The 110032-nt window shown below is 37.2% G+C and overlaps 1 protein-coding gene across 1 annotated transcript; it reads right to left on the reverse strand.

Annotated features, from left to right (window-relative positions):
* Positions 1-38532: 38532 nt before the first annotated feature.
* Positions 38533-98761, reverse strand: IL23R (interleukin 23 receptor). The gene is made up of 11 exons (XM_029949786.1): positions 98683-98761; positions 97005-97107; positions 93998-94294; positions 86202-86325; positions 72271-72431; positions 67243-67388; positions 61306-61462; positions 47023-47106; positions 44301-44409; positions 43300-43390; positions 38533-39894 (listed from the first exon to the last, which is right to left on the reverse strand). Exons 2-11 carry the CDS (start codon positions 97072-97074, stop codon positions 39241-39243), a joined length of 1893 nt encoding a protein of 630 aa, XP_029805646.1. The 5' UTR covers positions 97075-97107; positions 98683-98761; the 3' UTR covers positions 38533-39240.
* Between the last annotated feature and the right edge of the window lie 11271 nt (positions 98762-110032).

A 110032-nucleotide genomic window follows, 5' to 3' on the forward strand; every position in this document is an offset into this window, starting at 1 on the left:
GCGCGGCCGCACGCCTCCGCAGCCGGACGCCCTGCGCTCGGACACCTGCGGTTTCCTCGGACCCGGCCCTGCGCCGCGTGGGCTCCCAGAGTCGCCGTGAGCAAGGTGGTTCCCCCTGACACAAAATGCGGACGGCAGAGCCTTGGCTTCTAAGACTGAGCGAGCCTTGAGGAGTTGGTGCGGTGCATTATGTGCGAGGTATGACGAGCTTGACAAACCCATGTCCTCAGCTTGCCCAGCCACAAGGAGTCACTTTGTTGACGCATGTTAGGGTGAGAACTTTCCTCAGAGATGTCCTTCCTCTGCGCCCTCAGCGCTGCCCCCTCTCACCGCTCTCCACGGTGGGCTGTGCTAGAACTCTTGGCTAGCGTGACACCGACCCTAAGTGGCCCCGTGTTCGCTTTGTTCTAGTGGGGTTCTGAGGGAAGGGGGGAAACTTGCACATAAATGCAGACGGGATGACTTATGACAGTATTTCACTGAATCTAAGAAATCGTCGACTATACCACATACCAATTCTTAGGTACCAGTAGGAAATAAGAATTGTCATATAAGCTATGACACATGCTTTCTTATCATCAATATCTTTTGATTAAATTTTTATTTATTGAAATAAAATCTAAAATCCCTTTTTAGATTTACTTAGAAATATATGCTTGTATTATCCAACACTCTTGTTCATTCACAAAAGGAAAAGGGAAATGTAAGCGGAATAAATTCGTTAAGATAGTCTTCAGGTACATTCACATTCAGTCCCCATCACCTTTTTGTTTCTCCCAGTCTCATCCTCAGTGACGGAGGAGTTTTAATAAGACAGCATTTCGGGGCGCCTGGGTGGCTCAGTCGGTTAAGCATCCGACTTTGGCTCAGGTCATGATCTCACGGTTTGTGGGTTCGAGCCTCGCGTTGGGCTCTGTGCTGACAGCTCCTCAGAGCCTGGAGCCTGCTTCAGATTCTGTGTCTCCCTCTCTCTCTGACCCTCCCCTGCTCGCACTGTCTCTCTCTGTCTCTCAAAAATAGATAAAAATCACAAATTTAAAAAAAAGACAAAAAAAAAAAAAAAGACAGCATTTCTTAGCAGTGTTCCACTGTTGTGTCTGGGGTATTCTTCTAGGCGCCAAAACCAACCTAGGTTAGCCGAGCGGGTTCAGGGCCAACCAAGTTCCCATCCTGCTTGGGCAGTAGGCAGAAGACTCCCAATGGTTGGAAACAGTCATTAAATATAAAAATGTACATCTTAGAATCAACAGTGTACCCTAGCTTGTTTTTATGAGACGGTGATGTATGGTGGTTTGCACACTTCAGCATTCGTCTCCGTATAATAATGGATAAAAACAAATATTTTAAATTGTAGAATCTTAACATTACTGTATAGTGAGACAGTGAGTGGTTGTGGAAATCGTTTGCAACAAAGTCAAAAGAGTTATCTTAAAACAGTTTTTTTTTAACTTATCTTCTTCATTAAAAAAGGCAACTATTCTAAATTTGCTGATATGTTCTGGAATGTTATGCATCTATCAGTAGTATGTTACCGAATAGATTTTTCTGAAAAAAAATCATAGGCTTTTTGTCCCTTCAAGGTAAAGATAATATTTTAACACTGAGTGAGAAAATGCTATGAAAAGAACACTTGAAAACAAGTAGAGTATTTCAAACTATTGCATAATTGTGTGGGGGTGGGGGCAGATTGGTAAAATTATGTTTGTCACCTACAAAAAACGTACTTAAAAAGCCTTGGAAACAATTTGCTATGTTGTTTCAATGTTTCAGTTGAGTAAGTCAGTAAATTTTACACCATTTTTTTAAAAATAGGAAAATCCAGCTTTTGATTAGTTTGAAATGACAACTAATCAATATAGAGATCATAAAATTACGGTAACCGAATGTTAGTAAGCTTGTACAATTCATAGATTAGCTGATTTTTTCAATATTTTTTTCATGAAAAGAAAGGCTTTTATTTTGTTAATAAATTATTCTAAAATTTATTTTACACTTTATTTCATTTCAAAGTTTAATTTATATTTTTGTGGACATCTTATTATATATAGTAAATACATATTTGCAATGCATATTTATTTATATATGTGTAATTTATAAGTGAAAAAACAACTGAATATATTTTGACAATGTATTTTCTAATCTCATTTTTCCTTAAGGAGAGCATGATCTAAAACATTCTAATTGCAGCATGTTACAAATTGCTAAGTCAGATACGACATGGTGTTCCAAATTCACCTGAGCCGTTTTCTTTAGGAGAATAGATGAAGGGATTGGAGAAAGGACTTGAATCTGATTGTTAAGCAAACAAAACAAATTATGAGAATACAGTAAGATGCAGGCAACAATAGCCTTCCTTATTCTTTTCATTTTTCCCAGATGCAAATAAACAAGATGCCCAATCTTACATAACTATTATTAGAGAAGTTAGCATCCAAGTCCGTCTAAGTCCATCTACGTCATTCAGTTATGGTTATATATTCAGGGAAGACTTGTGCTGATAGCTTTTGATAACAGCAGTTCTCTCATCCTTCATGCGTCCTCCCTGTACTGTAAGTTCCATGAATGCAAGGACCACATGTGTCTTGCTTGTGCTTTTATCGCCAGCACCTGGCACAATGAGTGGCACATGAGAGGTATTCAACAAATGTTTACTGAGCTGAATTGACTAGTCTGGAAAGACCTCACTCTCTTTGGTCAACGAAGTTTAGAGGCATTCAATCTTCAAAACTTTAAGTTGAAAGAAAAGTAATTAGAAAATTATATGTAGTTTTTCTCAGCAACCCAGTGACTCTTCTGTATGGAATCTGCTCCTCTGTAGAGGCCTTTGTATTTCCTTCTTCCTTTCTTATTTTTTCTCCTCCTTCTCAATATCCGGGAGTTTCCCTCGTAGGTGAATGTCTGTTAGTGGCTGCCTGTCTAGTTAGAGGGGAAAAAAAAATCTTGCTTCTGTGTTTCTGAGAATAAGCTCTAGATAGCAGAGAAAGCCTAACAAAGCAAGAGCCTAACATACAAACCAAACTATCAACCTATGACTGTTAATATGATTATGTCTACGGGTGTGAAATGGCCTTCTGTAAGGCTGTAGCTAGATGAATGTACTTGTAAATCAAAAGCTCAATTAAGCGAATAACCACAGTGTCAGTGACAAAGACTTTTCTAGGAAATACTAGTTCAGTTTCCATTTCTGGTACGTTTCTACTCAATTACATGTCTATTTTGTTTCATTGTTGATACCAAAAGTCCTAAAAACATTTAACCCACACTGTTCTATGACAACTGTGTGTCATTTGTCAGACTAAGTATTAAGACAGACTGAATTAGTTCATCAGGTAGATGCTGGCACCAGTTAAGCTTGGTAAGAAAGTTTGACAGTATATTTTAACCTTCATACTTTAATAAGATCAGAATCTAAGATTAATTATTCATCCTTGATGCTTCAATGTCACAAAAATTTCATTACTAAAAGTTTTCATCTTTTCAAATGTTAGACTTGTAGGACACCAATATAACTCCTACCTATACTTGTAGTGTCATATGTTTTTTTTTTTTAATGTTTAGGCATTCTTTTTTAATGTTTTATTTATTTTTGAGACAGAGCATGAGAGGGGGAGGGGCAGAGAGAGAGGGAGACACAGAATCTGAAGGAGGTTCCACGCACTGAGCTGTCAGCACAGAGCCCGACATGGGGCTCAAATCCATGAACATGAGATCATGCATGACCTGAGCAGAAGTTGCAGGCTTAACTGACTGAGCCACCAAGGCGCCCCTGTTTATGCATTCTTGAGAGATGGGGCTGGGGGAGGGGCAGAGAGAGAAGGAGACACAGAATCTGAAGCAGGCTCAAGACTGAGCTATCAGCAGAGAGCCCAACACGGGACTCGAACTCATGAGCCATGAGATCATGACCTGAGCTGAAGTCAGACGCTTAACCAACTGAGCCACCCAGGTGTCCCTGTAATGTCATATGTTGAAAGGCTTATATAAAATACCATAGTGTGAGATTCTTAGATTATTAGTAATCCCCAAAGATTCTTAAAATGCAGAGTTGTAACTTTTCCACAACTGACATTTAGCAAGCACAGATGTTGTTTACAGATGAATAAACCACATGGAAAATGTCATGTCTTGGATAAGACCAATGCATTTTCAAGAGGTCTGTAGGTTGCTCATAGGCCTTATTAAATGAAAGTAAAGGTTAAAGAGTACAATGAGACATGAGGCGAATTTAAAACACTGACAGCTACAGGGTCCCACACAATATAAATTGGATTCATAGTCTGGCTCTGTTATTCTTAACAGCTAAATCTAAGAGACACATGAGTTATAGGATTCACAGTTTCCATAATATAATAGCTTGTAACCATGTTATCAAAGGTAGAACTTTGGTGGCCCAAAAGAGTTTTCTAGATTCTTATAAAGAGAAGAATGGTTCACATAAAAGACAACTTTCTCACAAATATTTCTACATAAAACCACACATATGTTCCATTAGTTAGTTAGTGATAGAGTTCTTCAATAACAGCCTAATGAACACTCTGGAATGTGGATGGTTGGTGAGCATTGACATTCTGCTCTGTATTTCATTATTTGAGGCTCTGAATATGCCTTTGCTCCATGCTTCCCATTTATAGAAGATAATCTCTGACTTCTCAAGTGAGACAGCGCAAATCTTGTCCTGTTACTGCATCCAGCTCAGAGACAAGCCCTCTGGATAGTGAGCTGCAGTGGCTACCTAGTGGGATAGGACCCCTCTGCCTGTAATCCCAAAACACATGCCATCTGTATCCTGTACCCCACCCATAATATAAAGTGCTGGAACAGAAACAGAGAATGCTCCCCTTTGGCAAGGAGAAACATGTGAGATTCCAGAAGACACTGGTCTGAAGCACTAGTGTCTGCTGGGTGCGGTGTTAGAGTTTGTGATTTTGGCCTATAGGCTCTCTGCTAAAATGGGGACAGAAAGAATCTCAATTAAGTGTCCTTTTCTGCAAGTCAAATACAATCGAATAATAACTTGCTCTCTTCCTTCCAATCTCTTTCCCCAGTAATAGTTTTGTGAGAATCTTTCCACATTTTTCTTCATGCTTTTACAGATATATAAAAATACAACAGGCTTCCCCCCACATTCACACACTGAAACTAACATTGAGCCATGCTATTCATCTATCTATCCATCTGTCTTTGGTTTGTTTTCCTTTACCAGATGGCATAAACTTCATTCCATAATACACATCATTGATTCAATTATGTTTTCAATAGCTATAATTTTCCATACTGTGTATGTACTAAGATTTGGTTAATGATTCTCTAATTTATAGATCTTTAGGGTTTATTTTTTCACTTTTCTCCCCAAACAAAAACATATGATATTTGCCAAAATAGAAATATTTTGCATATATACAGATTATATGGAAATTTTATTTGTGTGTAATAGAATCTCACATGTGGTTTGTTGAATCAGTGTATGAGCTTTCTCACTTTAATGGATTATGCCAGATTTTTATCCAAACTGTAGTAATTTACACTCCTACAGGATACAGTATTATCAGTAACAGTGAATGCTATCTATCTTCTGTAATGTTTATTAATCTAATAGAGGAGAAATGGTATCTCATTGTTTTAAGCTGTATATCCTTCACTATAAACTTCTTTTCATATGTACAAATATGTGTTATTAATTTATCTCAGTGTATCTTCAAATAGCATCTGATATAGGAAATTTACAATATCCTTCTATCTTCACTTCTGTGCTATTTCACTGTACATTTTATTTCATATGTAATATAAACCCACAATACATCGTTACTACTTCTGTTTTAACTATTTATCTTTTAAAAAGAAATGTAAAAATAGAAAACAAAAATTTTCTACATATTTCCCATATATCTGTGTTTACCAGAACCCTTCATCCCTTTGTATAGATCAAAGTTTTCACAAGGTTATCTTTTCACTTCTGCCTAAAGAAATTCCTTTTATGTTTCCCGTAGTGCAGATATGTTAGTAACAAATTTTCTCAGCTGTTGTTTGTCTAAAAATGTTTTTATTTCACCTTCATTTCTGAAGAAATTTTTTACCAAATTGTCTACCAAATGACAGCTTTATTCTCCCTACACATTAAAGATCTTATTCCACAGTCTTCTGGCTTGCATTGTTTCTGATGAGAAGTCAGTGGAATTCTCACCTTAATTTTTTTGCATGTAATGTCTTTCTTTCTCTCAACACCTTCCAAATCTTATCCCTGATTTCAGTATTATATTTTGAGGTGCTGTCATATGGTTTCCTTGGTATTCATTCTGCTTAGTGTTTGTTAAATTTGTTAGATCAATGATGTCTGTTTTTCTTTCTTTCTTTCTTTCTTTCTTTCTTTCTTTCTTTCTTTCTTTTTCTTTTCTTTTCTTTTCTTTTCTTTTCTTTTCTTTTCTTTTCTTTTCTTTTCTTTTCTTTAGTTTTTGCTGACTTTGGAAAACTTTTCAGGTATTATTTCTTCAAATGTTTCTTCTGTCCCCACTCCTAGATTCCAATTACACAATTTTATTAGAGTGCTTTATATTGTTCACTGAGGCTCTGTTCTTCCCCCCCACCCCCAGCTTTTATTCTCTCTTTGCTTTAGTTTGGATAGTTCCTATTGCTGTCTCTTCAAGTTTATTGTTCTTTAAAAAAAATTCTTTTTGAGAGAGAGAAAGAGCATGAACAGGTAAAGGAGCAGAGAGAGAGAAGAGAAAGAATCCCAAGTAGGCTCTGTGCTGATGCAGGGCTTGCTTTCACAAACCATGAGACTGTGACCTGAGCTGAAATCAAGAGTCAGACGCTTAACTGATTGAGCTACCCAGGCTTCCCAAGTTTATTTATTGCTCTTTTATCTTCAGTGTCATATCTGTTAAATGCATCCAATTAGTTTCATATAAGATGTTAAAATATTTATCAGCTCTACAAGTTCCATTTGATTATTTTTTATGTTTCCAAATCTCTTATCAGTTTTTCCTTTAAATCATTGATTACATTTATAATAGTTATAAAGTCTTTGTCTTCTATTTCTATTATTTCTGCTATTTCTAGGTTTATCTCTATTGTCTGATTTTTCTCTTTATGAATCACATTAACTGTGCTTCTTTGTCCATTTAGTAATTTCTTTTACTGATCCTTAGAGATGGTAGAGCTAAAATATTTGCTATCTAGTCCTTTATAGAAAATGTTTGCTGACCCTGCGCTAGATATATAGAATTGTGTTGAGTATAAATGTTAGTATATGGAATATACAGCATACAATTGTCTTTTAAAGTCCTACCCTTTCCCCTTTTTTATAATTAATACATCACTGTAACTTTTTATTTTTATTGGTTGAGAGTCAAGAATACAAAAGTGTGGAGAACAATATGAACAATCCTTTTGTTCCCTCAGCTCCATCACAAACTCAACAATTGTCAACGTTTGGCTTAGGGAGATTTGGGTTCTTGCATAATCTCCATCAGTCTTTCTATACCATACTTTGAGAGTGACACTTTCGATTTTTTCAATTTATGCCAAGTTTTTAAACAAACAAAACTTTGACCTGGGTTTACTGTTAACAAGTTCTAATCTCTACACCCACTTTCCATTCATTGTATTAACAAATACACCTTGATTTGTGTGAGTATATTTGGGACTTTAGAATATGCATTGTTCCTTATTTGAATTATTATGCATCTTGGAGTTTTTTCCACATTAGGATGTATAAGTCTACTTCATACTTTTCTTAAACAACTTCATCACATCTGTAGTACAAATAGGCCACAATTCATGAGCCATTTCCATTTTAATGGATATTTTATATGTAATTTTCTGTTATTACACATGATAATTGCAAGAGATATTCTTTATATAGTTTATATATGTATTTATGAACATGTGTGGCTATTTCATGGGATACACTTTTGGAAATAGACTTTCAGCATAAAGGAAAGTGCATGTTTGTAATTTTTTATTGAGATATAATTGACATACAATGTATTAGTTTTGGATGTGCAAGATAATGCTTAAATATATGTAAATATTGCAGAATAATCCCAATAAGGCTAGTTAATATCCATCGCTACATATAGTCACAAATTTGTTTCTTTTGTGATGAGAAATTTTAAGATTTACTAACTAAGCAACTTTCAAATATATAAGTATTATTAACACCATGCTGTATATTATATGCCCCGCATGTATTTAATTTATGACTGGAAGTTTGTACCTTTGACACCTCCTCACCCCTACCGCTTCACCCATTCCCCCACCACCCACTCCCTGCCCCTGGCAACCACCAATCTGTTCTCTGTATCTATGAGTTCAGTGTTCATTTGCTTTTTAGATTGTACATGTAAGTGAGATCATATAATATCTGTCTTTCTGTCTGACTTATTTCACTTAGTATAATGCCCTCAAGGTCCATTCATGTTGTTGCAAGTGGCTTAATAATTTTCTGGTGTGTGTGTGTGTGTGTGGGTGGGTGTACCAAAACTTCTTAATCCCTTTATCCATCAGTGGACTTAGGATGCTCCCATATCTTGGCTATTGTAAATAATGCTGCACATGGAGTGTAGATAACTTTTCAAATTAGTCTTTGTTTCCTTCAGATGAAACTACTGGATTATATGTTAGTTCTACTTTTAATTTTTTAAGAAACCCCTACTTATTTACTTTTGTTTTATTGCCTTTGTTTTGGATATCAAATCCAAAAAATCATTGCCAAGATCAATATCAAGAAACTTACTGCCTATGTTTTCTTCTTGGAATTTTATGGTCTCAGGTCTTATATTCAAGTCTTTAATCCATTTTGAGTTAATTTTTGTGTATGGTGTAAGACAGTGGTTTTGCTTTATTCTTTTGCATGTGGCTGTCCATTTGTGTTTGATTACTATAATATTTAATATAGTTTGAAATCAGGAGTGTGATATCTCCAACTTTGTTCTTCTTTCTTAAGATTGCTTTGCTATCGGGAGTCTTTTGTGGTTCCATATGAATTTAAAATTTTTAAGATTGTTCTATTTCTATGAAAAATGCCATTGGAATTTTGGTAGAGATTGCATTGAATCTGTAGATTGATTAGTATGGACATTTTAACAATATTAATTCTTCTAATCCATGTGCACAGAGTATCTTTCCACTTATTTGTGTCTTTTTAAATTTTTTTCATCAGTATTACAATTTTCAATATATAGGTCTTGGCTAAACTTATTCCTGGGTATTTTATTCTTTTAGATGCAGTTGTAAATGGGACTCTTTTCTTACTTAGCTTCGCTTTCTGATAGTGTATAGGAACCTAACTGAATTTCGTATACTGATTTTGTATCTTGCAAATCTACTAAATTCATTAATTACTTCTAATAGCTTTGTGGTGGAGACTTTAAGGTATTTTATATAATATTAGGTCATCTGCAAGTAGAGACAGTTTTACTTCCTTCTTTCCTATTTGGATGTCTTTTGTATCTTTTTCTTGTGTAATTGCTCTGGCTAGGATTTCTAGTACTATGTTGAATAAAAGTGGTGATTGTGGGCATTCTTGTTGTGTTCTTTATCTTAAAGGATAGCTTCTAGCTTTACATGATTGAGTATGATGTTAGCTGTGGGCTTGTCATATATGACCTTTATTATGCTGCAGTATGCTCCTTTTATACCCATTTTGTTGAGAAGTGTTTTTTTAAATCATGAATGAGTCTTGAATTTTGTCAAAAATTTTCCTGAATCAATTAATATGATCATATGATTTTTATCCTTCATTTTGTTAATGTGGTATATCATATTGATTGATTTGTAGATGGTGAACCATCCATTTTGCCCTGAAATAAGTCTGACTTGATTATGCCTGTGATCCTTTTAATGTTTTGTTGAATTTGGTATGCTAATATTTTGAGAATTTTTTACATCTATATTCATCAGTGATATTAGCCTATAATTTTCTTTTATTTTAGTAGCCATGTCTGATTTTGGTATCAGGATAATGCTATCCTCACAAAATTAATTTGGTAAATTTCAGAAGAGTTTGAAGATTGGCATTAGTTCTTTAAATATTTGTTAGAATTCACCAGTGAAGCCATCTGGTCCCAGACTTTTCTTTATTGGGAAGTTTTTGATTACTGATGCAATCTCCTTACTAGTAATTAGTCTGTTTAGATTTTATATTTGTTCATGGTTGAGTATTGGTAGATTGTATGTTTCTAAGGAATTTACCCATTTCTTTTAAGTAGTCTAATTTTTGGCATATAATTATTCATAGTAGTCTCTTATGATCCTTTGCATTTCTTTGTTATCAGTTATAAAATCTACCCTTTTATTTCTGATTTTAGGCTCTTTTTTTGGTAAGACTAGTTAATATGTCCTTTTAGCTTTTTGTTTTGTCTCCCCCCTCCTGCTCCCCACACTTACCCTCCATCTCCAGTTCTATCCTCCTTCCCATCCTATTGACATTCTCATTTACACAATGTCTTTCCAATCTATACTCCTTGTGTTTCTTTAAATACATATGAATGTATGATAATACCTAACATATTTATGTTTATAAATTTGTACTGTTTTAAATTTTCTCCTAAAACATCTTTAAAGAGAATTTTAATCCCCTTTAAACATGCTTTAAAGAGGGGCGCCTGGGTGGTTCAGTTGTTAAGCATCCAACTCTTGGTATTTCCTCAGTCATGATTTCATGGCTTTTGAGTTTGAGACCTGCATCCAGTTGTGTTGACAGTGTGGAGCCTGCTTGGGATTCTCTCTCTGCTCCTCCCCTCCTCTCTCTCTCAGCTACTCTCTCTCTCTCTCTCTCTCTCTCTCTCAAAATAAGCTTAAAATTTTTTAAAATACAAAATAAGTAAACATGTTTTAAGAGAAATAAAATTATGATCAATCCATGTTGTTGCAAGTAGCTTTGGTTCATTGTCTCAGCTTGCCGCATGGTGTTCCATCAAAGGTGTATCCCACATTTCCATATCCATACTCGTACTGATGATCTTCTACGTTGCCTCCAACTCCTTGCTACCATAAATAACAATACCCTGATGAATGAACATCGTTGTATATATTTCTTGTGCATGTATGTGGTTGTTCTTTGAGGTGATGAGGTATATACCCAGAAATAGAAGTGTTGGGTCATAGTGATGTACACACTTCAGTTGCACTTAGTACAAGACTGCTCTCCAAAATTGGCTGTACAGTTGTCACTCACATGAGGGACACATGAGGATATCTGTTTCTCCTCATCCTTTTCAGGATTTATATATTTCCACTGTATTGCTTTCCTATTGCTTTGCAACAAATTACTACAAGTCTGGTGGCTTAAACAACACACATTTTTATAGTTCTGGAAATCGAAAGTCCAAAACAGGCCTTACTGAGCTACAACCAATATGTTGACAGGGCTGCATTCTTTTCTGGAGATTCCAAGAGAGAATCCATTTTCTTGCCTTTCTCAGCTTCTACAGTCTACGTATTTCTGTTGGCCCATGGCTCCCTTCCCTCTTTTTTTTTTTAATAGCATTCAATAATCTCTCAAGTTTTGCATCCCTCTCTGCCTGACTTATTTCACTTAACATGACACCCTCAAGGCCCATCCACTTTCCTACAAATGGCCATATTTCATTCTTTCTCATTGCCATGTAGTAAGTCAAGTGTTTTTCATATTATATCACTCTGAAACTCCCACTTCTGCCTGTCTCTTTCACATTTAAGGATGCTTGTGATTACATTGGGCCTGCCTGGATAATCTCTCTCTCAAGGTCAACTCATTAACAACTTTAATTCCACCTACAACCTTAATTCTCTTTTATATAACCTAATCTAGTCACAGGTTCTGAGGATTAGAATGTAGATTTTGTGGGGGTGGGGGCAGCATTTTTCTGCCTACCACACCAACTTTCTAATTTTTGCCAATTTGTAAAGCATCTTAATGTAGCTAAAGTGTACAAAGAACTATAAGTTGGTAAGAAAAAACCAGAAAACTAGAAATGGATATGAATAGACAATTCACAGAGAAAATATCTGAAAGGCAAATAAATAAATGGATAGATGCTCAACTTCACACTTAATAATAGCAATGTAAAATAAAACTACACTGAAACCGTTTTCATAACAACTTGAGATATATTGAGATACAGTTCCTTTACTGTATAATTTATTCATTTAAAGTGTATAATTTCATGGTTTTAGTATGTTTACAGAGTTGTGAAACCATCATCACTATCAAGTTTAGACTGTTATCTTCATCCCCCAAAGGAACACTGTAGCTTTTAGCTATCCCCTCCAACCTCTCTATCCCTCCTTACCCTAGGCAACCACTTATCTACTGTCTGTATCTATAGATTTGCCTTCTCTAGACATTTCATATAAATGGAATCAAATGTGATCTCTTGTTATTGGCTTCTCATTTAGCATAATGTTTTCAAATTTCCTTTGTATTGTAGCATGTTTTATTACTTTACTTCTTTTTATGGTTTACTAACACTATTCTGTTGTATTGATATACTTGCTGCATTTTGTTTATCCATTCATCAGGTGATGGACATTCTGGTTGTTTATATCTGTTGGAGGAATGATGCTGCTATGAGCATTTGTGTGCCAATTTTTGTGTGGATGTGTTTTCACTTCTCTTGGGGTATATTCGTAAGGGTACAATTGCTGGGTCAAATAGTAACTCTATGTTTAAATTTTTGAGAAACTGCCAAACTGTTTTCTAAGGTGACTGCATCTTTTAAAATTTCTCCCATCAGCAGTGTATGAGGGTTCTTCACCAAAACTTATTATCTGTCGGCTTGATTATAGCCATCCTAATGTGTGTGATGTGATATCCCTTTGTGGTTGTCATTTGCATGAGACCATTTTTATCTGTCATACTGGCAAAGATAAATTTTTTTTATAAAAACACTGAGGTAGAGAATATATTGGGAGGAAGAAGGCACTGACCTACATTGCTGGTGGGGATGTGAATTAGTGCAATTTTTATGGAGGACTATTTTGCTTATCTATCAAAATTTTAAATGCACATACCCTTGGACTTAACAATTCCTCTTCTAGCAATTTGAAATTGAGATATTCTTGCACATGAAATTATGGAGACTGATTTAGGTGTAGAGATTTTGGCAACTGCATTGTTTGTACCAGTTCCCATTTATATGGGATTGATTATGTAAGTGAATACAATGCTCCACTTCAAAAGAATGAGGCAATTTCATATGTCTGGATATGAAATTATCCCCAGATGTAAGAGAAGAAAGGTGGAGTGCCAAGCTTTCTACTATGCTGTCATTTTGTAAAAAAAAAAAAAAAAATAGGAAAAAATATATTTGTCTGTATATGCCTAGGATATCTCTAAAAGAATCGGTGAGAAACTAAGAGTGACTGCTCCTGGAGAAGGGAATTGAATGGTGAAGGAAGGGTGGGAGGGAATTTTTAAATAATATTTCATTCTTTCTGTATTTTAAAATTTCAAATTCTATGCTATATTTATTTTATAGATAATTTTTACTTAAAATCTTCTACAGAAAGGCCTGTTCTTACTTATTATATCGATTCCAGCTTACTTTATTGTTTTTTGCTATTACAAATGAGATATTTGGACTGTATTTTCTAATTAGATATTGCTGGAACTAAAGGACATTAATGGTTTCACTGTACTGATCTTGTTTTGATAAATTATAATAACTTTTTATCATAGTTTTATGATAACTTACTAGCTATAATAGTTTATCTTTCTTTTTATAGTTTATCACCTAAAAATAATGAAACTTTTGTCTCTTCATTTCTAAATCTTCTATTTCTCATTTGTTTTTATTGTCTTAATTTATTGGTTTGGTAGGGTTTTCCTTGTCCATTTTCACTAAAAGGACAGCTTATGTCACTCACAGGATTATTCAAGATTTCCATCAAGCATGAGTCTTAATCTGTCTGCTTATTCTTTTCAGAGATAGCAAATCTCTAGTTCAGTCCTAAAGGTGTATAAGTATCTCCTTCATCCTATGAGCTGTTCAGTTTTAGCTCTTACCTGATGCTTTTACTTTTGGCTTCACTTCATTTCTGGCCAGTGGGGTTGTGCTTTCCTGCTTGGGCTTGGCTCTGTATTTTAAACAATTTTTTAAAAAAAATATTCAGAATTTCTGTATTTTTGGAGTTAGAGACAGCTTCCTGTGCTAACTACTACATTATCTGGAAGTCTCCACCTGCTATGAACAGAATGTTTGTGTTTTTCTACCCCAGATTCGTATGTTGAAGCTTTAATACCAAATGTGATGGTATTTAGAGATGGAGCCTTTGGGAAGTAATTAGGTTTGCATGAGGTCATCAGGTGGAGTCCCCAGGTTGGGACTGGTACCTTTATAAAGGGTTGAAGAGACCAAGCTTTCTCATGTTGTGTTGAAACCAAGAAGAGGACTCTTACTAGCATCTGACTATGCAGGAAACCTAATGTCGAACTTACAGCCTCCAAAATAGTGAGAAATAAATGTAGTTTAAGCCACCCAGTCTTTAATATTCTTGTTATAGCAGCCTGACCTAAGATACCACCTGGAAGCCAACCCCTTTTAATACCCATTATTCTTTTTATTTCTTTTCCCTGTCACTCAAATGTAGGCATATTTGACAGAATTTTTTTTTTTTTACCCTCTTTGAGTCTCTCTGTAGTCTTCTTCTTTTGGTGTATTAGTATTCTACCGTTGTATCACAAATTGCCACCAGTGTAACAGTTTTAAACAATAGACATTTATTGTCTTACAGTTTTGGTGCACCAGTAGTCTAGGTACAACTTAACTGGGTTCTCTGCTCAAGAGCTCACAGGCTGCAGTCAAGGTGTTGACCAGGGCTTGATATGATCTGAGTGTTGGGGTTCTCTTCCAAGCTTACAGAGTTGTTGATAGAATTCATTTCCATGCAGCTATAGAACACAGGATGGCTAGTAGGAGAGAATCTCTTTGAACTCAGGGAGGGCCTCAGTCCCTCTTTGAAAGGGCTTAGCTAATTAGATCAGGTCCATCCAAGATACTCTCCCTTTTCTTTAAAAAAATGTTTATTTATTTTTGAGAGAGATGGGGGCAGGCGGGGGGGGGGGAGGCAGAGAGGGAAACAGAAATCCCAAGCAGGCTCCACACTGTCAGCACAGAGCATGATGGGGGTCTTGAACTCATGAACCATGAGACTGTGATCTGAGCTGAAATCAAAGAGTGGGATGTTGAACCACCTGAGCCACCCAGACACCCCCAAGGTAATCTCCCTTTTGATTAACTCAAAGTTACCTAATGTGGGACCTTAAATGCAAAATACTTTCACTTTTGCCATATAAGGTGCCATAATTATAAGAGTGATAATCTATTGTCTGTAACATGTTCTATTAGTTGTGAATAGGTCACAGCCTCCACTCGCACTCAAGGGAAGATGATTTCATGAAGGTGTAAATATAAGGGAGCAGGAACCATGGGGCCATTGTCGAATTCCACTTATTGGCTACTGCACTTGGTAGTCCCATACTTAGGTATGCGAAATTCATTCCTCAGCAGGAATGGCTCTCAGATCAGTCTCTCAATTTCAGTGTTTTTTCCAATAATTATTTCAGCCATCTAATGAGCATCCTTGGCTCTGTGACTCATTAGCATTTCAAACTCAACACAGTAAACCTTGATGTGTAAGATGAAGGAATATATCTACTAATTCTCTCATAAGCAAATGCTTGTTTGAATTCATAATTTAAATTTAGCCTTTGGGGCACCTGGGTGAATCAGTCAGTTGTGTCTGACTCTTGATTATGGCTCAGGTCATGAGATCAAGCCCCATGTCAGGCTCTGTGCTGACAATGAAGAACCAACTTGGGATTCTCTCTCTTCCCCTCTCTCTATGCCTCCTCCACTTGTGCTCTCTCTCTCAGAATAAATAAATACACATTAAAGAATTTAAATTTAGCCTTTAAAGTCATGCTTTCTTTTGAATGTATCCATTCCACAAGCTAATCTTTTTCAATTTGCTGGGGAAGGTGTATAAAGAAGTTAAGTTGTATTTGCTAGGTGGTCAGCTGGGCTAACTTCTAAGAGATTTGCTGTTATATACAAGTGCCTCAGGGTTCAAGTATGCTTCAGCATTCTTAGAGATTACACATGTTATGCTCTCCAAGGGTCTCCCTAAGGATGTCAAAACCATGCATATTCTAAGGTCTTCTGTATTCTCAAACCCCAATTTCCTTCCACTCCTCTAAGCCAGCCATTTCTCATTATTTACAGGTGGTTAATTGTGTCACCATCCTCCAAACCATCCAATCTCAAACCTTAAAGTAGTAGTTTGTGAACTTGAGTTGGGGTTGTTTAGGAAGGTAATCTCCTGATTTAATGTGCAAAAAGGTTTGCGAATGAGCACATGTACATTTTTGTAAAGAATGAATGCCCTTACCTTTCTTCATATTTTCAAAGAGGTACATAACTGAATAAAATGGACTTACATTTAATTTTGTTTTTTTCTTTCTCCCTCTTAACTTTTGCTTGGCTGTCAAATCCTTTCAAACTTGTCATCATGATATTCTTAGTATTTCTATCAGTATTACCAGCATCCTGGTTCAGGTCTTCATTGTTTTTGTATTGCATTTTTAATTACTCTTTGCCAATTTAACCTTCATAAAGCCCATATTTGAACATTTGTTTAGCCATAACCATTCATTTGGGTTATAGTGTCAATTGCTGAGAACACCAAGATATGTAGGTATTGCATGTCCTCCATTTTTTTTCTCATTTTGGTGAATAAAACAAATATAAAGATATATATATATACACATATATATACACACATATTATATACATTTGTATATATAATAAAACACATGGCATATGTGCAAGAGTAAATTTTAGAATATATGCATTGTTGTGGGAATAATCAGAAGAGTAACTCATTCTGAAGGATAAAAAAAAAAAAAGAGTTGCACATGATGTGACACCTGAGGTGGGTGTGGATAGGAATTTGGCAGGTCCAAAGAGTGTGGAGAGACCATCCATGGAGATGGAATAGTGTGGTTAGAATTAGGAGTCAAAGTTCAGGTTGAGCTTGAGAAGTTTTGAGTAATTTCTGTGAAAAAAGAGCCATGGGGTAGAGTGCTGGGAAATGAGCTAAAATGGGTGGGTGAATCAGATTGAGAAGATACTCTTTTGTTTTTTGTGAGGACCTATCAAACTTTCAGTCGTCCATTCTGCTAATAACAATTTGTTAAATCTCTGGTGTAGTTTGGAACAGTATGATAAACCCCACAGGAAAGAGATAAGAGACATGTATTGAAATATGCTTAGAGAGTAAGCTTAAATGTTCTCACATACACACAAAGGTAAATATATGAGGTGATATATGTATTAATTAACTTGATGGTGTGGGGGGGAGTTCTTTCACAATGTATTCTTATATCAAATCACCATGTTGTATACCTTAAATATATTAAAATTTTATTTTTCAATTATACTTCAGTAAAGCTGAGGGAAAAAGAGACATATAAATAAATAATCACAATAAAGTCTGATAAATTCTATGAAAGTAGCTATCTTGTGAAATGGGCAGACAGACCTGGGAAGCTTTATGAAAGAGGGTACAAGAGCCCAGTGTTTTGTACCTGGAAAGCACTCAGCAAAGTTAGTTAAATGATTACATGGACAGGAGACTGGCAGGCTGATAAAATGGGAAGGGAGAGTATAAAGGAAGGGCGTTATGTTTAGGGAAAGATAATTATCCTGAAGTATATAGAGAGTTATTGAGAGACTGAAAAAATCTACCTAATCCTCTTTTTAAGTCACTAAGTTTTAAGATAGGAGAATGGCATAGAAGATGGAGAGAATAGCTACATTGCAAGTGGAACAGAAATGCGGAGGAGAGGCTGGAATTAAGAAATACCTAGGAACACACTCTAAGACTTAACCAGGAGATTATGGAATGTCACAGAGAAGAATGAGTCTAGGATGTCTTGGGAGATTAAGAAACCTAAGAAGCCGGGCACCTGGTGGCTCAGTTGGTTAAGCATCTTACTCTTGATCCCAGGTCTTGATCTCAGGGTGGTGAGTTCAAGCCCTACATTGGGCTCCATACTGGACATGAAGCCTACTTAAAAAAAAGAGAGGAATGAAGGAAGAGAGAAAGAGAAAGGAAGGAGGAAAGAAAGGAAGAAAAAAGAAACTTGAGCATAAGGTCTGGTGAAGAAGATATTGAGTTCAGCCTTGGATATGATGAGTTTGAGATAGTTTTGGGGGTATGTTGGGGAATGTCTAGTAAGTGGCTTGCTGTTGTACAGGACTAAAACTTTGAAGAGAGATCTAGCCGAGACTTAAGATGTTAAAATCGTCAGCATGAAGATGGTAATTGAAAACATGAAAGTATATGAAATCATCCTGGGAGATTTTATAAAGTTCTTGGGACCCTTAGGAATACCAGTCTTTAAAGGATGTGAAAATATGAGACAAGAAGCAGTAAGAGGTAGGAGCAGAGAATGAGGCTATGGAAACTAAGGGAGGAACTAGCTTAAGAAGGGGAGGACAGTCCAAAATGCTAAGTTCAGCTCTGAAGGAATAACTTTAGTCATTTAACTCATTTGTAAAAGGTTATTGGGAACTTAGTCTGTGTTAGGTTCTAAACATTAAGAGTAGAAGCAGTTCTAAACATTAGGGGTAGAAACTTAGAGTTTGGAAGCTTAAATTCTAAAATTTTTAAGCTTTATTTATTTTTGAGAGAGAGACAGACAGACAGTCAGACAGACACAGAATCTGAAGAAGGATCCAGGCCCTGAGCTGTCAGTGCACAGCTGTCAGCCTAATATGAGGCTTGAACCCACGAACTACAAGATCATGGCTTGAGCTGAAGTCAGATGCTTAACAGATTGAGCCACCCGGGCACCCCAGAAGCTTACATTCTAATGGGGGGGGGGAGTATATATATAAGCAAATATGTGTGATGAAATATTTAAGGTGCTTGATAAAAATTTTCATAAGGTACAGAAAGAGCACCAATGCAAAAGAAACCAATTCTACCTGTGGAAGGCAGGGGGAAAGGAAAGGATTTACACAGAAGGTAATATAAATGAAATTAGTAATTGAATTTGGCATTAAGGAAGTAAGTTATCCACGTAAGAGGAAGTTTTTAGATTTTAGGTAAGGGAAAAGTCAAGTGAGGAAATGAGAAATAAATAAGAAATGTAAGTTATTCTTTCAATGAATTTGGTTCTGAAAAAAAAATTTGAGAACTGTCTCCTTCTCTCTCAGCTTCTGCTTGTGGGGACTTCTGTCTGTCTGTATTAATCATGTTTCTCATTTTCTGTATTTTATGATGCTTTGACATTTGAGGGCCTTGAGGATCCAGGGAGATACTGTCCCTCTCAGAGCTGATTCCTGAGACAGTGAACAACTTGCCTAAAAACACTCCTCTTATGTACAAACCAACTGTCTTAGTCTGCTCAGGCTGCTATAACAAAATAGCATGGGCTAAATGGTTTAAAAAACAGATGTTTATTTCTCAGAGCTGTGGAGATCTGGAAATTTAATACTAAAGTGCCAGCAGAGTTGGGTCCTGGTGAGAGCTCTCTGCCTGGCTTGTTTATGGCTACCTTCTCACTGTGTGCCAACATGGCCTTCTCTCAGTGCATGTGTGTGGAGAGAAATCTCTCTCTCTTCCTCTTCTAGTGAGGGCACTCATTCTGTCATGAAAGTCCTACCTTTATAACTTAATCTAAATCTAATCACTTTCCAAAGTCCCCACCTCCAAACACCATCACACTGGGGATTAGGGCTTCAACATATGGATTTAGTAGGGCAGGGGGAGGCAGACCTTCAGCTATAACACCAATTAATCCAAACCCCATATATCGAAACATATACTTTTATCTCATTCCTACACATCAAGTCAGGATTTCTCTTGCCTTAAACCATCCCATGTCCAGGTGTCAGACAACTAAAGACTATCCCTATGGCCCAGAGCCTGCTGAAATTATGCCAGTTATCCCAATTATAAACTTATTTCTACATGTACACCCCCCCCCCGCAAATGTCACTAGGCTATGCTATCCTTTTATTCCTTCTGCCTCTTGACCAGTCCTGTGTGGTCCCAGTTGGTCTGATATGCCCCTACTCTTGGGAACTGTGAGTAATAAAGCTTCTCTCAATGGCATTAACCCCTTCATATCATACTCAGTCGCCTCTATAAATTAAATCCTGAGGACATGATCAACACAATGTCTCAGATTTAATACTAATGAGAGAAGGTATGATTAAATTCATTAGTTGCTAACAATTTAAGGAACTGAATTAGGGCTGCTGCCACAAATTGCCACAAACTCGGTGATTTAAACAACAGAAATTTGACCTCTCACAGTTCTGGAGGCTAGGAGTCTGAAATCAAGGTGGGCTTCTAAAGGCTGAAGCCTGTAGGGAAGAACCATCCTTTGCTCCTCCCCAGCTTTTGGTGGCTCCTGGCAGTCCTCAGCACTCCATGGTTATGGCAACATCCCATAGCTACCTCTGTCTTCACATGACCTTCTTATGAGGACACCAACCATTAGATTTAGGGGCCATCCTAATCCAGTATGACTTTATCTTAACTAATTACATCTGTAAAGACCCATTTCCCCAGTAAGGTCATCTTTTGAGATTCTGGGTAGACATGAATATTTGGGGGACACTATTCAACCTGGTACAGTCACTCTCCAAACTGCTCTTAGGCAGAATTATCATATTGGGCTGCTCTCATAGAGTGCTCATGTGCTGGCTCTGCTTACAACTTCAAGATGAAGCTTCTTATCTGCTTTAAAACATATACTGGGGTGCCTGGGTGGGTCGGTCAGTTAAACATCCAGTTCTTGATTTTGGCTCAAGTCGTGATCTCCCAGTTCATGGAATCAAGTCCCATATCGGACTGTGTGCTGACAGTGCAGAGTCTTCTTGGGATTTTCTTGCTTTCTCTCTGTCTCTCTCTCTCTGCCCTTCCCCTACTCGCTCTCTCTCTCTCTCAAAATAAATAAACAAACTTTAAAAATATATATAGATTTGTCTGAGGTGCTGTTGAAATCCAATGTCTTCAAAGCAGCAATTCTATAGAGAACATATTTTTTTAAGTTTATTTATTTGAGACAGAGAGAGCATGAGCAGGGAAGGGGCAGAGAGAGAGAGAGAGAGACAGGGAGAGAGGGAGAATCCTAAGCAGGCTCCACACTGTCAGTGAAAAGCCCAACATGGGGCTTGAACCTGCAAACCGTGAGATCATGACCTGATTCAAAATCAAGAGTTGGACACAGCCAACAGAGCCACCTAGGCACCCCTGGAGAATGTATTTTTTGAAGCTTACTTGTCCCCTGATGTGTGTACTCCTGCCAGTAAGAGAAAGCCAAGATTGATGATGGGGCTTCTTGTTCGTAAGGCAGTAGCCGTGGTTCCATAAGACACCTGAGCACAGCTCAGCACACCAGCCAGTGTGTTCTGACAGTGGAACACATTGAGAAAGTCAGCTTCCAAAAAGCTGATTCTAGTTACTTCTTTTCCAATCCAAACCCATCTGGCAAGAAACCAGGGAAGACAATGAGAAGTTGCAGGACCAAGACTAGGAAGAAAAAGAACTCAGTAGATATGTGAGTTTGGCATTTCAACTCTCTTTCCTTTTAGAGATATCTGACAAAAGTGGTGACTGAGAAGCTCCATGAGTAGTGGGACAAAAAATGGGGGGACCAAAAGATGGAGCTCAGCCAAACTTCTTACCAGAAGGCTCTGGATTGCCAGAGCCTCAAAATGTCTTTGTAAATTCTTCATATACAATGTCTAAAACTCAATAAAAAATAATGAAGCCAATGAAAATAATTGATCCAAACCAGAAAGACAATAGAAACACAGCCACAGGAGATACAAATATTGGAGTTTTTACTTATTATTTATTAATTTATTTAATGTTTTTTGAGCGGAGGTGCAAGTGAGTGAGGGACAGAGGGAGAGAGAAAGAGAGAATCCTATGAGGGCAGAGGGAGAGAGGGGGAGAGAGAGACAGAGAGAGAGAGAAGCAGGGTTCACCTGGGACTTATGTTCTACTCCAAGTGGGGCTCATGCTCACCCGAAGTGGGGCTCATGCTCACCCGAAGTGGGGCTCATGCTCACCTGATGTGGGGCTTGAATTCTCAAACTGTGAGATCATGACTTGAGCCAAATTCAGATGCTTAATGACTGAGCCACCCAGGCGCCCACCCCCAAATATTGGAGTTCTTAGACATGATTTTAAAATAACTAGGAGAATATATTTAAGAAATTGATTATTCATTTTTTGGGTGTGCAGTTTGGGGAGTTCCTTGTAAATTTTGGATACTAGCCCTTTATCCGATATGTCATTTGCAACTATCATTTCCCATTCTGTCAGTTGCCTGTTAGTTTTCTTGATTGTTTCCTTTGCAGTGCAGAAGTTTTTATCTTGAATATAGAAAATGAACTGAGGGCTGAAGCGGGAGGGGGAAAAGGGGAGGGGAATGGTGGACATGGAGGAGGGCACTTGTGGGGAAGAGCACTGGGTGTTATATGGAAACCAATTTGACAATAAACTACTTAAAAAAAAAGAAAAAAATTAAAATAAATAAAAATAAAAAGCTAAAATAGAAAAATAAAAAGAAATTGAATGACAAGACAGAGAATTTTGGCCAAAAGCTTAAAACTATAGAAATCAAATGAAAGTTCTAGAACTGAAAAAATACAACGTAAGAACTGAGTGGATTGATTTAATATTAGACTAGATGCAACTACAGAGAAAATCTGTAAATTGGAATGTAGGTCAGAATAAAATATCCAGACTAAAGCAGAGATAGACAAAAGATACAAAGGACACGTGGAACACAACAAAAAGATCTAGCGTACATCTAGCTGGAGTCCATAAGGAGAAAAGAGGGTGAATAGGACAGAATCCAGGATAGGTAAAGAGCTCCCAGCAGCAGACAACTCAAAAGAAAAATGGGCCAAAGACTTGAAAGACACTTCTACAAAAGAGGGTATTATGGGGTGAATTGTGCTCTCCCACTGATATGTAAAATTCTTAACCTCTGTTACCACAGAATATGACCTTATTTGGAGATAAAGTCTTTAAAGAAGTAATCAAGTTAAAATGAGGTCATTAGATGGGCTGTAATTAATTATGACCGGTGTCCTTATAAGAAGAGGAGATTAGAACACAGACACACAGAGGGAAAGTTACATAAAAACAGGGGGAACCAGTCATCTACAAATCAGAGAAGCCTCAGAAGAAACCAGCCCTATTGACATCTGGATCGTGAACTTCTAGGCTCCAAAATTGTGGAAAAAATACATTTTCATTGTTTAAGCCACCCAGTGTGTGGTACTTTGTTAATGCAGCCCCTGGCAACTAATACAGAAGGTATTAATAAGGCCAGGAAATATACGAAAAGGTGTTCTACCTCATTAGACATCAGAAAAAGGAAATTAAAACCACAAAGGGATACCACCACTCCCCCATCTGATAGTGCTAAACATCTAATAGTGCTAAAGTATTAACTACTACTATAATTATTGACCCAGTTAATAGATATTTATAAAACATTATCCCAGGCACTGTGCTAGAGAAAGGAGCCACAAAGATAAACAAGATAGACACTATCTTTACCCTTTTTGAACAAATAATCCAAGAGGGAAGATAGATTACTGAATTAGTTAGCCGAAGTGATATGTGCTAAGTCCTGTGATTATGAAAGTGTAAGATGCTTTGGGAACACACAGCAATAACACCTAGCCTAACAGGGAAGTAAGCTCAGTGGCAATTGAGGAGGTTGATAAGCATTTCAGGGCTCTTCTAATAAGAGGTGGACTGAGATATGTGAGCTCAACAAGCAGGCTAATAACTGGTATTTCTTCAGGGACACAGTTTTCAGATAACTGCTGAACATTTGTGCTGAGATGAAGCTGCATCTGTTTGAGAGTAAAGCAGAGAAGATCACAAGGTCTGCCTCATCCCCTTCCCTGCTATTCACAGCAATCTTGCTGTAGCCTCAAACTAATCAAAAGAGAAGTCTGTGATTTAAGGCTGGCTTCATGGATGTGTGACCTGTGCAGTTACACAGGCTCCACACTGAGAAAATCTCTTGGCTAATTGAGTGCTCTACTGTTGTCTTCTTGAGAGTCTTTTCTTTTCATATTTTTTAAAAATGTTTATTTCTTTTTGAGAGAGAGAGAGAGAGACAGAGAGACAGCAAGAGCCAGAGCATGATGAGCAGAGGGGCAGAGAAAGAGAGTGACAGAGGATCAGAAGCAGGCAGTGTGCTAACAGGAGAGAGCCCATTACAGGCCTCAGACTCACAAACCATGAGATCATGGCCTGAGCTAAAGTCAAATGCTTAACCGACTGAGCCATCTAGTAACCCCTGCCTGTTTGAAATTCTTAATAATTTTTGAATAAGGAGTCCCACATTTTCATTTTGCACAGACTCCTTAGTTTTTGTAGCTGGTGCAGTCTGCCACTAACTATACTTGCAATTCTAAAATAGCCGTTTAGCATACCCTTTGGGGGTTTCCTATGGCCAGGATTGTTGTAGATGCAGACTCTCTGGGCTACTCTAGACCTACAGAATTGAAATCTCTATTTTAAAGGTTCCCCTGGCAATTTAATGCACATTAAGGTATGAGAAGTATTCGTTGAGAACACCTCATCCCCTCTATGCGCTGAGAGTGAGCTAACCTCCCCCCCTGTCCCCTGCCCTGCAACTTCTCTGGTGGGCATGTGACTTAGCCCGGTCAACAAGAGCATTGTATTCCTAGGCAGCAACGATTGATTCATGTATAGATAAGGATGTGATGCATGTCATGCCAAACTCACTATTGGAATTTATGTGGGAACCACTCAGCTGACACCATCTCTTTTTCCTGGGACTGCTAGCAGTAGAATGAGCTGAGTTTGGAGTTTTGTGGCCACCACATGAAGCCTGAAAACAAAACTAACATTGCAGAAAAGCAAGCCAGAGATGGGGAGAGTCTTGATGTCATTGCCTTAGCACCGGGATCAAAGTGTACTTGAAATTAAATGTGTCCCTGAAATTTTTAGTTCCTTGATCCAATAAATTCCCATTTTCATTTAACTTCATTTGAGTCAGGTTTTCTGCTCTTTTGTGTCAAAAGAGACAGATGGATAACTCCTGTTCGTGTCTACATGAGATGACTTTCAGAGGTGGAGAGAGGTGTTTTGCTACAAGTAATTGTGTGTACACACCAATAGATGTACTTTTTTTTTTTTTGCATGAACTATCCTATTTGGTTATTAAGTTGCAGAAATTCAGTGGATAATTACCAAATCTCCCCTTCATTTTCCTTTAAGTGATACCAGTCCTGGATCAAAAATATTTTTTCTTTGCTTGTGTTTTCCTGCTATTTCAAAACATTGTAGCTATTAATGAAAGACCAGTTTCAAGGTATAACAACATGTTTCCTTCTGGGCTGTAACTTTCTTGGGCAGTGCACTGAGCCAACAATGCTAAGAATGAAAAGATCCTGTTTTTATATCAGGAATACGTGGCTAAAAGCATATCTCCAACTAAAGCTTGCCCTACCTCTACACCCCAACCCCTGTTCATTTTCTCTTTTAATTGTAGCTTATGTTCCATTATCTCAAGGAAATGATTAGCCAGCATTTTACCTTTAATAAAATGTCAGAGTCCTTTCTCCTTCAAAGAATTCCAAACCAAGTTATATTTCTCCCTCACTACCTGGTAGGTAGCTCAATGCCTTGAATAAAGTATTTTCTCAATATCGCCCTTTGAATTACGTTGTCTACATACACTCATAAGCAGGCTAAAGTTTATAATATCTGTTAAAGTAACAAATCTAACTTGAATATAGATCATTAGAGCTGGAAGAGACAGTAAAGTTCTTTAGCTGAATCCTTTTATTACACTCTGTCTCTCTCCCTCTGTCTGTCTCTCTCTGTCTCTCCCTTTGTCCCTCCTTCCCTTCCTCTCCCCCCCTTCTCTCTCTCTGAGAAATAAAACATTATAGACACAACTAAATCCTACCCTTCCTTTCCTTTACCCTCTGCTCTAGGTAAGCTGCCTGGCGAAGTGGGCATATATCAGCCCAGTGTACGTTTTTATATTTTTATGATATATTTTAAAGTCTGAAAATTTTTATAAGTGGAATCATATTAATGTATCCTTTTGTGGCATGCTTTTTCTCACACTAAGTCTTATACTCTTGAGTTTATCCCCATTGAAACACGCGGATTACTCTAGGACAAGCTTGTACACAAGCCCAAGGAAGCATGTATGAGGCTGTGGTACTGTTAGTAATAGTGAAAAAGTCAGAACTACCCAGTGTGGGGAAGGGGTGAGCTGGTTCCTATAATGGGATGACAATCCACGTTTAAAGCAGAACTTCTGTGTTTCACATGGTCCAGAGAGGTGATGCGAAAGGACAGATGTCACTCAACAAGGGTAGTGGGGAGTCTGAGCCTGTATCCGGAGCTCTGGGTCTAAACTTAATGCTCCTTTTTAGTTAGCCTCATATTTTGAAATAATTTCAAACTTACAGAAAAATCATGAAAGCAATACATACAACGAATTCCTATATAACTTTTACCAGATTATTTTTAAACATTTTGTCACTTTTTCTCCCTCTCTCCTGCCCCCCCACCCCCGCTTTTTCTCTTGATATAATTTCTCTCTTCAAAAAAAGAAAAAAATCTCAGTATAGTTGACCCAGAGTGTTACATTCATTTCAGAAGTACAATATAGTAATTCAACTTCCCTGTACGTTATGCTTGCTCACCACATGTGTAGCTACTATGTGTCACCATACAATTCTATCACAGCATCACTGATTACATTCCCTATGCTGTACCTTTTATTCCCATGATTTTTCATACCATAACTAGAAGCTTGTTGGACATAATTATTTTACTAAGCCAGCTAAGAGAGGTTGCTTGTATACATTATGGCCCTTTAGCTGTACTCCAGAGTGCTTTCATATAGATAAAGATACATTTTAAGTATTCACATTACAGGTATTAATGTAGGAAATTTAACTTTGATATAGCAATTTAAAAATAATCTACACTAATATTAAGATTTTGTTGAATTCTAATAACAATCTTGTTTGAATGTTCTAATAACAATCTTGTTGGCAAATCTCTTCTTTTACTTGTCTTTGGTACAGGATTCAATTCAGGATCATGTAATACATTTGGTGGTCAAGCCTAGGTTTCATTTTTTAAAATTAATTAAATTAACTAATTAATTTGGGTTTTATTTTTAAGTACTCTCTATACCCAATATGGAGCTTGAGCTTGCAATCCAAAGATCAAAAGTCATTTGCAACCCACAGATCAAGAGTCATATGCTTCACCGACTGAGACAGGTGCCCCAAGCCTAGATTTTAAATGATTATTATGACGGAATTTGGAAATATTTCACAGGTGTGCCTTTTGTAATTCTTCTATTACACATACCTACTGTGTAATATATTTAGCATAACTGCTATATTATTGGTGCTGTAATATTATTATTACCAGGAAGAAGATTCCAGCCTTGCATGGGAAGTAGTAAAGAAACAATTTAAACAGCAACTCCCATACTTTGAATTCAGAGTAGGGCACACAGTGCTAAATGAGGCACATGGTGGGGGCAGGTGACCTATGCTCAGAAGCTAGGCAAGAGATGCAGCATCTCTGTGACTTAGTCTCCTCAGCTGTAAAGTGGTAATGATAATACCTCACAAGTTATTGGGAAGTGAAATAATATATGGGAAGAGCCTGGTATGAATTTGTAGAACTCATTTATAGGAGATGCTTCCCCCCCACCCCCAATTTGCACACTGAGATTTAGTTTGTTGAGTTTATGTGTTTAGTCATTATGGCAACTAATTGCCCTTAAGTCTGTTCATACCAGGAGATGTGGGAGGTGACACTTAAGTCATTTCTTCCCCAGTTCATGACAAAGTTACCTGGTTCTCATGCAAACACAGATAAAATGCTTTCTCTTTTACATGTTAAACCAGATAAAATGTGGTTCTGTGCAAAAGATTTTTGTTTATGTAGGCATAGAAAAGGAAACTTGCATCAGTTCACTTGAACATTTTGGCTAGCCATACTTTACTCATATTTTGAAACTCAGTCATGTAGTTTAAAGAAATTTTCTTCTCAGAGAATGTGCAATACCTTTATCCAGGTATAATTGTTGAGATGGAAATAAGACAATTATAGACATTTATAAAAATAAAAACATTACAACTTGGTTTCTACCTTAGTCTTTCAAATAGAATGCACAATGAGTTGATAATGCAGTCAGTAATCTTTCATAGGCTTTTTAAGCCTATGGTATTTCCTTTGAGCTGAATTGTATTTATCACCAAGTCATCTGTCCATAATTGCAAAGAAGTTGATTTAAGGAGACACAGTGAGAATGGCTTGAGATTTAGCTCCAGGAACAATTTATTGGAAACAACATTATATCTTTGTGCAGTAATTCCTATTCAATATCAGGTAAATTCGTGTATAAGATAAAACAGGCACCATCTTTGCTAATCATTATTGAAAGAAAATTATATATATGCTAGGAGCAAAATACAAATCCTTTTTTCTTTTTAATTCTAGAGGATCATAATAGGACTTTCAATCATAAATAACAGGAATACAACTCTAAAAAGCTTAAGCAAAAGGAAAATTGTGATAAAAGTTTCTCATCTACTGTAAGTGATTAAGGTGATTGAAGCTTATTAACGTATAAGCCAGGGAATCATGGGGCACTTGGGTGGCTCAGTTGGTTAGGTGTCCGACTCTTGATTTTAACTTGGGTTGTGATCTCAAGGTGCATGAGGTCAAGCCCTGCATTGGGCTCTGTCCTCACAATGTGGAGCCTGCATGGTATTCTCTCTCTGCCTTTCTTTCTCTTTCAAAATAAATAAATAAACATTAAAAAAACAGGGATTCAAGTGCATTTAGGGTTCTTATTCCAACTCTCCTCTTTGCCCTTTTCTGTTCATTGGTTTATTCTTCTTGTTCTATGTCTGCAGACCATCCTTTTATTCTGGTCACATAGAGAACGTGACTGACAACAGCTTCTGAACTTTGCATCTAAAATTCTTGTCACTGGAGAGTCTCTGTTTTCCCAAAATTCCTAGGGAAAGCCTTTAATGGGTCTAGCTTAGGTCAGGTGCTCATCTCCATCCCAATTGTTATGACCAGAGACAAGTCCTGGAACAGGCATTCCTTGGATGAGGATACCTCACACCAACCAACAGCAGCCAGCTGAGCAGGATGACACTGAAGGAACACGAGGAGGAAGAAAAGGGTAGTTCCCAGAAAAGGGGAACTTGGGAGACAATATATGACCACCATAGGAGTATATTCTATTCATTCTTTAAAAAATTGCCTATTGCATCTATTATGTTTAATTCAGATACAGATGGCAGGATCACCAATAATAATGATTTTAAAACATTAGTCTCATCTAAAAGTAGAGATAAGTGCTCTAAGATCACTTTTCAAGATCATCTGGGACATGGCCCTCTTCCATCTTTCTGCTCCATTATTCTCAGCATGTGGCTTCCATCTTCATGTCACCTTATGGTCCTAGATGGCTGCTGGAGCTCTAGCTATCATGTCTATTTTCCAGTCAGGAAGAAGGAAGATGGTGATGGGAAAAGATTTATCTATTTGTCTGCCTCCCTCTTTAAAAAACTTCCTGGAAACCCTTCTAACAGCTTCTGTTTATATTTCATTGAACAGAACTGAGTCACATGGCCACACCTCGTGGCAAAGGAGACTAGAAATGTGTATTTCAGTGGGATGCATTGTTGCCTCATCAACAGAGGTGTTCTGTTAGTAAGAATGTGAGGATGGATGTTGAATACATGTTTAGAAGTCTCTACCACGTGTACTATGACACACAAACTAGTAAATGGGAACAAGATGAATATGATATAAACATAACTATAGCCAGTCCATAAGGAGGCACAAGATGAGGGGAAGAGTCCTGTGCCAGGTAGAGATCAGGCTGACAGGGAATCTCTTGTTTTATGGCACTAAGGAAAGGATGGGTGAAAACAATTTTGTAGATGGGGTGTAGTGAGGTGCAGGGGCTTCCATGATCCACATCTATTGTCTCTGAGAAGAGAGGTAGAGGAAGAATTGATGCTATATAATAATGGACAAAGGCAATAATTTCTTTGCACAAGGAGGAACAATTAAGTGGATGATACTCAATCCTGGGAGTGCATAAAATACCCCTGATGAATCTTTAAAAAAGGCACCAATGAGACTGGCAGTGGTGATCAGGCTTTGGCAGTTTGTTTTGTTTTGTTTTGTTTTAAGTTCTCCAGATGATTCTAATATTTAAGTAGGTGAGAACCACTGGTCCATTTCTAAACAGCTAGTTTGGTGTAGGTTGTAAAAGGACTCTGGACTAGGAGTCAGGAGAGTATGAATTGCCTGTGCACAAATCACCAAGCCAACTACAGATTCATTTACAAAATGAAGATTTTCTAGATTGAAGCAAAATTAGATGGCATTTGCAACAACAAATGATGAAGAAGTACATTCTATGCATTATCTCTAGTCTACTATTTCAGGTAGAATTTAGTGATATTTCCTTATGCCAAAGTTCCTATCAACTGTAAGAATGCCCAGTCTTTCAGAATTTAGCTGTTATTTTGTATTAGTAAGCTATTTAATTAATGTTCTGTAAGGTGAATACCTCTCTTTGTTCATTTTCTTCAACATGTCGCACAATTCATCTGGCCCAGATTATCAGCCAGAGAGCTATCTAATTAGTGTGGTGGCTAGAAATATTTCCTCCTAAAGAAATGAAAGCTCTTGTTTGCACTCTGAGGTGTTGTTAACTTTGCCCTATGCATCTCTTTGAAATAAAAGTTTTGGTCAAAAGTAAAAAAGGTGGTTGAAAACACTGTCATGTTGCAATGATCTAAAGAATAAAAGAAAACTGCACAGTTGAAAAGAAAAATGCTTATGTTTACATTGTGTTATTGTCTTCTCATCAATGACATGATGGCAACATGATGGTGATAAAATAGTAGAATTATGGAAGAGCCTCAGAAAACACACTGAGATCTGAGAGATCTTGATGCCTTCAAATCGTTTTGATTTCCTTCTCATGTGATGCAGATGGAATTAATAGATTGGGCCATTGTTTATTATTCATTCTTTCTTTTCACAAACATTTGTTGAGCACCTACTATGTGGCAGGCACTATTCTAAGCATTATAGATTTATGGAGAAAGGGGAGATTGGGTGGCTCAGTTCGTTGAGCATTTGACTTGATTATGGCTCAGGTCTTTATCCCAGGGTCATGGGATTGATCGCCACATGGGGCTCCATGGTAAGCATGGGCGTGCTTAAGATTTTCTTTCTCTCTGTCTCTCCTTCCCCCCACCCCTCACCCTTGCTCACATACACTCTTTCTCTCTAAAAACAAACAAACAAACAGAAAAACCCACAATATTTATGAGGAAAGAAAGCAGATGATATTTCTGCTTTCCTGGATCTTACATTGTAGGAGGTAACAATGAAGAGATTAATGTATAAAATATGTGGCATACTTGATTTTAGATGGTGATGAGTGCTACAACGAAGGAAAAGTAGAGGAGGAGAGTAGGAAATATGGAATGGGGGGGTTGCCATTTTTAAATAGAGTGATCAGGGAAGGCTTAAAGATAGTGGGTTAGTGAGCAATGCAATAATCTTGGGGAAGAGCATTCCAGGAAGAAGAAAGAGCAATAGCAAAGGCCCTGAGGTACTTATTAGGTGGACAGTGGGACAGACAGAGATAAACCAGGTAAGACCTCATAGGTCACCATAGTGACTTAGACTATTGTTGTTTGTGGGATGGGAAGCTATTGGCAGGTTTTGAATGGACAAGTGTTGTTTTAGCAGGATCATCTAATTACCTATAGTTATGCTTCAAAGATAGGCCTTAGGAGACTTCTATAATAACCCAGGCAAGGGATAATGGTGGGTTGAATGAGGGTGATCAAGTTGAGTTGGTAAGAAGTGACTTCATTTCTGGATATATTTTGCAGGTAAGGTGGATAGGATTTCCTGGTTAAGTGCACATGGAGTGTGAGAACAAAAACAAAGTCAAGGATAACACCTGGATTTGTGAGCATTGGAAAAATGGCAGTGCTATTTACTGAGATAGGGATGTCTTTGAGAACAGAAGATCTGGGAGGTCATCTCTTATAGGGGTTACAGGCCACGAGGACATGCAAATGGATGTGTCAGAGAGACAGTTGAATGAGTCTGGAGTTCAGGATAGAGGCCAGACCAATCTGTTTTCATGACATGTAGATAGTAAGTAAAGCCGCAAGAATTGATGAAATCACCAAAGGATAAACTAAGGCCTGAGCTGTGACGTCTCCAGCATTAATATGACAGGCATTAGGGGAAACCAGGAGAGGAGCCTGACAATGAGCGGCCAGAGAAAGAGATCATGGGTTTGCGGGGTCCTAGGAGTAAAAAAAAAACGTTGCAGGAAACAGAAAGAGTCAACTAATCAAGTCTTTTTAAGCAAGGTATACCAAGGTCAGTATCACTGTCCCAGAAAATAGGAGGGGAGAGAACACCTAAAACTCCAGTGATTGTCCAAGTTTACACTGTTGGCATGTGATAGATGCGGAATTCAAAAACCCTGACTGTTTGACCTTAACCTGAGCTCTTAAAGAAGAGAGTCAGTCCACTTATTTGCAATAGCAGTTATACTTGTTGTTCTATGTGCTTTTTTTTTTTTTTTGCAAATTTTTTGCTAAATGAGAATTTGTGTAGTAAAACAAAAGAAACAACATGGACATAAAAAAACACAAGAGTTTTAAAGAGGGCTTTTAAAAAATGAACATTTCATTGAAGTGATGAAGATAGGTTGAATCTATCATATATTGTTTCCAAAGTGCTTCTCTGTTTGTCTTTTTTTTTTTTTTTGCATTACAATTGCTTTTCTGCATTGCTCTGAGCTTTAGCAAGCTCCCTCCTGTCCCTCACAAGGTTTTGCATAGGCTGCCTCTATTCTATCAAATGCAATCTCCAAAGTAACACATTGAATGGAATGTGCAATGAATACTAAAAGGGGAAAAATGAACCTGCAAATACGTGGCAGCCAACAGCTTCTTAAAATCCTAATCTTCTCATTTAATGAAATACAAGTGACTTTCAATTTTGGCAAGCAAGACAAAATAAACCTTCTACATTGAATACCAAAGTAAATGGAGTGCCGAACTTCATTTAAGAAGAGGTTGGGATAAGTATCACATCATCAGTATCCAATGAATATAAAATTTTGCATGTTTACTAGGAAGTCAGGAACATTGAAACAAAAGCAGGAGTGGGATAGGAATTTAAGGTTGGTGCTGCTTGCTAGGTGGATAAGACTGGTCCTGCACTACCTAACAGTGCAGGCTTTGCAGATTCTCTAGTGTTTACTCCACACACCTGCTGACATTCCCCAACTCTCTCTCCTCTGGTATATCTCATATTCCCATTCTTGCTGTGTCCATTTAGGTATCTATCTATCTATCCCTCACTGCAAATTCTCATGTGTGTGTAAAGATCTATAAAAAAAGATTTATTACAGGAATGGGTTTGATGGTTTAAAAAAATCTAGAAACCATATAAAGCTCCATTAGCAGAATAGGAAAATATATTAAAACAGGCTTATTCTATGGAATACTGTTCAACTGCTGTGAAGAATAAGATAAAGCTGTATATAACACCATATGAAGATTTCCAACATATATTCCTGACTGAAAATAGCAAGTCACAGAGCAATACCATGTGTTAACCATTTTGGTTATAAAAAATGGGAAAGAAAAACATTAACTTGTTGAGAGTTACTACTTTAGATGATAGGGTTCGGTCACAGGAAACGGGGGTGTGAAGAGGTACTGTCACTTTTCATTCCGTTTACATTGGTATTACTTAGATTTTCAAAAGGAGTTTTAATGAGTTACTTTGTAGCTTAAAATTAACTTTAAGAATGTCAGTGTTGTATCCTTTGTCTCTCACTCACTTCTAATAATGTTCTCAAGTAGGATACGAACAGAAAGAAAACAGTCAGGTTTATTGACTTCCGTATCTCACACTTGGGCTCCAGTGTTTGACTATGATTTCCTTCCTGTCCTCTGACAGAGTCACTAATTTTAGGTATGCCTTTATGGTTAGAAACAGCATTTTATTTTGCTTGAATTTTTGATCCAAAGATCTCAGGAAAGAACTATGTTTCTATAATACTTGTGTCATATTGCTTTTTTTTCTTTTCATGAAGCCAGGCAGAATCCTCTGACCACCCCAAACAAAAATAGACCATTTAAGAGTAAGTTCTAATTTGCAGCTAAATGCTAATTATGAGAATTCAATAATAAGTTTTCCTGCACGTAGGCATAAGGGAAATGTATCTTCACAAAATTGATGGAGATTCTGAATATAAAAGATGCAGAGCATTTATCCTAAATTAGATTGAAAAGTGAAATTAGCAAAATGGCTAAAGGAGTTTTAACATGAAACATCAATTGGGATTTAATGGTGCTAAGTTAAGCAGTGGGATAGACATAATTTTATCAAACCTTGTAATATTGCCTAAACTGTGGCTTCCACGAACGTGCTACACAATCCACTCTCTGAATCAGAATCCAATTATTTTATATTGGTTTCATGCTTTTACCCAAGAGAAATTCATAAATTGTTTTTAATCACTTCTTTTATTTTAAATCAATAGTGTCTGCAAAGCGGATAACATTTCCCATTAAAACATCACCTCCTGTTACAGTATAATTACTTTGTAAAGAGATAAACCACAACACAATTTGACAGTCTTTGGGTTTATAAAATCTCATTATGTCACAACACAATATCTTATTCTTAGTGATCACAAAAAGAGCATCACTTGAACAAAACCCAAACATCTATGATGCAGAAATTGGAAAGAAACAAGTTGATTTTGCATATGGTACGGCCTCTATTACAGTCTCTGAGAGAGAGCTCCTTTTTACTGTAGCTGTTGAGGAAGTAGGGAGGTTTGAGGGAGTTCTGGTTCCCTTCACTGGGGTTGGCAGTCATGTGACTAGAGACGGAGGGTTTGGCACAACCCCAAAATACAAGCATCTCATGGAGGGCCAGGACCGGGTCCCCAGGTCTGAAAGAGACAATGTGGCCTCAGTTTTTCATCCCACATGCATAGGCTGCTGCATAGAAGAGTGGTGGGGGTGGGGGGTGTGAGGGGGAGACCAGCATGATCTCCAGCTTCTATTTTAGCAGATTTGCTTTCACCTGTTTTACATTGTGGGCTTCTGCAACCGATTTCATCTGGAGAAAGGGGATCAGTTACTAAAATGTATTTTTGAAAACCTCTGCTCTATGCCATAGTCATGTGCAGCCTCTGTGTCAAAGGGAGAATGGCTGGAAATACAAGAAAAGAAAAAAGGCTGGGAAAACCCTCTGATGGAACTAGGAGGGCAAAGAGCAACCCATATTACATGAGAACCACATGCTTATGCTAAAACTCATAAGCATTTTTATATCATCAATTTTATATCTAACTCTAGTAAAGACAAATTCCTAATTTAAAAAATGATAAAACACACACACGCATAAACCAAGAAAACACCTCCAAACTGTACTTCATCCGTATCTCCCCTTATTGTTTTTGTATGAGAAAAGGGAGGTAGGTGGGGTACCTTGGTGGTTCAATATGTTAAGTGTCCATCTTCACCTCAGGTCATAATCTTACATCTCATGGGTTTGAGCCCCATCTAGGGCTCTGTGCTGACAGCTCGGAGCCTGGAGCCTGCTTCAGATTCTGTGTCTCCCTCTCTCTCTGCCTTTCCCCTGCTCATACTCTGTCTCTGTCTCAAATATAAATAAATATTAAAAGAAATTTAAAAAAAGAAAAGGGAGGTAGGGTGTGAGAAAGATACTAGAACAGGAGGAAATTGGATGTCCCTTAATCAGCTCTAGTATTGTCTGGACCTGGTATTACATCTTGCTTCAGCATCACTGAGGATAAATCTGCTTTTTTTTGTATTTCCCTCTCCTTCTCCCCTCTGAGTGGTATCTTGAGGGACTTTTTCCACCTCTTTCTCTCTTTCTTCTACTCCTTAACCCATACCAATAAGCATGGCATCTCCATTTAAGAAGCAGCAACTTAACAAACATTGTAGACTCAGAGAAAGAACGTTAATAATAAGCCCAAGGGCTAGATGGAAAGATAAAAAGATACACTTGTCCCCAAAATCTACAGAAGATTCTGGCTAAGAAAGAAGAGGTGGCAGGTTTTCAGATTAGGGGCAACTTGTACAAGAGACCAAGACTCCAGCCCTATTGTCATCTTCTTCCCCCAAAATGTAAGATCCTCAAAGGGCATATACTGTCTTTCTTCCCCCCTCCCCCATAGAATATAAGCCCCAAGACTGCAGGGACTTGGCTGTTTTTGTTAACATCTGTATTGGTCAAAGTGCCCTGCACATTGTAGGGACATTCAATACTTAAGTGAATACTTTTTGAATAAAAGCATCATAGAATGAAAACCCTTGCTCGCTTACCAAGGTTGCATTATGATAAAACCATTGAAACTTCCCCTGACTTGGGGCAGTGGCAGGCACATTGCCTCCACAAAAGTTATAGGCTTAGGTTTTAGTCTCTTGGGACCAACAAGGGCTAAATTAGGCAAAGATGGAACTAGAAGTATCTTCTCCTGTGGTGAATAGTGATGTGGGTGTGGAAAAGATACCCTCCTTCATACTCTAGGAGACAAGAAGTTCTAAAGGAAGACCTCACTGCAATAGAAGCATACACAGATCAAATAATGGTGCAATCCCTTAAGCTTGACAAAAGCTTTTTTGATGTGTGGCCAATTACATGATACTAAAATACACCTTGAAATACTCTTCATATGTTGTTAACAGATGTCTTCATCACATTGGTAAACATCAGGGACTTGTCTTAGTCTTTGTTATCTCTATCCCAAATACTACCTGCCTTTTTTCTTCATTATATTCTCCCTTCGAAGAAGAATAAATGAAAGGCATATGGTCAGTTAGAAGTCAATAAATTTAATATTAGCACTTTATTAGTGATTTAAAACATACTCCTTTTAGAATATGTAAAGTATAACAAATATATACATATTTTAGGATAAACAGAAAAGAAATTCCTAGCAAGGGATAGGAATAGTGATGTTCCATTTTGGAGCAAAATGGCCTTAATAAATAATACTAAATAAAATGAGGACTGCCAATGCAAAAAAGAAGTGAATAGTGACAAATTGCTTATATAAACAGTCTTCATAGATAGAGTGACCGTATGACTTAATCATCCAGATGGGATGCTTCTAAAAGTGAAAGGGTACACTGGTCATAATTAACACTGGGGCAACAGACCTTAAACCAGGTTAAACCAGGGTATATGGTCATCTTCCTCACGGGGTGCATAACAACAAAAAAACTGCTTTTAGGTTTTTTATTTTGAAAAAAAGAAAGCTAAAAAAATCAGTTGTTCATGTGCTAAACACAAAGTAGGTAACTGGTCCTTTTTTGATTAACTGCTCAATTTGTTGTAATAAACTATTTAATTTGAATATAAATTATTATTGTTGAAACTGATTAGAAAGAAATTCAGTGGGTAATCCACTCTATTTTCAAATTATTCTGCTCATTAGACAAATTTTCCCCTGGACCATAAAAATTAATCAGAATAGAAAAGTCTGGGGAATACCATCTCTCAGCTGAAAATGCACATCTCGTATTTTAAAACCACTTCTCTTTCAGTATTGACCTGGTTGGCACATAAAGTTCATCTCTAGTCCCAGACCTTATTGAGCGTAGCCATCAGGAGCACTGTGTTGAAAGGATTCTGAGGTCACCTTGGGGCTTAGCAGAAAGGGGTATGGTGCTCTGGATGTTTGCAGGAGAAATGGGATATGGGGCAAAGGCATGTGTGGCAAATATTGCCATCCCAGATTTGGACAAATATCTGTTTTAACAGTATTTTTCTGACATGTATCTAATTATCTGGGGAACAAAGGTAAAAGAAAATAGTTAAATTTTCTTATAACTTACAACCCATTGACAAGTCCTTGAGACAGGCAGAGTGACCTTCCTCTAGGAACTCAACTGACTTGATGTTAATATTTTGCTAACGGCAAAAGGCAATCTTGGCTTAACATTATCCCGACCTCCATGATCCTGTGAGTTTACTTTAAATATATAGAAATTCCCTTGGAAACTTCCTTTGTCTCCACTCTCCTAGATATATCTTAGCAGTCATCCTCCAGGCCTATGGCCCACTGACATACCTCTGAAGGGTCTCATGATTGAGGTTTTACTAGACAGTAATAAATGACATTTTCCCAACAAGATCTAGCTCCCTCAAGGTCCTGGAAACCTTTCTTCCTAAATTCCTTAAAGACTTATGCTTTTCTTACCCTTCTCCCAACTTGAAGGTACAGTCAGTCACTGGTCACAACCCCAGTGCAGCTCTTTCTGCCCATGGATCCTGTCCCTGTGCATTAATAAATCACCTTTTTGCACTAAAGATGTATCAAGAATTTTTTCTTGACCATTTGCTCTGAACCCCAACATTTCCACATCATCTAATATATAGTTGTTCACAAAAGAAATAATTACACCCTGCTGATATTGCATTTGCTACTTCAGTTCTACCATAGTGTAATTAATATACCAACTACATCACAGGACAAAAATACATCACTCTTAACTTGAATGAAGGCAGCAGTTTCATGATGTCCTTACTTCATTGTTATATAACCTGTTTAGTCCAAAATCAAAATAAGGAAAGATCAAATACCTAATACCTGAATGGAAAGTAGTACAAACAAATAATACAACAAACATGACAATTAATTGCTCCTCTGTTTCTATTCTTATTTTGTTCTCAGGGACTATATTTTATCTGCTTAAGAAAATTTTAAGCCATAAAAGGAAAATTAAACTTGCTTCTCCCTTGCAAACAAACATTAACATCTCAATTTTTAAGAAGCATTTTCAACATTTATTTTACTGCCACATGTCTTCTATTATTTAACCTTCTTACAATGGAGAGATCTATTCTGTGCCTTGCAATAAGGGAAAATAAAAAGGATTTAGTTGATACTTTTTGAAGGTGTACCCAATATCAGTGCTTCTTTTGCTAGTATGAAGTATGTTCCATCTTTAGATCTTAAATTTCTAATTTTGAAAAATAGGACAGAATTAAATTTTTGAAGAGGAGGAGATCCAACTTTAGATTGCAAGATAACTTTCCCATATTACCTTTGACTATGCAGCTCTACTTTTTTGAGAGTGAAATTGTATTGAAGTGGTGTTCCAAAATGTTTTGTGGAAAATAAGAATTAATGGATGGCAACTCCTCATTCATAATCCCCAAACAGGAGACGAATTCATCGGGCAACAGAGTCTGTTCTGAAATAGTTTCATTGGGTGAAGCATTTTCCAAAAGCACGGTAGTTTCTCCCTCTACTGAGTTTTGCATGTCCAGAGGACTGCATTCTCCTTGATTAAAGATGAGGCTTAATTCTTCAAGAAATAGTGTGTTGCTTAGCGAATTCATACTTGAGACAGAAAAGGCAAAATTAGGATATTTTTTAAACACGGCATTTCCCCCCAGGTCTAAGGAATCTGCTGGTGGTTTGAGAGTTGAGGAAGCTGTTTCATCATCTTTGCTGAGGTGGTTTCCCCCAGAGAGAAAAGTTGAAATCTGGGGTTTATACCCAGGGCTGAGGCCAGGCATATACATGACTGTAGTGTTGGTGAGTAGTGACTTTTGCAGGCAGTCTCTTGTCTCCAGGGATTCTGTATTCTTTTCCATCTTGTTGTCTGTGGGCTTGTGTTCTTCTGGGAGAAAGATTTCTATCTCTGTAACCACTGGATCAACATATAGGTCCTGTTCGCTGGTATTATTATCCATAAATTCACTTTTTTCCTAGGAAGAAAGTTTTGTTTTTTTTTTTTAAATTTTAGAAAGGACATTTAAAAGAGCTAACTGGATAATTAAATAAGGACTAGAATTCTGCTTCCCCTCAGCTTTGATTTTCCCCTCCCTCTTCTGATAATGTTTCTCTTCCCATACAATTTCCTCCTTTTGTTATCCTGCTCAGTTCCAGATCTTTATTAAGTTCTCCCGAGGAGACTGAAGGAAAGGAATAATAAAAATAACTGCAGTTCTAAGCACATGTCTTGGCGTAAAATTTTTAAAGAGAAAGATGTGTCTTGCATATTAACTTGCATATTATTTTAGTGCCTTTTAAATTTTGGAAGTTTAATGTGTTGGAATATATCTTAATATAATGGTGCTAACTACAAGAAACTATCTCATTGCTTAAATAAAAGAAAAGAAGGTGGGAGAATCCTTTTCCCTCCTAATTTTTTAATAAAGTAGTAATAAATATTTTGTGCTGAGGTTCTAAAGGTGTGCAGCTATACAATTCAGACATGAACAGGAGGATTGGTGAAGAAGGTTTTTATTTATATAAAAGCCTGATGACTCTTCTGGATAAGAAAATGACTTGAGGCCTTGGAGCTTGATGGCTGGCTTCCCAAGGCAAATAACTCCCACCCAACACCATTATAAAATTATAGCCAGTTATAAGGACTGAATGTTTGTGTTCCTCCAAAATTCATATGTTGAAGCCCTAATCTCTAGTGTGATGATATTAAGAGGTGGGCTCTTTGGCGGGTAATTAGGTCATGAGGGTGGAACTCTCATGAATATAAGTAGTGCCCTTATAAGAAGAGACAGGAGATTGTGATCCCCCCTCTGCCACGTGAGGATATAGCAAGACGGTGGCCCTGTAAGAGAGCTCTCACCAGGAACTCAACTGCCAGTGTCCTAATCTTGGACTTACCAGCCTCCAGGACTGCAAGAAATAAATGTTTGTTGTTTAAGCCACCCAGTCTCTGTAATTTTGTTACAGTAATTCAAGCTGACCAAAATACCACCTTTTAGTCTTTGGACAGAAAATAAAACTTCATCTGAAGGTTTGCCTCTAATACCAGGAGCCCAGAATGGGCAGGAAGTTGGGCAAGAAGGAAAACCTTGAATAAAGCAGCATGAAGTGTCGTTCAAATTTTCTTCAGGCTCAGCCTCAGGGAACTTACTAGGTTTGGGTTGGAAAGGACAGACATGTATTCAATGATCAGATGAAGTAAAAAGGAACTAGACACGCTATAAGAAATGAAGACTACAAGGCAGCTGTGTTCCAAAGAAGGAGGCATTTTCCGCACTTCAGGTTGGCAACTCAGTGAAGTGGGTGGGAGTCAGACCACAGTGAAAGACACAGAAGAGCAACAGGGACCATTCCAAAATGAAGACAATAAAGGAAGAAGAGGATCTGACCACAGCAAGGTCAGGGAGAATCCTCTGAGTCACAGAAAATCCCCAATTCCCTAAGATAATAATTAGTGGGGGAACTAGACAAAACTGCCAAGTGGAAAGAATATTAAAATTATAGTATTTATTATCTGTAGTTTGGTGAATATATGCTTGTCCTTCAGTGACTTGTTAACTATGTACTTCATTATATGTGTGGGTTTAATTGTTCTAGATCGCCCCCCCCCCGCCCCCCGCTATTAGTAGGCAGCACTATAGCCTTCAAACTCAGCCATATGCATACCCTTTCTTTTCTTCAAGTATCCAGATACAGGAATCCCTCCTTTGGCTCAAAGTGAACCTTTCCACCTCATCCCTTTAGACCATCACCTCTCCTCTTCTTTATAGTCTTGTTGGATCAATATTCCCCCTTGATCTGTAGTACTTCTTAAGCCTGTCTAATATAGTATAAACATACTTCTGACTCATGTCCTTCTGAAGCTACTGTTGTTCATTCATTGTACGAGGATGTGAGAGCTGACCATGTGTCAGCATAGCCCCTTTCTTTACTTCCCATTAGAAGACTGTCTTCATTCTCAGCCTCTATTTCCTCACTTCCTAATCACTTCTCAACTCACCAGCGACCTCCCCCTTGTCACATTCCATGGGCTCATTTCACTCCTTATGTTATAGATTCTCTAAAAAGTAGTCAACTCCATGGTTCCTTGCTTTTTGACACTTTGCTCATACCTCATGATGCTCATTCTCAGCTGGATACTGGAATCACTGGGGAAACTTTGGACAGTACTGATGCCTGGGTCTCCCCATGCCCTCCCTCCCCAAGAGCTCTTGGAATGTGGGCCAGACATGTGGATTCCAATATGCCACTAAGGCTGAGAACTACTATCTTAGGGACATCTCTGGGGTTGGGTAAGGAGTTGATTAGTGGGCTCAACAGAACTACAAACAAGCCAGTTTTATTTGTTTTATAATTTTTTGTTTTCCTCACATCTTTTGAACAATAGGTTTCTAAATTAAAAGTAAGTTTTTTAAGCAAGTTTGAACATCCTTGTCAACAGAATGAAGCCTGAGTTTTATGAAAAGACCTATGATCTCATCCCACTCACCATTCCAGCAATACACCACCCACTCCTCACATCAAGCCTTTAAAAAAAACACCTAACATGTGCTTCTCACTCACCTCTGTGCTTTTGCTCATGCTGCCCTCTCTATGTTGAATGTTTTGTTTCTCCTAAGTGACTCCTTCTCATCTTGCCATATGGTTCCTCTATACGCCTGTTATATTTGGTTTCATTTCTGTCGCTGTATTTACATTGCTGATGGCAGTGCTTGGATGCTGTGTCTGTCCCATTTACTTGGTCTGGACCCCTTACTGGTGAAACTGGAATGCCAAAAAATAGAAGGAGCACACATAGGAGAGTCTTTCTCCTCCTCCAGAATCAGCAGCTCCTCCATAATTGGCATAGTCCCCTATAGCCTCAGGTCCTTCCTAGCACACCCTTCTCTTTTTTTATTTTGAGATGGAAACCTGGCCCCCGCCCCTGGGACACCATCATATTTCTTTTCCTCTCACATTTATTTTCTCAACTCCATTGAGTCTCAGGAGTGAAGCACATCTCATCTGCTTCTCCAGTCTCATGTAAAACAGAAGCCCTTTTGTGTCTTTAAGCCTCATTTTATTGAGTTTTTCTGCCCTCCTCCTTCTGTCACTGAAATCATCTATCAACTTTTGACCATCACGTGACTGACACTTGGCCCACAAACTTCCTCTTTACTTTTCTTTTTTGAGTAGCATTATTTCTTTCTTCCTTCTCTCTTTCTTTCCCCTAACTTTAAGTATAATTTGAAATATGTATAATTCTGTTTTGACATGTGTTTATACAATTATGCTAAAATGTACACACATTTACTTATTTAAACAGAAATTCTACTCTAATTGTTGGATTGCTCTCTTGGTCTTAAGCACCACTTGGTTTTTATTTGATGGTGTTTCGTTACCTGTAGCATTTTTACAATATTACTGTTTTCTATATTAGGAATATCTTCATGAAGCCACTTTGGTATTAGCAATAAGATTCTTCTTTTAATTCTAGGAAACAAAAATGACACATTAGAAGGATTTTACTTTAGGATTGGTTCAGGCAATCACATAGGAGACCAGGAAATCATCTGGAATGGGAGGGAAATGCATAATAAAGATTAAACTTCCTGACACAGATTTCCATCTCTTTAGAAAGTTAAGTGGGAAGTGGCTTCAATATCTTTTCAGATGTTCCTCCTCTTTCTGTTGCTCTGCTTTTCTCTAATGAGGCAGAACATTTCAAAACACTCATACTAGATTCAAGGTTAGGTAGGAGAGCCACCCTGGAAGTAAAACTGTATTCATGTAAAATAGGGCGAGCAGAGGTGCCTAGGTGGCTCAGCCACTTGAGCATATGACTCTTGTTTTAGTCTCAGGTTATGATCTCACAGTGCCTGGGATTGAGCCCTGTGTTGGGCTCTGTACTGACAGAACAGAGCCTGCTTGGGATTCTCTCTTTCTCCTTCTTTCTCTGCTCCTCTTCCACTTGTGCTCTCCCTCTCTCTGTCTCCCTCTCTCTCAAAATAAATAGACATTAAAAAAAAAAAAAAGAATCTCCAGGCACTGTATGTAAACTTGAGGGCACTGTCAGCAGGCAGTGAAGGAGAACACATGAATTATGATTCCAGCTGGTTCTGGGCTCCTGGGTTAGTGCTCAGTGACCTTGGGCTGACCACTTAACCTCTGGAAGCCTAAAGGAAGTGATCTGCAAAATAGGCCTTCAGGTTTCCTGGCAGGGTCATTGTGAAGATTAAACCAATGACGTGTAAAGAATTTGACGTGTGTTAGTAATCCTTAAACACTGCTCCTTTTATTTTTGTCTTTCTCTGATTAAAAATGTTGATGGGTTTTCCTAGTAAATAACTGAATTGACTAAGTTTGGTCTAAATCAGAAAACAGAAATTCTACAAAAACATACCCAGTTCGGAGAGATCTGTTAAATATCCCAATCAAAGAAAGAATAGACAACATAACAGCAAAGAAGATCATTCCCAATAAAAATCCAATGTCTTGTTGTTGCCTATTGTCTGAAAGGAGAGAAAAATAATTTTAGTGAAGCATTAGTGTCCGTGGGATGTCAGAATCATTGTTCTCTCTGTGCAAAGCAAAAGTCATTGATCTCAAAGGAAAAAGGAAGGGGAGAACAAAATTAACCTTTACTTTGGGCTGTGTATATGGTGACAGCCCTTCCGAACTGCACAATATCTTGTATGTGAGAAAATTGGCTGCACGTATCTGGTATCCGTGGGTTTGTAGAAGTGCATCACTGGCAAAAGTGGTCAGCATTAGACATTTTTCTGAGCTTGTGCATGCATATTTTATATAAAAGTGTTTAGTGGTGAATCTCATTTGTTTTGTCTGACACAAGTAAGAATTCCCAATTGCTGATAACAGAGTCTAAAGCTAACCACAATCACAACTGAGGTTTCTTGGGTTTTCTTTTTAAAATTTTGAGCAAGGAAGAAGTTAATGTACAACTTGTCACCACTCTTCAAAATTTATCGTTCATGAATTTTTTCTGCTGATAAACAAACACCTTAATATATGAGAAAGAAACGCAAACTGATATATATCTTGCACTCATATTTTATTTAAAAAATGCTTTTCTTATATTTAGAAGCTTAATCACCCAAAATCCTTAAATAATTATTATGATATATCAACACATTACCTACTAGGCTCATCACATTTTCTCCCTAGTACATGAAAAAAAATCCCATTTTCTATTTTCAGATATAGACTATAATAGAGACTTGTCTATCACACTGGAGTTTGTTCTGAGTGATGATGGGTTTTTGGCCTCCTTCCCATCCTCCTTCCCCACTTCCTCATTCCATTTGGCAAATATTTATTAGATACTTACCATTGGCAGACACTTCACTGGCCCTGCCCTTGTTATTTCCCAGTTGCACCTGCCATACACTTAGGAGTCTCCAGGCCTGTCCTTAAGCCAACTGGTGTTTAGGGGCCAGGCCAGTGTAGCTTAGCCCCAACTCCAAAGTCCTAGGGGATATGGAATTAGTGTCTTCTTAGAACTACAACTCTATTGCTGAAGATCTCATACAACTAATAGGAGGTAGTGCCTGGTAAAGACTAGAGAATCCCCACAATAACATGGGGCCAGGCAGCCAGGCATAGGGATCTAAGGATAGAGCAAAGTGATTAAGAGACAACTGGAGATACCTGGGTTCAAACTGGGCTCTGCCCTTACCAGCCCTGTCACCTTGGAGCATAATTATGAACCCACTGAAACTCAGATTTCTTCTTCTGTAAAATAGATACCATAACACCCATCTTAATAAGGCTGCCACGAACTCCTGACCTCCCCCGTTCCCACAGAAGTATCAAGGGGCAGGCCTGGGTAGGCATGTGTAATTAGGGATATGTACTGAGCCTAAGCAGTTGGCTCACTGATTTGCATGTATGAATTCAGAGTGGCCTCACCTTGCTTCATGTTTCTTTGTAATACTTAACTGCCACCTGACTAATTTGTTGTTGTTTTCCTCTTTGTTTTTCTCCCAAACTGTCTAAAATGGAAGCTCCATGAAGACAGGGACTTTGTTCATTTTTTCACTACTGATTTCCCAGCCAGTACAGTGCCAGGCACATAGTAGCTGCTTAGTGAATATTTGTGGAACAAATGAATGGAAGTCCAAAGAATGTCAATATAACCTGCAAAAATTCTGATACTATTCCTGTCAGATTTCTTTTTTTAAACTTTTTAAACATTTATTCATTTTTTGAGAGACAGAGTGAGCAGGGGAGCACAGAGAGAGGGAGGCACAGAATCTGAAGCTGGCTCCTGGCTCTGAGCTGTCAGCAGAGCCCAATGAGGAACTCACAAACTGTGAGATTGTGACCTGAACCAAAGTCAGACATTTAACTGACTGAGCCACCCAGGTGCCCCTATTTCTGTCACATTTTTATGCAGGGAGATAAATGGTCTACCATTGGTACATAGTGAAATAGTTATCTCTAAAGTTTTTCAGGTTGAAATTTCTATTTATATAATATAAATATAATTATATTTTATATACATACAAATAAATATAATTTAGAATTATATTTGCCCATTACATAACCTGATCTCATAATTTTTTAATGCCTAAAACATTTAAGTGAGCTCATCAATGGAAAATATTGAATCACACTAACAAAACAAGAGCTAGTTTGTACATAACAAAGAGGACAGACTTTAGGATTTGAAAAACAGGATTTGAATTTTAATCTGTCACTTATTGTGACCTTGGACAAGTTCCTCAGCCTCTCTGAGCTCTAGTTTTCCGGTCTATAAAATAGATACACAACACTTGTCTTACCTGGTTGTTTTGAAGATTGAACAAATGATGTATACAACCATCTACCACATAGTAGACACTCAAATTACATTTTTTAAAGGAGTTTTGGGGTCCTGAGCCCTGGCACCTATTGAAATGAAAATGTATCCAACCCATAGCAAAAGCTGACCAAGTTCTTTAATTTCAATTTTAAGTGGATCTTTATTGATAATTTCCATACAGAAAGCTTATGCCATATCTTATTCTCAAGAAATTTATGCCTGACACATGATTTTTCAGTTGGAAGGTTCAAAAGAATGATTAGTAAAGACCACTCAAAAAACTTAAGTAGTATTTTCTTACCAACAGTACCTTTAAAGATGGAAGCAATTAAAAGCCCAGAATTCTGAGTTTCATGTTGGAATGATTTCAGTGTGGCCTTGGGAACTTAAACGAAAAGAAAACAGGGTGAGCGTCTTACATTTTTCATTCAGCTTATTCTATTTCTGAATTACCCATTTTCACTTGTTTGGAGATGATTAAAGTAAACTTTAATAGGCTTGTAAGTGGAATAAAAAAAAGGCTTTTGAATATATGTGTCTTTTTCCCCTCCTTTTAATTTAATTGGTCAAATCCTAAAGAAAGAAACACTGAAAGGACAATAAAAACTAGCTTGAGTTTATAAAACCTCATTAGATATGTCCTCTAATTTCATGAGGTTTATAGGCCAAAAATACCAGGCAGTTTTATTTAATTCACTGACCAAAAAAAAAAAAAAAAAAAAGCACAATAACTGGTCTCTACTTGAGTCTTTCCAGTAGAAGATGCAATAAATTTTAGGTTTCCATAAGAGCCTCCAAGATGTGTCACTTTTACCTTTGCACAATCTTTGAGATGCTGTTGGTGAACACTATCTTGGCTCCATATAAGAAGCTCAATTTTGATTAGCAGACACTTTGAGGTTGTAACACAGGGGTGGAATGCTATTAATGACTTCCCTCTGCTCCTTTCCCACTGGCAAAGATCCTGGCCAGCCCTGTCTAGTCATAAAGACTGTCAGGTCACGGCTAATGAAAGCTTCTGACCAGGGTGTGGTGAGCAGGCTTGGCAGCTAACTCGCTTTCAGTCTGAACTCAAAGGAGTCCTGGAGCTTTCCTAGCCACCTCTTCCTTCTGATAATTAAAAGCTGCCAGAGGTGACTTCAAGGAGGCTATTCTGCCAGTTGACAGAAGACATTCCTGAAAATGGTTCTAAGCCTGGATTCCTAAGAGTGCCTCAAAGCCCTATTTATCCATTTATTCTAATTCTTTCTTTTGAAGAGTTACTTGTGGGGCCAGGGAGAAATCACAACTTGAGGCAGGCTTAACTGCCACCATGATCTCACAGGCTTGTATAACAAGCTATGTGACCCAGACAACTCTCTTTGAAAAAAAATATCATGGAGTTTTGATAAAAAGGTCCCTATGGTCTTTGGAAATTTTTGAAAAAGGTCAATCTGGGTGCAGGCAAAGGCTCAGTAGTTTTCTAAGAACAATGGTTAGTGAATTCTACAAGATGAAAACATCAGAAGAGCAGAAAGTACTTTTCTGTGTTTTTATTCTGTCTTCTCTATAGCAAGAAGAAAATGTTACAACAGTGAATTGTAACAAATCAGAATTTCTTTTTGACCTCTCAATGGTTCGCTAAGTCTCTTTTGTTCCCAAGTATGTGGCTCTGTCAAACTCTGAGGGAGAAAGATTATGCCCCAGTGATCACCAACCAGCCAGGTTTATTCATCAAAATTAGTATTTTGTAGGCTATATTCATTATCAGGGAGCCCAAGCAGGAGTCCGCATCTACATTATTTTGAAACATTAAGATGAGAAATATTACATTAAAATGTAACACAATTTTCAATTTGGCAAAATCATGGGTTTATAGCATATATTGCTAGATTATTTTTGTTTTCACTTTCATTATTTTAAAATTAGCATTTTTATTTAAAAGTAATATGTGGTGCTGTTGGCTTTTAATGCAGGTTAATTTAATTCTGCTGTATAGACTACAGGTGGTTATTTAGCAATGAAACTTCAATTATTAATTTGCATCACATAAAAATAACGTTTATATCTAACTAGGGCTTTATTAGCACTAACAGAATAAACACAATCATCCTTTAGGGCCTTTTTGTGATCATAGTTTCAAATCAACCAGATGCATTAATTTAAATTACATTAAAGTCATTTAAGAGAGATGATTAATTATCAGAGGGCAATTTCACAAGAAATCAAATATCTGAAGTGAGACAATTTATAAATAAGATTGTCAGAGAAGAAATCAAGCCAATGACAAAATGTTTAAGCATAGGACTGAAATGAAGCTGTTTATACTGGACTATATTTTTCATGGTATACTGACACCAAGTGGCTAGGTCATTTTTTAAAAAATCATACTTCATATTAGTATGAGAGCAGTAACCTTAATAGAGAAAAAAAATTTTAAGAGGAAAAAAGAAAGGGAGAGAAAAAGAGCCATCCCTAATCCTCCCCCCTGGATCCACTTGCTAGTATTTTCAAGTATTTTGATGCAGAAAGCATTCACAAACACAGAATAATGTACACACACACAGAACCTTTATAACTGAAAAACATTGTTTCTATCATCTCTAATCATCAGTGTATTGCCTAATGTGCTAGAAAAAAATCTCATGATAGTTTCATCATTAATTTAATATCTGTGATGCTAGATCCATAATGAGATGATGTATCCCTGTCATTTCTCTCACCTCACATACCTTGATGTACTCAGAAACTCAAATTATCTCTAATTTGGCAAGAGTTTTAATATAACTTATACACACTGGTATTGGACTTTAGAATTAGTCTTGCTGAAGACAGTGTGTTTAAATGAAAATCAGAGGGAGTTTAGAGTAGTTTTAAACCAAAAAAATGTTTCCTATTCTTGGATAAGACTTGAAGCATTTAACATAACTACATTCTGTGGCCCAACAAATGCTAGGCTATTTTCATCAAATTTCAGAAGTGCTTGGTTTTAGTAAGAATGTATCTGTTTCTGAGGGATGATACCAAATCAGACTTTTCAGTCTTTCTCTATATCTATACCATGGAGGAAAGTGTGTTTTATATTCTTTTTAAGTGACCACTCATTGAGTACTGATTATGCTCAAGGTAATATACTAGACTTTACATGTTTTCATTTAATCCTTACAGCAGTCAAATCAGTTAGAAAATACTATTGTCCTCATTTCATGGATGAGGAAACAAAGGCGTAAAAAGGATAGATGGCTTGCCCAAAGTCACCTAGGTAGAGGTCAAAGAGTGAAAACTTCCATCTAATCCTGCCACATAGTTTGTGGTGGTCCTTGGTTCCATTGATTAAGAAGCTCACTTCAGCAAGATGGCTTCTGGTGGGGCAGGTGAGTGGGCCCTGCAAATAGCTGCTCCCAGGCGGAGACCCGGCCATCGCTCCTCCAGGGACTGGCCACAATGTGTGGGAGCTGCTGGCCTTGTAGGACTCCAGCCCACACCACAATGGGCTGTGGTTTGGCTGACCCACTTAGCACTGATACCAGAATCTTCCAGCTTACAGTTATTTCCCCCTGAAAGCCAACTATTTTCTTTGATTATACAAGCAAGGCACGTTAATTGTAGGATGCTTGAAAAGTATAAAAGAGGATGGAGAAGAAAGTGCAATTTTATATTTGTTCACAAACTAGAAGCAATCTCTTTTTATGTATTTGTTAACAGTCTTTTGTGTATATCTGTATCCTAGTGGAGATCATTCTCTCTACTAAATTTTGTGTCTTGCTTTTTCTTTTCTTTCAATATTGTGTCATGAACATTTTCTCATTAAAAATTGTTCAAAATTGTCATACTAATAACAATTTAATACTTCATCATGCTTTTACTATATTTATTCAATCATCCCCCTATTGATAAATTGTATAGCTTTGTGGTTTCAAACACCCTCTTTGGATTCAGTTCAAATCCTGGCTCTACCACTTGGAGTTGCATGGCTCTGGGTAAGTTGCTGAACCCACTGTGACCAGTTTCTTCATTTGTAAAACTGGATAATAACAGCACTTCACCCCTGAGATCTAATGGGATAGTTCGTATCAAGTACTTAGTACTATGCTTTACACAAATTAAAACCTTAATAAACATTAGCTATTGCCATTATTGGGGTTTCAGATTGTTTCAAAATTCTTACTATTATAACTAGTTACTGGAGAAATATCATTATACATAAATCTTTTTTTCTGTATCTCTGCTTACTTACTAAGTCTAGATTTCTATTAGTGGAATTACTGGGCCAAAGGGTAATGGACATTTGCAAGTTTTCTTTATTTGCTTTTGCCTCTGCCAATCATGGTGTCAAAGTCACATTACCCAAGGCCTACATCTTAAAGGTTTTGACCAGAGCTGTCACAGGGACCTTTATAGACTTTTTTTTTTTTCAGTAGGCTCTAGGTACAAGAGGAGTCATATTAAAAAGACCAAGGGTATTTTTTTCAAATTTGTTTTCTTAACATAAACATCTCCTTTTGTGTTCTCTCTTTCTAAGCTCCTTCTAACAATCTTACCTGCTTCACAGTGTTTATGTGCTATCTCCCCATGCCAGTTTAGTTCTAGGGTTGGAATTCATCATTATTGGGCTAAAGGTAAAGATTTGACACTAGTCTGAGTCAGTTGTCACAGCAGAAGACAATGACCAGACCTACTGAATAGGCACCAGAAGTCCAGGGCAGGAAAGTGATATGTCAGAACAAATTCATTACCACATCTGGAAAAACAAGTCAGATGATGAATCATTTTATGAGCTACAGTGTCATGTCACCCTTGTGTATTAAGAATAGGAGGGTGTGACTAGATGTATTCAAAGGATTATCTTCATGCTTATATTCCTAAGCTCTTGAGTACTTGGTATGTAGCGGAGAAGAAAGTGAGAGGGGTGCCTGGGTGGCTCAATTGGTTGAGTGCCCGACTTCGGGTCAGGCCATGATCTCTCAGTTCATGGGTTCATGCCAGGCATGTCAGGCTCTGTGCTGTCAGCTCAGAACCTGAAGCCTGCTTTGGATTCTGTGTCTCTCTCTCTCTCTGTACCCCTTCCCGGCTTGCACTCTGTCTTCATCTCTCTCTCTCTCTCTCTCTTTCTCTCTCTCTCTCTCTCTCAAAAATGAATGAATAAAGATGTTTAAAAAAAAAAGTGAGAAATATATGTATGCTGATCATACGGTTAAAGAAAAAGATGAAGAGGAAAAAGTGAAATGCAGCAGCTATCCCAGGGAATTTTCCTAAGTGACACAGAGCCATGGATTCGATGCCAAAGAGTAACAAAATGTTATATGCAGGAATGGGCAGCTTCCAAGTCTTACTCAATAGTTTAAGATTTTTCAAAAGCATAACCTTGCTCCCAAGCATAGCACGTGCCTATTCCTGAGTCTGAATAGTCTAGTGGACATTTGCCATTTTTTATTTGCTCAGTACCAGGACATACTTCCTTGTGGGCATCCTAAAACAGGTAAGGAGCAGGAAAGGCTTCCCACTGTTAAAACCTCATTGGAACAAAGATTCCCTCTCCCCATTGCCAGCAAGTAGCTACAAGCAGATGACCTAAACCTACCTGATGCTTTCCTCCCTCCACTGGCACAGAACTACTCCGTTCCGGGAAATCACAGCAGCAGCTACATCTAGGGCCTGGTAACAGCAGCACGATGGGGAGTCCAGGCAGGGCGAAAAGCAGTCAGTGTCAGTGACCACAGTGCCAGGTGCAGCGTCCTTACCAGAATCTTTCAGACTGCAATTGTGGCTGTGGTTCTTGTTCCCGCAGTCTTTTGTATCCTACTTATGACTATTTGCTCACTGATTTCTAGCTATCTTTCCAATATTTCTGCTTGAGAGAATTGATTTGATTTTTTTTGTGGGCACTGAATCACAATGACTAGCAAAATTTGCAATAATAGGTGGTGGGGTAGATAGGTGAGGAAATGCGGTAGGTCAAATAGTAACCACCCTACCCTCCAAAAATGTCCATGTCCCAATCCCTGGAACCTCTGAATAGATTAGTTTATATTTAAAAAAAAAAAAGGGATTTAAGATGGGGGAATTGTCCTAGATTATAGTGGTGGGTCCAATGAAATCATAGGAGTCCTTACATGAAGGCAGGAGGGTCAGCGTCAAAGAGAAAGAGATTGGAAGATGCTATGCTATGCTACTGGCTTTGAAGATGGAAGATGGGGCCACAAGCCAAGAAATATAGGTGGCCTCTAAAGTCTGGAAAAGACAATGAAATGAATTTTCTCCTAGACCCTCCAGAAAGAACATAGCCTGTTGATATCTTGACACTAGCCCAATGATACTGATTTTGGAATTCTCACCTCCAGAATTATATAATAAATTTGTATTGTTTTAAGCCACATAGTATTTGGTTAAAGTTTGCAATAACTTGTTAAAAGAGCAGTAGGAAACTAATACTGAAGGTTATTACTCTCTCATAGAAAAGCATAATCTTTATTCTTTATTAGTGGATGTTGTGAATCCCAGAGATTATAAAGCTCTTATGAATTTTTTTTAAATTCTACAGAACTCTGGTTCTCTTTTAGGGGTAGGACATGAAGAAGATTGAATAAATCCATATGAAGAATCTAAACTGGGGCACCTGGGTGGCTCAGTCGGTTGAACATCTGACTTCGGCTCAGGCCATGATCTCACGGTTGGTGGGCTTTAGCCCCGTGTCAGGCTCTTTGCTGACAGCTCAGAGCCTGGAGTCTGTCTTCAGATTCTGTGTCTCCCTCTCTCTCCGACCCTCCCCTGCTCGCTTACTCACACACTCTCTCTCAAAAATAAATAAAACATTAAAAAAAATTAAACTGAGTAGTATTTCAGGGAACACTGGGTGTCTGTTTAAACCCATTTAGTAGCCATTAATGTACATATTTATAATCCATCTCAGTATGAATGAATCAGAAACCCCTAATTACAAATAACAGAATTTTTGAAAAGCACGATTATCTGTACCAGACTCTAATCTGTGTTCTATTTAATATCACTTATATTTAGTTCCACTGACATAACTTTTTTTCTCTTGTAGTCCCTAAAAGTTCTGAAAAGTTAATGAGAATTTTAAAGGAGTCATTGGTAATGCAATAACCAGTGTGAGAACAAAACACAGTGTGGTTTAGTATCTTGCTCATACTTGCCTTCCTCTGGAGAATTGTCAAAAAAAGAAGAATATGGTTTCTCTGGGAAATTTTGCTTCTTCAAGTAGCTATTCAAGCAAGTTAATTAATCATTAGGAAATATGACTGCCCTTCCCTCAGGCCTCTGACCTGTCATTAAAAGGATTATAGAGCCTATGCCGTTCCCTCATTGCAAAGCGATTGGTACTGCAGCAGAGCGGGACAGCACTCCTGCTTGCTTAGCAGTCATCTTTTCACCTTTTTGTATATCCGTCCTATGGAATTTATGGAGCTGACTTTCACATTTCTAGTGTTGGTTCTCTACACACACAAGTTATCTTTTCCCCTGTGGGGCTCTTTCTGTACTGCTTAAAGACCCCAGGGATTTTTACAGTGACTTTCCAGGTTGGTGGTCTAGAAGCTCCAACGTCAACAGTCAACAGCTCTCAGTGGTTCCCAGAGCCTCAGCTGAAACCTCACATCCAGAGGCAGGGTGGGGGCTAGGCAGAGGGAGTAATGTGGGGCATGATGGTTCACTGGCACTACGATCCTACGTGCTGTGCGTCTGGGGATCCTACGCTGCCGAGGTGGGGGAGGGTCTCAGCTCCAAGCAAAGCGGTGGGCAGGAGGAAGAGGAAGCAGAGATGTCAGATAGTACTATAGATAATGCCCTGAAAGTCTCATGTACTCACCTTTTTCTGACCAGTGGCTTGGGCAATTGGGTCTCCCCCTTCCTGTCCACATTTCCTGCCCACACCCTACGTCCTTTTTCATGACACTTCTCCCTCTTAAAGGGTGTGTCTCACCTCTAGAGCAGTGGTTCTTACACTTTACTGCACAAGTATCACTTGGCTAGAGGCTCAGCAGTCTGCATTCTAAACTAGTACCCAAGCATTTCTAATGCAGATGGTCCACAGACTCCACTCAAGAAGCAATGTTTTCCAGACACTTAACTGGACCAGAACCAGCTGGAAAAACACATTATGAATTGGTCTGTGGAGGTCCTGTCTTTAACAGAGACACCTTTTTCACCTATACTTTGTCTTCATCTCAGACTGCCCCATTCTATTCTTTATTCTCTAGGTTCCTGGAGTCCTATAGTTACAGTTCCATAACCATAACCCAAACCTGCGTCTACACCTTGTATTCAGGCCAATATACAATTAGTTGATAGCATCAGTGGTTCCCTCCTTTCTCATGTATTTGCATTTTCCAAACAAACATTACATTACAAGTTAACTTCTGCTGGGATCCTTCTATTATTAGCTAATGCGTAGAGGAGGGTTTGGTTAGGTGGCTAAGGGGAGGCTGACACAGGCCCTCTTAGGTCTCTTAGGAAGGAGACTAGTAGAGTTACAGTGCTAGAATCTTACAGGATGTGTTCTGCCCTGACTTTACTGTTTCCAGCTTTATAACATTTAGCAAAACTGCTTAATCTCCTTGGGCCTCATCTTCATCTGTACAATTGGAATGATAATATTATAGAGCTTTAGTGATAAGTAAAGGACAATTCATATGTAAAATGCTTACCATGTACCCAACACACCCAATGAATGCTAGCTATTATTTATTTGTATTATATTTATATTTTTATACATAACATATTGTATATATAATATAAATTATACTATATAATATGTAATTTATATATTAGTATTTTGTATTATTTGTATGCATTTTGTATAACCAGGGTAGAAAAATATGAGTCTCTAATCTAGAGAAAATTCTCCCATGTGTTTGGTAAAGTCTGATATTATATTCTGAGGTTGATTTTTTCTTTTTTCAGTATAAAACTTTGTTTTCTGTTGAAGTCCAAAATTCTAAGGAAGGAAAAGAGACTAAGTCTAATAAATCATTTAATTCTTACTATAAATGGGCTTGTTTGGGTTTTTTTGGGAGACTAGGTTTTTATTTTTTTATTTTACTTTTTTTGTTTGTTTTTTATTTATTTTTGAAAGATGGAGAGAAACAGCGCAAGCAGGGGAGGGTCAGAGAGCGAGGGAGACACAGAATCTGAATGAAGCAGGCTCCAGGCTCTGAGTTGTCAGCACAGAGCCTGACGCTGGTCTCAAACCCACAACCCTGAGATCTTGACCAGAGCTGAAGTCGGACGCTTAACCAACTGAGCCACCCAGGCACCCCAGAGATTGGGTTTTTAAAGACCAAGGAAAGTGCTACAGGAGGAGGCTGCAGTCTGCAGGATAAGCCATATCTACTGCATGATCTGCCCTGCAATAGTGTCTAGGCATAATTTTGAAAACACATTGCTTTGAGATAAATCAATTCAGTGACATACACATAAGGATTTCAGAGAGTAAAACAGAAAATTTCTGCATGGAGGGATCATTATTGCCTGTGCTGTCTTTCTTCATAAATAAATAAACCTTTAATTACTGGGAAAAATTGGCTGGTCAAAAAGCCTCATTATTAATCAAGTTGGTTAACTAAAGTATTATAGAAATTGTATCTTTTAATTTTTTTAATTGTGAAGCAATTCAAACTTCAGTTGTGAGGTTTTATTCTTACTGCTTTTGATAAGCAGATATATATAGTATTATGTAATTTATATTTTTACCATTGTTTTTATTGACTGTCTTTCTAAAATTCACAGATCTTTGTCTCTTGTTTACGGCAAGTACATATCAAGGGCCTGGTGCACGGCAGAAGTGAATTGAATATTTCACGAATCACTAGATGAATGTCTTTTCTTAGATATCTTTTCAAAAACAATATTAAAGATTTATTAAAAAGCAATTTGGCAACTTGCATTAAGCATCTTAAAATGTGCTTAAGTTTTGATCCAATAAAGTCTAAATACATAAGGAAAGTTTATATTAAAAGCTATTCCAAGAAGTTTATTGCTAATGGAAAAAAATAAATAACCTAGATATTGTTGCAATAGGGAAATGATTAAATGTATTATAGTACATCCATACACTGTGTAGCCAGTAAATAGTTTCTTTTAACTCAGCAAGGTAAACTAAGAAGAAAATCAAGATGTGAAACAGTATATACTCCCCAAGACCAATTACTAAGAAAAATGACAGAGAAGGAGAAATATCATAGGATTTTATTTATATGTAGAATATAAAAAGAAAACAAATGAACAAACAAACAAAACCCTCTTAAATACAAAGAACTGGTTGGTGGTTGCCAGAGGGGAGGTACACGGATGAAATAGATAAAGAGATTAAGAGGTACAAACTTCCAGTTATATAATAATCAAGTCATGGAGATGAAAAACATAGCATAGGGAAGATAGTATATAATATTGTTGTGTGATGACAGATGGTAACTATACTTATTGTGGTCAACAGTGAATAATGTACAGAATTGTGAAATCAATGCTGTATTCCTAAAACTAATATATCATTGTATATTAATTATACTTCAGCAATAAAAAAATATGGGCATAAGAAAGAACTAGTGTTAAATTCATTAATATATAAACAGCTGTTATTTTTAGGCTGTATATTGCAATAAATTTGCATTGCTTTGACAAACAAAAAATGATAAATTTTCCAAAATATTTAATATTAGCACTTTCCTAACACATATTCACTGTTTCTCAGTTAATATGTCTTGGAAGAAATTTGTACCAGAAGAAAAGTTTATGGTTCCTTTGCTTATATGTTAAATAGGATAGACGCAAGTTTTGAGGAACATTTAATTCTAAAAAGCATTTTTGCCTTTTCAGGGTTTTTATATTCTTCAATCTAAGACCTTTGTTTTTAAAGGAGAACATTTGTGGTCCTATTCTTGTAGAATACTTTAGTAAACTCCTCCTCCACTTTGATATAATTGGTTAAAGGAAGAAATGGTGAACTTCTGTTCTAGTTTAGGTGCTATTAGCCACTAGCAGTGTGGTATTTAGCAAGTCATGCCTCCGTTTTCTCATTTGTAAACTGGTGTCAAATAGACTACCAAATATGGCTGGTGTAAAGATCAAAAAAACTTATACATAGTAGTACTTTGCAAGTGGTAAGTAATGTTAGTTATCAATTTGAATAATCTAGATAGACATTTCTAAATTTCATTTAAAAATAATTGAACTAAATTATGACTGTTATAAAATGCCACCTAATGTCCTAAGAATTTTTAACAATATAAACATAAGAAAGAAAATCTTAAATTAATAACCAACTTTTTAAAAAGCAGTCAGCATTACAAATTATTCCCTTGGTAATGCATTTCTAAGATTTGGGCATTAGGGGGCGCAAAAGAACTGTTTAGCTAGTCTGCCATTTCCCTCGCTCTTGCTTATTTAGCAGCAATCAACATTTATAATGTCTGCCAAAGTGCTTGAAAACATAAAACTCAGTTCCAAGTCCTATATTATAGTAAAGATGGTATTAACAATCCTATGATTATAATTAAGCGCTCTGAAAAGAAAAATTTCTATCTAGGGTATAAGCTATCTACAATAGGGAGACATATTGAGGTTAATGGGGCCATTATGGAGTATTAAGACAACTGCAGTAGATTCACTTTGCTTAATATTGAAGTCTATTTGGCCAAGATTTTATTGAATGACATGTATAAATGGATAGAAAATTAAACTAATAATATTAAGAGCAGGGATCTATCTAAAGATAAATAATAGGTCAGCTAGATCATGCTAAGGAGAATTAAATAATCCTATGTTTAAGTATTTTAACTTTCTGATTGCCTTGCATACAGTAGGTAATCAATATTTATTGGTATGATTTGATTTGTGTCTCTCTTAGGAGAATATATTTCATCAGAGTGACTTAAAGAGTTTAATGTAACTTTTTTTTTAAAGTGTAGTTATCTTTTTAATTGGAAGCTTGTGTCTCTTAATTTCCTTTACATATTTCACCCACCCCTCTGGCAACCACCAATTTGTTCTTTGTGTTCATGAGTATGTCTCTTTTCTTGTTGTTGATTTATTAGATTCCACATATAATAAAATCATATGGTATTTCTCTTTCTCTGTCTGACTTAACATCACTTAGCTTAATACTCCCTGAGGAGTGGTAGTGAATGCTAAGGTTTTGTTCTTTTTTATGGCTAATATTCTATTTTTCTTTACCCCATATTCTGTATCTATTCATCTATCAATGGACACTTAGGTTGCTCCCATATCTTGGCTATTGTAAATAATCCTACAATAAATATAGAATTGCATATATATTTTTGAATTACTGTTTGGTTTTCGACTGGGCATTCATCCAGAAGTGAAATTACTGGGTCTTATGGTATTTCTAATTTTTTGAGGAACCTCCACACTATTTTCCATCGTGGCTTCACCAATTTACACCAACAGTGCAGAGGGTTTCCTTTTTATTTATTGATTTTGTGATATTGGCCTTCTGACTGCTGTGAGGTTATATTACCTTGTGGCTTTGATTTGCATTTTCCTGATGATTAGTAATTTTGAGTGTTTTTCTATGTGTCTCTTGGCATCTGCATGTATTTTTTGAGAAAATGTCTATTCATGTCCTCTGACTATTTTTTAAATCAGATTATTTGTTTATTGGTGTTGAGTTGTATGGGTTTATGTATCTTTTGAATATTACCTCTTATCAACATTTTATTTGCAAATACCTTCTAACATTCAGCAGGCTGCCTTTTTGTTTTCTTGATGGTTTCCCTCATTGTGCAAAAGTTTTAGTCTGATGTAGTCCCAATAGCTTTTTTTTTTTTTAATTTTTGCTTTTGTTTCCCTTTCCTGAATAGATAGATCCAGAAAAATACAGCTAAAGCTGATGTTCAAGAGATTTCTGCCAAAGTGTTCTTTTGGGACTTTAATGGTTTCAGGTCTTACATTTAGATCTTTAATCCATTTTGGGCTTTTTTTCCTTTTCAAATTTTTACTTAAATTCTAGTTAGTTAACATATAGTGTAATATTGGTTTCAAGTGTAGAATTTAGTGATTCATCACTTATACATAACACCTAGTGCTCCTCATAACAAGTGCCCTCCTTAATACCAATCACCCGTTTAGCCCACTCGCCACCCACCTCCCTCCATCCACCCTGTTTGTTCTCTATTGCTAAAAGTCTCTTATTGTTTGTTTTCCTCTCTTTCTTTTCTCCTCTTCCTATGTGTTCATCTGTTTTGTTTCTTAAATTCCATGCGAAGGGAATCACATGGTATTTTTCTTTCTCTGACTTATTTCACTTAGCATAATACATTCTAGTTCCATTCTTTTTATTGCATATGGCAAGATTTCATGCTTTTTGATGACTAATATTCTATTTTACATATGTGTGTGTATAAACATATACATGTGTATGTTATATATTTTTTAATTTACTTATGTATTTTTTAATTTACATCCAAGTTAGTTAGCATATAGTGGTATATTGATGTCTGTAGATTCCAGTGAGTCATCCCTATGTATGAAACCCAGTGCTCATCCCAACAAGCGTCCTTCTTAATGCCTCTCACCCATGTAGCCCATCTCCCTACCCAACCAGCAGCCCTCAGTTTGTTCTCTGTATTTAAGAGTCTCTTATGGTTTGTCTCCCTCTCTGTTTTTGTGTTATTTTTGCTTCCCTTCCCTTATGTTCATCTGTTTTCTATCTTAAACTCCTCATATGAGTGAAATCATATGATATTTGTCTTTCTCTGACTAATTTTACTTAACATAATACCCTCCAGTTCCATCCATGTTGTTTCAAATGGCAAGATTTCATCCCTGTTTATTGCTGAGTAATATGCCATTGTCTATATATGTACACCACATCTTCTTTATCCATTCATCCTTTGATGGACATTTGGGCTCTTTCAATACTTTGGCTATTGTCGATAGTGCTGCTATAAATATTGGGGTTCATGTGCCTCTTTGAAACAGCACACCTATATCCCTTGGATAAATACCTAGCAGTGCAATTGCTGGCTTATAGGGGAGTTCTATTTTTAACTTTTTGAAGAACCTCCATAGTGTATTCCAGAGCAGCTAAACCAGTTGCATTCCCACCAACCTCCAACAGTATAAGAAGTTTGTTTTTGCTGTTGTTTTTTGAGTTTAACATAATTCTTAATAATGTTTCAAAACAAGGTCTCAGATAACCATATATATATATATGTGTGTGTGTGTGTGTGTGTGTGTGTGTATGTATATATATATGATATGTGTATCACAATACCCAGGCTGCTTATAAGAAATGCTGACTCTTGAGTACCTCGTACCCCTACTACCTTAGGCCTGTGAGCACAGAACGTCTGGGAGCGGGGACAGTAAACATGCATACTAGGTGGTTTTAATTGGCTTTTATGTTCAAGAATGTTTGAGAACCATTACTTAAATTATAGTCAACCATTACCTAAATTATAGTCCACCTTAACAAAATCAAAACAAAATGACAATTTAAATGTCACCACCTTCCGTATGATAGTTTTGTCAATTTTGATACAAGTCAAGAAGAAAAAGTATAAATATATTTAAAAGAGACAGAGGTCAAAAGAAAAGCCTAAGAGATCAAATATATAAATACACTCACCTGTTTTGGCTGTTTTATGAAAAAAGGGTGAACTCCATGGCTGCCAGTACCTTTTACCTGTTTCTTGGCATCTCACTTGAAATACATACATAGTGTTTGGTTTCAAGTAGAATTCTGACTGTTGCTCATATGTAAAATTGGTGTCAAATTCTTTAACCTAAAATGAGTAAATAACAACAATGAAACAATACAGTGTGCTTTTAAAACAAATAATTATTCTTGTTAGGCAGAAATGTATGGAGCACCTATTATGTTCCAGGCACTCACTCTTCTAGGACCTGGGAAAACAAAGACGAATAGGGCACTTTGTATAAAACATGACCATAAATAATCAAATACATGTTATTTAACATTAAAAGTGAAATACATGTTCCTTTGTGTTTGACAGTGCTCTCAAGCTGTTAAGTCTTATGTTAAGTCCAAAATGTAATATTTTCTCAATTTTTGAGTAGTTGGACTTAATGGAATGGAAGATGTGGGGGATTTAATAACAATTGTTTGAATCCAGACCTTCTTCCCCCATCTCTCTCTGTCTCTATAGTTGGATATTTAGATCAGTAATTCATGAATGATGAAATAATTTCACTTGCTAATGATGACTTTTGGAAAAAATTTCTCATAAACTAAGCTGTTAAATTGGTCCTTATTTTAGACTTTTGCCAATTCTATAAAGCCTATAATATATATGTCTGTGTGTGAGAGAAAATAAAACATTTAAGAATACTGAGCTGTGAAAATCCAGTGGCAGGTAAATAGCTGAGGTCTAAACTTACAAATCGTTTTCTGGGGTGCTATGCCCTCCTATAAAGCATAATGAGAAGTGACCCCCTAACAATTTGGTTTCGCTGGGAGAGAGAAACCAAGGCATTCACATACCTTCAGTAGGTTGTGAAAAGTGGACGACTGGAAAAAGTGAAACATGATTGAAAGGTAACCATAAAATATGTCTAGAAATGCATTTAGGCAACAACTAGGAGGAAAGAGTTACAAAATCCTCATAAATGGGAAGTTGAAACTGTCAAGAAAGAAAGAAAGACAGAAAGAAGAAAGAAAGAAAGTTATCAATCTTCCTGAGAGAGTCTTCTGTGAAAACTCAATCTTAACATATATCTTAATGTACTGAAAATATAAAATTCATGAAAATATCTGTTTGTGGGCTGTCATGCTTCATATAAACTATCATTCAGAGTTTCCATAAACTGCGTCTCTACTCTTGGTCCTTGGAGTTCCTGCTGTGTAAATATGACTGGTGGGCATTTGGGGGTCTCCTGGGATCTAGGAAAGATTTTACTTGTAGCAAAAGTTTGAGTTTCAAATGCACTCTGCTTCATTTTGCTTCTCTTGGAAGGGAGTTGTTATTTTCTAGTATGTTTCTTGCCATTACATTTATAGGTAAGTTCCTGTAAAGAAGAGAAATACACTAAAGCATAGTCAGAATTCTAAAGTGGAAGAATTTTACAGAACTGTTAACAGACTTGTTTCTGCCATCAGGCAAGCCAGGTGACTGCTTTGAGTCTTGTAAGCACAGGATCATGCCTCAAGGTATTTTCTTTCGTAGGCTAAAACAAACACTGAGAGAGGTAGACCTAATTGAGTGCCTAGGTAGAGGGTTTGAATTTGAGTGCAAAAAATATGACTTTATTTTTTATAGCAGTTATTTTCTATTTAGGGCTTCAATTCTGAAAGTGGAGGGCATACAAACTTGCTCTCTATCAATGTAAGGTACCTCTTGTGGTTACATTCCATTTCCGGGAGCGGTATTCCAACCTAGTCAGTTCTGTAATCCCCACTCCAACTCCCTACCTGGGACAAGGGCATGCGTGAAGGGGCCTTTCTCAGTGATCTATCACTGTCTAAACTCTTTTGGTTCCTTTTCCTAACTCCCTCCATCCCTCCAATTTCCTCATCTTGCTGCTCAGTTCATCTTTACCTAGTGTTTGGTGAGAGAGAGAGTGGGGGTGATGATTGAGAAACTTATCACATGTTGTGACTAATCACATGTTCTTCTAAGTCTTTCATCTTATAGCAGCACTTACACTTTTTTTTTAAAGAAATGTTTATTTATTTTGAGAGAGAGAGAATGCACCCGCACACATGAGTATATGTGAGCAAGGGAGGGGCAGAGAGAGAGGGAGAGAGAATCCCAAACAGGTTCTACACTGTTGATGTGGGGCTCAAACTCACAACTGTAAGGTCATAACCTGAGCTGAAGTCAAAAGAGTCCCATGCTCAACCCTCTGAGCCATCTAGGTGCCCCACATTTATACTTTTGAAATGCAAGGTCAAGGATTTGACCCTTTGCTATCTGTGTACCATTCTATTAGCCTTCCCTGGAAAAGAATGAATGCTTGGTTTTATGCGCTCTATGAGTTAAGAGTGGTTTTTACAGGTTTAAATGGTTGTAAGAAAAGCCAATGAATATTTTGTTATGCATGGAAGTTACATGAAATTCAAATTTCAGTGTCCAAAATTAAAGTTTTATCATACCCATTCATTTGTAATTTGTCTATGGCTGCTTTCACATTACATATGCAAAGCTGAGTAGTTGGGTCAGAGACCTTATGTTTACTATCTGGCCCTTGAGTAAGTGTTTGCCACTTTCAAGGGGCGCCTGGGTGGCTCCGTTGGCTAAGCCTCTGACTTCAGCTCAGGTCATGATGTCATGTTCGTGGATTCAAGCCCTGGATCCCTGGAGCCTGCTTCCGGTTCTGTGTCTCCCCCTCTCTCTGCCCCTCCTCCTCTCATGCTCTGCCTCTCTCTGTATCAAAAATAAATAAAACATTAAAAAAATAAAAGTTTGCCACTTTCCGTGCTGATAGTGCTCTTGCAAACATGGTGAATGTTTCCGACACCCACTGAATTTTCTGTAAGAAGCATAACAAGCGTCAACCCCACAAAGCGACATAGTACAAGCTGTGTAAGAATTCTCTGATGCTCAAGGAAAGTGATGTTATAACAGGAAGTAGAGTGGCTATGCAGATAGAGCTGATTTTTTTGAAAAAGGCTAAAAACTACAAAGAAGATTATGCTGAGACTTGAATGTGTTGAGCCCAATAGCAGATCTAAGACAATTCTGGCTATCAAGAGATGCAAGCATTTTGAACTGGACCAAGTTTGAAAGGACCAAGTAATCCAGTCCTAAGTTTCACATTTTGTTTTATTATGAAGACAATAAAATCTTGAAGTTATGTTAAAAAATACCCTAGTCTAGCTTAATTAGAGAAGTAAGTCACTATTAATCCATTTCCTTGAACTTATAGCAAAGAATTCCCTGCCTTACTGTCTCTATTATTGGGCACCTATTAAAGGCAAACAATGATATTAATAGCAAATGTTTCAAAATGTTATCTACATGAACTACACATTATAAAAATCAATGAAGGTACTAAAAATGATCATAGAATATCCTGCCTTCCAGGGGCTTATAGCTAAAGGATTGGGAAACAGAGGTGTAAACAGGTAAATAGACATACAACATGGTAATGCCCCTATGATGGGGTACACAGAAGTGGGCAAGGATTGCTGCTGAAGTTTGTGAGCTCAATTTTTAACACAAGTTTGAGGTGCCAAAGAGATAGTCCCTGAAGATAACCAATAAGTAGATAAATATTCTCCACATGATATTAGCCTTGTAGGATCCCCTGAAGGATTGGCTGGTTCCCTTTGATATTTCATAGTCTACATAGCTTAGTTAAAAGGGGATGAAAAGCAATCTCAGTTCACTAATTTTGATTTTTCAGGGGATCTTCTTTTGCCCTACCAAACTTGTTGCATGGCTTTCCTAGAAGTTAAGAGGAAGACAGAATTTGCACTCTATTCTAGGCTTTGGGCTAACTTCTTACACTGATCATCCCCACAACCATATAAGGTAGGTGCTTGTCTTATTCCTACTTTAGGTATGGGAATAATGAGGCACAGAGAAAATAAGGAACTTGCCCGAGGTTGCATAACTAGAAAGTACCAGAACCAGGATTTGAACTCTAGAGCCTGTGCTCTTAGTTATGTGGCTTTCCTGCATAGCTGCCTATCACTTTGACATAAAGAACCTCCTTCAAGTAATATTTCCTGGAGGCAAAGGTGAAGTGGAAGATGAAATCTGTAGTCCTTTGTATCTTCTCCCCTTCTTGCCTCTGATTTCCTGTCTCCCTTCAAAGAGGCAAAGACAACACTTTATGCATGACCCAGATGAAATTGATGAGGGAGCAAATGTTGAAAATGAAAGCTTCATTCTGGTTCTTACAGACTGTACTTGGATCATCTGGATCGAAATTGTAATTCACCTTTTTCTGTGTGAGTGGTTATATTTAGAGGGAGCATGGTAGAAGGGATAGGATATAGGCTTTGGATTGAAATCTGTTCTTTCATTTTTGAAATATTTTTTGGGTGCCCAAAGTGATATAGGATCTATAAGAAGCATTTAGTTACTAGCAGTATAAGTTTGAAAAACCTGGCTTTGGGTCTTTAGAATTATTTGTCATCATTTCTGTAACAGAGCTGATATTTACCTATCACAAAGGATGGTTATGAAGGTTAGATACGGTAACAAATATTCTTTCAGCTCCCTCATTTGCCTGCTTCTGAGTTATCAAGTCTCACAATGGCATTGAAGCACCAGCAGGGGGAGCAGAGAACAAGAATTTCAACCAGAAAACACTTGGTTTCTGAAAATCTATTCAGAGATACTGATGGTATAATTACTTTATATTTTCTAAACATTCTTCTAGCCTAGAATCTCTCCTAATTATGCCAAATAAAGGAGTTTTATGTTACCAATATCATCCTATGACCAGAACACTAAACAAAGGGCACCAGGTGTCATATTAGAACAAAGTGCTATTTACTAAAAATCTAAGACTCAGAGGATTTCTTTTGGGTTTTCAAATTTACCTAAATTCCACATTTGCAAAAGGATTGACTGTGGAGTTGTGTTTTGTTTGTATCCTGCTTGTCCCTGGGTTTTAAGCATAGGGTTGCTATGCACACAAATGTCACAATTATTTAGTCAACAAGTCCAGCAGGATCTTCAGTTGGTAACTGACCAAATGATGCACAGATTCACATCTAAGTGTAATCTAAACAACTGTAAAGTTCACATCATATTTCTGACTTAAATGAACAGGGGTAAGTAAACAAGTTGGTGTCTGGATTTATTTTTAGAGAATATTCTTTAAAGTACGTCATAAAATCAGTATAGTTTTACCCTCATATTCTTGACACTCTTTAAACACATTATTCTACAGCAAAACTGATGTTCAGGATGATGAAGCAATAAAAGGCTTTGGAGTCATGCTAATCACCAAATACATATCATTTACTCCCTGACAGCAGATAAATTCATACATGATACATCACTCTTAATTAAGCAAAGGCAGAGACTCTACTCCTTAATTATTTTGACTAAATGGCAGTTTATTGTACTTAAAAATATGAAATGGCATTTCTTTTCAAATACACTAAAATTGGAACTTTTCCTCAGTCATACTAGTGTTCTCCCATAGTTCAAATTACTGAGTTTTTATTATAATGTCCACAGGTGCACTGATGTAAATTTTACCCTAGGGGGCACTGAATTCTAAGGGCCAAACAGATGGGTCTCTCTTATTGACCATTTGTCTATTTAGCAACTTACAAAAGGTAAGAGGACATTTTCAGAAAACATCTCTCCATTTGGAAACAGAGGGTAATGAATATTAAAACTAGAGCAGTTTGAGGGGTGTCAGAATGGCTCAGTGGGCAGAGCACATGACTCTTGATCTTTGGGCCATGAGTTCAAGCCCCATGTTGAGCATAGGGATTACTTTAAAAAACTCCAACAAACTAGAGTGGTTTGAGTATCAAACAGATAAAAAACATGTAAAATAGATTATTGTAAGTCCATTGTGGGCTAGCTTTTCTTTCATTCACTTACATGCTAAAGCATAGTGAAAACTAGCTTACCTTCCAAGTTTGGTTTGTTGTAGACTTGTGTCTCATTTCACAGGAAACCTTTTCTATTGTTGTTTGACTATTCCAGTGAATCACAGTCTTGGGTACTGTTGTATTTATGTCCTCAGCCCTGGAAATGATGGATGCAGAAGGTATCACTAGAAAAAATAATAATAAATAAAAACCCAGCAGTTTAAAACTTGCCTAGGGAGAAATTAGTATCTTTACATCAATATAGAGACATGTTAAAAGTCAAAGTACTAAAAAAACAATTTCATGATCTAATTAACAATTAATGATTTTTTTTTCTTGTTTTCTAACCTATCGTGTAAGAGAAAACTGTTGCTGCTATATGAAATTCTAGTCAACCTGTTTTCCATTTCTTTTAAATGGGACTCTTACAGTTCACTTTTCCTCCACCCCCTATTCCCTTATAATCCTGACTAATGAAATTCCAGAGTTTGGCCTTATTAACAAAAAGAGTAAAAAAGAGATAAAGAAGATACCTCTCTCTTCCTGCATCCATTGAGGGGAAATGAGGTTTTGCATTCTAAATTTAGTTCAGAGAAATCTGATTTGATAAGATATTGAGACCTTTCACAATAATATTTTTATTCTCTCGTGTCATAGGGAAACATGAATAATGAAATCTTTTGCTGATTTATTTTGTTCTCTATTAAAATAAATCCGCACTTGATAGTATGATTTGAAAAAAGCAAGTCTCACAAGACTCTAAGACTTCCCATGCTCTATGATAATAACTTAAAGGAAACTGACATTCTGATGTGTTATCTTACTAGTTGGTTTGTTGTACTAGGAGTAGTGGTGTAACTAGAATCTCTGTATTTCTATACTGTATTAATTCTTGTGTGCTTGCTCTGTCTGAACAGAATAAAATCATTGGCACTTCCCATTTCTCCTATATGCACAACAGAACAATGAAAACCTATGACTTTGTTGGACAAATTATTTAACAAAGAACTGAAGAGGCTTCTATGTGTGTTTTTAAGGACTATTATTGTAACTTAGTACTCTCTATTATTAGTTTCCTTTTTATTTATTGTAGGTGTATAAAGTGTTCTTTGGGAATATTATTGTTTTATTGTTAATCACTTATTATCTAAAATTATATACTCAGTATATGATTTATAGGGAAATATAAAAATTAAAGATTTGATGTTTAGTAGCACAGTCTTATGATGAAATTCTTGGGCTAAAGGTAGCATAGGAAAGAAGTAGTAGCAAAATGAGTCTATTTAAAGATTTTACTATACTGAACTTTTGTCATCTCAATTCCACAGTGGATTTCTTTTTGCTAGTGTAAGCTTCTTGTAATAAGTATTCACAGATTTCTGTAGTAAGGGAAGGGTTTCCTAGGGCTCTGAGATCACTTGGGACCATTTAAAACACTCTCAGGCTAAATTACCCACCCACTCTTATCTCCCATCTCTGAGTCTGGGCTGCTGTTAGTAGCACAAGCATTCTGAGACCCTTCTGCAGAAAAAAATACTCTGGGGAGGAAGAAGAAGTCTTTAGTCCTATGAGAAATGAAATAGAACAGCAAGTCAGATTTAAGATAGAATCTTAGTGATGAAAGAGCATAAGGCAAGCTGAGGGCAAAGCACAAGCTAACAAAGACCCTCCCCCTCCCTCCAAGGTGGGATGTGTGTGATCTTCCTCAGGCACTCCTGGCTGCCTAAGAACAAAGGAAAAGGACAGAAAACAAATGGTTAAATTGGTCAAATCTTCATTGGTTTACAAATATCTTAGTAAATTACAAAAAGACAATCTTATCAACAACCTACTGTCCAGCAATTTTCTACCATTTCAATCATAATGCTTTGGTAGAGGGAAAAATAACCTTGGCTCCACAATAGGTAGGCCTCTGGTAATCTGAGTCCTTAGCATATGGAAATAAATACCTTTAAGGAACGCCCTCTTGACTTTATCTCCCCCAACTCTGCAGTATATAAGCAGTCTCTCTTCACAACCCCAGTGCAGCTCTTTGTGCCCATGGGTCTCCTCCCCGTGCTTTAATAAAAATCACCTTTTTGTACCAAAGATGTTTTCAAGGATTTTTTTCTTGGCTGTGACCTCCGAACCCCCAAAACTCCACTGCAAAATCTCATCATTAGCCCAGGGCAGGTCAATGCAATAGAGAGCTAAACCTTTAGGTTTGAATGACCTCATATTTTTTCAAATAAATATGTTATAAAATAAGTACTTAAATATGTACTTTGTTATATGACTCAAATATTGAATGTTTTTTCTCATTGCTTAGGTTTCAAACATTCCCATCAGATCTTAACATTTTTAAAAACTGTCAAATCCATCAAATGCCATGTGTTTAGTTTCAACCTATATTGAAACAAAGAACCAGATTTGTCATTTTTGGTATCTTTCTAGTAACATATATTTACCTATACAGGAATTAATTTTCAAAATGGTAATCTTATTTACAAAAAGGTAAAAAATTTTCCTATTGAGAATGAATGTCAAAATGGCAGCCCATCCAGGGAGTGCTGGGTGGCTCAGTTGGTTAAGTGTCCGACTTTTGATTTCAGGGATGGGGTCCTGTGTCAGGCTCTGTGCTGACAGTGCAGAGCCTGCTTGGGATTCTCTCTCTCCCTGATCCATCCCTGCCCTGCTCATACATGTTCTCTCCCTCCCTCTCCCTAAAAATAAATAAATAAACTACAAAAAAAAAAAAAAAGGCAGCCAGAAGGCACCGCACTTTCTGTACTGGGATTTATTTCTCTACAGGAGAAGCTGATGTATCCCTCTCACAAGTCACTTTGGCACAGTGTTACCACACGATTAACTCTGCCTTTTAGCACAGCTTGCCTAACTTAATTAAAGCCCAAACCCGTAGCTGTTACATGAAATTTGTTCTCAGGAGAGCCCTCGGTCCTCAGTTTCATAGAACGCTACATTTATCTAACTTGCAATGCCTCGTTCTTAAAGTGTCACAAATGAGTAAAGCTCATCCATTAATTATCTGGTGGCTTTGTTGGGTGGAGCCTCCCATAGTCAACCTGTATTTTCTACCCAATTTCTAAGAGTCTGTTTTGAGGGGTTTTTTATGTTAAAAAAATTTCTTTTTGAGTTTTTTTTTTTAAAGGGGGCAGAATAACAATCCTAAACAAGAGGCTCTCTGGTTCAGTGTGGGAATTCGTTTGGAGGTGACTGCCAGATGAGATTTTCCCTTTATGGGAGGTGGGGTGGTGATTAACTACTGCAAGTCAGCGAGCTGAAATCTGGCTCTCCTCCTTACTATGTGAACTTGAGCAAATTGTTTTATCTCTTTCCTCATTTGTAAAATGGGCACAGTAGTACCATGTATTATTGTTTCCAGACTTAAGTGTGATTTGCATGTTAATTGTCTGGAACACTGTAGAGATTTAATAAATGGATGTGAAGATAGCAAGATCATCAGATCACAATGATAATAAGAACAGTAATGCTACTGCTAGTAATTTAGTTCTAAAAAATAATACTGCCAAAATGATACTGAACATGGTAGCCTTTAAACATCATTAATCCACTGAGGGGAAACTGTTTTAAGAAAAGAGAATATTTTTTAAAAAGGGGGCATATTACAGAATCCTACCTCAAACTATAAATTTACAAAAATGTGTACATTGTGGCCACGAGAACTATAACTCTACACATATATAATACAGTGGAATATGTCACCATAGTCATCAGTGTTTGTTTTCAGATCCGATTTTCAGAGCATTAAGGATACACTTTTAGACCAATCCTATTAGTTGGAATAGTTAAGTTTAGTTGAGACAGAAGTTGAGACATTGAGATATTAGTTTCAGTATAAGACCCCAGTGATCCCCAAAGAATATCCACATTGTACCCCAAGAGATGTCACATTCCCTAGATCATTAATCAGCAGGAAAGTTGTCAGACACATAACGATGTGTATTTAAATAAAGCCTAAAGATAGAAGTTGAGGATATTGGAATTAGAGCTCCCTAGTTCTATAGTCTCAAATTTTTTAATGCCACTTAGCCTTGGTTCTCTCAAATAGAAGCCATAATCTCTTCTACAAAATAGGATTGTTATGAGGGTTAAATAAGATAATTTATATAAAAAGAATTAGCACTGGAAAAAAAGTGCTCCATAAATGTTAGCTTACTGAAACCATCCTTAATAATAAAAGCAGAAATAATTGGCATTAGGATGTCCAAATAGAGTGTGATTCACTTGGTGCTCTTTGGCTAGATTTTAGCTTTAGGACAGGGATGTAGCTGTAAAAGGCTCAGGGGCAATTACCTTTTGGACTTTATCTTAAGGAAAAAGCAAATAAACTACTTTGAAAAAATTTATCCAAAAGGTTGTTCATGGCAGTAAAGTTTATAATGGTAAAAATTTGAAAACAGCTTAAATCTCCAACAATAAGGAACTAAAGACATACATTAAAAATAATATTGTAGATTAGATCAAGAGAAATATTTATTCTATAAGTTTTAAAAAGCAAAGTCTAAAATATCTGAAGCAAAAAAAAAAGCTAACATTTGTAGAATCTGGGTGGGAAACACAGGGATGTTTACATAATTCACCATTTTTTATGTTTTTTTTAAACTTAAAAAACTGATAAATTCCCAAATAGTGTATACAGCAAAATTCTTTTGTATGTTGTACTCACAACATAAAACTCATCACAGTTATAATCTTTGCTTCTTTCAGTCTTACCTGGTAGACTGCAAGATACTTAGGGCAGTAGATACCTTGCTTATTTTATTCTCCCTAACTCTTAAAACAATGCTTGAGTATAAGAAGTTTTCAATCAATATGTAGAAAACCACATGCACCCATGCAGAAGTAAGACTGGAAGGCGATACATCAAAATGATAGCAGTACTTATCTTTGTGTTGTCTTGGGTTGGTTGATTATGGGTAATTCTTTTTTCCCATACCATGATCTGCAGGAACTTTAGGGGAACACCTTTTAGATCTAGACTTCATTTGACTAGGTCAAACAAATTAGCTGTTTATTCATAAAGACATACTACTTCTCATTCTTTACCTATTTCATCCAGATTAATTTGCAGTTGCTTTGACTTCTCTGTGCCCAGTGCATTTGCAGCTTGGACCCAAACCAAATATTTCTTGCCACCTTGCAATGAATCAGTGGAGATGTTAATATAACTTGGAGAAAGATATTGTTGCTCTTCTTCTGTCTCTAAACTAAAAAAAAAGATTATGATAACTGGTTATGTTGGTTTGAATTAGTTACTCCTCAGTTTTTTGATGCTACTTTTTTAGCCTGCTTTCAGAATACTTTTACTTAAAAATCAATCAAAATTGATTTCATTTTGAAAAATTAAAAAATATAGATTCAAGACTACCCAGGGCCACACTGTGAGTTTCATGGGTATTAAGCCCTTTTGCTTTCATGGATGCATTCTTCCATCAAGAAAAAGAAAAGTATATATATGTGTGGATATGTGTATCTTTATAGACATACATATATATGTTCATGTAGATTATGTTTTACAACTGTCAATATAAAAGAAAATATATTAATAATAAATGTTAAAGCATTTTCTTTGACCTAAGGTTTATTTTTTTTCTTCTGATATTAAATGAAATTAAACATTTTCATGGACTCCTGCAAGTATCATGATCCCTGGACACTGCCTACTGTGCCTTTGGCATAAAAAATTGGCTCTGGATACAGCTTGAAATAAATGAACACCCTTTAGGAGGGAGCATTGCAAAGGAGATTAGTATAGGGCTTTGAGCCGGACATTTCTACCAGATCTAGGGTAAGGGGTAAGAATCGCATGAAGGTTCAGCATAGGATGAGAGCTCTGGATGGAGTAGGGAAAGACCAGACTTCCGGGTAGAAAAACCCCTAGCATGTTCTAAAACAAATAAATGAAATGGTATGTCATTTTCCAGAAAGTTCAGCAAGTTGATACTCTGGAGCATGAACATGCAAGAAGTAACTTGAAGTAGAGCAGACCAGATCAGAAAGACTTCCTGTGGACTTTGAAAACAGAACAGACTGGAGCTGGTGGCTGATTATGTAATGATAAAGGAAGACATTTGCTGCCAAAATAGATGGAGGAAATAGAGGAAAGAAGCAGAATTTGGAGTGAAAAATAGAGGTTTTCTGGTTTTTTGGGGTTTTTTTTAAGTCTTATTTGAGAGAGAGAGAGCAAGTACAAGCAGGGGAGAGGGCAGAGGGAGAGAGAGAATCTTGAGCAGAATCCATGCTCAGCACAGAGCCCCATGTGGAGCTCAGCCCCCCAACCCTGGAATCATGACTTGAGCCAAAATCAAGAGTTGGGTGCTCAACCAACTGAGCCACCGAGGTGCCCCAAGAAATAGAGCTATTAAATTATCACTTCAAATTATGTTTAAGTTTTTATAATTGAATGTGTGAGGATCTCTAATCAGCCAATTTAATAAAAAAGTTAAATTTCACTAAGGTAAAATTTCAAGTGTTTTTTGTTAAGACTAAAATTGTAAATTTTATTAATTTTCATTGGCTTTGGTCAGCAAATTTGAGCCTCTTTTTTATATCTGTTAAAACTTTCCAGAGCACCTAGCTGGTGTAGTTGGTACAGCATGCAACTCATGATCTAGGGATCGTGAGTTGGAGCCCTATGTTGGGCGGAGAGATTACTTAATCAATCAATCTGTTAAAAATTTCTACTCTACTATATTTTTAAGGGATAGCAATTGGAGGTAATGGTGGTGGAGGGGGGGCGGGGAGTACTGGGAAATGTTTCTTTCTCTTCTGGTTTCTGTGAGGAGAGACTGTCCTTAAACCTCCCCAGTTCTATCTCATCCCTCCCTTGCTCACTCATCCCTCTTGAAGGTGGGCATAATTCTACTCATGAAGAACTGGCCATGCGCACCTCAGTACCTTCCTCTCTCCTGTTTCCCCTTGGGAGTCAGAAGACCACAGAAATGACTTTTTTTGGTCTTCTTCAATAAGCTGTAAGATTTAAAGGAGTTGGCCTCAATGTGGGGATATGCAGCTGTCTAATACCAGCTGTGATTGAAGGTCAAGGCAGTAAATCTGTTTATTCTGGTAAGATCAGTATTAGAAAGTGTACTGTTGCCACATACCAAAGCCATGCTCTCCATCAACAAGCTTCATCAGTAATAAATATTATAAAATAATTTAAATGTTTAAAATTAACTAAATATTTAAATATATATTTTAGGATATTTAAACATAAGTATTATTATATTTCTATTTTCACCTGCTGGCTTTTTGGTTTCTCTCATTTGATTTAGAACTCATGAGGAAAATCTGCAGAGATAAATACTGAGCTACCTTAGACACTTACCATTATCTATAGTCAGATCTATTCATAACATGAAAGTGTTTTCACTAGACTTCACTCAGTTTACATTTCTTGAACTCATCAAACTATCAACTCTTTGTATTTCCTTTTCTTAAGCTTCTCAGTCCTATTTTCTACATCCCTAGCAACTACATCTAACTTAACCATTTCCACTTATTCTTTAAGCCTTTTGTTGTGACTTCTGCCCTCACCTTTCCCATGAAACTACTCTTCTTTTTTTCTTTTTGATTTTTGAAAGAGAGAAAGAGAGTGCAAGTGCAAGTGGGAGGGGGCAAAATGAAAGGGAGAGATATCCCAAGTAGGCTCCATGCCCAACACAGAACTTAACCTGGGGCTTCATCTTACTACATGATAAGCCCAAATCAAGAGTCCGATGCTCAGCCAAATGAGCCACCTAGGCATCCTGGAACTACTCTTCTAAAATGGCATCCTTTCCAAGGTGAAATCCTGGATCCTCTTCATAGCATCCATTCCTCTTGATTACTTACAATTCTTAATTCCCTTGGCTACCTGGACTCTGTCTTTTGGGCATGAGAGGCTGCATCTTTTTCTCACACCTGCTTAATGATGTCTTTCCTCCTCCAACCCTCCACTTGGATTGCCCTTTTTAATCCTCTAACCCCACCACAGTGAGGGTCAGCTCTTGACCCTCTTACTTGCCTTTTCCCTCAGCTCACTCACCTTCCTGATTTCTATCACTATTTCACGTGTATGTACAGCTACTAATATCTGCCCTCTCACTGGGAGTTGATTTGGAGATCTGCCTAAGACCAGCACTGTAGCATATTTATAACTGAATTATCTTTCCATGCACATCAGGACTTTTTGCCAGTATCTCCACTGTTGTCAACAGCATGCATGCCTTCATCAAAGAAGATGAAGCTTTTATTTAACTATTGTTTTTTTATTTTAAATGTTTATTTATTTTTGAGAGAGAGAGTACACAAGCAGGAGAGGGGCAGAGAGAGAGAGAGAGAGAGAGAGAGAGAGAGAGAGAGGACAGAGGATCCAAAGCAGGTTCCTCACTGACAGCAGAGAGCCCAATATGGGGCTTGAACTCACAAACCAAGAGATCATGACTTGAGCTGAATTCAGATGCTTAACCAACTGGGCCACCCAAGTACCTCAGTTTTTGTATTTTATCTTTTGTTCTGGTTTTTATAGCTGTGTCAATGGTCTAGGCTTTATCTCTGTATTATCTGTTTGTATATTACTTGTAGATTCCTACATTAACTTTATTGCATTGTGAAACCTAACAATATGGATCTACTAATTTTGAGGGAAATAACCTTGGATTTTGAACACAAGTGAAAAAACAAGTACCCTATATTCTTATATTTAACAAGTAGAAATGCTTCACAAATTTGTAGGTTGTCCTTGATTAGGGGTCATGTTCAACTTCTGTGCACTATTCCAATTATAGTACTTGTATTGCTGTGGCATGCACTGCTTGGTTTCTCTCTATCTAATACCATTAACTTTTTTCTGTCCTGGCAGGCTGACTTGATAGGATTTGTGGGGAAGGAAGAGTTTAAAACTCACAATCATTTCATCCTAGGCTGTACTTCATGTCCTGTTATCACCGTATATTTATTTAGCAACTCCCAAATTTCTCCAGCCCCACGATATCCCACCCAGGATTATAAATTGCCAGCCACTATGATCTGGTAGAATCCAGAGTGGCATTCTTGCTGAGATACAGAACTGCAGTGAGGAAAAGAGGAACAAGCCTCATGCTACCAAGCATTAAATACATTTATGAATCAAAATAATATAGAAATGACATAATGCCTCTATTTTAAACCTATTGTCACTACCAGAGCAGAATAATCTCAGCAGACAGTCAAAGAATCTCTCTAAGACTGACAGGGAAGTGTGGGTAGGGGTGACTGGTCTCCACAGCATGGAGGTGCACCACCTACTCTAGTTCAGCTCAGGTTTTAACCCTCAGTGCATATTTTCCGGTGCTGCCTCTTTCCTCTCAGCAGCAGGAAAATCACTATGAACACCACAAGAGGACAAGGGCATGTCATGGTGATGAAAAGCAGAGGGCTTGGGTTTTAGAAAAAAATCTATGGTTTCAAATCTTGGCTCTGCCCTTTGATGAACTGGGGGACTTTTAACCTCTACGTATTTCAGTTTACTCATTTGTGCAACATAAAGAATAACATCGTTGTTATCACGAGTAAAATCAGACAACTGAGTCAATGAGACAAGGAAGCCTGGAGCAGATGGCTTCACACATAATAAAGGGCTTATAAAACAGACACTTATTATTACTAATTAGAAGGTATTTATGACCTGACTTTTACACATTCTAAAGAATACAAATGAAACCTTCAAAGTTGTTATATTTCAACAGGTGAAAATTCTTTTATATCACTTGTATCTGAAATCAAATCATTCCATTAAATTCAGATGTTCACATAGTTCCCTTATATTTCTTCTGAAATAATGCAGAATGTAAGTAAATTACAGAGAATTTCTCATGCTCAACAAGAATTCAAATATAAAAATAAGAAAATGGAAACTTGCTACTAACTATGGGTAAGTAGCAAGTAGGGCATCTCTGAATATTTTCCAGTCAGAGAAAACCACATACATATCCTTAATTGGTTTGTGGCTAATTCTTTTACCACATATATTGAGACCACAGTCAAAATGGAAATACATTCTTAAACCAACATGAACCATAATTATTAGGTAACTTAATGCTGCTTTTAAAGTCTACTTTCACATTAGCACCTAGACCATGAACACTCTTTTAGATGAGAAATCCAGTAATAATGAATGACTGAATATACTTTGGAAATATTTTTACACACAAATTTTTTTTCTTATTTCTGTTTAAATTTCTTATTTCTATTTCTGTTTTTGGTGTGCTTATTATTATATAACAGATTATTTGTTGAAGGAAGTCAGCATAGTTTATGCTTCTCTGAAGTTTACCATGTGCCTAATCCTAGCTGTATTTCATGAATTTTCAATAAACATTGCCAATTTATGGCGATAATGGTGAATAGTGTTTTCCATTTATTTAAACACTCATTCAACAAATATTTATTTAATATCCACTATGTTCCAAGTAGTACTTTGGACATTGGAGCTTCAACAATGAACAAAACAGATAAAATCCTGACCTTCATGGAGCACATATTCTGGTGGAGACAAATAAATATATAATATGTCCTGTGGTGATAAATGTTCAGAAGAAAAATAAAGCAAAAAAGGGTTAGGAAGTGCTAGAGGTAGGAGTGGGGATATTTTAAATTTATTTTTAAAGGAAGATGAGGAAGGCCTGTCTGAGAGGGTGATTTTCTTCCTCTCTGGAGGAAGAACATTCTAGGGATGTGCAAAGGCCCTGAAGCAGGATCTTGCTTGTCTAGTCCAAAAACAGCTCAGTGAGGCTTGGGGTAGGTAAAGAAGATAGAAAGGGAATAAAGATGAGATCAGAGAGTTCTGGAGGAGGGAGAGATTTAGAAGGTATTGTAAGGTCAGAAAGAGCCTTTGAAGGACTCCGACTTTGATCTGTGAGTGAAATGGGAGGTTTTGAGCAGAAGAGTGACTTGGTCTGAGGTCCATGTGGAAAGGATTACTCTAGCTAAGTGTGAATGACTACAGGAGGGCGAAGGTAGAGACTAGGGCACCAGTTAGGAAGTTCTTGTACTAAATCAGATGGAGATGATATGGCTCAGCCTGGGATTGCAAACTGGATAGCGAGGAGAGGTCAAATCCGAAAGAGGTTTTGCTGATGAATTTTGTTAAGGGCATGGTAGAGAGTAATCTAGGAGGACTCCAGTTATTTTGGCCCAGATAATATGAAGAAGGAGTTGCCATATACTGAGAAGGGGAATGCAAATGTGGGGAAAGGAAATGGGTTTTTGGCTTTTGAAAATATTATCTTTGAGATACCTATGGATGTCTAAGAGGAAGTGCTGAATAAGATATTGGATATATGGTAGCTGCAGACAGTGGAGATATCTAGTAGATAAATTAGGGAGTTTTACACTATTATTTGCATTATGTCTTTTAGGTAACGAGTGTAGACAGAAATAATAGGAGATGCTAGGAATAAAGTTCTGGGGGCTTGTTACTTCACTGGAAATGAAAAGGCATCATCTAGAGACTGAGAGAAAGCATCCAGGAAGGTGGAAGGAAAATCAAAAGGGAGGTGGTGTCCTCCAAGCCAAAAGAAGGAAGTGAAAAGATATTAAATGCTCCTCATAAGGAAGATAAGTACTGAGAATAAACCAGTACTTGGCAATGGGAAGTCATTAGTGACACTGTTAAGACCTGTTTCAGTGGACTGTGAAAACTTGACTAAACTGGCTTAAAGAAAGGATGAGAGATGAAGTAGAGACAGAGAGTATAGACAACTCTTGGGGTGAGCCTGGGTGGCTCAGTTGGTTAAGCAGCCTGGGTGGCTCAGTTGGTTAAGCAGCCAACTCTTGGTTTTGGCTCAGCTCATGATCTTGTGGTTCTGTAGGTTTGAGCCTTGCATCAGGCTCTGTGCTGACAGTGTGGAGCCTGCGTGGGATTCTCTCTCAGCCCCTCCTGCACTTTATCTCACAAAATAATAAATAAATAAACTTTTTAAAAAAGTACAGACAACTCTTAAGAAGTTTTGCCATAAAACAGAGAAATAGACTAGTGGTGGGGGAAGACCAAGAGAGAGTTGGATTTTTCAAGAGGGCGATGCTGCAAGCTGATTGAATGATCCAGTAAAGATAGAAAAGGTAAGCTGCAAAAGAAAGAGAGGAATATTGTGGGAGCAATGTCCTTCGGGAGGGGTAAGATTTAGCACAAGAGGTGGAGAGTTGGCCTCAGGGGAACAGTAGTTCATGCACAGTGATAAAAAGGAAGACCAAGTATATGGCTACAGAAGTCAATGCATCAGTAGATGGGGGAAGCTTATCACATTTTTCATTACTCCTCTTTTCTCAGTGAAGTGAAAATCAGGTCATCAACAGAGCACAAAGAGGGAGAAAACATGCTGGAGGCTAGAAACAAGAGAAAAAGTAATGAAATAACTATCTGGCTTAGTGGAGGAATTACTTGGCCAGTGAAATGTGGTAGGATACTGCGTATCCGTCAGGGCCCTGTTAAAATTAATGATCATGAATATAAAGTCATAACAGTCAGTAAGTTTGTCCCCAGCCACAATTAGCTTTGCTAGTGTAGGTGCAGAATTGGTGAAGAAATGGATTTAAAAATATGACTGCTTAATGAGTCCTAAAAGAGTGACTGAAATATAATATTGTGGCCTTAAAAATATTTGGAATCATACCTAAGAACTCTTTTTGGTTATTAGAAATATGCATATGGAGAAGAGTTGGCAAAAACAAGCAGGCCTTATGAGTTGACAGAATAGGCAATTGATCTTAGGAGGTCTACAATGATATCTCACCTAAAAATAATTGCCTTACTGGTCTTTCATAGTGCCTGAAAAGTCCATCATTGGTGTTATTCTAGTGAGTTTATGAGCTTGTCATGCACAGAGATGGTGCCTACAAAAAAATCTCTAGTGGGGCGCCTGGGTGGCTCAGTCGGTTAAGCCTCTGGCTTCGGCTCAGGTCAGATCTCACGTTCGTGGGTTCGAGCCCTGCGTCAGGCTCTGTGCTGACAGCCAGCTCAGAGCCTGGAGCCTGCTTCCGGTTCTGTGTCTCCTTCTCTCTCTGCCCCTCCCTCTCTCATGCTCTGTCTCTCTCTCTATCAAAAATAAATAAAACATTAAAAAAAAAGTTTTAAAAAATCTCTAGAGTTTAACGTAGTAACAAGAAGATACAAAGTGCTAAATAGGTGTTTGCTAGATTGACTTGAATAGAATAAAATGAGGGGCCATCATGCATTCATTTTCATTCAATAAGTATTTATTGAGTAGAAGACATTGCAACAGACATTGCAAGAGTTTCCAAGGAAAAGAAAGAACATATTTACATGAAGCTGTTGAGGGTAACAGACAATAGTAGGTAGATGTTTATTAGTGGAGTTTCTTCCTTTTTGGTCTTTCCTAGCACCACTTACAGATAAACAGAAAAACACAGAGGGGTAGAGGAGGGTATGTGAATGGAAGCCCGGATGGCCCCTAAGCTGCCACACAGGGAATGTCACCTTTCAGCCACTAGTGGAACAAGTGGGTGAGCTGAGGTGAAATGCCTCTCCTGTAAATGTGATTTTACTGGAAAACAGAACCACATGAGTTGGAAGTGAAACTTCGCAAATGCTGATCTCTCCCTACCTGCCAAAGTGGAAAATACCCTACAAACCCAGGATCTAGTATAACCTTTTTAAACTACTTCAACCACAAATTAATTGTAAGTCAACTTTTTTCTGGGGATGAAGGGAGGCCTTTTTGATAGAAAAATTAACGTTCTCTTCTCTATTGTTTTTCAACTCATTGGTGTGTTTTTAATTAATTGTGAGATGGATAGATGTTTATTTCCTTTTCGTTTGTGCTTATAGAAGTTCATTCTTTAATTCTGCTAGAGAACATTCATTTTTATGCTAATCCTTTACATTTTTATGTTTCTTTTTGAAATATGATAAAAGTCCATTAATCTGGACTAAATCAATTCAGAATTTGGGTTCGGTTTGTCTGAGTTGGGCTGTAATTTACTGTTGGATTTCAAAAAAAGGTGAATAAAGTTTTTCTATTATGTAAGACCTTGTATTATTATTTAACTTGACTATGAAGGGAGAATGCAGGAAATGTCTATTACTACCTAGCAGAATAATCACTTAGTGACTATCTATTGAGCAGTTACAACTCACCAGGCCTTAGTCTAGGTTCAAGTGATATAGCAGTGAATAAAATAAGCAAAAATTCTTGCCCATTTTGAGATTACATTTCTAGTTTGAATGAATGAGTGACTTTCCTATTGATATATGCACAAGAGCTAAAAAAAATTAGTCTTTCAGGGCACGTTTAACATCTTTTTCTAGATATTCATCTCTCTAAAATTATTGTTACCTGAAAATAAGTAAAATTATTGTTTATAATACTCTGTAAATGATCATTTTTTAAGTTTATTTACTTATTTTGAGAGAGAGAGAGAAAGCCCATGAGTGTGTGCAAGTGCAAGTGGGGGAGGGGCAGAGAGAAAGAAAGAGAGAATCCCAAGCAGGCTCCACACTGTCAGCACAGAGCTCAGCTCAGTCTCACAAACCATGAGATCATGACCTGAGCTGGAATCAAGTCAGATACTTAACTGACTGAGCCACCCAGGTGCCCCAATGATCATTTTTTAAAGTTTATTTATTTACTTTGAGAGAAAGAGAGAGAGCAAACAGAGGAGAGGCAGAGAGGATCTCAAGCAGACTCCATGCTGACAACATGAAGCCTGATGCTGGGCTCGAACTCACAAACCATGATATCATGACCTGAGGCAGACGCTTAACCGACTGAGCCACCCTGTTCCCCCGCCCCAATGACCATTTTTTAATGGCTTTATATTACTCTCCTCACCCAAATCAGTCACGTTTTGATGTTAAAACAAATCAAACAAGACTAGTGTGTCAGCCTTTAGTGTCACCTTAGTACTCTGCCTTTTTGTTGTTGTTTCTAAGCACTTCTTATTTGCAAGTCATTTTTTATAGTTAGTGTTCTTATAAATTTTGTAACACCCAGTATGGTATTACTTACCCTCATTTCATGGGAAAGTAAGGCTCAACCAAGCTAAAGAACTTTTCTAAGATCACACAACGAGCAGTTATGGCAGATATTGTTACATGACAGTGCTATCATCAATGTCCTTCTCCTAGGTTCCCACCCAGGTAGAGTAGACATGTAACTCAGTCCTGGCCAGTGAAATCCAAGTGGAAATCCATGGGCGGAGATGCTTTTTTCCCTTCACACTTTTCCTGCCTGGGATTTGGATAAGAAGCCTAGGTGTACAGCTTCTAAGGAGTAAGTCCAGCACACTAAAGCTTGTAGAGGAAAAAGGTGAGAAAAGCCTTTGGGATATCATTGAGTAATCATGCCAGTTCTTTCATACCTACCACTATGGCTTGATATAAATAAAGCCCCATTTGTTTAAGTCGCTGCAGTTAGGTTTTTTGATATTTGCATCATAAAAGACACCCAATTGATAAATCTTAGATCTGGAAATCAAAAGTAAAACTGGAAAGACCCAGTTCTTTCCAATGGATAGCTCTAAAAGCATGATCTTTAATAAATCTATTTTTAATTTTTTCACAGTGACTTGACTATTGAGAACAGTCTCAATACTCATAATTACTAAGGTATTTCTCACTTTACAAGGTAGATGTGTTTCTCAAAAAAAAGCCATGTGTAAATCATTTAAATATATATCACTGAGCGCATTAATAGATTTTAAAAGAAAACTGTAAAAAATATTCAAAATATTTGGAGAACGTTTTTATGAGACTAAGTAGGAAATTAGGTGGTGGTTGGCAAAGTTTTGTTCAACAAATATATCTTCTCAAATTGTGATATGCCTGTTCCAATGCAATTTTACAATGCAATTTTATTGTCAAGAATCTGAGAGGGCAAGTAAGTGGAACTTGAACAAATTAACTCATATCCACTAGGTTGGCAATAACCAATACGATAATAATCAGTGTTGACAAGAATGTGCAGAAATTGGAACTCTCATACACTCCTAGAGTGAATGTAAAATAGTGTGGTTGTTTTAGAAAATAGTATGCAGTTCCAAAAGGTTAAAGAGAATTAGCATATGAGCTCACAATTCTATTCCTAAGTGTATGCCCAAGAGAAGTGAAAACTTATGACTACACAAAATCTTGTACATGAATATCATGGAAACATTACTCATAATAGCCAAAAGGTGGAAACAACCCAATGTCCATCAACTAATGGACCTTATTCACTCATTAATGGATAAAGTCAATGTGATATATTCATACAATGGAACATTATTTGGCCATAAAAAGGAATGAAGTGCTTATACTGCTACACCACATAAATGTTGAAACACTTATGCTAAGTGAAAGAGCCAGTCACAGAAGACCACGTATTGTATGATTCCTTTTATATGAAGTGTCCAAAGTAGGCAAATCCCCAGAGAATCCCTCAGATGGCAAAGTCGAAGGAAATAGAGTGTCCGCTAATGGATATGTGGTTTCCTTTTGGCATAAGAAAATGTTCTGAAATTGTGGTGATAGTCACCTAACTCTGTGAATATACTAAAATCATAGAATGCTTATACTTTAGATAAGGTGAATTGTATGGTGTGTGAATTATACCCTATAAAGCTGTTGTATTAAAAGGAAAACAAAATTCACCAACCAACAGAGATCAGTGGGCTCATGAGGTAGTAAAAGTTTCAGAAGATAGCATAAATCCTGAAGGCACTATGCTTTCTCTGTCTGTCTGGCACCATCTAGCTTTTCGGTGAACTTGTGCTGTGGGGATTGCTCCCATACTGTTCTCATTTTCACATTCCTGAAGTTGACTTTACAATGATGCTCTAGTTTTCTTGTCCTCTTTCTATTTTGAAAGGACTACTTTATTTTAGCGTCAAAGGGTAGAGGTTAAATCTCAGACCTGTGTTAGAACCCTGGCTCCCTTACAGCTTAGCCAGGTGACTCTGGAGAAGAAACGGGAGCACTGTAAAATGGGGACAGTAATCATAATTACTTCAGAAGTTTCAGCTGAGGCTTGGAGACGTGGCGCACATGAAGTGTGGAGGGCACTGGACAGACAACCCAGCCCTAATCTCAGTGTTTCCACCATCCCTTTGATACCTGGCCTTGCCTCTGTCTAACCCCTGCTCAGAATGAAATGTGTGAGCTTCCTGCCTGTGGCATGTAGCCCATTACTCCAGTCTTAGCAATGTCTTCATAAAACCTGCCTGGTTTTCACACAGAATTTCTCGGAATGAAGAAGAGTTACTTTTCATGTTTCACTTAATCAAAATTATTCTGAGTATGTTATACGTGGAGAGATTATTCTGTTCTATTGTTATGAGACCTGGTTATCATCTCTCACATATGCCCTGTGATCTGGTTCCCACACTACTTCAGCTGAAAATAATTAAATTGGGAAGAAGGCAGTCAGGCCAGCCCAAGTTCAAATCCCACCTGTTCCTCTTTGGAGCTGTGTGGCCCTGGACACATTGCCTAACCCCACTATGGCTTAGTTGCTTTGTCTACAAAAATTGAAAAACAATCATATTTACCTCACAAGGTTGTATAAGTGACTAAATGAAGTAGCACATAATATAAAGCTTTTGACCCAGAGCTTAGCAAATAGTAAAGGTCCCATAAATGCTTTTTATTTTATTTTTAAAAATGTTTAATGTTTATTTATTCTGGAGAGAGAAGAGACAGAGACAGAGCAGGAGCAGAGGAGAGGCAGAGAGAGAGAGAGAGAGGGAGACACAGAATCTGAACCAGGCTCCAGGCTCGGAGCTGTGAGCACAGAGCCTGACACGGGACTCAAAACTCATGAACCATGAGGTCATGATCTGGGCTGAAGTCAGATGCTTAACTGGCTGAGCTGCCCAGGTACTCCCCACCCCCAAATGCTTTTTAAAAAATTAGTAGTTGGGGAAATTTTTTGAGAGTTACAAACAGAAAAAAAAGTGTACTTCAAATACACCACTGAAGGCATTCTTTGAAAAAAAAATAAAATGGCAAACATGATGAGCGACTAACTATCTTGTTTGCCCATAACTTTTTAAAATTAATTTAATTTTATTTTCATTTTTAACACTGTCAGAGGATTCAAAAACAGACTAACATGTATGCGTATAGTTTAAATGTAAAAAAGAAGGGTTTCAACTATGTACATTGGGGAAGGGAAAGGGATTTTTTCATATCAACTTTTCCCACTTTGCAATTTCTGAATAAGTGTTCAAATTTAATTTAGTATGAAGTAGTATAACTTTTATGATGAACCATTTGTCTTTAAGCATAAAACTTAAGAGATTTTGGCTGCATGGTCATCTTGGCTCCTGAAGTCTGGTTATCGTAAGAATGTACCAAGAGTCTGCAAAGCTTTCCCTGACTGCAAATAGAAAATTACCACTTTCATTCAGTTATTACTTCAATTTTAAAACTCAAAGTCCTTGTGTCCTGGGGACTCCCTTAGTCTCAGGCAAGCCAGAAAAGATGGTTGGCCCGTACAGGCACCAAATTTAAGATTTGGGGGTCATTATTAATAACTAATAGCTTCCATGACTTTAGTGCTAAGGGTGGACCTGGCACTGTGCTACACACTTTAAAGCCAAATTACACTTAAATAATTAGAATAAACCTGTGCATTAGGTTCTATTTTTTAGACCCATTTTAAAGATAAAGAAAAGCAATTTGCAGAGGTTGAGCAAGTTTCCCAAATTCTAGAAAGAATGTAGAGTTGAGACTGAAGCAAAGGTCCTTTTAAAACTATTCTGTGCTGTATCACCATCAGGTCCCTGGCCCCAGTTATGTACCAATGAATTAAAGGGTAGAAAGATTGTAGAACACATTGTCCCACAGAGTGAAAATGGCTCAAAAAGGGTTCAAGTAGCTTCACGGATGATAATTAGGGAATTGGGGATAATTGGTGTATATTTAATATTTAAAGCTCATTTTTTAGATCCCTGCTGGAGGCAGGACATTGACAGGACTGGAGTGGAATTTCTCATGTTAAACTGTTGAAGGAACCTACCTCTTCACATACACCACATACATTGTGTCTATGTAGGTGGGCTTCCCAGAATTCCAGGTACAAGTCATGTTGCCTGAATATTCATAAATGACACAGGTTACCTTGTCAGGAACATCTGGTGGATCTGCAACAAAATGTATTTCTTAGGGGCCACCATACAAACATAAAGTCCTTTATAAAGTAGCCAGTTAATAAACTTTCCATTTTATTTAGGAAACCAGCCCAATCAGCACTCAATGCCTCCTTCATTCCATCCCCACCACCTCAACTTACATCCTATTTTACCATCCAACATTGCCACTCTCCTTTGTATACTATTCTCTGTTTTTCTGGGGATACTGATATGGTCAGGTTTCTCCTATCAAAAAAAAAAAATCATTCCTCAAATTCACTCTCCTCAGCTACCTTTGTATCTCCTTTTTCTTTTTTCTTCCTTTCTTTTTTTTAATGTTTTTTTAGTTATTTTTGGGGAGACAGAGAGAGAGCGTGAGCAGGGGAAGGTCAGAGAGAGAGAGGGAGATATAGAATCTGAAGCAGGCTCCAGGCTCTGAGCTAGCTGTCAGCACAGAGCCCAGGAACTGAGATCATGACCTGAGCCGAAGCCAGATGCTTTACCGACTGAGCCACCCAGGTGCCCCTCTCCTTTTTCTTGATAGCTAAACTAAGGGTCCTATACTATTCTGGTCTTTTACCTCATCTCCCATTTGCTCTTAAACCCCAGACCATCAAGATTCATACCCACAATTCCACCAAAACCACAGTTATAAAGGTTATTAATGACTTTCTAATTAACAAATTCTGAGGTATCTGGGCAATCACCAATGAGCTTGACTTCTACAGCATTTGCTGTTTTGGGTCTTTTTCCCCTTGAAACCTTTGCCTTTGGCTCTTGTGAAAGGATCCCTGAAAGTGTTTTTTCTTTCACTCCAGCAGACTATTTCCTCTTCTAACACCTATTTCACTACTCACTTTAAAAGTTTATGGGGCACCTGGGTGACTCAGTTGGGTAAGCATCCAGCTTCAGCTCAGGTCATGATCTCACGGTTGGTGGGTTTAAGCCCTATGTCAGGCTCCGTGCTGACAGCTCAGAGCCTGGAGCCTGCTTCAGATTCTATGTCTCCCTCTCTTTCTGCCCCTCCCCTGCTTTCTCTCTCTCTCAAAAATAAATAAACATTTTAAAAAATAAAAATAAAGTGTTTGGTGTTTATACCTATGATAGAATATTATTCAGCCTCAAAAAGGAAGGAAATTCTGATACATGCTACAACATGGATGGAAGTAGAATGGTGGTTGCCAGGGTCGGGGAGGGATGGAGAATATAATGGCTACAGAGTTTTAGTTTTGCAAGATGAAAATAGTTGTGTAAATAGATGGTGGTGATGAAAAGTGATGGTGATTGCGAACAGTATGAATGTACTTCATGCTTCAGAATGAAATTTAATTTAGTATGAAGTAGTATACACTTAACAATAGTTAAAAGATATATTTTATATTATGTATATTTTACCAAAATAAAAAATGACTAAAAGTTTTTTGGGGGGCTCCTGGGTAGCTCAGCCTGTTGAGTGTCTGACTATTGATTTTGGCACAGGTCATGATCCCAGGTTGTGGTATCAAGCACCGGCTCTGTGCTGAACGTGGAGTCTGCTTAAGATTCTGTCTCTTTTCTAGGGCACCTGGGTGGCTCAGTGGGTTAAGCATCTGACTTTGGCTCAGGTCATGATCTCTTGGTTCATGTGTTCAAGCACTGCTTTATGCTCTTTGCTGACAGCTCAGAGCCTGGAGCCTGCTTCAGAATGTGTCTCCCTCACTCTCTGCCCCTCCCCCACTTGCATTCTGTCTCTCTCTTCTGTCAAAAATAAATAAACATCAAAAACATTTTTTTAAAGATTCCGTCTCTTTCTTGCTGCCCATCTCACCTGCTCACATGTTCTTTCTCTAAAATAATTAAGATTTTTTTTTGGTATTCACAGAATTCTATTTCAAAGTTCTCTCTTTCTGTCTTCCTGCATTCCCTTTAGCTCTTTTTCTAAGTGATCATATATGGAGAACATTGTTTAGTTTTTATCTGTTAGTGTTTTTACCTTTTGAGAAATGATATCTCCCTCACTCCCAACCTCATCTTCACTCCACCCCTGCCTCAAGGACTGTCACTAGGCTTCCCCCAGAAGTGTATCCTTGACCTAGGCTGACTAAACAGAGCATTTTCCTTCAGAATGAACACATGACTCAAGATGAACCAATCAGAATTCTCCAAGGGACTTGGGAGCCATTGTAAGAGAGGTATTTTCTTCCCCCTAGAAATTGCTGTCTCTGAATAACATGTGAGCCATGAGTCGCTGGTGGCCATCTTGCATTTAAGAGTGAAGACAACACAAGGGCACCTAGGTGGCTCAGTCAGTTAAGTGATAGACTCTAGATCTCATGGTTTGTGAGTTTGAGTCCTACATCAGGCCCTGTGCTGACAGTGCAGGGCCTGCTAGGGATTCTCTGTCTCTCTGTCTGTCTGCCTCTCTCAAAAAAAAAATCTTTAAAAAAAGAATTCAAACAACACAGGGAGAAAAAAAACCATGAAGACATAGGAAAAGATGAGATTTCTGATGATATTATTGCAGTCCTTATGGTCTCTGAAGTCTATGAAGCCCCAACAACTATAGAATGACATCTGCAATTTTCAGTTACATCATCCAATAATAAATTACCAAGGTCAAAAAAAAAAAGATGTGTAGAAATATGGAGTGTTTATCATGTAGTCACCTTTCAGGTATGGGTCTTTCAGCTTGTCCCCATACTCACAATACTGCCTGGGCAGCTTGACTATTCAGCAAATAAAGAAAAATGAAGAATGAGGGCTCAGGAAGAATAGAAATATGGACATTTATGCACTTGAAGTTATAGCCAAAGATTTATCTTAAATACAATATATACTTGCACTTCACCTGCAAATCACCGACCAAGAATATTACTTGTAAAATCAAAAAATAAATATATGAAAAAATTACCCTTATTGCAAATTGAAATAATAATAGATATCATTTAGACCTATAAAATTGGCAAGGATTTCAAAAAAATACTAATCCACAGTGTTGGAATGGACTTCAAGGAAATCCTCTAACACACCTGTTAGTGGGAGTGGAAAGTGGTACAACCTTTATGGAGAGCACTTTACATATCACTTTTTTAAAAGCAATAGTGATGTTTTGCACTCCAGCAATTTTACATCTAGAAATGCATTTTTAATAAAATGTTAAAATATATACAAAAATATTTGGCTAAGAGTGTGTGCTTCTTAAAATATTGTTTATAATAATGAATAAGTTGGAAATAACCTAATACCCCAAAATAGAGTTAAATAAACTACAATAGACTCTTAAAATACATCCAAAAACAAAGTTGTAAGATAGTTTAAGTATCTGGCCTCTGGAAAGCCCTAGAAATATGTCTAATTAAGTAAATTATGGCCATATGATGAAGTGAAAAATGCAGGTTGCAAAACACCATAGTGAGAGAGACAGAGAGACTGAGATAGAGAAGGAGGGGTTGGGAGAGGGAGACAGAGGAAGAGAGAGAGGGAAGAGATGGGGAGAGACAAAGAGTCTGAAGCTTGAAAGATCTATTTTAAATTATTAAAGAGGGATTTCTAGTAGTGAAATTATGGGATTATAGAGATGATGGGTATTTCCTTTTACTGGTCTAAATTTTTAAAAACTTTCTACACTGTATGCAATTTGATTTCACAATTAAAAAACTGTTTTAGTACTTTGGAATGTTCGGGTGAGTTGTAGCATTGAATTACAATGTGAGCAAAGTGGACTTCCAGTAGGGGAAGAGAAATTTTTTCATATGAGTCACAAAGGAGGTAAATTTAAGTCATTTTGGACATAGGTTGAATTGTGGTCCCTCACTGATTACAGTCATCTATGCTGAAGTCTTTTTTTCCCGCTGAGATATGAGCCAGAGTACCATTGATTTGGCCATTATAAAAATGCTAGCCTTTGGGGTTGTTATTCCACAGCATTCTATATGAAGTGAGTGTTCAGATTTTATAAATATCAGGTGGTTAACTTTGCAAAAGATCAGAATATTTGTTAATGTGGAGCTCTGTAAAGATGGGAGTATGATTGTGGTTATGAGAGTAAGATGGAGCTGTTGTTAATCTCATTGCCAGTTTATACAATGTCAAAGGTAAAAAACTGCTAGACAGCCAGGTATCAGAGAATACCCTGAAAGATACAAGGATGAGGCTTATGTTTTTACTTTTTCCTAGCAATCCCATCCCTCCCCTATTATTGGAGCACTTATTAATCACAGGCCAAATTTCTTGTGAATTCAGAGTCTAGACAAGGATCATTTTCTACTGAGAGTTTCTTAAAGGCAGAGTCCCTTTTCTTTGATTTCTAGCTCTTGGTGTGTAGCCACCACTCAGTAAAGCTATCACATAATTTGACTGACTTGGTTAATAAAATGACCATGGAAGAATTTAAAAAGAACAGAGGCACAATGCTTCTGGCAAAGATCACTCTGTAACTCCTTATCCAAAGAGAGACCAGGCCAGCCTAATTGTGCCAGTAGTAATGATTCTAGATAGCAATGTTAAAGACAGATATTTGGGGACTTTGTTGGATAAAAAACGTCTGCTTTCAAACCAATAAGTAGAAATCAGAATTTTGGTGAAAATTTTGGGCACTCTTGATTTGGGCTGAGGTAAGACTTCATGGTTTGTGAGATCAAACCTCGAGTTGGGCTCCACCCTGACAGGGCTCTGAGCTGACAGCACAGCACTTGCTTGGGATTCTCTCTCTCTATCTACCCCTTCCCTGTTCTCTCTATCAATCAATAAATAAACTTTTAAAAAAGATGGTTAAAATTGAAGGGAGTCAAAGATATTTAAGCTTTTAAATAAATGATTAAGTAGGAACAGACTGTTCCATGTATATATATTTTTTTTAATGTGGCATTTTTAAATGAATAAAAACATAGTATTTTATCTCATGATTGGTGTGAATCTGCTAAAACAAACTTCCCATAATATATGTGTGCATTCACAGATGAATTATAGGAAGTGTTTAAAATTATGGTTAAAAATAGAAATTGTGATAATATTTATATTTCACAAATTACACATTAAAGTACAGAAGCTTTTAAATACATTTGGATTTCTTTTCAGGGAAAGCACTGACTCATTTATTTTCTCTCTCTTTTAGATTTGTTTTTAGTCTAAAAAATACACATAAGCATTTTGTTGAAAACAGTGATGGTAAGTTAACATAGTAAAGCTCACAGGACAAATATCCTGTGATCAAAGCAACCTAGTGAAAGCAATGTGATTTCTAGAGTACCACAAAAACCCTCAAAAACCTTTTTCTGACCTACTTAAATAGGAAGTTTTATTTGCTAAGAATGCAGAGCTCAAGAACCCATGGGTTCTTGGGTCTAAGAGTTATAGTAAATTCTTACCTGGCAGTTACAATTTCATACTCATAACCAGAGGCCTGTGTAAAAAGTTAAAACTCACAAATAAATGGAAAGAGTGATGTTCTTTTTAAGCAGCCAGCAGCAGAGAATCTAAATTCGTCTATGATGTTGTCCTAGAAGGGAAGCACAGGCCATTCCCCGACCCTAAACGTGGCCTGGTGGTTGTGTTTGGGGGCAGAGGTCCTGAGCAACACTAGCAGAGCTCTTGGGGGTAATATGTCACCAAACTGGAACCCAAGGAAGGAAGCCAGGCCACACTCCTTTTTTTTTTTGAGAGACAGAGAGAGACGGTGCAAGCAGGGGAGGGTCAGAGAGAGAGGGAGACACAGAATCTGAAGCAGGCTCCAGGCTCTGAGCTAGCTGTCAGCACAGAGCCTGTGGGGCTCAAACCCACAAGCCGCGAGATCATGACCTGAGCCAAAGCCGGACTTTTAACCGACTGAGCCACCGGGAGCCCCAAGCCACACTTCTTTTGCCTCCTTTTTTCCTCTGGCTCAAATTAAAAGCTAACCTTTACCCATAACTGTAGAAGCTCCTTATTTGCCCTCCAAAGAAACTGTATCTTCTCTCAACACCCCCGCCCCTCCACCACAGGATAAATAGTAAAATATTTAAGCATTAAGTGTTGCTTATGTTTCCTGAGGATGTGGAAAAGCTAAGGCGCCCTCATATATCAGATAAGATGTCTGCCTGTGGCTTCAATTCCCATAATTTAGGGCAAGTTTAGCATGTTATCAATTTAGGGTGTGAATTTGCTAACTTTATTGTTTGACCCCAAAACTTATTACTTTCCTTCCTCAATTCACCTCTACTACCTTCCATAGATAGCTCTTCTTTCTTTTGAAAATCATGCAAGATCAGGTGTCCAGAGTTAAGTAGGACAATGGCCTGATTTAGAGCAAGGAAGCCTGTTGCTTCTCAGCTATCCACTCTAGGTGCCAAGTCATGAACACCAGGTGGTCTTGCTCTTGCTAGTTAAAGTCTGGAACAGAGGAAAACTAAGAACTCACATTGATTCTCAAAAATATGGGGAAGGGAGCATGACAAAGACCCCAGGGCTCTCTATCTTTCACTGAAATTGGTTCCAGATGCCTTAAGGAATGACTCTCTGGGTTAAAAGAGTGCTGAATTTATTGATCTATTTCTCATAATAATAGAACCAAGAATTAAGCATATAATTATACAAATTAGTTCATATTACTATAATTACTTATACGTCTTCAGAATACTATAAATACAAATTGAATGTAACAAAGATTTTTAAGATCAATGCAATTAACTTTTTTCTTAATTACAGTTACAATGATTCACAATTAGGGCAGTGGGATTAGGGGAGTGGGAATTGTATCAGAATGCTCTTATATTTAACAAAAAGATGCATTTTTAAGGGTTTTGGCACAATAGTGTTGCACTTTAAAATGTGTAATATGCTTTTACTTGGTGCTTACCACAGCCAGTATAATTGGCTTCATTTTACAGATGGAATCGAGGCTCAGACTGGTTAACTTGCCCAGTGTTACCCAGCGGGTAAGTATAGCAGGAACACAAAGCTAGTTTTGCAGCTGTTTTTGCTCTGTAAATCTTAGCCTCAAAAAAACTTTTTAAGCAATCTGCTCCAAAGTTGATGCTATTATTTTGGAAAGCAAATAAACAAAAAACATATGTGTAAAGCAGATGAAAAGAGCAATACTTAAAAATCTGAGAATGCTGCCCCTCATGTATGCTGTGTTTGGACAGGTTGGTGTTAAAGATTTGTTTTTTGAATGCATCAGCAACACTGAAAAATGTAGAGTTCACATGTCTGGCTTCCCTTAAAGAGTCAAATATTCAGGGTCACCTGGGTGGCTCAGTCAGTTAAGGGTCTGATTTTGGGCTCAGGTCATGTCTCGCTGCTCGTGATTTCGAGTCCTGTGTCGGGCTCTGTGCTGACAGTTCCGAGCCTGGAGGCTGCCTTGAGTTCTGTGTCTCCCTCTCTCTCTGCCCCTTCCCTGCTCATGCTCTGTCTCTTTCTTAAAAATAAATAAACATTAAGAAAAAAAAATTTAGGAACACGGGATCCTTATAAATGACGGAGCTGGACAGTGACTATTCCCCAATAGACCTCTATGTGCTTTTCTTTCTGCTCAGATCTCGCCAGCCTCCTTAACTCCTCCTATATTTCACTAACCTGGCCCCTGGAAGCATTTCAGTTTGCAATTCCTATGTTAAACTAGTACAAGAAGTAAACTTTATTAATTAGCCTCTATTTATAGACAATATTTCAGACCAGTTAATTGCTAGATTAGCTTTCATTTGAATTTTGAATGCACCCCAACACTTACATCCAGAAGAAATGTCTTTTCCACATATCAGTGTCTCTTGAAAATATCCAGGACATTCAGCAGTGCAGTACATAGAGGCGTGTGGCTCCAGAAAGTTGTTATACCAAAGCCGAGCTGTGGTTTTATTAATTCTTGAGATTTTAAATCTTTCTTTGATGCCATTTTTATAAAAATAGAGTTTCCTTGGTTGGCAGTTCTTAATTGCTGCTTGGCAATATATAGAGATATTCATACCCATCTTAAAAACTGTGGCTGGTTCTACCCACATGTGGCCAGAGCAGTTTATATTTGTAATTCCTGGAAATAAACAGATAAAATAAAAAAATTCAATGCAAACTGAAAGCAAGAGATTCAGGTGAATATGCTGTTGTTTTTAAATTTTATTTTTTTCTATTTATTAATTAAATAATTTCCATTGGAAAAAAGTTTAGGACTAACTGTGTCTTTGCATCAATTAGTTTATTATAATGTACTTTTAGCAGGCTTCTGTGGATGCTCAGTAACATGATACAAAACTAGAGTCTGCCTTTAAGCTACGTTGTCTAAAGAGCAAATATAATTATCTCTCCTTTTTTAAAGTAGAGAACTGAGGCATTATGAGGCTATGGCCTTTTTGAGAGGTAAGGATACAAATAACACTTGGACTTGCAGAATTCAAACCCCATTCTCTAGGCACTCCATCAATCTTTCACTCTTCTGTAGATAACAACTACTTTTATCAGAAAATTAAGCTTAATGAATAAAACCATACTCTTACTTATGACAAAAATATATTGCTTGATAACCACATAAAATTCATCATTAATTTAATAACATAGGAAATTTTCCAGAATATATTTTGTTAAAAAGTAAGTTGCAAAACAACACATTTAATATAGGCTCAATATCAGAAATAAATAGATGAATGAATGAGGAGAAATACACTAAGATATTAACAATGATAATCTGTGTGTAAGTCTAATTTTTTTCATTTTTACTCAGATATTTCTGTTTTGAGAATTATATAGTGAATGTATTGCTTTTATACCTCCAAGCAATAATTAAACGTCATTTTCATAAACTCAAAAGACAGTACAATGCAGTATCCTTATTGTCTTTTTGTGGAAATACTTGCGTTAAATATCTTAGAATCTTATCAAAATAGTGATAAAGGCAATTATTTTATTTTTTTAACATTTATTCATTTTTGAGAGAGAGAGAGAGCAAGTGACTGAGCAGGGGAGGGTCAGAGAGAGAGGGAGACACAGAATCCAAAGCAGGTTCCAGGCTCTGAGCTCTCAGCACAAAGCCCAATGCGGGGCTCGAACCCACAAGTGGTGAGATCATGACCTGAGCCCAAGTTGGACACTTAACTGACTGAGCCACCCAGAGCCCCAGCAGTTATTTGGTTTTAAAGGGTCCTTATCTATGGACTAAAATGCTTAAAGAATTAACTTGCATAATATAAATGTAATTGAAAAATGCCACTTACATAATGAATACTTAGTATAAATTATAAGTATTTAAATGTCAAAATAGTGATAAAAATAATTCCATCATTATTAATGGGAAATTGAAGACAAAGAAAGAAAAAGAAAGTTTTAACAAAACATTTGACTACTTTCAAATAAGGTCAACAATTCAGGTTTAGACAAACTGCATCTCTAGCACCTTAAAAAAATATGTGAATACTATCATGGAATAACTGTGAGTAGTGTTTGAGAATACACAGAAAATACAAAAAATGTTGGAAGATTTGGACAAATGCTGGTTTTCAAAAACAGAATGAAGAAGAACCCCAGAAACTTCGGACCACCGAGCCAAATGAATTAGTAAGTCCATGATTTTTCAGTACCTAACAAAAATCAGTAATCAGTGGGATTCAACCTAGATTATGTAAGAATAAGTTATAGGCTAATGTTTCTTTTTAATGGGGTTAGTAGATTGGTCAGAGGAATATTAAACTTTAAAAAAAATATTATTTCAGGAGAGGTTTTGAAAAAGGGAACATAACATGGTAATAGAAAATTTGGAAAAAATGTAGTCTAGATGATATTAAAACTACCATAGATTGGACAATAATATATAAAATAGTATATAATGGACAGCTCTAGGATCTCTAATGCCATGTAGAGGAGCTTGACTTATTTCTCTATACTCTATATTAATTACTTGGCTGTTATCAACAGAAGTCCTACTTAAATCTCTTTAATCTTGGATAGCGGTTGGCCTGCCTCTGGCAGTGTCCGATATCCTGCTGGAGGAATTTTAGTTCTGATGATAGGGCTGCCTCTATATCACCAATATAATTGCATTCCAATCTACAGAAGACAGTGTTGCTTTTGTCACTATTCTGAGTAATTTGCATGATTTGCAAAGCTTTCTTCCAGGTCTAGAACCCTATCTTAGTGTTGCTTTTCTCCCAGTAAATGAATTTCTGCCACCTGCCTAGGACACCAGGTCCCCAGTAGAAACTCTCAGATGTCAGTGCTGTCCTGCCTCACTTTCTGACAATCCCCTTCATAGATTCCTCAAGGCCACTTATGCTTGTATCTGTGAAAGTGGCAGATGTTTGTGTGGATTATAAGATGGGAATAATAATAGCCAATACTATTGCACAAAGTTGTGAGAAATAAAAGGCTTAGTTAGCACGGTGACTGACATATAGTGCCTGTCAACAAATGGATTGTGGTGATGAATTAAATTCAAATCTTTGATGGATTATCATATAACTATTATAACAGTTCAAAGTTAGAACATGCCAACTCAGAATAATATGCTTCTTCATGAAAATGTTCATATATGAGTTAGAAGTTTGTTTATTGTTTGTTTCTGCTTGGGAAAGGAATCCTGACATTAGGTGGGAGGTTGGACTCTTTTATTTCATTCCATATAATTTTTATGTGCATAAAGTTTTTCCAGTCTAATAATTTTTGATTCTTCAGAGACCCTAGAATAATGCCTTGAAAATAATAAACACCAACATTTTTTGAATAAAAGATAGCAGTAGGTATTAAAAATACCATACCTCCATGACACCAGTTGAAGAATATGTAAATAGCTATTATCACATCCCATTGAATTGTGACCTGATTCATGCCTGAAAGCAGGAAATAGCTCTTTGTTGCCCTCTAGAAAAAAAATATGAAAAAGTTTAAATTGTAATATTTTAATAAAATAAGATTAATAAAGGCATTACATTTTTTCCTAACAGTTATTATTGCCTTTGATGAGAACATTTCAATAGGAAGAAAAGAAAGGAGAGAAGGAAGGAAGAAAAGAAGGGAAGGGAGAGAGAAAGGGAGGAGGCAAACAGGGCAAAGAAAAATCAGTGGTGTGTGAGGAGGTATGATACAGATGGAAAAGTGAAGTAAAAGAAGGGTCTTTTATGCCCTTCAACAGTCACTATGATTTACCTTAGTAGGACATTTTGACCCTTAGTGAAATATACTTTCTTCCAATCCAGTCTTTCTCATCAGAAATCTCTACTCTCACTCCTGAGGCTAATTCTCCTGACCAGATTTCTGTGCCTAAGAAGCTCCAGAAATATCAGTCCTTGATGAGTTAAACTTAGGAAAAGCCAAAAAGTTGAGAACTTACAGAAAGTATTCAAAATGAAAAAAGATGAAGTGAGACAAAAGCATATGTGCTATCACCAATTAAATTTATATAAAAGTCCTCTCCTCTGTAGACAGCTCAAAAGAAACACATTATCTAAATTCCAAACAATATTGCCATTAGTTTGCAACTAGTTATGTTATTTATCAGTTACTTACATTTTTATTTAAATGTTACTTTATATTATTGTTTAATAACAACATTATTCAGTTAATTTTATGTTTAATAAAACAGCCTTTCATAAAAGACAGCAAAACAAAGCCATGACTCATCATATAGCCTAAAATATCTGATAACATTTTTAAAACCTGAGGTCCCTATGACCCCCATCAGTATAGGAACCCCTTTCATAATTTGCTAGCAATATTAGGTCTTCTCTTTATAAATAATAAGCAAAACAAGATCTAACATGTTCCTGGTTAGAAGTTAACTACTCACCCACTAGAATATATACAATAGTAATTGTTTAAAGTGATGTAGTTATCAGACAATATTTTAGAATAAACTTTCATCAGTAACCACTCTATGAAATATTGCAAGAACTTATAACAAAAAACAACCGTAGAGCCTGGGTGGCTCAGTTGGTGAAGCTTCTGACTCTTACTTTCAGCTCAAGTCATGATCTGGGATTGAGCCCCAAGTCGGCTCTTTGCTGACAGCAAGGAGTCTGCTTTGAATTCTCTTTCTCCCTCTCTTTCTGCCTCTCCCCACTCATGCTCTCTTGTGTGCTCTCTTTCTCTCAAAAAAAAAAAAAAAACAAGTAAACATTAAAAAAGAAAGAAAAAGGGTCACCTAAGTGGCTCAGTTGGTTAACGTCCGACTTCAGCACAGGTCATGGTCTCTCAGTTCGTGGGTTGGAGCCCCACATAGGGCCCTGTGCTGATAGCTCAGAGCCTGGAACCTCCTTCGGATTCTGTGTCTCCTTCTCTCTGCCCCTCCCCAACTCATGCTTGCTTGCTTGCTTTCTCTCTCTCAAAAATAAACATTAAAAATTTTTTAAAGAAATAAAGAAAAAACAACCTGTCCCATGCATTTCCCTAAGAAAATGTAGCTGTTTTTAAGTATTTGGATGATCATAGTCTCTTTACCTTTCAACTTGTCTGAAGCACATAATTCCACTTCCGAGCCAGGCTGCTGCTACCTCGATGCCTGCGTCATGTCCTCTTTCCCCACTGTCTGTCTGTCAATACTCACTTCAGGTTTTCAGCAATGAGGCAAATGGAAATGTTAGCAAAGCCCTGACCTACATTTCAGATTCTTGAACTCAAACTGTCCAATTCAAAATGACTGGCTCTAGTGTCACTATTTGGGAAAGCCCAGATTACTGAAAGTGAACTGCTTTGTCATTACTTTTTTTTCTCAGCTTAACTTAAAATGATTTGTCTCATCCAAGAAGTAGAATCCCTATAGAGGATCTATCTGTCAGAATTTTTGACACCAAAAAATATGATGCTTGGCTTTAATTTGCAATTAGCAATGATATTTATTATAAATCAGCTTCCTAAGAAAGTATAAATGCTACTATTGACCATTCATTTACTTAACATTTTTTAGTATCTGATATGCCAGCCATTGTTCTGGATATTAAAGATATAATGGTGATTAATTACTGAACGGCTCTTTTGTTGTATTGTTTAAAGTGATTAAATGGTAGATCAGTTGTTTTGAACTATCATTAATGCCTCAACAGAATTCTACAGGCAAACAAAAAAATTACCAAATATTTGGTACATTTATAGTAGGCATCACCAGAGGCTTTTTGTGGCATGCTTTTTCCTCCCAAGTAGAAGTTGTTGCTCCTACTTAAATATCTTTTCACTCTGTGTATTCCTTTTTATTGTAAATAACAGTTAAGTTACTTGTTTCAGTGAACCTCTTGAAGCCAGAAACTCCATCCTGCCTTTTAAATTTTCACCTTTCGTACCTAGCATATTAGAATACCCTGAGGAAACATTCAAAACATTTCTATGCTCAGATTTATTCTAGACAATGAAGACTAGAATGTGGGTGAAAGCTGGGCATCAATATTTTTAACTCCCCATCCCCCCAGTGATTAGTGATTATAATGAGTAGTCAGGGTTGAGAACTACCAGAATATAAGAATGTGTGTCTTTGAAAACCACATAAAAAAAAGGACCACCACTGGATTTTAATGATTAGGAACAATTTGCTAAGCTGTGAAGGAGATGGTGTGGGAAAGCATTTCATATACAAGAGCAGAATGTGCAAGTAATAGAAATGTTTTGGGACTAGCTAGTTGAAGGGAATAGGATTTGAGCTAAAAATTAAGGTCAGTGGTACAATGTGATTACTAGACTTTGTATTTTCCTGCTAAGTGGTTTAACCTTTGTCTTGAAGTCAGTCAGAGATAGCAAAGATTGGTAAGCAGAGAAATAACATAATCAGATTGGGTTTTTAAAAGATAATTCTAGAGACGCCTGGGTGGCGCAGTTGGTTAAGAGTCCGACTTCAGCTCAGGTCATGATCTTGCAGTTTGTGAGCTTGAGCCCCGTGACAAGCTCTGTGCTGACAGCTCAGAGCCTGGAGCCTGCTTCGGATTCTGCCCCTCTCCCTCGTGTGCTCCATCTCTTTCTGTCTCTCAAAATATAAATGTTTACAAATTTAAAAAAAGGCGGCACCTGGGTGGCTCAGTCGGTTAAGTGTCCGGCTTTGGCTCAGGTCATGATCTCACAGTTCATGGGTTCGAGCACTGCATCAGGCTCTGTGCTGACAGCTAGCTCAGAACCTGCAGCCTGCTTCAGATTCTGTGTCTCCCTCTCTCTGACCCTCCCCTGCTCACACTGACTCTCTCTGTCTCTCAAAAAAAAAAAAAAACGTTTAAAAATTTTTACAAAGATAATTCTATCATGTGGAGAGTTGAATGAAAATAAAGAGATCAGTTAAGTTATTGAAAATAAAAAGCTGATGAGGGCACAAAATAAAGCAATGGCAGCAAGAACTCAGAGGTAGAAATGAAATCGGAAGCTGTGTGGAGACAGTTTGGACAAAATGGCGAAATGGTTCGCTTGTGCAGTGAACAACACATGTTGTGGGCTAAGAAATCAAGAGCATGAAGAATGACTTTGGTGGTGATTTTTGCTGACCCAGTAGATAAGGGCATTAACTGAGCACACAAAATGAGGAGGGGTGGGGAAGTGATGAGTTTGATTCTGATCACGTTGGGTTGGAGGAGCTTACAACACATCCAGAGAAAAGTCTGGAAGGCTATCGTAGACACTGATAAACTTGGGAGAGCTGAAGATCTAAATTTGGAAGATTTCAGCATTTCAACAGTATTAAAACTAAGATTAGAATAAGAAAATTTAGAGGCACATCCAGAATTGTAAGGGAAGGGAGAAGGTGGACAGAACCAAGAAATCTTGACCAAAAGACAAGAAGAAATACAAGGGGTGTGTGGCCAGTGTCCAATGGTCTGAGATTAAATATGATAAGAACTAAAAGGAAGTGTTGGATTTGACAATAGTCAAAATAGTTCCCTGAGAAGAGTCTTAGAGAAGAAATGGAAGTATTAAGGGTATTAAAATGAGTTAGAATAAGAAATAAAGAGGATATTGGCTAATGTTTCAGGAATTTGGACAGTGAAGATGAGATTGATGGAGAGCTCAGTGCAAATGAGGATTTTCTTTTTAATGGAGGCTGGTGGTGGTGCCGCTACTTTGGTGAACAGTCCATTCAGATCTTTTATCCATTTCATTAATTTTTTGTTTTTCTTACTATTGAGTTTTGAGAGTTCTTTATATGGTTCAATAACTAGTCTTTTATCACATATACATTGTGCAAATATTTTGTCCCAGGCTATTGCTTACCTTTTCATCTTCTTACCAATGTCTTTTGAGAACAGAAAATTTTAATTTTGATTAAGTCATTATTTTATTTTTTAATATTTTTCTTTTATTGAGAGAGAATCTCAAACAGGCTACACATTTAGTGGGGAGCCTGATGTAGGGCTCAATCCCATGACCCTGGGATCATGACCTGAGCTGAAATCAAGAGTTGGACCCTCAGCCGACTGAGCTACCTAGGTTCTCCCCATTGTTTTAATGTTTTATTTGTTTTTTCCTGCTTACATTTCATCAACAGATTAATCATATATATAATCTTATATGTGTTTCTATTTATTTTTTTAATGTTTTTTTAAAATTTATTTTTGAGTGACAGAGAGAGACTGTGCAAACAGGGAAGAGTCAGAGAGAGGGAGAGGGAGATGCAGAATCTGAAGCAAGCTCCAGGCTCTGAGCTAGTTGTCAGCACAGAGCCTGACACCAGGCTCGAACCCATGAACCGTGAGAACATGACCTGAGCCGAAGCTAGACGCTTAACCGACTGAGCCACCCAGGCGCCTCTGTGTTTCTGTTTAAAGACACCTTACTTAATCTATATTGCTGAGTGAACTCAGGGCCAATAAGATTATAACTCATGCCTGAATAAAGCTCACCAACACATGGAGTTTCTTTGTAATGTACGTTGCAGCCTTCTTGTGCTCAGGAACACTAGCAGTGCTTTAGGACTACCCTTGGGGGCCATTTTAAACAGTGAAATCACCAACAAAAAGTACAAAATGGGAAAGAATATGCCACTAATAGATCTCCAAAAAGACACTTGGTTATACTTTGAGCTGAAACAAATTTCTTAGCTAGGAACTTGGACATTGGGTGTCTCAAATTTTTCACCACTCTGCACATACCTGCAAATTAATGACAAATGCTGCAAGTATTGATTTGGAGGTTAAAAGTAAATTTTAGTTGGCAAACGAATTCACAAATTTGGAAGCAGGGAATGATGAAGCTCAACTATATAAAATCCCATATGTAAGTGGTTTTACTTCATTTGCTAATCATAAAGCATGAAGACCCATTGTTTTTGCTTTTTCTCTTCCCAGGGTTGCCATCTGGGTATTCTGGGACAGTTTAATTTACACTTGTCCAAAGGTAATGATAAAAAACACTCCAGTTTAGTTTTAAAATTATTCCAATTTGAAAGATATATTGTCACTCTCTTATAGGCCTACAAGTAATAAACTTTGTTTGTTTCCTAAAAGTCACACTATTTTAAGTCTTCTCTGTTATTTGGTAAAAGTTTGGAGTGGTTGTTGGCTGAGGGGAATGCAAAGGGTAATTGAGTATAAAATGCATATCCTGAAAATATACCATATTAAATTACTAAGTATATTTTGAGTTTGCACATCATCAAAGCAAATACATCATAATGCAGCATTTTAGATTTTTTTTCCAACTTAAAAAAAAAATCCTCTTTAGGAAACTTAAAGATAGAACAGAAAGAAACAGCTAAAATGTAGTGCTTACATAATTGTGCCTTTCTTTTCTTTTTTTTAATATTTTATTTTATTTTTTGAGAGCAAAGACAGAACATGAGCAGGGTGAGGGGCAGAGAGAGAGGAAGACACAGAATCTGAAGCAGGCTCCAGGCTCTGAGCTGTCAGCACAGAGCCTGATGTGGGTCTTGAACCCACAACAGTAAGATCATGACCTGAGCCAAAGTCAGACGCTCAACCAACTGAGCCACCCAGGCACCCCAATTGTGCCTTTCTATAAATTTACCTGCCTATTGTGTATTGAAATTATCTCCATTTTCCCTGTCCAGAGGCAACAAACATTGTCATAAACTAACTGGCTTCTAGAAGGAATGCCTTGAAGTAGATTAGGTAGGATCTCCTAGTTTAAGAAGTATAGCTGGACCAAGACTGGGAATGTTAAACTGTTGCCTAGCAACACTGGTCTACCTGTTGGGGAGCAGGCCTAGAGGGCTCTCTCTTACCTCAGGACCCAGATGCCATATGTGGCTGAGAATGAGCAGAACAAGGAGTAGACTGTTGACCCCTAAAATGGGAACCTAGTGACTCTTGACTCTGAATTGAGATCAAAATCTACCACCTCTACATGGGGAAGTGATATAGCAGCCCCAGCATTTGCATAGGCCTGGGTTAGGGCTGGTAATCTGGTTAGAGAAGAGGAGTAGAAAACTTGCCCTGAGTTTGTGCTTGTATAGAGGGTACACGGTTTTTTACTTAGATGATTGCATTTATTTGTAGTAGCTTTAGTAGGGGTGAGGAGCTCAATATTACAGTGTGTAAGTTTCCTGAGACATTCCCTTGGAGGTACCACTAAATACAAAAATCCCATTAGGTAGACTTGACTTGGGAGGCTTAAGATGTTGTATGGTGATCTAGCAATTCTGTATGAAATGAACAAATCAATATTATGGAAGAGTGTGGAAAATGGTGGTTGTTTGGATGAGATGGTTTTTGAAGCAGCCTATAAGGGCCAGAGGATCTCCCCTGATATATGAGTATTCTCAGGGAAAAGGCTTTGTACATATCTACCCAATTCTTGGTATGTAGGATGCAGTGGTACAGCCCAGTCTCTCTCTACACCTGGGTGGAAAATAGGTGCCCCCATTTGAGAGAGCTTACTGTACTACAGTGGGTAAAGTGTGAAAAGGATCCCTTCTCACTCCCTAACTGGGACAAGACACATATCCACCCTCCTCCTTGGGTGGGCACAAATGGAACCAAAATGACAGAAGAGGGCCACTAGAAAAGCAACACAAAAAGGGGCAAGAGAGGATGGCTTTTTTTTCCCCAAAAGCAAACCACAGCTTTGAAATAACTCCCCAATTCTTGGTAGAATAAAAGTCTAATTGTTTAACAGATGTTTGACTAGGGAAGTGGCTTCCTCCTTCCAATGTCTTCTTTAAACAACCAAGAGAGAGGCAGCTGCATGGATGAGACCCTGGAAATTGAGGATGAGAGCAGAAAACCCCAGTAAGACTGCGGATGGCCATATGAGCCACCCTTCATAGCCTATATAAAGGTCATTTCTGTATGTATCATATCATTTATCCTAGGATAAAGAACTCTTATGTAGACTATATGTGTAATTAGGACTTTTTTTTTTTTTTGCTAATTTATTGTGACATCCTCTCTTACTGTTGTTATAGGCCCAATGAAGGAGCTGCATATTCTTGGGTGACTTCTAGGTACCAGCATACACTGTACCTGAGGCTGTGGCTACAGAGAAGGTGTTAATAGCTTTCAAGGATCCTTAAATGGGAAAGAAGACTGAATTTAAAAATTAAAATGCAAGGGCACCTGGGTGGCTTAGTCAGTTAAGCATTCAGTTTCTGGCTTCGACTTAGGTCATGATCTCACAGTTCGTGGGTTTGAGCCCTGTGTTGGGCTTTGTGCTGACATCTAGCTCAGAGCCTGGAGTCTGCTTCAGATTCTGCGTCTCCCTCTCTATCTGACCCTCCCCTGCTCGTGCTGTCTCTCTCTGTCTCTCAAAAATAAATAAAAAACATAAAAATTATTTAAAAACTTTTAAAATTTAAAATGCAAAAGAATAAATTTTTGCAAGCTTCAGGTTTGAATGCCAGATCCTGTAGGATAAAGTTTACCTGATCTGAGGCAAGGACTCAGGCTCAGTTTCTTGCTTGGCCCCTCCAGTTTGATCTCAAACCTGTGCCTCTGAACTTGATTTTATGATATCAGTGTACCTCTTTCAACTGCCTCTCCTGCTTCCCCATCATCCTCCAATGGGAGTGTACAATACCACGTCTACTTTGCTTCACCAGTGGAGTCCACCTCACTGTCTTGGCCTGCCCTACTTTTCAACACTCACAACTCCAAGTAGTTCTGGAAAGTACAGTTTTAGTTCTATAGTCTTTCTTTCAGAAGGTGACAAAATGTTATTCATTTCAGAAATCTTTTAATCAAAAATATTGAACTTATTTTACTAAGTTCAAGGCCTTGAAGTTGTTTTAATTATCTTGAGGGTAGTCTTACCTGGAAGAACTCATTCTTCACATATGCCAGATAAATGAGGTGTCATTTTATTAATTTTCTCAACCACTGAATTAATAACCCCATTATTCATAAAGAGATATGTAGACTCTTTGAAGAGAAATGAATACCATAAATCTTCTGACTCATCCAGAGGGATGGTATCTACCTGCAGCTGTTCAATTCTTCTCAGCATCAAATACCTGATAGCACATTTAACTATGTTGGAAGAATGGGTGCTACAGGCTGAATCATTGCTATTTCCTGTGAGGTGTGCATTAAAGGTCATCTTTACCTTATTTCCTTATGAGTGTGTTAGAGACTTAAGAACTCTAAGAAGTGGAGATGATTTTTAAAACCTTCAGTGCACATCTCAAGACTTGGATTGCATATATACTTTTAAGGGGGTCAATTTCCAGAGTCTCAATTTCCATTATGTATTCTTTCTTAAACCTGATTTTTCTGAGAATGAGAGTAGTCATTCTCTCATTTCATTAAGAATGGTATCCCTCCATCTCGAATCTCAGCATGGTGAATTACCCTGGGTATAAACAGCTGCAGAGTACCAAACAAACAGATATATGCTAATACTGGTTTCAGGGAGGCCTCTGTGGATAGTTGGTCAGGGAATTTAAATACTCAAGACTACTCTAGTCTTTGCCTACATTTTATATATTTTTTAGAAATGTGAAGCTTACCAAAGTCTTGTATTTCAGCTCATGTTGAGATACTGTGCCTTTTAACCAATTTGGGGATATTTGGATCTCTTTTGGAATAGTCTGAAACAATATGGGGTACTTATGGTTATTTTCTTGAATGTAAATGAAATTTTTGATAGACTATTACATTTTTTTCTTGACACACTGGATAACACTCATGGTTAAAGTTTTATTTGATTTTGTTCAGATTTAATGTACTTTATTCCATAAGGTAGTTCATGACACATTTGTTCCTATTACAGTTTAGTTGAACTTATTTCATCATTTAAAAAGTTTAATAGTTTCTATTATTTATTTAAAAGGAAATAAACTGAGAGGGACGCAAAACCTGAGAGACTGTTGAATACTGAAAATGAACTGAGGGTTGAAGGGGGAGGGGGAGGAGGGAAAAGAGGTGGTGGTGATGGAGGAGGGCACTTGTGGGGAAGAGCACTGGGTGTTATATGGAAACCAATTTGACAAACTATTAATTAAAAAAATAAAAGGAAATAAACTTATTTAGACTTATATTTAATATTTTAGATGTTAGTTAAAAATGTAAAAGTGGGTACATAATTTTAAAAGCTTCTTTTAAAAGTATTTAAGGAAAATATTTGGAAGACCACTACACTAGAGCTCAACTATACAAGCCACTCAAGACCATGGTGAGAAAAATACATCAAAGTATCAATAGTTGCTTCTTTGGATTGTCAAATTATCAAGTTATTTTTTTCTTCCTTTTACTTGTCTGTAACTCCTGTTTTTAGGATGAATATATATTATATATGATAATTTAAAAACATTGAAAAACTAAACACAATAAAGACAAGGAAAAGTTTAAATGAAAGGATATAAAGGGGAGTTTCCTTCCTAGTCAACTATGAAATATGAGACAGCTGGAGGGAATTATTGTTATATCTGGTGATGTACATATTTCATTTATGCAAGCTTAACTATAAGTGACAGGAATGAGGACAGTTTTTCTTCCCATAGAAGAAAAATCAACTCTTCTATACTGTAAGGCTGAGACCTTAAGCCTTTAATGACTCAAAGGAAAGGCCAATGAAAAACGCAGTAATAATTTTTTTAATTGAAGTAAAATTGACAAAATTATATACATTTAAAATGTACAACATGATGATTTGGTATATATATATATATGTGTGCATATATGAAATGGTTACCAAAATCAAGTTAATGCATCCGTAACTTCACATAATTACTTTTTTTTTTGGTTAAAATACTTCAGGTCTACCTTAGCAAATTTCAAGTGTATGATACATTATTATTAACTCTAATCACCATGCTGTAATTCAATCCTCAGAATTTGTTCATCTTATAACTAAAATTTGCACCCTTTAGCCAATATCTCCCCATTTCCTCCACCCCACAGTACTTGGCAACTACCATTTTACTCTGTTTCTATGAGTTTGACTATTTTTTGAATTCTCCATATAAATGATAGAATACAGTATTAGTCTTTCTTTTTTTGGCTTATTTCATTTAGCATAATGTTTTCCAGATTAATCCATGTGGCAAAGGAGAGAATTTCCTTATTTCTCATTGCTGAATAAAATTCTTGTGTGTGAGCATGTGTGTGTGTATGTGTGCACGTGCATTCTCATGTGTGTGTACATGTATGCATCATATCTTCTTTATTCACCTTGTCAGACACTTAGATTGTTTCTGTATCTTGCTTACTGTATATAATGCTGCAGTAAACATGATATATTTCCAAGATAGTGATTTCAGTTCCTCTGGATATAGACTCAAGAGTAAGATTGCTGGATTATATTTTAGTTCAATTTTTAATTTTTGAGGATGCTTCATGTTTTCCATAATGGCTGCCCCATTTTACATCCCAACTAACAGTATATAAGGGATCTCTTTTCTCCAGATCCTTGCCAACATTTGTTATCTGTTGTCTTTTTATAAAAGCCATTCTAACAGGTGTGAGGTGATATCTCATTGTGGTTGCATTTCCTTGAATTACTGATGTCGAGTACCTTTTCATGTACCTGCTGTACATGGTGTAGTACCATTTGTATATCTTTTCTGGAAGAATATCTGATATTCCTTTCCTCCAATTTTTAATCAGATTATTTATTTTTCTGGTATTGAGTTGTGGGAGTTCCCATATATTTTAGTTATTAAGCCTTATCAAGTATATGGTTTGCAAATATTTTCTCCCATTCCATAGGTAGCCTTTCCGTTTTATTGATCGTTTTCTTTGCTGTGCAGAAGCTTTTTGGTTTGATATAGCCCCACTTGCTTACTTTTGCTTTTGTTGCCTGCACTTTTGATGTTATATCCAAAAAATCATTACCAAAATCAAGGTCGAGGAGCAGTTTCCCCATTTTTTCTTCCAGGAGTTTTAGGGCTTGGGTGTCTTAAATTTAAGTCTTCAATTAATTTCAAGTTAGTTTTTGTGAATGTGCAAGATAGGGGTCTAATTTGATTCTTTTGCATGTAGATATCCAGGTTCCCCAGCACCATTAGAGACCATTCTTTTCTCATTGTGTGTTCTTGGCACCTTTGTCAAAGATTAATATGTGCATGGGTTTATTTCTGGGCTCTTTTTTCTGGTCCATTGATCTGTGTGTCTGTTTTTATGCCCATACCATATAGTTTTGATTACTATAACTTTATAATATAATTTGAAATCAGGAACTGTGATACCCTCAGCTTTGTTCTTTCTCAAGATTGTTTTGTCTATGCAGAGTGCTCTTTGGTTCCATAACAATTTTAGGATTGTTTTTTCTATTTCTGTGAAAAATGCCCTTGGAATTTTGATAGAGATTCCACTGATTCTGTAGATTGCTTTAGGTGGTATGCACATTTTAACAATATTAATTCTTCTGATCCAAGAACACAGGATATCTTTCCATTTATTTGAAACTTCATCAGTGTTTTCTGGTTCTTAGTGTACAGATCTTTCACCTTCCTGGTTAAATTCATTCCTAAGTATTTTATTGTCATTGATGTTATTATAAATAGAATTGTCTTCTTCAATTTCTCTTTTAGATTGTTTACTACATAAAATGCAACTGATTTTTGTACATTAATTTTGTATCCTAAAAGTCTACTGAATTTGTTCTAATTGTTTTTGGTGGCACTTTTAAGGTTTTCTATATATAATATCATGTCATTTGCAAACAGAGACAACTTTAATTCTTCTTTTCCAATTTGGATACCTTTGATTTCCTTTTTTTGCCTAATTTCTCTGACTTGTTGAATAGAAGTGGTAAGAATGGGCATCCTTGTCTTGTTCCCGATCTTAGAAGAAAAGCTTTTCACTGTTGAGGATATTACTTGTGGGATTGTTACATGTGACTTTTATTATGTTGAGATACATTTATTCTATGCCTAATTTGTTGAAAGTTTTTATCATGAAAGAATGTTAAATTTTGTCAAATGCTTTTTCTACATATATTGAGATGATTATGTGATTTTTATCCTTCATTCTGTATCATATTTATTAATTAGTATGTGTTGAACTATCCTTGCATTCCAGGGACAAACCTCACTTGATTATGGTGTATGATTTTTTTAAATGTGCAGTTTAATTCAGTTTTGTTGTAGCATTTTGTTGAGAATTTGTGCATCTCTGTTCTTCTCTGTTCATATTGGCCTGTAATTTTCTTTTCTTGTGTCCTTGTCTGACTTTGTTGTCATGATAATATTGCCCTCATAAACTGAGTTTTTTCCACTTTTTTGGAAGGGTTTGAGAATGATTCATGTTAGTTCTTTTTTTTAAATTTATTTTATTTTATTTTTTTTAATGTAACACAATTTATTTTTTTAACATATACAATTATTTTCCATCATTTACAATACAGTAGTTACAATGACACTCCAAACAGAAAAGCAAAGTAAAAAATCAAAAACCCCACTTCTATTTCATGTAATTAGACTTATACA

The sequence above is a fragment of the Suricata suricatta genome, chromosome 8 (genome assembly GCF_006229205.1).
Source record: "Suricata suricatta isolate VVHF042 chromosome 8, meerkat_22Aug2017_6uvM2_HiC, whole genome shotgun sequence".
NCBI classification, from domain to species: Eukaryota; Metazoa; Chordata; class Mammalia; order Carnivora; family Herpestidae; genus Suricata; species Suricata suricatta.

What these genes read in the sequence shown, in the direction of transcription:
- IL23R (XM_029949786.1), bottom strand. Translation starts at nt 97,074, where the DNA reads ATGAATCAGGTCACAATTCAATGGGATGTGATAATAGCTATTTACATA. An exon ending in AACAGATCTCTCCGAACTGG is followed by an intron (nt 43,391 to 44,300) that starts GTATGTTTTTGT and finishes TTTGTTTCCTAG; the next exon opens with AATTAAAAGAAGAATCTTAT. An exon ending in ATATTGTAAAAATGCTACAG is followed by an intron (nt 39,895 to 43,299) that starts GTAACGAAACAC and finishes CTTTCTTCCTAG; the next exon opens with GAAAAAAGTGAATTTATGGA.